General features: G+C 33.6%; 5 protein-coding genes and 1 long non-coding RNA gene across 13 annotated transcripts in view; 3 read left to right on the forward strand and 3 right to left on the reverse strand.

Annotated features, from left to right (window-relative positions):
• Positions 1 to 2,367: 2,367 nt before the first annotated feature.
• LOC141459502 (ionotropic receptor 75a-like) lies at positions 2,368 to 17,845 on the reverse strand. 4 transcript variants are annotated; one of them, XM_074138656.1, is made up of 10 exons: positions 17,663 to 17,845; positions 17,457 to 17,571; positions 16,712 to 16,993; positions 15,450 to 15,583; positions 15,182 to 15,355; positions 13,361 to 13,575; positions 12,009 to 12,220; positions 8,830 to 9,104; positions 6,494 to 6,682; positions 2,368 to 3,926 (listed from the first exon to the last, which is right to left on the reverse strand). In XM_074138656.1, exons 2-10 carry the CDS (start codon positions 17,568 to 17,570, stop codon positions 3,797 to 3,799), a joined length of 1,725 nt encoding a protein of 574 aa, XP_073994757.1. In that variant the 5' UTR covers position 17,571; positions 17,663 to 17,845; the 3' UTR covers positions 2,368 to 3,796. The 4 variants fall into 4 exon arrangements, with proteins under 4 accessions (XP_073994757.1, XP_073994784.1, XP_073994776.1 ...); XM_074138683.1 differs by having other exon boundaries at positions 2,369 to 3,926; positions 17,457 to 17,557; XM_074138675.1 differs by lacking the exon at positions 17,457 to 17,571 and having other exon boundaries at positions 2,369 to 3,926; positions 16,712 to 16,973; positions 17,606 to 17,845.
• Positions 7,126 to 20,488, forward strand: LOC141459529 (uncharacterized). The gene is made up of 3 exons (XR_012461505.1): positions 7,126 to 7,811; positions 12,874 to 13,065; positions 20,329 to 20,488. It is a non-coding gene; the product is annotated as an uncharacterized lncRNA (long non-coding RNA).
• On the reverse strand, positions 20,478 to 38,353 carry LOC141459486 (ionotropic receptor 75a-like). Of its 4 annotated transcripts, none has more exons than XM_074138628.1 (9): positions 36,346 to 37,019; positions 35,171 to 35,446; positions 34,194 to 34,327; positions 31,957 to 32,133; positions 29,911 to 30,128; positions 28,375 to 28,586; positions 28,018 to 28,292; positions 25,115 to 25,364; positions 20,478 to 20,609 (listed from the first exon to the last, which is right to left on the reverse strand). In XM_074138628.1, the coding sequence occupies exons 1-9, from the start codon at positions 36,550 to 36,552 to the stop codon at positions 20,595 to 20,597; spliced, it is 1,764 nt and encodes a 587-aa protein (XP_073994729.1). In that variant the 5' UTR covers positions 36,553 to 37,019; the 3' UTR covers positions 20,478 to 20,594. The 4 variants fall into 4 exon arrangements, with proteins under 4 accessions (XP_073994729.1, XP_073994747.1, XP_073994737.1 ...); XM_074138646.1 differs by lacking the exon at positions 20,478 to 20,609 and adding an exon at positions 37,807 to 38,353 and having other exon boundaries at positions 23,139 to 25,364; positions 36,346 to 36,524; XM_074138636.1 differs by lacking the exon at positions 20,478 to 20,609 and adding an exon at positions 37,530 to 38,353 and having other exon boundaries at positions 23,139 to 25,364; positions 36,346 to 36,524.
• A 3,746-nt stretch (positions 38,354 to 42,099) lies between these two features.
• On the reverse strand, positions 42,100 to 103,561 carry LOC141459523 (uncharacterized). Its single transcript, XM_074138695.1, has 5 exons — positions 103,293 to 103,561; positions 47,736 to 47,865; positions 44,178 to 44,260; positions 43,544 to 43,688; positions 42,100 to 43,198 (listed from the first exon to the last, which is right to left on the reverse strand). The coding sequence occupies exons 1-5, from the start codon at positions 103,356 to 103,358 to the stop codon at positions 43,020 to 43,022; spliced, it is 603 nt and encodes a 200-aa protein (XP_073994796.1). The 5' UTR covers positions 103,359 to 103,561; the 3' UTR covers positions 42,100 to 43,019.
• Positions 103,562 to 105,592: 2,031 nt separating this feature from the next.
• LOC141448104 (protein FAM91A1) lies at positions 105,593 to 118,941 on the forward strand. The gene is made up of 18 exons (XM_074116179.1): positions 105,593 to 105,740; positions 105,811 to 105,895; positions 106,410 to 106,619; positions 106,723 to 106,904; positions 106,993 to 107,093; positions 107,209 to 107,368; positions 107,444 to 107,580; positions 107,667 to 107,829; positions 107,930 to 108,016; positions 110,200 to 110,375; positions 110,636 to 110,799; positions 113,670 to 113,818; positions 113,920 to 113,986; positions 115,208 to 115,453; positions 115,526 to 115,679; positions 116,036 to 116,236; positions 117,576 to 117,645; positions 117,731 to 118,941. The coding sequence occupies exons 1-18, from the start codon at positions 105,669 to 105,671 to the stop codon at positions 117,848 to 117,850; spliced, it is 2,544 nt and encodes an 847-aa protein (XP_073972280.1). The 5' UTR covers positions 105,593 to 105,668; the 3' UTR covers positions 117,851 to 118,941.
• Positions 118,942 to 124,983: 6,042 nt separating this feature from the next.
• Msh6 (DNA mismatch repair protein Msh6) overlaps positions 124,984 to 144,179 on the forward strand; it is a 22,823-nt gene continuing 3,627 nt past the window's right edge. The window contains exons 1-22 of one of the 2 annotated variants that reach the window (XM_074116173.1): positions 124,995 to 125,359; positions 125,433 to 125,525; positions 127,551 to 127,636; positions 130,542 to 130,670; positions 130,870 to 131,031; positions 131,114 to 131,248; positions 132,549 to 132,684; positions 132,760 to 132,899; positions 133,089 to 133,226; positions 133,303 to 133,498; positions 133,576 to 133,769; positions 133,842 to 133,954; positions 135,608 to 135,763; positions 135,868 to 136,025; positions 136,619 to 136,728; positions 136,802 to 136,957; positions 139,388 to 139,522; positions 139,597 to 139,688; positions 141,795 to 141,927; positions 142,204 to 142,383; positions 142,463 to 142,640; positions 143,406 to 143,879. In XM_074116173.1, coding sequence (XP_073972274.1) covers positions 125,134 to 125,359; positions 125,433 to 125,525; positions 127,551 to 127,636; positions 130,542 to 130,670; positions 130,870 to 131,031; positions 131,114 to 131,248; positions 132,549 to 132,684; positions 132,760 to 132,899; positions 133,089 to 133,226; positions 133,303 to 133,498; positions 133,576 to 133,769; positions 133,842 to 133,954; positions 135,608 to 135,763; positions 135,868 to 136,025; positions 136,619 to 136,728; positions 136,802 to 136,957; positions 139,388 to 139,522; positions 139,597 to 139,688; positions 141,795 to 141,927; positions 142,204 to 142,383; positions 142,463 to 142,640; positions 143,406 to 143,722 — 3,363 coding nt within the window. In that variant the 5' untranslated portion in view covers positions 124,995 to 125,133 and the 3' untranslated portion in view covers positions 143,723 to 143,879. Of the gene's footprint in view, positions 125,360 to 125,432; positions 125,526 to 127,550; positions 127,637 to 130,541; positions 130,671 to 130,869; positions 131,032 to 131,113; positions 131,249 to 132,548; positions 132,685 to 132,759; positions 132,900 to 133,088; positions 133,227 to 133,302; positions 133,499 to 133,575; positions 133,770 to 133,841; positions 133,955 to 135,607; positions 135,764 to 135,867; positions 136,026 to 136,618; positions 136,729 to 136,801; positions 136,958 to 139,387; positions 139,523 to 139,596; positions 139,689 to 141,794; positions 141,928 to 142,203; positions 142,384 to 142,462; positions 142,641 to 143,405; positions 143,880 to 144,179 lie in introns of those variants that run through there. The other variant, XM_074116166.1, reaches the window with a different exon arrangement.

The raw sequence follows: 144,179 nt of genomic DNA on the forward strand, positions 1-144,179 counted from the left end.
GCGGTTGAAAGATCTTTCCTGTGTTTCTCATGCATTGCACACACCATGATCACCATGATCATGTGCTCAGCGCTGTCCACTTCATGGCATTTCTCACACAAGTCAGTATTACGCTTCCCGATTGAAAAAAACGGTTTACCAATAAGAAGAAATACACTTATTTTACATGAATTTTTTGTTCTAGCACGAATCCCCAAATTAATTTTTTAATTCTAATTTTGACAGTGGGTGATCAGAAGTCTGTCGGTTTATGCACACACATGTGTTTTGTGACTTGGTCTTGTTGACATCACATGACTTCTTGGCTTGTTTGCTTTGTATTCCGGAAGTTACGGGGAATACCCGAATTTCATTATTACTTTTTTCTTCAACATATTACATATTACATATTCAAAAGCTCTCCAAACACTTGGTTTTATAAATTAGACATAATAAATATTTGTAGAATGTTGATGTTCGTAGTTATTAGCTGTCATTTATAATTTGTTAAAGTTACGAGCAACTGATCCCCTTGGAAGCGAAGTGAAGTACCATGAGTTACTGCTAGATTCCAAGCTAAACATATCAGCTCCAACAGTCTGCGATAGATCCTCAGGTCTTATCTGCATCCTTTTCCCTCTTCTAAACAGGAAGTCTCAATAAGAAACTGATGAATTACCTATAAAAGAAAAGTTAAGGTAATCGCCTATTTTTTCAAGCAGGGCTTAACGTCCACCTATCAAATTAGGTGTCGTGAACTGGTGTGGAAGCACATACTTTACGATTAAATTTTTTTTTTTTTTAAGCATTCAGACGAATCGAAATTGAACCGCTGAAAAGGAAAGATACTGAGGGCGGTCTATGGACCATGTTGGAGCCTGGATGTGCTGAAAAATCGCGAAGTTAAGAGCGTTGATTTAGTGTCTGTCGTCAAGTAGGGAAGGTTGCTTTGGGTGGGACATGTGCACAGGATGGAGAGTGACAGAGCACCACGAAGAGCCGTGGAGGGTCATTCTGGAGGTAGTAGACCGAGGGGGAGACCTGGGCTGCGTTGGATGTGCGATGAGGAGGTGGATCTCCGGGAAATGAAAGTAAGACAGTGGAGATGAAAAGCTCTAGAGAGACTTGGGGTCCGGTACTGGCGGAGGCCAAGGTCCTAAACGGGCCGTTGAGCCACATTTGAGATAATGTTGGTGAAAAATAAATATGACTCAATTGTTGGAATTTTGAAGAATATTATTGAGTCAGATTATTGGGAATGGCAAGGGAGAGTTCAAATCAGATTATTTTTCAATGAAATTAAGAGATTTCTTTTTGCCTGACATCTATCTCAAGCATGTAGCCACAGTGTATAATAACACAATCCAGTAAAAACTTGTAATAAACACATTACTAAATAATGTAGTCTAACAAGTCTTACCTTATTAAAAAATAAATAAAATGAAAGAGATAAAAATAAGGTTGAAAGAAAAAAATCTTCGTCCAACGGAGAACATTACTTAGTTGATATATGTCTATCTAATGTAAAACAGATTCTTTTTCGTCCGGTCACGATGACCATAAACATGTCAACCGTGGACTAACTACTGTAACCGGACAGAATTATTTTTCGTCTGTTAAAGATTATTGCCTGAAAAATACTAATTCAATGTGTGTTTGTGTGTGTGCGTGTGTGTGATGTTACAAAAGGATTGATGAGAGAGCGTGGCGGAGCGCAAGGCAAGGTTATATTAGTCGAGACTATCTCTACTGTCGCATCTCTAATGAATACACTAGACCGAGAGACCGGTTCGTAAGAGCGCCATCTTGATGACGTCACGCACAAACTAGCAGCATCGTCTCACAAAGCTGTCAAGTGAACGCCGGCCCGAAGAGTGTCTGCCAAGAAGGTAAAGGTTTTTGCAACAAGTTCTTTAATCGAAATGTTACAACTAAGAAAGCAGCTAGTGGCTGCTCAATCATTGAATCCACTGTTCCTCATTTACAATGTGTCGCGGATTAGTGTACGATTAATATCAAAGACAGGTATAATCAATTTTTCGCAAATAATCCGCGTTGCAGATGTAAATGTGAAAAACACGTACTTCCGTATTTTAATCTAACTCTCATATCCAGAGTAACTATATTTTATTCAATATATGTTTGCTCAATTAAAATATTCACGTATCCCTTGCTATCTTACAACTGGCTTCATTTGGCACGGGGGAAGTAGCCAGTATGTTGATCCTGGATTGGTTCCTCTTCCTCTGAATTAAGGTCTCTCCACCTTTGGAGTATCAAACATCTGAAAGGTTTCCCAGGACGCAAGAATATTCTACAACTGAAAGAATTTCTTATTGAAAGGATTGCTCACTTATTTGAATTTTATAATAATAAATCTTTATTTATAATTACATAAATTTGACAAAAATTACTTCTTGATATAATGAATGTACATAAAGGCACTATGTTGGTTGTACAACCGTTACAGAGTGGGTAAATGAACTCATATACTTATATTCAAAATAAATAAAAATACAAACTAAAAGATAAAATAAGTAAATTGTACGAACAAAAAATAAAAATAAAAAATAAACCAACTTATGGTGATAATGAACTAAATTTGTTGCACACTTTAATAAACAATAAAAAGACAAAATCAAAATTTCCTCTCCTTGGTTTTATTCAATAGGTTTCAAACTGGTATCTCAAAACTAAATGTGACATCTACTTAAATATTCATATTTCTGTGTAAATATGCAGATTTACAGTAAAATTTGAATTTTAATCGATAGTATCTCCGAGGATTTTCAGTAAACTTCCTAAATACATAAAGTAAAGTAAATACAGTAAAAGCTCTTTATTCGCGGGGTATATGTTCCATAAATATGCCGCGAATACAGAAACCGTGAATAAGGAATGGTAATTTATATGGGATTATAGGGGATACGTTCCTAGGTGACAAAATAAAAAAAAACTAATATAAAAAAATCAATTTAATTGAAGTTTTTGAACATTTTGATTAATTATCTTAAGGCTTAGGCAATGGTTTGAAGAATTTTGTAATTTTCTCTTGCTTGGCAGTTTTTAAAAGCTTTTGTTTGCAGTCAAAGTTTGAACTTGCCACTACAACTACCATCAGGTTCTTTAAAATGAGCGTAAAGATACTTTGCCTTCTCCCGGACCATTGGACCACTCAGGGGCACCCTTTTTTGGATGCGGTCTTCGATCCATAATGACAACGCCACTTCCATTTTTTTCTATTGCTGGATCACGAACAATTGCTTTCATTCTGTGCGTTTACATTCTCAAAAACACCGATCGCGGCGAAGGCGGCTTATGTCAAAGTTATCGGCGATATCATTTAACAACATACTTTAGGCAAAGTTGTAATACTAAGATCTATTTTACTTTTTTATTAGTCCATTTGGCGGCATTTACAAAGGATATTGGGTTGGATACCTATTGGAATCCTTTTATTATCATAGTGTACTTCCGCGAATATCCGCGAATATAGGAATTGGGTCGCATTTTTTTAATCCGTGAATAGTGAAAACGCGAATGAAGGAAGGGCGAATAAGGAGCTTTTACTGTATAGACTTTACACATAATCAAAACTTTAAGGGCTGATTCGGAGAAGAGTAAAGATTACAAATCAGAGTAATGTACGGTTTTACAAATCGTTTAAAGTTGGTAAGACTTCAAAAAAAATCAAATATTAGCAGTTGGAAGAAAATTAGTAGGTTAGAACCATAAGAACAGCAGTAAGAGGAAGTCATGTGAGTTACCAGATTTTTAATTTGGGGATAATTTTTGGGTAAATTCAATTAAGTGATGGCTACTGTCGGCCAGGAGCGTCACTCACTTTAAAGCAGTCAAACTCCCTCCTTCCATCAGTACCACAGAACAAAATCGTTGTGCTACACTCTAAACAAAAAGATCGCCAACATTTGTGTTTTGCATTTGAACTAAACAAAAGTAAATAATAAAAATTATTGAAATTTATTAAAAATTGTCAAATTTAATGCCTTTAAAATAAAATAAAAAGTAGATGAACAATATCAATATAAAAGTTGTTTCACCAATCTTACATATAAATGTATGTGCCCTATTACATCCTTACAAATATACGATTGCATATTCATCAGTATACAAATATACAAATCACTCCAGTACTCACATTAATGCATAAATATAAATGCATTTATTCATACACACTCCACTCAGTAGATTTATTTTATCGTCAAACAATGCCCACACACTGTAAAAACATCTGTAAAAAACGTTGTAAAGATTTATTGAAATTGATTATATTTTATGAAATATTTTGGTTACGGAACGAGTAGTTGTAAATAAATAGAATATTTTAGAAGGTTCTACAATAGACTGAGCAATCCAAGGCGAAAACATTCGGATATATGTACAAGTTGGTTAAAATCAGAAGTAGTATACGAGGTGTGGCTTTTAAATAATGAGACTATTGCTGCAAAACATTTTATTTTAAATTTATACATATTTAGTTATTATCACCTTCAATATACACCCCAATCCTTACCCCTCAACCCTCCATGCGAATTTACCATTGTTCGAAACAGTGCTGGAAGTCTTTTTCTGTGAGCTCCTGCATGACACGTGCCGCTTTTTCTTTCACAGCTTCAAAGGACTGAAATGGTGTTCCTTTAAATGTAGATTTGACTTTGGGGAATAGATAAAAGTCACATGGGGCCAGGTCAGGCGAATAAGGCGGATGGCCTAAAACTGGGATGTTGTACTTGACAGACAATGCAGTGTGAGCCGGCGCGTTGTCTTCATAGAGAACCCATGACTTGTTGTTCTTCCACAAATCGGGTCGTTTTTTCCTTACTCTTTCACGGAGTTGAGCAAGCACCTCACAGTAGTAATGGCGATTAATTTTAATCGATATTTTCATCCGTTTTGGACGTGGAAGGGTGACCCGGGCGGTCAACATCTCCGACGTCTTCTCGGCCATCTTGGAAATGCTTGAATCACTTAAAAACTCGCGCACGTAATTAACATTCATCACCATAAACTTCTTTTAAAAGATAAGTTTCAGTAGCGGTTTTTTTCAAGTTTTGAAGTGAAATTTCACGACAATTCGTTGCTCTACTACATGTGTAGTACCATGTTTTCGGCAAAAAGAAACTAACACCTCTTACACAAACGACGGTTCCGGTCAGACAGATTTCTCTACAAACATGTGAGAGGCTGCAATCGAAAGAGAAGGCTTTACGCTGCACAGTCGGTCGTTAAGATTTGGCGCATGCAAAGTTCTTCTGTAGCAGCATCAGTCTCGTTATTTAATAGCCACACCTCTACAAGCGGTAAATTACAGCTACAAATCATTAATTGACTTGAAGGACATAATTCGAGAAAGATTCTATTAAGTTAATTAACACAAATTAAACTTAAATTAAAATGACACCCACAAAATAATTTTCAATTAAAATGTATTTGTATCATATATATGTTTATATGTTTTTTAAGTAAAAATTACCGAGGAAAGTCTTCATAAAAAGCTTCTGTTAATTAAAATCTGTCATTTCGTTAATAAACTAAGGAAGATAACTAAAAAATATATGGATTAGAATCTGGCAGTGAATGCTATTATGTGTTGCCAGAACAATGCAAAAGTTATTCCTACTTCATATTGCTGCAATGATTTCTGATTTATGAGTGTGTGCTTATAAATATGCGGCAATGGATTGATTATTAAGAGGAATGTAGGATTGGCAGCGGTACTGACAGTTTTGATATCTTCCATTCCACCATTCTGCTGGTATATTTTTTTTTCAAATAAAGACTTTTTAGTGTTTCAAAAGTCTTCTGTGAAACAAAATGTAGACTGTTTCAATAAAACAAGAGAAGAACAGAAAGTTTAAGCATAAATAGTTTTTCTCTAAATGTAGAGTCTAAAAATGTCTTGAGCGTTCTGTTTATTCAAAAAAAGTGTTTATTTACAAACAAAAAATGCCTTTTTGAAAAAAAGAAAACTCTTTCAGCTGATTTCAAATGCCATGGAATTCTAATTCAAGAAATTTTAAAATAAATAGCTGCCGCAGCAGTAGCTTATTATTTAAAATAATTATTACAAGAATGTGAAGTTAGTAGTTTGTAAGTAAGTGAAGGAATGCGTGGGGACAAGCGATGGAATGTTGAGGGCAGTGATTAGGCGTTTAGAGCGCTTCACGAGCTGTATTCTTGCCGAGCGTTCGTGATGTGGCATTAATGTTCAAGTACAGCGAGCCTTTAGTAGCACTAACTCTTCACAGACTCCACTCGTCTGGCTGCATGTCGTATGTGTTGCATTCTTACTTTTTATCCCTCATTTTGTGTTGTAAACTTTGGAGCGAGTACAACCAATTGTTTGGGTTATCAAAATTGTTAGCACATCATCAAAATTAAAATAATGAAATTATATATATAAGATGCATCTTTTATAGTTTCATTTCTGATTATACTAATTAATAACCACTTAATACTGATATTCAAGTAAAACTAATACATTTGTTTATACTTGCATAGCAATTCCAAAAGCAATATTAATAACGAAATTAAAAATCCAAAAGCATAAACTGCATAAGCTAAAAATAATGAATGCATGTTAAACGCGATACTTTTAACAGCGCCAGTGCAGAAAGGCTTATTGTTTAGCCAATAATTATTTTCTCTTGTTATAATTCCTGTCTCTTTCAGTAGGATCAATCTGAAATAAGGTAATCAACAATTACTGCAATCGGAAGATATTATGTTGGTTAGTATTTTACGTAAGAAGTGGAGAGGGGGACACATTTGAACAGTTTTAATTTCTCGCCAAATATTTAAAACATTTATGATTGGTAATTTTCTCCATATTCTGTGGTAGACCTGTCGAATAATTGACAGAGTTTCCCTTTGTTTTCATTGTTTGTAAAGTCAGAATTGAGGAATGTTATATTTTGTAAGGTGTAAGAAAAAATTTTTGTTGCAGCTTCGGAAGTGTATTATGAAGATTATAGTGGACAAGGTGTAAGTATTGTTAGTCCATATTTCGAATTCGTATTCTTAATAATCTAGTATTTACAAAAGTCTATTTGCTTGCAAGAAGTGTTGGATATTATATTTTCTTTTATAAAATGAGAGGGATGTGCCGCCCTATCGACCTCCAAGTTTGTGATTTTTTTTTTTTTTTGTTTAATCGCAGAGAAGGGGAAAGTGGTCCAAACATATATTAAGAAACGCAACAAACAGAATATTTTGTTTAAACTTCCTAAATCCATCACTTCGGGTACAACATCCTGAACTGAGTCATTCTTGATATTTTGAACTAGATTTCAGTGGTTTAAAAGAGAAAGTAATGTAGTAGTGAGAGAAATAACTGATAGAAGGTAGATTCAGAGTAAAGTAATGTCTTTGTATTTTATATTGTGTTCAAAGCTACCCCACCAGTGGGGCAGATTTTAACATTTGACATAAAATTTTTTAAAAATATAGATATGTTTGAAAAGTACCAACTGTTTATTGATATAGATCTGTTAAGAAGACTTGAAAGTTGCAGAAAACAAAATGAAAAGGTTCAATAATACGATTCTGTGCACTCTGTAACAGAAAATGGAAATTCTGTTCAAATGTGCCCCCCTCTCACCTATATATTAGCAGATTCTAATTATAAACTGTATCCGAAAAATGCCGATAGATGGCAGAGGCTGCCGCATTTGGCTATATTTTAATACAAATTTGGAGTGACCGTTGAACTACCAGAGTGATACTCTCTTTTTCGTCAAAACATTAAAAATTCATTCTATCTCGTACGCTCGGTCTGGCCAGTGCCTCGAATAACGTTATTGCCACTCATCGTAAGTCATTACTTTGTAATTAGTCTTAGTATTATTTAGTATATTGCTTTCCTCTTATTTATGTAATTATTATAATTATTTTGTGCATACTTTTCGTTTTCCTATTGTGTTAAGTTTCCAGCTTACTTACAATTTTTCTGTTATTTCGAATTAATGTTCCTTTCTTTAAATACAGTTATTTTTATGTTCAATTAGAGCGCAAGAGAGAATTTTATTTGGCTCCCATTCGCCCTGTGTGATTGACTACCAGATCCCATCTTAGGCTTGAGCTATTTCGCCAGAGGCGCCCTTAAGGGCATTTATGTTTTGGGACTAGTTAGGAGTATCGTCTCGGATAGGTCAGGCTATCTGGCACCCGCAAATAATACCGTCCCCGAGAGAAGGACCGAAAGGGAACACTCTCCTAGCCGGTCACAGAATATACAAGTATATATACGAGAATATATCGTAACTATTTCGTGATAATTATATATAACGTTAAAGTTGGCAAAATGAAAAGCTAATTTTAATTTAGGTTTTAATTAATCAGACCAGAGTTCGCAACTAGAAGAGAAACCTTATGTTATAAATGTTTGGGTTTAAATTGTTCTTTATTTTAACCTTGCAAAAGTTTTTATTGAATTTTATGTGCGAAAAATTTTTGAAAAAGTTATTTGAAAATTTTTGTACAAAGAATTTTATCCGTAAAAGTTCAATAAAACATTTATTAACAATTTGAAACGTTAATCCGTAGTCCTCAGTAATTCTTTTCATAAAAAAAAGATAGGTAAATACTTCAATAATTGCAATCAAGATCAAACTTAATACTTTTGTTAAACTTAACAAAAAGGCTTACTACCTTTTAACTTTTGTTAAACAAAACGTTTGAAGAGAAACTAGGTATATCCTTTTGAAAATAAACTATCGTCCGTTAGGAGTCAGCGAAATTAAATAGAAGGACAAATGATCAATACAGCATATATGTAATTAAATTACACATTCTCCACATCAATAAGCTGTAAATATTAAATAATGTTACCCTTGAATGAAGAGTTCTTTGTAAGGTAGAGACTTTCTCACGAATCCAGATACCTGAAAAGGTTCATAAACCTTGATTTCAGTTAAAGAGCAGAAATCGGCTGTCTTAAAATGGCCTACTTTGCTGTACACATTAGTAATATGTGAAAAAAAAGCAAATCTTCCATTTTCCAACATTGATATACCATCACTAAGTTTGTAAAACTTGTCCTTTTCTGGAGTTTCACCTTTTAATTTTAAATCGTACACCATTTGTGCTCTGGTATCATAATTCATCTGAAACGTTATTTTTCTGTTACAATTTACATCCACATTTTTTAATCCAATCAGTTTCTAAGAATATGGTCAAGAATCTTGAGAATAGGGACTAGAATCTTAAATATTGGGACAAAGTTCTTGAAAATAACTTTTTTTGTACCATTAATTGGATTATAATCATATTATAAAAAGTAAACGCTGATACATTTGTGAAAACTTCCTTTTTAAAGAAAATAAATATCAGTTAAAATGGAAAGTTTGAAGAATTGAGTTCCATTCATTTGAAGAAGTGAAATATACAATGAGTTGGTTGCAAAATTTAATACAAAATTTAATTAGGCTATAGTCTATTTCGATCTTGTACGAATTGAATTCAGTTCCTTGAAAGGCTGGACTGTTTTAGTTAGACCAATCGGTGAAGAGATTTTTAGTCTTTCGGCAAAATTAGCCCATAGTTACAGCCAAATGAGATGCAAAAAATTAAACTGGTATAGGAAATAGTGAAATGCTACGCTTATACGAAGAAATTCTATGAAAACCATTTTCTATCCACCTTAAGGTATGTAAAAAGTAACCAAATATGCGAATATTCAGAGCTTCAAAGGGCGGGTGTTGGTCTAGTGGTCAAGAGCTTGGCTTTGTAAGTGGGAGATCCCCAGTTCGAATCCCGCATATGACTACTTTTTATTTATTTATTTATTTATTTATTGTTATAGTGGTCTTGTTTGCACATTAACCAATTACTTTATATGAGGGCTGGAAAAAACCAACATATTGGTATGAACAATTACAGTTGGCTCCTAGCGCCTTAATTCAAATGCCAAATTAATTAGAAAATCAATAATTCAAATTAATTAGAAATATGAAGAAAATCAGTTGATACCTAATTACATTCCTTATCCACAACAAAGAATAAAGCAATATAATTCCAGTATTATATACATAATATATTAATGTCCTATATTACATCCTTGATTTAAAACTGGGAAAATCCTTTAATGATATCTACTGATAGATCTGATCTAATTGATAGAATACCTTAACAACTGTAATTTCTATTAATGAATATGTTATAATAAAAGAATTATTTTTGGGATCTGATTCTGGAATTGATGTAGGTCCAATAAATCGAACAGCGGAGTTGTTCCTCTGAGATGCCTCCAGTTCCAGGGGCAGAGGTTTCACACTTTCAAGTTCTAGCTAAGAAAAAATGCTTCAGTTTGATATAGTATTGAAAAAAATAGTATTTTTCTAAACCATATCCTATGAGATGGTTATTTGCGAGCCACTTGTTACATTTTCACCTATACAAAACATAAAATTTGAAAATGTTATAAAGTTAGACAAATTTTATTAACTACTTCATTAACAAGCGTCAACGTCTGCAGTCACAGGAGGCCAGTCAGGAAATTTTACAATGAACAGACAGTATTCTCTTTGCAAAATTCACTGTTCAACAAAAAGACAGCGGAACCTTCGCTCCTAAGAACATGAGAACTCATGAACGTCGGATTTCAGTGTAGAAATTATAAATTATTAACATCAAATATAGGTTTAATTAGTAAGGGTTTTTTCACACAAACGAGCATTTCATGCAAAGCAAAATAATAAGAAATACGAGGGTCGTTTGAAAAGTCCGTGCAAAGTCAGAGAGATAGCACTACTGGCGCGCATCGAGGTTATGTTTAGTTAGTAGCATCTCTTGGAAGAACACACACCAAGTTTCAGCCAGATCGGTCTATTTCTTTGTGTTTGGCATTCGTTTGAATCGAGGAAGTCGAGTGATTTTCAAAAAATGGACGAAAAAGAATTTCGTGTGTTGATTAAACACTACTTTATGAAAGGCAAAACGCCTCAGGAGACTAAAGAGAAGCTTGATAAACATTATGGTGACTCTGCACCTTCGATTAGAACAGTTTATAAGTGGTTTCAAAATTTTCGGAGTGGCCATATGGGCACAAGTGACGCTGAACGTTCTGGACGCCCTGTTGAGGTTACTACTCCAGAAATCATTGATAAAATCCATGATATGGTGAAGGATGACAGAAAAGTGAAGGTGCGTGAGATTGCTAGTGCTGTGGGCATCTCGAATGAACGGGTACATAATATTTTGCATCAACATTTGGACATGACAAAGCTATCCGCAAGATGGATGCCGCGATTGCTCACGCTTAACCAAAAACGAAATCGTGTGAAGTGTTGCAAGGACGGTTTGCAGCTGTTCCAGAAGAATCCGCAGGACTTAAGCGTCGTTTCGTCACTGTGGATGAAACATGGATACATCACTACTCTCCTGAGACCAAAGAACAATCTAAACAATGGGGAATCTGCGCCAAAAAAGGCGAAGACCGTTCCTTCGGCCGGAAAGATTATGGCGACTGTCTTTTGGGATTCGCAAGGAATAATCCTCATCGACTATCTGGAAAAGGGTAAAACTATTATAGGTGCATATTATTCATCGTTATTGGACCGTTTGAAAACCGAGCTGCAAGAAAAACGCCCACGATTGGCCCACAAAAAAGTCCTTTTCCATCACGACAACGCACCAGCTCACACCTCAGCAGTTGTGGTCGCAAAATTAATGGAAATAGGGTTCCAACTCGTTTCACATCCCCCCTATTCTCCAGACTTGGCTCCCTCGGACTACTATTTGTTCCCCAATATGAAGAAATGGCTGGCGGGAAAAAGATTTTATTCAAACGAGGAGGTGATTGCAGAAACGAATGGCTATTTTTCAGACTTGGACAAATCCTATTATTCGGAAGGGATCAACAAACTAGAGCAGCGTTCGACGAAGTGTATAAGCCTAAAAGGAGACTATGTTGAAAAATAAAAAAGGTTTACTCCAAAAAATTAAGTAGTTTTTATTTTTGCACGGACTTTTCAAACGACCCTCGTATATAATATTTAGTATATACTGACCCCCAAATAATATCTATTATAAGGTAAATCCTCAGCACCTAAAACAAACTGCTTCTTCATCAACAAATCGACAGAGTTAATATAACGTTGGTACGGTGACAGCAGTAGTATAACGATAGCGGCGTTATAAAATGCGAACACCCAGCTGCCAAGTAATAGTAGTGAAACATGTGCAATTCTTGCTGAAGTTTTCATCGAAGGCGAGCTTATTCCTGAAAAATAAAAATCATAGTTTTTTTTTTCAAAACACTGTTAGGATCTACATGGTTTGATCAATTTTTTCTTTATTTCTTCCAGGGAGGTTATACCCAATTGAAAGGGAATGCATTATTTTTCTCACTTTTTATTTAGGCTGCTAGTAATCACTTTTTTCAATAAAATTATTTTGTTTGAATGTGTTTAGAAATATTTATTTAGGCGTGATGAGCTATTTAAGCTATACTACAACCACTAATAATTTACAGTAATTACAAACAAGTAATCGCTTACTTTTTTCAGATGGGGCTTAGCTTCCAACTACCTATTAGATGTCTAGCACGGAGCAAATCAACACATTTTAGCATTTACATTTGGCATTCGAACTGGAAATTTTCCACTTACAAATCCACGCTATTTAACCACTACGCCAATCCAACTTCTTACAGTAATTAATATTTAATCAATTGACTTATGTGTTAGTTCGGTTCAAGGTCGTCTCCAAGACAGAGTAAAGGTTGAGATCGGGACATGCTAGATTAATACGAAATTTAATACGGCCTGGGAAAGCCTTGTAGGAAAACCTAGTTTCCAAATTTATTTGTTCCATTGAGATTATTAGAACAGGATAACTATTCCGAAGTTGAATTTTTTTTTTTCTGAATTTCAGGCGGCTCTATTAGCTACCAACTCCTACAGTAATTTGTTCAAGGAAATTGCAATTATTCTTCTTGGACAACTTGATAAGAATTGGTATCCAAAATAAGTTCTTACTCGCCCGGATATTCATGGCCTAGAGGCAGTCCTATCCCAGAACCTCGGCGGTTTATCGCAAAGCAAAGTTTGGTAGATGGTTTAATTGGTAAGAATATGCTTTAATTTGTATGAAATATAAATTTTTTTTATTTTGGAAAAGCTTGAACTATCATCAAAACATTTTTTCTTCTTCCCCAAAAGACTTAGAATATGATAAAGTCTTAGTGACTAATATTTGCAATATTTACACAATGTATTCTCTTAACTGTAGAAATAAAAAATTAAAATTAAAAAAAATGTAAGGAACTACGAATATGATTGTCGATCACTATCTATACAATTCTAGCTTTTGTTTATGATCATGTAATTTGAAAAGCAATTCTAAAATAAACAATAATTACCTTGTTGACACAGAACACCAACAGAATCTAGTATACTTATGCTTAGTGAAGACTCGCAAATTTCTTCATTACTTCTGTGTAAAAAAATAATTCTTAATCCAATAGCGCATAAAAATATAGTTATTGTTAAACACAACCAAACTTTGGTTGAAAACGGCCTCAGCAGATCGGTCGCTTCAGTAAAAATTATTGGATGTCTAAAGACGAATCCTTGCCTGCAAAAGAAAGGCTATGAATAACAAGTACAGCGGCATCCAGAATAATTTTCAGGATGGCAGTAAGTTTGTGAAATAAATGCATTTTTTTAATGTTTTAACTTCTAAGTAGGATACAAGAGAATTACTTTCTTAAAAGGGAGTGTTTCTGAAAATATCTCACATCTTTATATTGTAAATTAAATGACGTCATTAAAATAATTAATTTAAGTTTATGATTATGAGGTTCTCTGAAGGCTCCAAGAAGGAAGGTCAGTGTTGGACGCAAATCCGTGGCATAGCTTATAAAATAATATTACTTTATTTTTGTCTAACTTGGCGGCACGGGTTGAAGATCCAATTATAATATGAAGTTTTGGGTTCGTCTAAAATTTATTAAAATTAATTCACTCAATAAGTGCGATTCCGGCTAGCTATCAACATCAGGGCGCCCCTAGTCTGGGGCAAGCAGGCCTCGGAAAGATTACGTTGGTAGTTTAATTTGAGAAAATAATATCTGTACTTATCCATTTTCCTTGCAAGGACCCTACGTTATTGAACTAAAAAAAAAGATAACTAACCAAAAAATATATGGATTAGAATCTGGCAGTGAATGCTATTATGTGTTGCCAGAACATTGCAAAAGTTATTCCTACTTCATATTGGTGCAATGATTTCTGATTTATGAGTGTACTTATAAAAATGCGGCAATGGATTGGTTATTAAAAATGGAAAGAAGGTTTTCTGAATGTAAGGTTGACAGCGGTACTGAAAAGTTTTTGGACAGTTTTGATATCTTCTTCAGTTGAAAAATATGCTACCATTTTGATTTCTTATGTTCACTTCTAAGGCACTACAGCTCATGCCGGACATTAAGATCCAACAAGAACCCCTTACCTGTAGCCTGAGCACCCTTACAAACTAGTCCACGCAAGACATCTAGACATTCCACTCTTACAGTGCACACCGTTTGAAGTTGGAGCACCTCCTTAGAATCTGATTCTTCTCCATCCTCCCAGAATCCAATCCTGGGTGAAATTTCCAAATAATCTCTTCAACTTAATGTCTTTAACAATAAGTGTATCTTGAAATAAAATATCGTTTCCCCGTTATAGCGTCCCATAGATTTCTCTACTTAAATGGGTCTGGGAAGATTTTCGCTATAAAAGCGACAAGCGTTCATCTATTTTTATTTTATTTTATTTGTTTACACTTAGTTCTCTGAGCCATACATCAGCACTGGCTTTTCAGAGTTTTGTATAGAAGGATCCTAGAGTACTTCTCTAAAAGTCGACTTAACATGCCTAGAGCTGTGAATAGCGTCTTTTGGCAGCCAGAAACGCTACTAACAATCTCTGGAAATATGTCAAGAACAATATCTAAATACAAACCAAGTTACTGAAAACTTTTACTTGTTTAAAAAGTAAATCATCAATATTTAAAGAGTGATTTCAAAACGAAATCACTCTTTCCACAAAGAGTGTAGCAAGGCATGTTCATATTCATTTCAATTAAAAATCTGAAGAATTCAGATATTGTTATTTGGTTTAAACACTTACGATTTTACACATCTTATTGTAATTCTTGCTAAAACACTCTGTTTTGTTACTTTTATTTGTGTACTAACCTAAACTTACAAATACTTGGAATAACGTCGACCGCATTTATTTTTGATGTTAACTGATTAAGATTGAGGCCTACATCGACTAAACCAGATTGGAGGGCTAAAAATTGGCCTTCAGCATCATTTTGATTTAAGTAGTTACTGTTAAGTTTGTTAAAAGACAAACTTAGATTCCAACTGCAATAAACAAATTTTAAATAATGTATATTATTGACTTTATGTAAATAATGAACTTCTATTTTTATTATTGCCATAATAAGTTTATCATTGCCTGAAATTATAGATTTCTGCCAGTAGATTATGCACAGTATAAGATAATTTTGGCAGAATTTCAGACGGATCGTCCACATATCTGTTAAGGAGTTTGCTTTCTGAAACATTAGTCTCATTTTGCCAGTTTTTTATCTGTAAAAATATAAGATCTCCTTTTCATAAACTATTTAATCTCAATAATAATTTAATCAAGAAACAATATTAATTTAATCAAACAAAAAGAGACTATAAAAAGTAAACTGTCAATAATTTTCCAAATTTGAGAATTGGACCAATGGTGGATTTGAGGGAAACTGACGTAGAAATTAGATTATAGGAAAGATGTAAAAATAACAACAACAACAAAAACAATAAAAATAATAATAATAATAATAATGGATCGATCCAACATAAATGAAAGGAAAGTATTGCAGAAAATGGAATAGCTTTCCTTTTTTACTTGCTCGTTACTTTTTTTTATGCACGAGGCATATTTTTCGGACTTCCGAGTAATACATGAAAAAATGTGTGTGTGTGTGTGCATGTGTGTGCTCGTCACAATAACGAAAAATCGCAAAAAGCCCATTCGTTATATTCCGTTTTAATATTTGGTCAACTTTCGACTTAATTTTTTTCTATGGCCCCTAGAATTGTTTGTAAACTTACGCATACACTAATTAGTTTTCTGAATAAAATAAATAAATAAATAAATAAATAAGGTTAGAATTTAGAAAATGGTAGGAAGAGAGAGTCGTGTGAATGTGCACAACTTCAAGTTTAGGTTCAAAGTTGGATCTGATTCTAAGGACGGAGGTAACTAGACACGCTTGTGTGGCAGGTCATCTATTTAACGTCCGAAGGAAGACGCCATATGAGGACTAACGCCATCAGTTCTTCAAGGCGGCAAATAGGATATTTGGCATTTGCCAAATGTTAATGGAGGATCTAAGACAATTAAGAGTCAGTGACATTCTTCAATATTGCAATTGGATCCGACAGACTGACGCTTGAAAAAACATTTGTCATTTTTTTGTCCTCTAGGGATGGGATAAGAATTTTGTCGCAGGCTCCTCGGATGATATTACGAAGCAACTAAATTGTAGAATATTCTCAGGGGTCCCCTATTTGTTCAAAATTTACTTTGCTGGTAATAAGATTTTGTTTGTTCAATTCATTAACCAAAAAATTGATTTAATGAGATTATTTTCCAGAAAAAAAAATGCCTTTTTTGTAATGAACTCCTAATATACCAAAAGTAGAAAAAAAAGGAATAATTTTTACCGTAATAAATGCTCTGACTAAAAGTCCTTTTAAATTGTGTATATTATTCACTTGATAAAAATTAAATTCAGATGATTCATTCCAAGAAGCATAAATAGGTAAGCTTATCGCAGTACTGTGCAGAATTCTGTGGATTTTGTACATACGAATGCCTGGGATTGCCAAGAAAATATCACTATTCCACTGAATTTTTATATTTTCTATTTTCTTGAAGCCTTCTTCATAATTTTCACTCCAAAATATCCAACTGTAATTTCCGGCACTGTAATAAGTAAAAAAATGCTGCAAAAGAAAATCCAATTTTAGGATTGCCCAATATATCGTTTAAAAGAAAATAACAGTTAATATTTTCCACAATAGTTTTTTTTTATTTCAAGCATTTAGTTGGAAAAATTATTTTTGGAGAGTTCGAAAAGGGAAGTGGAATGATGGGCTCGGCTCGCTGTGTGACAGTAAGATCCATTCATAAATTTTTCCTAGACATTTTTAAAGAACATTTTTGACACGTATAGCTATAATAATTATAGTACATATTAGTATGTATTAATGTAGGAAAGAAGAGAAACTGGCAGATTCGCTTGCTGATGGCATCCGCATCCCCATCATAATCAAGATCTAAAATATTACAAATCGCTACTAAATCGGCAAGAGAGAATTTCTCACTAATATGTCTGGCCTTTCTTTCGAATTCCTCGGAATTCTCATCGAAATGAAATCGTTCAAACGCTTTTAAATTCCGTCTTACCCATCTTGCGTCGGCTACAGCATCAAAAATGGCAACATGAAGGGCTTTCACTGCCGAAATGCGCCCATTGGCAATGTTGGCTGCCACCTTATCGATGTCACCTAAAGCCACCATTCTAAATTAACAATAACGTAAATAAACAAACAAACCTTGAAAGTCATCAACAAAATAGATCAACAAAACAGTTCTCAACAAAAGTTTCTTACTTCACCGGACGCACGAGTAGTATCCCACTTCTGATGTAGGAAAGAAGAGAGTAGATAATAATTAACAAGCAAGAAAGAAAGAAAAACAAGGAATCACTGATGATACAATAATATATTTTCTCGCCTTTACACCTTTTCGTCTTAAACACACATTAAATCTGATATATTTTATAACGCCTTGAAATTAATATTGACAAAGGAATATATTCGCCATGGCCATCAATATAAATATGTTCATAAAATAGCATTTAAATAAAATAAATTTATAAGGGGGTGCCTCCACGGATTTCTATTCCACATTAATATTCAAATAAAAAATAGAATAAGAAAAAATTGATTGAAAGCCTGAAAATTAAGGGTTTTCTTGCAAGTCAGTTTTTATGTAGACGTTTAACGGGTAATATTTTTAGAACTATTTAATTATTATTATATATACAGGGTGGAACCGGATAAGTGACGAAAAATTTTTTCTGTTAAACTACATTCAAAATGTAGTACAACGCCGCCTCAACGAGTGTCCTATCTCTATCTGTTAGAAAGTTATGATTTTTTCAGGTTTTTTTCGACTAAACCCGACCTTACGTCATAAAAACACTATTTCTCAACTTGTGCCTCACTTATTTACATTTTTCACCTCATTTTCGGATTCAGCATTAAATTTCCTATAATAATAGATCATTTTCTTAGTTATTTAACTTTAATCAGATTGATTTATTACAATAAGAACGTTAATTTTTTTAGGAATTTAGAATTTTCATGAATTTTCAAAAATTAGCCTCTTCGACAAAATTGGTCTTAGAGGCTGTCGAATTTCTCAAAAACTGCTCCTTTTAATACTCTTTCTAATGGTATAATAATCAGTTTCAATAATAGCTGTTTCCTTTGGTCTATTACTGAGAAAGTGCTGAGAAACAAGGTGTTAGCGAAGGAAGCAAAGGGGACTGGATGAAGCGTACTCGCATATCAATACTATTATTTATTAACAAAATCATTTCTTTAAGCATGTAAAATACATAATTACTTAGTAATTATTGATGTATCATGTTCTCAAAATGCCGACCTCGATTCTTGACGCATAACCGAGCGCGTTTTCGCATTGCTCCCACTGTTGCTGAAAATGTTCTTTCAGTTTTTCTGAAGCAGCAATTACCCGTCTTCTCACCTCTTCTTCACTGTTGACCTCAACCTTGTAGACCTCACTCTTAAGAAAACCCCATACAAAGTGGTCCATAGGGTTGAGGTCAGGAGATCTCGGTGGCCACGCGGTAGTTCCACCTCGCCCTATCCACTCAGGAAAACGTTGCGACAACCATCTTCTGACGTTCACCGAATAATGAGGTGGAGCTCCGTCTTGTTGATAAATTAAATTTCTGCTAACGTTGTGAGGAAGATTCAACAACAGTGGGAGCAATGCGAAAACGCGCTCGGTTATGCGTCAGGAATCGAGGTCGGCATTTTGAGAACATGATAAGTATACTAAGTTATTATGTATTTTACATGCTTAAAGAAATGATTTTATTAATAAATAATCATTTTGATATGCGAGTACGCTTCATCCAGTCCCCTTTGCTTCCTTCGCTAACACCGTGTTTTTCAGCACTTTCTCAGTAATAGACCAAAGGAAACAGCTATTATTGAAACTGATTATTATACCATTAGAAAGAGTATTAAAAGGAGCAGTTTTTGAGAAATTTGACAGCCTCTAAGACCAATTTTGTCGAAGAGGCTGATTTTTGAAAATTCATGAAAATTCTAAATTCCTAAAAAAATTAACGTTCTTATTGTAATAAATCAATCTGATTAAAGTTAAATAACTAAGAAAATGATCTATTATTATAGGAAATTTAATGCTGAATCCGAAAATGAGGTGAAAAATGTAAATAAGTGAGGCACAAGTTGAGAAATAGTGTTTTTATGACGTAAGGTCGGGTTTAGTCGAAAAAAACCTGAAAAAATCATAACTTTCTAACAGATAGAGATAGGACACTCGTTGAGGCGGCGTTGTACTACATTTTGAATGTAGTTTAACAGAAAAAATTTTTCGTCACTTATCCGGTTCCACCCTGTATATATAAAAAAAAACACTTCTTCACTAATATGTAAGATATTACGTAAATTTTGTTCATACATAATTTTAATATACAATAAATTATTTTAAGGGAAATAGGTTTATTTAGGACATTGGATGGTAATGCAGACTTTCATCAAAACTTTGTACTAATTCTGAGCCTCATTCTTCAAAAGAATATGCATCCACCTCTGGTCTTCGCTGCAATTAAAAGCTTTAACCCAACAAAGTTAAAAGATTTAGAGGAAGGCAGATTAAAGTAAACGAACAAAAAAATTAAATTACCTAATGATAGAAAATAATTAGTCTTAAATATGTGAAGTTCTTAAAATTTTACGTAGAAATACTAAATCAAAGGTAAACAAAAAAAAAAAAAAAAAGAATTGTAAAGATTCTCTATTAAGGCGCATTCGGAAATTTGGAGAAGCTATTTTTCTAAAGGATATTATACAAAATATAAGAGTCCCTTGGTTAAATCTAAATCTCCTGAAGTTTTCTTTTATCGTCTCCCATTAGTTTTAATGCAGGTACTTCGAGAGAAAATAGGATAATGAATATTTTCTTAAATTAAATCAAAATCTTAACCTTTTGTTCGCAGGGCCTCAGGAAGTGATTGACCCCGCCAGGACTGTGGTAGCCTAAAGTTAAAATTAGTAAAAGACATTGTTTCTTTTTTTTCTTGAAATTAAAACTTTACCTTTTCAAGCATTTCTGCAGAAAATTCACAGTTTAAGTTCACATAAATACCAATTCTTTGTATTGCTGTATTTTTCATAGAATTGTAAAACCAGTAGTTCGTCGAATTAACTACTGAAGTGTACTTGTGCATAGTCAGAAAGCTGGAATTTTTACTCAAATAGTCTATCAGACTAAAACTTTCTGAAACAAAATTATAAAATAGGAAAACAAATACACACTTTTTACTAGTGATTTAACTTAAGTAGTGCAATAATTAAATAATTAACCTTCTTTAGAGCAACAGATAAGGTTAACTGAATTTATATTTTTAAATAAAAAATAATTTCTAACGAATTTCACTGGTGCATTACTACTAGCCATACCCAAATTAGCATAGTTTAAAAAAATTATAAGGAAATATTCTTTTGGAAATATCATGGTCTTACATCAGTAGTTTTGACTTGAATGGCATCCAGAAACCTCTACTACAATCTCGCAAACTATATTCAGAAACAGAATTATTTATGCTTGTGAAACATTGTCTAAAAAGAGAATACTAAAGCAATCATGTCAGTATGTTGTCATTCTATAGTTCTTAGTTAAAAGAATATCAAAATGAAAAGAAAAAGCAAGTTGCCTTTGTTACACTTTAATTTGAAATTAATAGTTCTTGAAAAAAAAAAAAAAAATCAAATAATTCAAGTGTTTTGCTCATACTATTGCTGTTCAATTAGTAAAGTAGTAAATTCCGAACGGCTTTCAATATCTTCTGGGCTCTAACAAGAAAACAAAGAAAGCTGTTCTATCAAATAACACAAACTAAAAACAATGGACAAGAAACATAACACTTTATATATCGTTTATTTAAACTAACATTAAAGAAGAAATAAATAAAAATAAAAATCCTTCCAGTGAAATGTTTATTTAAAATTAGCCCTGCTCGCATTTTATTTATTTATTTTTTTAAAGTTTGGTTAAAACTTCCTGTAATACAAAGGCAAAAAACAATTATGCAAAAAACGTTTCTAACTGCAATTCATAATGCAACGTATGGTAACTTCATATACACTTTTATCCACAATATATCCACTTTTTTTTCCTTTTCCTTTTTAGGGTTTTAGACCCAGCAGCAAGTGCACTGTGTACTTGTGACTTTTGTAAATCGACAACTCCCTTTTTTTAAGGTAATATTTCCTCTATTACTTATTTTATTTCATTTTATTATATTTTTTTTAACCAATGCAAAACAATATGCTGCTTGAATCTTACCTTTCTGTTTCACGTAAAGCGTGCTAATTTCAGGAACTATAAATTGTAACTTTTTCTCACTAAGTAAAAGTATTAAATTCATTTCAAAGTTTTGATTTTAAGTAGACCATAAACATCCGTTTGAACCTTGGTTCCTCTAGTCAAAAAAAATTGATAATAATAATAATTTTCGGAATACGATCGTGTATATGTGAACAAAATACTCAAAAACTAAACATAGGAGAAAGCTGATACTTCGATTAGTTCCACCAAGAATGGCTAGGCTAGCCCACTTATTCGGGGGTTATCGGCACTAATTCATTGGAGAGAATTCCCCTGGTTTTAATTTGTGTCCTGCAGGTGCTCATCTCAAAAACTTTTTTTACGTGTTCGCCCAGGTGGCTATGAATCTTCTGGGATGCACTGGAGGATGACTAGGAAACTTTCCTTGAGGCGAAGTGATTGTGATTTAGCCTACCAACCATCTACTTAAGAGGAGCATTAAACTGATTAAGAGAAATCCTTACTTAAACCCTTATTTTCTGATTATTTTGACTAGTAAGATAGTTCTATCTCTCCTTAGAGTACCATTAGAGAATTTGAAGTAAATTTTCTTTCTCCCGAGATTGCGCCACTTAACTACTACAATACTATTCTCTAGGGGCAGAGGAAATTTATAAAATAAGCCACGTTTAAGCACTAGGAATCTTTATTAACAACATACTAAAGCTACTTGTACATCTATGTGAAGAAAGCACACTGTCAGAGGGCTGGCTGTGCACTGAAAAAGCTTCGCCCACCAATAAACACACATAAAAAAAGAAAAAAAAACACATTTCAGAAAAAATGGCCATAGATTTAAATCGTATTCTAGAAAACCATACATTTTATAAGTAAAGTAAAGTAAAGTTATCGCCTATTTTTTCAGGAGGGGCTTAACGTCCATCTACTAATTAGGTGTCGTGGACGGAGGCGACTAGCAAACATACTTTACTGTAAATTTCCTTTATTAACCATTAAATAAAATCCAAGACCTAAGGCCCGGAATCGAACCCAGTATCACAATGCATATTAGCTTTGCAGGTCTCGCCTCTAACCGCTCGGCTACCGTGGCGCCTCAAGCATTTTATAACTTACGTACATTTAAAAATTACTTTAGCAACTGATTTGTACAAGTTTTCTGGTATTATAGTTCCAGTGAAGTTCCTATGAAAGGGAAGGAAGATGTTTGGACATAGCAGTCGTATCCGCTCCCTCCAAAAGAAGATTTTACTGTAATATTTAATAGACATCAAAACGTGTAACTAAATCAATACTAATATATATTAAATTTAAAGGAGCGGCACAATTACAAAGTAATAATCATAAAAGGGAGGGGATTAGCTATGTGGCTAGCATACTGAATTCCCAAGCGGAGATCCCGAGTTTGAATCCAGTTGCTAACCCTTTGATTTTCTCTTCCTAGAAGCTTTTTCTTACAGCTTACTGTCCGGTAGCGGACAGTGTTGTTTGTAACGAAAAAACACTGCCCGAAGCCCGTCATTAGACTGAAAAAATCACCAGATCCTCAGGTATTGACACGCCTTAAATTAAATAAAAAAAAATCATACAACACAAGAAATGAATAAATAACACAGAAGTGGCAGAAAAAGTACTTATTATTTTCCTTTGTACTTGACACAAAAACGATCTTAAATAATTCTAATTTAATGAGCTCAGTACTTAAATTTAAGTATATGGTGAAAGCCTTCGTTTTCAACTTTTTTAAGTTTTAAATTGTTATTGGTACCCAAAAATTCTAACTTAACGGAAATTTATTTTAAAGTTGCCGCTTAGGGCGATGACAATACATTCGTCTATCTCCCTTAGAATTTTTTTCGAAAATTCAAGCTTTCTTCGCCTTTTTCAAGTATACGAGGTGTGTTCAAAAAGTAACGGGAATTTTCGTTTTTTGAAAAAAATATTTATTTATTCATCTACATTAATACTGTCGCCTTCAAAGTAGTCCCCTTCGCATACAATACACTTGTGCCAGCGCTTTTTCCAATCCTCGAAACACTTCTGAAACTCGATCTTTGTGATAGCTTTCAGCTCTTTCAGCGATTCGCTTTTAATGTCATCTATGCTTGTAAAACGACGGCCTTTTAATGTTCTCTTTATGTTTGGAAATAGAAAAAAGTCACATGGAGCCATGTCTGGCGAATATGGAGGCTGGGGCATCGTTAAAGTTTTGTTTTTGGCCAAAAATTCACGAACAAGCAATGAAGTGTGAGCAGGTGCATTATCGTGGTGCAAAATCCATGAATTGTTTTGCCACAAATCAGGGCGTTTTTTTCGGATTGCTTCACGCAAACGGCGTTGAACTTGTAGGTAGTACTCCTTATTGATTGTTTGACCTTGTGGCAAGAATTCATGATGCACTATGCCATTAAAATCGAAGAACACAGTGAGCATAACCTTCACATTCGACCGCACTTGTCGAGCCTTTTTCGGTCTTGGCGATCCAGAATGCCTCCACTGGGACGATTGAGCCTTAGTTTCGACATCATATCCGTAAACCCATGTTTCGTCACCTGTTATAACACGTTTCAGTAGATCCGCATCGTTGTCGACTTCATTGAGTGACTCTTGAGCAACTTCCATTCTCCGCTGTTTTTGTTCGAAATTCAACAATTTTGGAACAAATTTTGCTGCCACACGTTTCATACCCAAAACATCCGAAAAAATTTCATGGCATGAGCCAATTGATATGGCAACATCATCAGCGACTTCTCTGATTGTGATTCGGCGATCGTTCATAACCATTTCTTTCACTTTTTTCACGTTTTCATCGGTTGTTGATGTGCTTGGACGTCCAGGTCGTTCGTCATCTTCAACGTTTTCGCGGCCATCTTGGAAACGCTTATACCACTCCTAAATCCTTGATTTACTCGTAGCAGACTCACCATATGCCTTTATTAACATTTCACACACTTTATTACACTTTATTTCATTTTTTTACGCAAAATTTAATACAAATTCTTTGATCCATTTTTTTTAACAAACAAAAATCGCCAAGCTCGAAAAACACGTCTAACCTTAACGGCTGCCACTTAAGAAGTAAACAATGAATATTACTGAAAATTTTATCGTACTTCAGGGGCATGTGTACCAACATAATAAAAAAAAAAAATTTACAATCAGACTCTCCAAACCCGCGAAATTTAAAAATTCCCGTTACTTTTTGAACACACCTCGTATGTAAGGATTTCTGCTGATCACAACAAAAATGATTTGATTACATCAATCATAAATTGAATAAAACAGAACACTCATCGTAACATCACTTGCCTACAATGACCATTATTGCACTTTTAAAGTGATGACAAGTTAAATTAAATATTTCGGCCTGATTAAACAACGCTTAGGGGAAAATAAGTATTGTCATGATTTTATTAATGAATGTTTCCTATACCAACCACACTCGGTGTTACCATAATCCGGGGCCTTTTCAATTTTGCTTTATTTTTGTTCAGAAAATAGTGTTGCTTTTCCATAAAAAACAAAACAATAGCAATTATAAGACCGGATGCGTAGAGAACTTGGGCAAGAAGGGTTGCTTCCAAAGTAACAGCATTACTCTCCTGCTGGCCTATACATTCAGGTCGCTGGGCATACCATTTCCTGGTTTCACGATATTGCAGTCCGCTTTCCAGCACGCGCATCGTCCTAAACATAAAAACGAAAGAAATTTTGAGATTTACCGCATTAAAAAATATATTAATGTGGACTTGTTATCTATCACCATACATGCGCAGAAACCAGAATTTAAACTTATTTGAAAGAATGTAGAACATTTTAAAAAAGTTATTTTATATATATTTATACAATAACATATAAAAAATAAAATTATACACATATTATAAACCTAGAATAATGTTTTACCCCTATTAAAAAATTCGTGTTAAATAATTTTAATTTTTATCAACAACTGTCACCTCCTCCCAAGCCATTCACTCCTAAAGACATCATGGACGTAATCAACTGTCTTCCGAAAAAGAAAAGTCTGGGCTATGATCTGATTACAGCTAACATCCTGCTACAACTCTCCAGGAAAGCAATAATATTTCTAACTACTCATTATAATGCTGTACTTCTCTACAAATTCTCTTCTGTAACAATGATCCCTAAACCAAATAAACCTTCTCATTTCCCAAGCTCTTACCGACCCATCAGCCTTCTACCCATCCTGGGGAAAGTTCTCGAAAAACTTCTACTACTCCGCCTCCAAACTAAAATAGCCCTTTTAAATATCATTTCTGACCATCAGTTCGGTTTTCGGAGTAGCTACTCGACTGTTCTCCAGGCACTCGAGTAATGGGTGTAATCGCTACTTCCCCTGAATTAAAGCAGTACTGACGGGTGTCTTCCTAGACATATCTCAGGCATTCGACCGGGTATGGCACGCAGGACTGCTTTATAAACTCAAACGCCTACTGTCTTCTACCTTTTATCTCATTTTTAAGTCTTTCTCTCCGACCGTATCTTCCAAGTCAAACAAAGTTCTACTTCTAGTCTTATCCTTCCAATACTCGCTGGAGTTCCTCAAGGAAGCATTCTAGCCCCACTACTTTACATTCTTTATACTGCCGACTTACCAACTCACCCGACTACAATTACTTTCACATTCGCCGACGACACTGCAATTCTTTCTCTCATCTAGATCCTGTAATAGCATGCCGTACACTCCAATCACACCTAAATCTTCTCGAGCCTTGGCTGCAAAAGTGGAGAATCAAAGTGAATGAATTAAAATCTAAAAACATAGCATTCACCGTAAATAAGAAAACTCTCCCTCCTCTCTCCTTCCACAATACTTCTATACCAATTACTAACATAGTACGATATCTAGGACTACATCTTGACAAACGACTAACATGTAACTCATACGAATTGACCCCAATCTGAGGAATAAAATGTTGAAAAGACTACTCGACAAACGTTCAAAACTGACCCTGACGAACAAAAGAAAACTATATACTACTTCCCCCAATATGGACGTACGGAATGTAGCTCTACGGAAGCGCCAAAAACTCGAACATCAACCGACTTCAAACCTTACAGTCTAAAATTCTAAGAACAATAGTTAACGCTCCCTTCTACCTCTCCAATCACACGATACACTCTGATCTAAATATTCCTCTCGTCTCTGAAATAGCCCAATCTCGTTACACAAAACTCCATTCAAATCTACACAGTCACTACAACCCTCTAATCCACAACATGTCTACTACAACACTTTCTTTAAATCCACAGCGCAGACTAAAGCGGCGGTGGCCACGCGATATCTCAACATATAACGCCGATCTCCTAGGATGGTTGCTGTGTAAGCTTGCCAATCTGGCGAACTAACGGCTTCCATCACTGGATGGACGTCGTTCACTCCACTCACGTCTCTTAGCGCAAATGCATGGGCGCGTGTATGTATGTATATCTATATATACGTGCATGTGCATTTGCGCTATCCTTATCTCTCAACTCTCTTGCTTATTGTACTTGATACAGTTGCAAAATAAGTAAATTAATTATTATCAAATAATAATACAACTGTAATTAATATGTCCTTAACAACAACTTTCAGTAAAATAAGTTAAGTACAAGCGTTGATTAAATTTTAAAAGGTTCCAAAGAATTCCTCAAACAATTTTCTAGGGAAAATGTGCAATAAAACTGGAAGGTGTTTGAAGGTATACATACGAAGGTATAGTACTTTAGTATAAGAATATATACATAATTCGAAACCTTTGCAATATATCCCCTTAGTAGGTATTTGAGCAGCATGACATTTTTAAGTTACCTAGTAGACCCTAGCACTTTCTTCCAGCCAAATCGTATCAAAACTAGCGCCTAATAGTTTTCGAGGGAACCAAACATATATTCGACTTTCTCCTGTAAAATGCACAATCTCGGTTCTTTAAAAAGGCATATCTAAATGAAATTTGAAATTTTGAATCGAAGGACCACCCTCATCCATAAAAATCGGTTTGTGCGTTTAGGCGACACGTTGTTTTCAAAAAATAAAAATACGTATGTCTCGAACTCTATTAAATCTGCATTGTGGAAAAAAAATTACACCTATAAATGAAAATAAGCTCTTATTATTTTGAAGAAAAGTTTTAATTTTTTTAGAAAAAGGGGATAAAAATTTTAACTAGGGTGTTTTACATTATTATACTTTTTCGTACAGTGTTTGACAATCAGCCTTATATAACTTAGTCAATAAATAAAATTATATTACTTCTATTTGAACCGGAATCAGTTGTCTATTTACTACTGAAACTTGATGCATTTTGACCAATTTAAGCGAAAAATCTGTACTTACCCTCTAAACATTAACTCCTTAAAAGGTGATTTTTTTCTTATTACTGGTGATCCCAAAAGACGAATCATTTCAATCTCGAACAAAGAACATTTTTCTGGATTGCTAAACGTTTTTCCGATAACGGTATACATATTGGTGTCCTGTCCGTACAAAGCCATAGTTCCTTTCCGAACTTCCTCCAACCCTTTTTCTAGATTTATGAATTTGTCTTGTTCTATTGTAGGGCCTTTGATTGCTTTCTCATATGCGCGAGTTATTTTCTCACTAACATTGCCCTAGAAAAAGTTCAGTTGTAGTCAGATAAAATTAACAAAAAATTGAGATTTGCTTAATAAAAAAAAAACAAAAAAATCTTACAGTAAAATATGAGCGATGATAGGAGATATTTTCTGAATACATTTTTAATGGGCTTTCTATAAGTTTATCAACTGTATTGAGAAATTTTGGCGAAGGAGATAAGAGAAAGCCAACCACTTCAGCTCCATAGTATGAGTATACCATTACACTAGTTACCTCCATAATAACACAAAGAATCCGCACTGGAGCTCGAAATGAATCGGGATAGAAACCTATTGGAAAATAATTTAAATATATAAACAGAGTTAATTGACAATTTGGATTTTATTTTGCACAGTTTGGATGACTGTGATAAATAAAGAAAAATCGTTATAAAGACTTTTCCCTAAAAGTGCTACTATGTTTCGAGATCGCTTATTATTCAAATATTTTTTCTAAAAAAAAAACCAACAAAAGACTTGGAGAGAACTTATATCTCTTCGAAATCATTGTTTCTTAGCTAACTTCTAAGTTTAAAGTTAGAATAAACCATCATTACACCATCTTAACAGCCGAAAATGGAGGGCCCTCTTATGGTTCTCTATCCTGTTTAATTTTTACCTCTCTGACATTTCAAGCATTTCCTTTCCGGATTCAATAGCCCTTCTCTGACGATAAAAGTAGTGATCTTATAGCTCATACATTAGAAGCCGGTTATTCCCTTCAAAAAAAATACTGCTCCTGAACTACTTTACAAGAAGGCGAACAATCCTAAATTTTAATACAATAATAACCCTTAATGTGAGGCGCAAATATTTACATTAAAAAGAGCAATTGAGCCACCGCAGATATTCTTCCATAACCTCTTGTATAAGACTATATTCAGGACGTTTCATAAAAATGAAATGTGAGGGCGTGAGTTTAGTACCGAAATTAAATAATTCAGGAATTCAAAAAAAAAAGAAAGAAAGAAAGAAAAAAAAAAGATCTTCAGAATTGTAGTAAACACACAATGGTTCATCTGTGATATCAAGCTCCCATATAGATCCAGAGATACCAAAAATTCAGGAGTACATTGGTACAAAACTTTAAAATTATCACTCCAAACATATATTTGTATATTACAAAACAGGATTTTAGCAACTTCGGCTGAAACCTCGCAAGAAATAGTAGATTTTTAATTAAATTTGGGAGCACTTTATATTTTCGTATTATGAAATATTTAGGCAATCAGTTCATCACTGTTTAGGCATCAATAGTTTTTGTTATTTAGGCAATATTTTAAGTAAGAAATGTTGAAAGATAACTGGTATCCCGAATGTGCATTTCAGCACATTTTTAAAAGAATATTATATAATGACGATTATTTATTATGATAATAATAATAATAATAATTTCGAATCCAGCTGTTGACCCTTAGATTTACTCTTCCTAAGAGTTTCTTACAGCTCACTGTCCGGTGATGGACAGAGTTGTAACGAGAGAACACTGTCCAGAGGCCGGAAGTGCACTGATAAAAGCTCCGGGCGCCAATAACCACAAATGTTGACGCACCTTGAATCATAAAGTAATAATAATAATAATCATAATCATCATCAAAAAAGAATCGCAAATTACCTTGCTGGCAGAAGATTCCCAGCACGACCAAAACTGACGCAGAGAAACTCTTCTCATTAGGCGGCTTGTCTTTAATATTGAAATTTCTGATCATTCTTAAACACAATCCCGAGAGCATTATTGTAGCAAAAGTGCACATCCATGATGGCAATGTGAATGGCATAGCAAAGGCACTATAAGATGCCAGAGTTGAAGGATGTTTAAAAATGAAGCAAGTCCTAAAGGTATAAATAAGAAATTAATTCCAGATATTTCTTCTAGCCCCAGTCACTTTAACATAACTTCGATATCATATATATATTTGCGTATCCAATCACTAAAAAAAATAATATTTTAGTTCACAACTTTAATGAAATTTAATTTGAGAAGAGTTTTTATTATATGTACTATAATATAGGGTAATTAACCTCTCTTAACGTTACACAAATAGCACTATACATATAATGTGTAAATAAAAGTACCCATCTAAAAACTAGTATTATTTTTTTCAATTTCTTTCTTCATATATAATTTTCATCCAAACAATAAACATATGAATTATTACTCACTTAGAAAAATCGTATTAAAATTAATAATCATAATTATATTTTTAAAAATTTATTGGTTATTGGTACAGTAATCACCAAAATCAAATGTTTTTCAATTTCTTGTCTTTCTTTGCCTGTCACATTCAGCAGATAATAAAACAAAAAGTGCAAGGAATTCAAAGGAAGGAAAATTGATTATCACATTCTTTCTCGATTGTAAATTGGAGTTTCTTATAGTACGAATTAAAATGAAGGAACTTGGCTATGTCATTTGGATTAACTAGGTGAAAAAGCTTATGTATTTAAATATGAGTAAGATAGAGGCAGCATCATGGGTAGTGTCTAAGGAGTCGTTCATTTACTACACATTCTTAAGATATCCATGCCGGGATCATGGGGGATAGTAATGTGGAGCTGAATTAAGAGCCAAAACTAGATACTTTTGGATTTTTATTAGATACTAGGTACTTGATATTAGTCTATAGATAGGATATGCCCATAAATTTTTAAGAAATTATGTCAATCCCAGAGTTAATCTCAATTATAGAGAACTTCAGCGGAAAATATATTCTCACAATTCACTTCATTAAAGTGCATTTGTACGAGTATGACGTACTCTAATTTAAATTACTACTTTTATTTTGCAACAAATGCACATATTGTTTACAATCATGATGAAAATATATGGACATCATAAATAATAAAGAAATTTAGAGGACTCCACAAGTAATTCATAACTGCTACTAAAACAATAATACGATATTAAATTGAAAATAATAATTTCTCTAATAAAACAAGAGCGAATGGGTTAATCTCAAAGTAGCTTGAACGACTAATCCGAAGGATCCCTGATTCGATACCAGTTTTCTTTTCTAGGAGCTATCCAACACAATTTCGAAGAAGGCAGTGTAATCTAGTAACGAGAGAGTCTGTCCGGAGGTCAGCAATGTATTGACAAGGGTCCAGGAATCAATGTACGTCGACGCGCTTTACAACTTAAAAAAATAAAAATTCAAGTGGGTAATGCAATAATTTCCATAGTATTAAGATTCTCTAGGAATTTGAATTAAATTTGGAACTGGATTCATTGCATTCTGAGGTGCAATAAAATTATCATTATTAGAAATTATCGCATACCCACAGCTAAAGTTTATGGAAACTCAACCAGGTTAATCATTTTTAGTATGCACTGATTGATGGAAGGTAAGATTTCTTAACGAAATTCAAACAGAGCTCGAATATAGAATGATCATTTGTGAGTCTCAAATGTTTTAGAAGTTCAGTACTTCCGAAATATATTTTTAGTTGCACAGTATCCCAGCGAACTTCTGAGGCCAAGATAAATGTGTACGACAATCGCACACAATCAAGTAAGCTTTATGCTATATTATTAATCTAAAACTCTAAACTAATACACATTTAGTTAATTAAGTCAAATTTCCGTTCTCTAAGTTGTATCACATTACAAAATTACAATCTTTTGCAGAAGAATTGATGAAAGCAGTTTTTGAAATTTTACCTGTATTTTGAAGAAGCAGGAAGAAAAAATGAAACAATATATCTTTCTTTAAAAAATCTTGAAAGCGTTAGTCCTACTTCGACAGTTTTTTCTTCAAGAGCATCAAACATACTGCCTTTGCCAAAATGTCCATCTTTTTGAAGGTAACCCCAATCATTAGTAATGTTTATTAAATAGCTAAAATAATAATTATAAAAATAAACTAAATAAAAATAAAAGAAGAATTCGTAATATGATTTAAAGACCGGATTGCCTGGGCCATTAGGATCAACTGCATTTTTACAGATATATTAAGGACTGGGAAAGGATCTTAATTAATTCGAACTTCATTAAAATAATACAGGAGCCAATATATTTTGAGCGAAGAACAAGAACGTATCTCTATTTACAAGCGATTATCTAGGAATATTGTATACGGAAGTACCAGTTACAGATAATATGGCACGCTAATAAAAATTCCAGTGAATTCTTAAATCTAGCCATACGCACAGGGTAGTAAATAAATATTTTGACATGGTTTTTCTTTCCAGGCTGAAATATTGATCAGTATGTTAAGTAGGACCAATGGGCTAGCTCTGGTTAATTACCTTAAAGATGCACTCAGCTATAGTCCGTATAAGTTGAATACTCGAATAATAATTTTTTTAAATTTTAATAATTTTTTATTATTTTATAGAATTGTGAATTAGTTATTTTTACTATTAGTCTATTCAGAAAACTTTTATTTCTAGTTTACTTTTTATATTTCCTTTTCTGTTTTGATGGTTCAGAATTTTCTTCTGGTAATGTTCTTAAAATTGAACTCCTGTGAGCGAAAACTGAAAAAAACTGTGTCTACAAAATCTCTTCAAGTGAAAAATTCATTGAATAAAGAGATAATACTGAAGAGGAATTGTTTTGAAATTCTGAATTTGAGCAAGTGATGGAAGAGAGGTGACAGTATTCTAATAGTGTTAAAACAAAAGTTATAGACCTGAAAAGGTTTTTACGTGAATACAGAGTTTAAAATAAAATCGTGGAAGCCATTTTTTTTTTAAAAAATCTCAAAACCAAGAAAACTCTAGAGAGCTTCATCTGGTTGAGGGATTTTAATCGCAAAGTTACTTTATTTCCCAAACAAAATATACGTTTGAGCTTTCAATGAGTTTTTTGAGTTTTACATACACACCGTACGAGAGAGAGGCTATTATAATCAGGGTACCTCAATATAGTATTAATCGTAAAAACTCAAAAATGATGTTTGTACTTCCTCTTTACCACAAGTAAAAGAAAGCATAAAAAGACATCAACACATAAATAACCATCACAAGATCTTAATCGAAGTAAGAATCGAGATAAATAACTGGAAACTAACAATCACTTGTTAAATTATTAGAAATTTATTTACTTCTCTGATCCATAATGTATAAAAGAGAGAGTAAAAATATACTTTGTTTTTTTACAAGCTTCTACACAGTTCCATTTCGACCAAATTTGGCAAACATATTCTTCAGGATAAGCCCAACTGGCTAAAATCGTAGTTCACTAAGTCGTAAGGTGAAATGCGTCATTTTTTGGGCACTGGATAGAGGACGGAAATACCCTTTGGAATTTGATGGAAAAATCAGAATCACTTTCAATCACGTTCATCAACGATATGTTTCAAAATCTAGATACCTATCGGAAACAGTCTGTCCAGTTGAAAATCTAAACATTTTCTTTTGTATAGGGATCTAACTTATGAGAAGTTTTTTGCCGCTTATTTTGGTGTGACTGCAAATCCTAACTTGAAGTTTCGCCATCTTAGGTGGCTGTTTAAGATTCTAAACTTGAATTGTGTGTCATGTTTAGAGAGAAAGAGAATGAGGGAAAGGGAGAGATTGAGAGGGAGGATGATCGAAGACTAAGTTCGTTATGGACCGGTAATGTAAAGCGGCTCTCTTCCATTTCTTTAACAAAACGTCCAAAATTTAAATATCTTTATTTATGTTGTATTTCGTTATATATATAAACTAAAGGTACATTATTTATTGCAGAATATTGTTCATCGCTTTTGGCGACTGATTCGTTAATTCAAGAGGAAGAAATATTATTACCGCTTTCAATACATTATTTAGTTAGAATGAAATATATAATGAAATAATTTATTTCATTATAATGAAGAAATAATTCTTACACAATGCAACTGTGAATCACAATAATCTTAATGTTGTAATTAAAATACAGATAAGTATATAAAAACAGTTTCATTATTTTACCTGAAATTGTAAATGCTTTCAATATGTTTATTATTGGCATAAATGTTCCTAGATAGAACATCCAACTGTGGCTTAAAAGTATTATCCAGCAATTGTTGTTCTGCACAAGTTCCATTAACTTCTAGGCGCGTTAACTAAAATACATTATTTAATTAAATTAGGAAAGTTTATAATTATTATCGCTTGATGGCAATAAATTAATTAAATCTACTTTTTCGGCAACGGTGAATAACTGAATAATAACTTTACAAATTTTATAATGTTGGAAAGAATTAAATATAAACATGGTTATTTAAAGAAAATTCATGAGTTAGTAAGAGAATTCTAATGTTTTTGATCACACCAGATTTTTTTTTTGTTTTCTTTTGTAAATTACACAAAATTGGATTTTTTATTTTATTTTTTATAGTTAGTATCCTAATCCTACAATCCATTCATTCAAATTATATGAGTTAAATAAATCCTATTTTTTTTTTAGTTGAAACATTAAATGCAATTAATTACCTACTCAGTAATAAAGAAGGATTATGGACTTTTCTTTTATTTTGGAGGTGACGCACTAATTTTATATATCAGTTTAAATTATGTAGATAAAAGTGAGAATTGAATAAAATAAAATATCACCTTTGGTACATTGTGTAATTTTTTTGTAAGCTGACATACTATAATTAATTAAAACAATAAAAAATAAAGAAAATTTGTTGGTTGGTTTAACTAACTTTGCTTTAATCGAATTTTCGTTAAATACAAAACTAACTCCTAAGTTGCCACAACTTCTACTACAAAAAATAAATCTTGGTTTATTAAAACACATTAAAATATTCCCTAAAACGGTTAAGAACTGTTGAGGGTATGTATGAATTTTTTAGACACAAATGGGTGTGACAAATTCAGCCTGATGCATCCTGAATAAAATGTTTAATTAGCATATTATAAAATCCTTATGACGAGCATTGAAAAAATGTTCGTATACGTACAACCATTGAAGCTTTAATAAAACTTCCTTGCAAATTATCCCTGATTGGTGGTGTTCTGAGAGTAGTACTTGATCTAGCCCATGATCCAATCTCATTGACAATTAGAGCCATATCATTTTGAATTCTGTATAAATCATAAATTCTTCCTCTGGTCATTACAGATACATCACTATCAAATGCTATGCTCGTGTTTTGAAGGTAATCCATTATTTCATCATAATTTTGCGAATACAATAAAAAGACATGGCTCATATTTATCATCAACTCCATAGATGCCTAAAATTAGAAAAATTAACTTTTTAACACCTTTTGCAATGAATATCCATCTTAAATAGACATTCTTGGGCAAAGCAGTAACATATTAAGCTCAAGTATATTATAAGTGAATTTAAAAACTACTTGAAATTATTAATCTCAAGATAGTTTTCATAAGAAAGCACTACAGCTAATTTTAATAACCACGCAGAAAATTCAACGATGAAACAGCTCAATCACAATTCTTTTTGGGCTTTGAATTTCAGGTTACAATAGTCATAAAGTTTATAAGGCACTAAATTACTAACACTAGTTACTGGAAGCAGTTTTTCTTTCACACAATTCTCTTAATTTTCTTGATTCTTAGTTCCTCTGAAGTTTTATAAATATTTAAATAAATTAATAAAATAAATAAATTTTCGATATCTGAATTGCTTTAATCATTAAATTAATTATGCTTAATTCTTCCTAGCTTCACTTATTTCGCTGAAAATTATAATCTACTTTACATTAAAGTAGATTAACACGCAAACCTACTAATTTTATTTTGTTTTGTTTTAATTTAAATTTTAAACCCAAATAAAGACTAATTTATCAATTTTACTCCATGACTTGATAAACTTTCAGTTTGTAGCAAACTAGTATTCTTGATATCGATGATGATATCTCGCATACTTTCCTTATTTCTGGCCGGTTACGGATTTTTTCTGTAACGTGAGTTACAAAGTCATTAATCATCAAAGGTTGAACGTCATTCATCAAGGAGAGATGAAAATCTGAAATCGGTTAGAAATAAGAAAAACAGACAAGCTATAACGATAACATCCAGTACTGCAGACCGAACAACATTTTCATTAGATACTTGAATTTGTATTCCTGTTAAAAGTACCTATTTCCAAAAATAATCTCATACCTATTACCTTATTAAAGACATATTTTGTAGATTCACATCGCAAGTCTATGAATGTCCCCAAAGGATGTTTTTCAGATTTAAAAATGTTATAGAAATCCAATTTCTGATACTGTGCTAATTTTACTCCTGTCAGTAAAGAATTCTTATCACTTCTGATCGACATTTGAAGCAAAAAATCAACACCATCTGTTAACAAATATACTTTATTAGACATAGATTATTGTGCTACAGTAACTTATATTTATAGGTTCAACCATTATTATTTCTGACCTCGATTCGTGCAAGGAAATATATTGGCAGCTCCTACATTTTTAAATGAGAAAAATGATTTTATAGTTTCAACTGGAATTCCATGGCAGTTGCCAAAATGATTAAATTTGAGAAATAAGTAAGTAAATATTAAAATAAAATCAAAACTAAATATAAATTTCATTGTATTATGTGGAAGGACTATATGAAACTAAATATACTTTCACCATCTTGTTGGTGTTCTGTCTTGGAAACCTGTCCATGAAATAATAAGAAATTTAAACCTCACAAACATTTACTGCTTTGTGAATTTAGAACAAGAATGGCAATAAAGGAAATCAGACAACTGTCATTTTCACATTGATCCAAAGGTAAATAAATAATAGACTCAAAGCTGCCCTTTTGCTGGAGTTCTCCTTACACAATAGGTATTTTAAAAAATAAAAAACAAAATTAACAATTTTGTATAAAAAAAAGTGAGGAATCGCTCTAATAATGAAGAAACATGTAATCATCATTTTATTTTTTGTAATTCTTTTTAATGTTTCAATGGTTTAAATCTCGAATGAATCTCTCTACATTAAGTAATAGTGATGTTAATAATAATAATAATGATGATGATATGATGTTTGCTTTTCTTGAGAGATAGAGGTGTGATATACTGGATGGCTGATATTATAGAGCTATATCCACAAACTCAGCCCCACAAAACAATTTAAAAATATTTTTTCGACAAATATTTTGAGTTAACCTTTATTATGGGACCTTATCACATAGCACATTTTGTAATTTTTTTTTTAAATGCACATATTTTATTTTACTTTTTTGTTAAACAATACTTCACTAAGATACAATTAAACAGTGTAAACAGTTTCTCATTACTTTCACTCCTCAGCGTTGTAATTATTTTGTAACCTTAAAAGAATTTTTTACCATACTCACCCTTTTCATAATTACTGAGGTTGGGATCAAGAACTTAAAGAGAAAGTCATCTTTCACGAAATAACTTAAAACCAACAATTGAAAATATGGTCAGCTCCACAGTACTGGATAACATCTTTGATTTTATCCGTTGAAGCACGCATATTTCTAGTGGTTTAGGACTTTCAACCATAATCAGAGATAGAATAATCAGTTAAGTGTAGAGTGTAAAGGGTCTTGCTGAAAGAAACTGAAAATAAAGCCGAAAATTTTAAAGTTTGAGAATTGAATAACTTACCCAATTTTTAACCTTATGCTAAAGCTCACCATCTATGTATTTCTCTAGGGTTAACAAATAAATACCTAATTAAAATTTGGGAAAAACACTTATGAATATTTAAAAATAAAATAATATACATAGTTACTGAATATATGTAAATAGTTATTGTAATGTCTGTTTGAATAATTTGTTAATTTTTTGGGTGCCAAAACTAAATATGAAAAGGCATACAACGATCAAAGGAATCTTATCTTAAATGTTTAATTAGAGCCTAAATGATCATAAAAATCTATTGCTATTTTTTTATTTTTTAATTCTGTATGTTGTTTCATTCAACAGATTTTGGTGAGACTACATGAGTAATTTATGGGAAAGGGGTTCTGGGTGACCGCAACTAAAACCACTTAAAGTGTCAGTAGAAGATGCATTGAAAGGCTGAAATGCCATTCCGAGTTCTTCAGTGAGCATCTTTATAAGATCTTAGAATTTTATCTTGATTGAGTTTCCACAATAAAACGTATAACAATCCTCAATCACATTCGAATAATCTTATTTCTCCATTGGCTCGAGACAGATTTAGTGACACTCCCCCCCCCCCAACACACAATAAATCGAATAATCCAACATAATCCGGGCCCCAAAATTACCTCTCCAATCTCAATGAGTCGCAATTCAGTGCCAACTCCATAAAGGAGATAAACATCCAAAATACACTCCAAGCTTTGCTTAGAGAATTAGATTTAAAATTTAGATAAGTAGAGATTGAAAGACGTATAGAATATATCGTAAATAACAAGCAGATTAATAAGAACAACTGGTGAAAGTTTATGAACTCTCGTAATAATTAAATCTGACGCACAAAGTTAACTAAAAATGTAATATAAAAAACCCATTCAATCTTAAAATTATCCTCTTTGAATAAAATAACTTTCAGTAGAAACATCCAATCGCTTCCTTTTAACAGAACAACTTTCAATAAAATTTTGTTAATTTTATTCTTTTTAGAAAAGGATAATTTTTTAGTGCCCTCTAATGCTCTCATTAAGAAAACTCTAAGACATCATCTATGACAAATCTGATTGGAACGCTCTATTTTTCCTATTTAAGCAAACAGTTGATTACAAGCTAACATGAATATTTCATCCTTCCAGCGAAAGATCATTAATTGGATCTAACAGAAAAAGGGTTATCAGAAGTCAACTCCTGATGCTGCTTTTAGAATTCGTTGCAGTTCTAACCATCCACTAAGCCTACACACTCATAACAATATGTCAAATCACTCTTATAGTACTCAGGAATCTTCAAAAATGATATCTCTGCGATAATTTTCTCGATTAAAATATTATCTTTTTATGACAAGGAAGATAAAGTAATGCAGGAGTATTTATATTTAGACATAATGAACCATTAAATTATTTTAACCATTTGGATATGTAGAGATTTAACGAAATGAAGAATATATCGTGAATAAAAGGCAAATTAATAAGAACAACTGGCGAAAGTTTATGAACTCTCGAAATAATTAAATCTGGCACACAAAGTTATGTAAAAATGTAATATAAAATACCCAATTAATCTTAAAATTATCCTTTTTGAATAATACAACTTCCAATAGAAACATCCGATAATTTCCTTTAAAACAGAACAACTTCCATTAAATAAGAAAACCTACTGAAACGTAGAACACATTCCTCACAAAACAATACATATTCATAACCAACGGTTAATATATTTCAAAATACACAATTTATTTGAGACGTTATTTCAAAACAAATTTATTACTGGACCACATAATAATGGCGACATTTGTACGAGTCTTTTTCAACAGTGTTGGCATACTGTGTAAGTTGCTTTCAGCAGTTCACCACTCTCAACATTAATAATCATTAATACAATTCGTCTATGTAAATAATTTGTAGTATAAAAAACAAAAACAATGCTTGAAGAGCCAATGTGAAGGGTGTAGCAGCACTGCTCAAAGAGCAGTCTAGTTTAAGTAAAGTAGAGTGTGAACAATAGAAAATGATTCACTGAAGAGTATAGGCAAATTTAAAATGGGCTATGTAAATAATTCGAGTCAGCCAGAAAAGAGCTCGGTTGAAGGGTAACGATGCTTTACTTAGGTGTGAATTTGCTTTGAGGATTGCCAATTTGTTGCGAGGAAATAAAGAATTATTCCTGGGTTGATTTCCTGACGCATTTTTTGGTTTTATCTGCTCAGACAAGAACCCTGAAGAGTTTTTGGCGGTTGAACTCCCATAAAAAATATGTAGGGGAAAAAATAAATGTTATCCAATAATATGATGTAAAAAATACAATATTTAGGAAATTCCTGCTACGAAGCAAAATTAAATTAATTAACTCTTCTACAACTGTTAAAATGGCTGATTTGCTAAGTACAAAAGGCCAAAAAACAAGAAGAAAAATACTGTTAAACATGAATCCACTGTTTTCTTCATTATAAACAAAGTTCTCTAACCTAAAATTTGGATAGATGCCGTGGGATAAGCTAGTCACGTATGCCAACGTGACCCAGCTCTTGTCCCAGCATTCCCTCCAATCCTGATTCATTAAACTAAATAGTCTGGTAGGAAATCCAGTTAATCTTGAAGATAAAAGCTACAAAATGCTGAACCCCTTAGCTATACATGCAAACATAGATTAGAAATACGCATTGTCACCTAAGTCTTCTTCTTGACCTACACAGGCTATCCGATGACAGGCCCTGGCGATGAATGATTTGCTCAATTTGCAGTGCCCTCAGTAGTAATCTTACGCTTGTGGTTAACTCGGATACACCCTTCTGATACTCTCCCCTCCTACTGTCTTAAAGCTATAATAATTGCCGTATATATATGTACAATTCCTTAGGAATTTGATAAATAATCAGGTTATGTAATTATTATTCTTTAAAAAAATATCTATTTAAATGTAAACATATTCCTTCTTTGGTCTTATTTATGCTCAACAAATAAGGTATCATGTAGATTGGCGTAATTTTAGGGAAAAGGAGGGAAAAACCGAAATTTGCTTAGATATGGATCAGGGAATTTAATGCGCCATGTTTTTTTGTTAAAATGGTGGATACCCCTTCATGAAAACTTGTTTTCCAATCTTTATTGAATAACTAGTAATTGTAGTTGTAGGTTATTGAAAGTTCAATGTAAGATAATATCAAAATTATGCAATAATGAACTACATATTTGAAAAGGAACGTTATGGAGAAACACAGCTATTCGGCCGGAGATCTTGGACCGGATTTTCTCAACTCCCAAGCAATCAGTGATCAATGGGGTAGTTGCCTCTATTGTATAAACTGGTATGAGTCTTATTAAAGATGGCTGTTGAAATGCACTGCCCAACAAGCAACCAAAAATTGCGTGAAATACACATTAGCTTCTTGACTAACAAATCAGTATTTTGATTGCATCAACAACAAAACGAACACAACGACAACGGTAAATGTTGTAGATTTCTACGTGGCATTCCCGGTGAAATCTTAATTTAAGAAATGATAGACGATCGTAATATTTACTCCTAGTGTAAAGAAAGAATTTTTTTTTTTGGCAATATGACTTGATTACAGCCTGATTTACTAGATTCTAGATCATCAAATGGAAAGTTAACGTAATCCAAGAGTATTCTCTAGCAAATTGTACCAATATACTTCGCGATTTTAATTGCACAAAATAATGCCATATATTTGTAGTTCAAGTTTGAATAATACAAGATACGCTTAAAAATTGTCAATAAAAAAAATCATCTTATATTTTTAGACTGTTAACAAATGGAAAAAATGACCAACCGACTGTAATGGTTGAAAAAAAAAATCAAAGAATTAGACAAAAGAGTAAATAAATAAATATGATATCATTTTTTTTTTTTTTTTAACAGATAAACTTACTTTCTCTATATTATAAAAAAGTTATAATAATAAATAGCATTTTACAGTAGCTCAACAAAGAACTTTTCAGTCATTCAGCATAAATCACAATTTCTTTTAAATTAATGACTTTACACTCATAATAATAAACAATTAATCTAGATTTCACAATATAATAAATACAAAGGAAAAGCTGAAGTGTTAAAAGAAAATTATAACAACTTCCAACAGTTTCACATTAAGACAATGTGTACAATTCATTCTCAACATGAGAAATTAATTTTTACACTAGAAATCGATAGCAAGAAATGTACATTATTTACATTACCTAGTTATATAGAAGGCGTGTATTTACAACTTTGTAAACTCTCAGAATACAAGAGAGAATCTTAAAATAACATAATTATTTTACATTGCTAACGTTAAAATAATAATAATTAGGATTGCATTTATAGATTAAAGCAGACCCAATCATTACATTTAACCATTTTAAAGCTTTATTAAATTTCTCTGCTCAACAACTACAACAGATGACAAAAAAGAAACGCATTTCTAATCAGTATCAATATTTAATCTGTAGTTTTAAAATATGCAATTTATTTAGCATTTAATGTTAATAAGCCCGATTTTTTTTTTCCGGCGCATCGACAGCTTGGTCATTAGCGCCAATAAGCCCGATATTAATCCATCAATAAACCATGCTTCAAATGTATAAGCTTGACAGGAAATAAAGTCGCCAAATAAAAATTATTCTTTTGGACTGGAAAAGCTTAGCTTCTTAATTTTGAATTATACAAATACAAGCATTAGTATATATGTTTTGAAAAATGTAATGGTTTCTTGATTTTTAATGCAATATTGTTTTTGTTATAATGAACTGCAGATAGATGAATCACATCTTGGAATCCCGAAAGAGTGGATGCAATAAATCGGGCAACTAATTAATAAAACAATGCTTTACCATTGCTAGGTTAACAGGTGACACAGTTCCCTTGTTCTAATAAAATTATTAATTTTCTCACAAGAAATGTAATTGAAGACCAAAATGTAAGATAAATATTGAAACTTGAAACTCAATGGTCTTATGGGAGAAATATTTAAACAATTAAAACAAAACTGTACAATTATACAGTAGTAGTCCAAAGTTCTTAACAGAATTAGTTATTACTATTTCTCACACAATATTCATTTGGTTAAATTAACAATACGTTTAGAGCTAAACAAATTTTTTCCCCCAATATAGTATAATATAGGTGCTTACCTTTTTATTTATCTGAGTATTCTATTGTAATAAAAGTGTAAAAACTAAATGACTAGCGTAAATAGGGAAAGAAAACTATTATATTCTCTAAACTTCAATACATTTTTGTGGCAAAGGCGGAGCGGTAGTTTCAAATACATCATCTGGCATAGTTTCATTACCACTAGAAAGTGTTGATGTGGATGCGTTCTCTCGTTCTTGTTTTCGTTCACTTGCCCAAGATCTTTGAGCTGAGAATACCACAACCCAAAAGTATACTGAAAGAACTAAAAGAAAAAGTTAATTAAATAAGATATAGTTAACATTAAAAATTTGTTTATGTAATAAACGATAATAATAATACCAACAGGGAAGGGATTAGCTATGAGGTCAGCATACTGGACTCCCACGCGGAGGTCCCGGGTTCGAGTCCAGCTGCTGACCCTTAGATTTTCTCTTCCTAGGAGCTTCTTACAGCTCACTGTCCAGTGATGGACAGTGTTGTCTGTAACGAGAGAACACTGTCCGGAGGCCGGCAGTGCACTGAAAAAAGCTCCGGGCGCCAATAACCTTAGATGTTGACGCGCCTTAAATCATAAAATAATAATAATAATAATAATAATAATACCAACATAGATTAAATATTGATAGTAAAATTATCCAACGATCATTTCTTTTCTTCTGAAAGTTAATTGCATGAATGGTGATGGTAGCAATTTGGGTTCCAAAACTTAGTGTTTCACATGCAAGCCATGGAAAAGCATACCAACTAATCTCCTGCAATCACATTAAAAAACAAAAATTGTTACTAAACAGTCAAATATTCAATGAAAGGAGAGAGTCATTCCTGACCTCAATTTGTGACCCAGACAGCATTAGATATTCGCTACACCTCTTTGTATATTGACCTAAAGGTCACATAAAGAATACGACTTACTACTCCCAGAAATTACATATTAGAAATAATTTAAAAACAAGATACACTTTAATTAATTTTACTTTTTTTAAAAAAAATTATAAATGGATCAATTGCAGCAGAAAAAAGTAACTTTAACTTTTTTAAAGTTACAAATTTATTGTTTTGTTATTTTTGAATATAATCCAAAATAATGTAGGATTTTTTTTTTTGTCATCTTTCTATTTAATAAAGAATGCCTCTCCTCCAATGCGCGCACTCATTCAGCTTGTTTTAAGGGTTCATATAAACTTAATTAGGAATATTAATAAAGTACTTCAATTAAATAAAACAATATTAATTACACATACCACAATGCTACCCCATATAAGAATGGCGCTGGCAACTGCATAAATTAGAGAGAAGAATAGGAATGCTATCATTATTTCACTACCTGCAAATTAATTTACACAAAAAAAATTAACTTGAGTTTTTTTTTATTATTAATAGTTATTTGTTGTAAAAGTCAGGAAAATGTCCTTTTCCTGTACGAGTTCAAGTAATGCCCAGAGTAGCTAGCAAATTCTTTTCGGCTATAATTTCAGAAGATTAACTCTAAACTTGGACAATTGCAAAGGCTACCCGCTGAAGGTTGATAATTTTTGTTGAATTTATATTAAAAACTAAACCTTAGAAGTGTAAAAATTTAGAAAAAAATTAAAATTAAGATGTATTTACAATAAGTTGTTTCTGTAACTGACACAGACGACCATTAATTGAACTATTAACTAATATAAAATATTATTATTAGAAGTATAAAATAAAGCCAAGTATGTTATCCATTGGCTTTTGCAATTGATTTAATTTTTAGAAGTATTATCAGACAAATATTCATAACTAACTCGTAAAATTGGTCACTGCACTCGATGTTAAACCAGAATGTAAAAAGGTTTTTCATAGGTTATAACTGAGATTGTCTAATGATATATATTTAAATCAGTGCAGCCAAATAATTAAATCATTGTGAATTTTGTCAAATTAATATTAAAGTGATTGAAATTTAAACTAAACACAGTATAACAATACTTAGCGATGCAGTAAAAATAATTTTATATTTCCTTCAAAAATATAGTATTATCTCAGAGATACAAAACTACTTCTTTATTGGTCATAATCTCTGCCATTATTAGTAATGAAAGTAGAGAATAAAAATACTGTTAATAGCCTAAAATTTGTTTTAAATCAATTAACTTTTGGTATATTGAAATAAGTTTAAACTAAATCCTAATTCTATCATAAAACGTAAAAAGTTATAAAATGGCCTTTAACAAATAAAACCGCAATTTTTAATCTGAGTCTAAAAAGGAAGATACTAATTACATAGTCTCGCAAAACTTTGATATTCTACAGCCATCTATTCTACTAATTGCAAGTGGGAGTATAGTATTAGCTGGTGTTTAAAATGAAGAGGAAAAGTAGCAAAAATTGGCCTTACGTTGCACAAATATTGTATCATAATTTCTTTCATGTTTCGAGAAAATCCGCCTAAAATTGCGTTACTTTTAAATAAAATCAATACAGAAGAAACTATTTGCTAGTTGTGATAGACAATAATAGTAGAAGCTTTTGACAAAAGTATACAAAATGTTTCTTGTACAAAAAGATCTCTTTTTGTTCGTGTTCATCTTTTTCAATTATTTTTTTAAGAAGACGGTTTTAGTAAATGCAAGACAAAAAGAGAGACTTGCAACAAATAACTAAACTTTCCTTATTTGCTAGTTGTGATAGACAATTATTCTTGTCATAATTAACAAACTGATTCGTTGATTAAAACCATAAAACATGGATACAATAAGAAGACGTACGCCTAATAAAATTATAAAAATATTTTTTTCTAAATAAAAAATGCATCCAATTTGTAAAAAAAATACAAATTTAAAAAACGTAACGGAATTAGTTGATTTGTTATTATTTACTGACGCAAGCTTAAAATTAATTTCTAGTCTTGTGTGAGCAAGATTGATCAGATCTGCTTCTTAATTTTTAGTGATTTATGAATTCTTTAGAATTGAAAATACAATCGAATAAAATACAACACACTTGAAGATATAATTGACCTCCACGATTTCGTGAACAACTCCTTTGTTGGAGAGTTGATGTAAAAGTTATTAGTTTGAGACCAGTGACCAATTTTATTGTAGTAAAAGCAAATAAAAAGTTTTGTCAGTAAAACAGTAATAATTGTTTATTGGGAGACCAACCGACGACTACAAAACAGAAGTGGGATTTTACCTATAAACAGAGATGATTAAAGAAATGGAGAGTTTATGATCAGCGAAAAGAGAGTACGCGCATCCTGCGTGGCAAAAATAGAAGGTCAAAAGTCAATATGGCAAAACATAACCCGTTAAGTGTATGCAGTTATCAAGTACGCAAATAAAAACAAAAAGTATATGCAAATAAGTAGAGATGAAATTTAAAGCACACTCATTTACCAGCTGACGCAAGCAAATAATGAAATTGATTGAGAAAATGTCCAGATGTAATAAGGAGATAATTTCTACAAAAGTTCAAACTCATCAAAACATGGTTGATTCGTAAGTTTTAATTCAGACGAAAGTGAATATTCAGAGTGAGGGGAAGAATCTGAAATGGAATAGAACTGATTAAAGATATCAGCTTATGTCATCTAAAGTACAACTCCCCAGCTTACTAAAAAAAGAAAAAGCACATTGATAAAGAAGAAGTCTATACCTAAAAAACTACTTTCTATACCAGCGTCTCTCAACCTGTGGTACGCGAAAAATAATCAATAATGGCAGACATAAAAAATTAAAAAACAAATTAAAGTATAAAAATATCATAAAAACATTTTTTCCTATAATGCAAAAACATTATTTTAATTAATAATATTATACAGTCAAGTTAGTATGTAGAGTAATAAGGTTGGTCTATCTCAAGATATAAGAGAAAATATAATACATTTAAGATTAAAATTGTCTTTCATGGAGTATTTTCCAAAACCCGAAAACACAAATGATAATTGGATTTCAAACCCCTTCTATAAAGAAAATTTAGGAAAAGCTACGTCATTATCGATAAAAGATAAAGAAAATTTAATAGAATTATCATGTGACAGAACTTAAATGATAACTATGTAAAAATCTGCTTAAAGAGACTGATTGTAAAGAGTAAGCTCTATCCGAGCAACAGTAAATTTAATTGGTACTTACAGGTGGTAAGGAATACCTAGTAGAAATGCTTAAAAGATATTAATTTAGAAGATTTGGGCACAAATATAATAATCCTAAAGAAGAACTTCGTAAATTAATTAATAATTTTGAAGAGAAAAATATGCATGCAATTTTTAATTGTTTTAAAAAAGTGTTAAAACTAAGATCTTACAATTTATTAAATGAACATGAATTTGAACTCCTTTGTAACAGATACATTGTATCTCTATACAAATAAAGATAATAAAATAACACACTCGGAATAACAAAGTTCACGAAATGAATCATTTTTATGAAGTGGTACAATTTAGCATGATGTACTACCAAGTGGTACGCGAGCTAAAAAAAGGTTTGGAAACGCTGTTCTACATCAAGTCTTGATCCTCCGCCACAGCAATAAGGAAGAAAAGTCAGCAGAAAAAAGAAAAACAATGGATTATGAAGATGTGGATGAAAAACGCGAAAAAGCGGAAATTGGGTGATTTCCGGGACAAATGGCGATACAATCATTAACCTCATGGCTTTCATGAAGGCAGTGAGAGACAATTGTCATTTATTAAAAAGTAGGTTCGAATTATTAGAATGTGTTGCATTAATGTTTAAAGTCAGTTAAAGAGTAATTATAATTTTTTGAAGACAAACCCATGGCTAACATTAATATTGATTTTAATGCTACTTAATGCAAAGAGCACATACCTTGGGTAGATTGACTGTTGAATTGTGTAAACTCATCAACGTCTAATCCAAGTAATATACTGACTGTTCCATTTCCATCTTTTTCAGCGAGTTCAGTAAAAAGTTGTGTCAACACGAGGACGGACGTTATCTGCAATTTAAATAATTACAATAAGAATAATTTTGTTGTTCGTTTCATTATTTAATTGTTAATGAGTTATATTCTTATTAATTGCATTAATCACTTCATTCTTTCGAACTTGATAAATTCAACCACACTTGTTTATCTAAATTATTTATCAGCTTGTATTGGGCACTTGACTTTTCTACAGCAGAGGGCAAGGTTTCCTTTTACTTAAACAAAATTAGGTAAAAGGAAATCAGAATGAAAAATTTTCACAACATTGAAAAGTAGCGGAGAAAAAGAATTTGAATAGAATTTAATATTAAATTTTATCAATTAATAAAATGGTGGGATCTGTGATAAAAGGAAATATACAAGAGTTTATAAACGCCTTCATACTTGAGTTTTTGCAGAAAAAACAGGGTGGAATTGTAAGAGTTAATTAATATTGAAGCTTTCTGAAAAAGTAATAGTTTAATATGTTTTCCACATACATTTAATTAAATTATGAAACTTAAAAAAATTGAAAATGAAAAACAAGAACACAGAATAAAATGAAAGTGTACGCATATACGAGGGTCGTTTGAAAAGTCCGTGCATAAATAAAAAACTACTTAATTTTTTGGGGTAAACCTTTTTTATTTTTCAACATAGTCTCCTTTTAGGCTTATTCACTTCGTCCAACGCTGCTCTAGTTTGTTGATCCCTTCCGAATAATAGGATTTGTCCAAGTCTGAAAAATAGCCATTCATTTCTGCAATCACCTCCTCGTTTGAATAAAATCTTTTTCCCGCCAGCCATTTCTTCATATTGGGGAACAAATAGTAGTCCGAGGGAGCCAAGTCTGGAGAATAGGGGGGATGTGAAACGAGTTGGAACCCTATTTCCATTAATTTTGCGACCACAACTGCTGAGGTGTGAGCTGGTGCGTTGTCGTGATGGAAAAGGACTTTTTTGTGGGCCAATCGTGGGCGTTTTTCTTGCAGCTCGGTTTTCAAACGGTCCAATAACGATGAATAATATGCACCTGTAATAGTTTTACCCTTTTCCAGATAGTCGATGAGGATTATTCCTTGCGAATCCCAAAAGACAGTCGCCATAATATTTCCGGCCGAAGGAACGGTCTTCGCCTTTTTTGGCGCAGATTCCCCCTTGGTAACCCATTGTTTAGATTGTTCTTTGGTCTCAGGAGTGTAGTGATGTATCCATGTTTCATCCACAGTGACGAAACGACGTTTAAAGTCCTGCGGATTCTTCTGGAACAGCTGCAAACCGTCCTTGCAACACTTCACACGATTTCGTTTTTGGTCAAGCGTGAGCAATCGCGGCACCCATCTTGCGGATAGCTTTGTCATGTCCAAATATTGATGCAAAATATTATGTACCCGTTCATTCGAGATCTCACGCACCTTCACTCTTCTGTCATCCATCCCCATATCATGGATTTTATCAATGATTTTTGGAGTAGTAACCTCAACAGGGCGTCCAGAACGTTCAGCGTCACTTGTGCCCATATGGCCACTCCGAAAATTTTGAATCCACTTATAAACTGTCCTAATCGAAGGTGCAGAGTCACCATAATGTTTATCAAGCTTCTCTTTAGTCTCCTGAGGCGTTTTGTCTTTCTTAAAGTAGTGTTTAATCAACACACGAAATTCTTTTTCGTCCATTTTTTGAAAATCACTCGACTTCCTCGATTCAAACGAATGCCAAACACAAAGAAATAGTCCGATCTGGCTGAAACTTGGTGTGTGTTCTTCCAAGAGATGCTACTAACTAAACAAAACCTCGATACGCGCCAGTGGTGCTATCTCTCTGACTTTGCACGGACTTTTCAAACGACCCTCGTATAATATATTTATAGAAAGGGTAACAAAGGCTAAAGCTGGTTTACATTCCGTTTGGAATGGTTTTCTTAATAATGAAAATATTTCTTACTCCTCCAAGCTTATTGTTTATATTTCTGTATTTAGATCTATTTTGAGTTATGGAGCTCAAGTTTAGGGTTGGAAAGAATCTGATAAGGTTTATAAATTAGAACGTTTTTTTTTTTTTTAAAAAAAAAAGTATTTAGTTTGCCTCAGAATGCCCTAACTTACATTTTAGGCTTAGAAATAGATTCTGAAACTCCTTTTTTACACACACTTAGACTACATTTTAAATCTATTAGCCAGTATTGTGTTTACTGTGATAGTGTTCACATGTGTATGTACTTTGTACTGCACCTCTGTGTGCCGTTGTTTAACTAACTCTATTTTATAACTTTAATTTTTATATATTATATGGTTTTCGTTTTTAATTGTGATTCTTTTTTTTTTTTGTTATTACTGGTGTTACTAAGAGGGTTTAATGCCACTCTGTGGCTTTCCCACTTCTACCATGTCGGAAAAATCGATAGATTTGACCGAAATTCAGAGTCTGGGAAATAAAAAACGTAAATCAGATAACAGTGCTTTTGAAGTCACGATTAATACTTTAAATAGTTATGAACCTTTATCTGACATGGAGAGCATGGACGACGACGAACCCCCACCACCTGCTGGTGTGAAACCGAAGTCGTCTATGGAAAAGCAAATAAAAATACCTCCTATAGTAGTATATAGCTACCTTGAAAATCATTCCAAGGCACTGAAAACTCTAAGATCCGCGTGTAAACAAGATTTTGATGTAAAATGTCGAGGTAACCGTCTGATATTTCTAGCTAAATGTAAAGAAGATTATAATAAAATCATAGCTGATGTGACATCAGCTAAGCTCGAATATCACACTTATACGCCTGCTGATGAAATTAACCGCACATTAGTGTTAAGAAACGTGCCGCCAAATGTTACCTGCGAAGAGATTGAAGACGACTTAAAAGAAAAACACATAGTCCCTATTAAAATAACTCAAATGACGAAGAAAGAAATGTCTGGTCGAATAATTAAGTACCCGCTTTTCTTAGTAACATTTGATAAGTCAGTAAATGTCAAAGACGTTGTGGCCACAAACAGATTGTGTGGCTGTATTGTAAACTGGGAGCGATACAAAAATTTTTCTGGAATCACGCAGTGTTACAAATGTCAAGCATTTAATCATATAGCTAAAAATTGTTATCGTAAGCCTAAATGCCTTAAATGTGCCGGCTCTCATACTACAGATAGCTGCACCTCTGCACCTGATAAATCTCCAGTATGTGCGAACTGTGGTGGTGGTCACCCAGCTAATCATGAAAGTTGCCTTGTGCTGCAAAAACATAAAAAAGCTCGACAAAGTGCAGCTAACGAACTTAAGTCGCCTGCTAAGCCTGTATTTAAATTGAATTCTAACGAATTTCCCTCTCTGCCAAAATCAAACATATATAACGCTGCTGCACCAACTAACTCAGCTTGGCGCTCCACGGCCAACCCTTCTACCGCACATCCTCAAAAGGCTTCCTCTTCTGCATGGAACTGTAGTTCTTCAGATAATAGTGCTGATTTTTCATGGTTTAACTTAGTGCATGAAATTAAGTCATTTCTTTCTTCTTTTAATATAGGTAACATTTTTTTACTATTAAAACAATGTATAGAGAGGTTGAGGCAAGCTCCCGATGCATTAAGTAAAATTAGTATAATTGCTGATTGTATTTTTAGTTTAATATGATCTCAAGAACTAAAATAATGAGTTGGAACTGTAGGTCCATTATTAATAAATCACTCGAGCTGTCTCAATATGTTCAAAAGTATAATATCGATGTTATAATCCTTAATGAAACCTTACTTAAAAGTAAGCATAAATTAAAATCTAGCGGCTATGCCACTTATAGAAACGACTCTGGTAGAGGAGTAGCTTTGCTTGTCAAAAATAATATCACACACTTTCCTATTCTCTTGCCTCAACTTAAAACTTTAGTCGCAGTTGGTATTGTAATGGCTATTGGAAACATCGAGGTGTTAGTTTTAGCGGCCTATCTTTCTCCTTCAGTCAAATTAGACATCAGAGATTTGCAACTATTACTTGATTTACATAAGCATGTTATCTTAGCTGGTGACCTGAACTGTAAGCATGTAGCATGGAATTGTTTCTGTAGTAATAGAAATGGTAAAGTATTGCTTGATTACTGTTTTAATCACAGTATTGCTATTGTTGCTCCTGATAAGCCTACCTATTACCCTGATCGTTCAAATGCCCGCCCCAGTGTGCTTGATCTGGCTTTGACTAAAAATTTGCATTATAATATTACACCTCGTACTTACACCGCCCTTTCTTCTGACCACAACCCGGTTATATTCTGTGTTAGTGGCTCTCTCAGAACTCAGCAAAATGTGCATGTATTTAATTATAAGGCTGCCGATTGGAAAAAATTCAGGTCTCTGGTAGATGAAAAAATAGTTATTAATCCGCCCATATCTAGTACAAACGATATTGATACTCTAGTCGTGAATTTACAAGATATTCTGATGAATGCTGCTTTCCAATCTATTCCAATGTGTAACTCTACCACCACTTATTCAGAGCTACCCCCTGTAATTTCGCTCCTAATCAAAGTAAAAAACTTAGTCAAAAAAGCTTACTCAAGGCACCGTCTCCTCTGGATGAAAAGAGTTTTTAATAAATTAGCTAGGTTGGTGTCTAAACTTTTACAGTTGCATAGAAATTCCTCGTGGAGCAATCTGCTTTCCAAACTATCCCCACACGACAATAAGTTGTTTAGAATTGTCAAAGGCATACGTCATAACTCTGTGAATGTTCCTCCTCTCTCCTTGAATAGTCATCCACCAAACAACAGACAGTTGAGTAGTCTAAATAATTATGCTTACAGTCCCCAACACAAAGCTGCCACATTGGCGGACTACTTCGCTAAAGTTCATTCCATGAATACTGACTTAGGTGTCCCTTCGTTCACGCGGCACGTAATTTCCGCTGTCAGAAAATTTATTACCCCTTGTATCAAGCATGAGGATTGTAAACTTACTTCACCAATGGAGCTCAAGAGAATAATTTTTCATCAAAAAAATCGCAAGTCCCCAGGATTGGACGGTATTAACTCTCGTATAATGAAAAACTTATCCAGGAAAAGCTTAATACACATAACTAAATTAATAAATTATATGTTGATGTTTGGCTATTTTCCACAAACCTGGAAAACCGCCAAAATTATTGTAGTTCCCAAAGTGGGTAAAGATGCTACTCTTCCCAGTAGCTATCGTCCTATCTCTCTGCTCCCTTGTCTCAGTAAAGTTGCTGAGCGTGTTGTTTTGAAAAGACTTAGTTCATTTATTGAGAATAATAATATTCTGTCCCCTGATCAGTTCGGTTTTAGGGCGGGACACTCTACAACTGCACAACTTGCCAGAGTTATTGACGAAATTGAGCACAATTTTAATCTAAATAAGCACACCGGGATGGCACTGATCGATGTGGAAAAGGCTTTTGACTGCGTATGGCATAATGGTCTAATTTATAAGTTAATACAGTACAACTTTCCGAAGTACTTAGTCCACTTTGTTAACAGTTACTTAACACACCGTCAATTTTGTGTTACAGTTGGTAACGCTACTTCTGGCTTTAGAAAAATTGCGGCTGGTGTACCCCAAGGCTCAGTCCTTGGTCCCACACTTTTTAACATTTTCATAAATGACATAACAAAACTTAAATTCAGACCAAAATGCTCGTTATACGCTGACGACACTGCACTTTTTCTGTCGTCTTTTAGAGTGGATACAATAGCCAGGCATCTTTCTATTGCACTAGGAAAAAGTTTTAAATATTTTAATAAGTGGAGAATAAAACCCAATGAAGCGAAAACTGAAATAATTTTGTTTACACGTAGGAGGCCCCAAGTCATAAATTTTGTAAAAGTTAATGGTGTTGATCTCCCTTGGAAAAGAGAGGTCAGGTATCTTGGTGTTGTGTTGGACTCAAAGCTGACGTTTACAAAACACATCAATTCAATTTGCAACAAATCGCTCGGTATTTTGTGTAGCTTATTTCCTCTGTTCAATAAAACTTCAAACTTGAATTTTGTAAATAAAAAGTTAATTTACTACCTGTATATTCGGTCTGTATTGCTATATGCGGCCCCAGTCTGGTCTAATACTTGCCCCACAAACTATAAAAAATTACAACGCGTGCAGAATAAATGTTTGAGATTGATTGGGTCCTACCCTCGCTGGACACCAATCGACTACATGCATGCCACACTTGATGTGGCCAGTGTCTCTACGCAAGTGTACCTTCTTTCAGAAAAATTTGTCAGCTTGTGTGAAGCCAGCACACACTTGTATGTATCCAATATAGTTAATTACGATCTAACATCTCTTGCATACAAAAAATACAAACATAAGAGACTAAAACATATTTTGTTTTAGTACTGTTTATTTGTAGTTAAGGTTTTTTTTTTTTCTTCTTCTTTTTTCCTTAGTATTTAATATTAATTTTTCTTACTTTGTGTTATTTTAAGCTCTGTTGAGTGTATATAGGCACTATCGCCTGAAACCTCTTTATTCCTGTAAATATGTACATTTTATAATTTGATTTGAAGCCAATAAATATAAATATATATATATAAATAAATTAGGAAAATGGCAACAATGGAAAATGGTAGATTTCCCAAAATGCTGTCGAATGAATTGATTAAAAGAAACTTGTCTTTGGTTAAAAATTTGAAAATACTTTACCAGAAATATGATCCCAATTTTAATTTAGCTAATTTTGATTTGGAATGTATAATTAATTTGAATTGTAGATTTCACAAAATTTGTGATAAAAAGAGCTTAATAACTTTAAGCAAAATTCCGTTATTAATGCAAGAAACACCTCTTCTGGAAGACTGTGCAAGGAACTGAGCTATGATTTAGGAGAAAATAAGTTTATGAACAATGAGTACTCTCTAGATCAGATCTCCTGGATTATGAAAGCGAGAGGCGAACTTATGTATCTTAACTATAGATTTTTTTAGATTTGATGAAAGTTCCCTCTGTTCTTTGTGCGATATGTCCTTGCCAGAGAATACTTATCATTTTCTCGCTGAATGTCCGGCACTTAAAGAGTTTCGCATTCGCTTTTTTGAAAAGGAGAGTCTCACAAAAGAGCAGTTAATAACATATCTAAATGGTTATCGCAAATGGAAACCAATTATAAAATTTTATTAATACGCTTGGAATTTCCGTCATAATTACCTTAATTCAATCAGAAAATACACTCAACAGCAAAAAAAAAAACGGACACTTAATATTTTTTATATTAAAAGCTGATTATCAGTAATGTGTTTGTTTTTGTGGGTAATCTGGTTATTACAGAGAAGGAAGGGTCTAAGTCCATTGGACTAATCCCTTCAGGATTAGTAGGGCATGAGATAAGACTCAGATGTGGCTTATTTGTCTTGGGGCTGCTTTACCTGACGGAATTCTTCTAAACTGTAAGTAGGTTTTCGCACCTTTAGAGATCTTTAATTTATTAACCGCGCCTTTCTGTCATTAATAGACGTGATTTTTTTTATTTTGGTTCAGAACAATGGTTCTTTCGAATGTAGACGTAGCCCGAGCTGATGCCTTGGCAAGAGAAGGCCGGAGCGTCCGATCTATCGCAGAAACCCTAGGAGTAGCGAAGTCCGCCATTAATGATGCACTCCGGCGTTTCCGGGAGACTGGCAGTGGCCGACCAAGGGCCACAACTGAAGTTGACGATCGATTTATCACGCTCTCAGTATTGAGAGACCGCCATTTAACTGCTCCTGAGGTTCGGGACAGGCTTCAAGTGGCGCGAAATACGCGTGTTAGCTCGGACACAGTACGGCGGAGACTGAGGGAGCGTGGACTTGAAGCAAGGCGCCCCGCGACAGGGCCCCAACACCAGGAAAGGCGTCGTAGAGAAAGGCGATTATTTGCCGACCAGCATTTTCATTGGACTGTAGAGCAATGGGGAACAGTTTTATTCACAGATGAGTCTCGCTTTGGTCTATACCACTCAGACGATCGAGACAGAGTATGGAGACGATCAGGGGAGCGATTTGCTCAATGTACTCTTCGCGAGTCACTGCCTTTCGAAAGGAGATCAGTTGGGGTGGAATCAATTTCCACGCCCGTACTGAACTGATTTTCATTGATAATGGGGGCTCTGTCTGCTCGGAGGTACATTGAGGAAGTGCTCCTAGAGGCTGTGACCCCGTTGGCTCCATTTATTGGTGACCAATTCATTTTGACGCAGGGTAATGCTCGATCACATACCGCCAGAATTGTTACCGAATACTTGGAGCAAGTGGGAATCACAGTTCTGGACTGGCCTGCACGAACTCCTGAAATGAATCCCATAGAACATTTATGGGATAATTTAGGAAGGCGTGTTAGACATCGTCATCCTCCTCCTAATGACTTAAATCAGCTCCAAATTGCTCTTCGTGAAGAATGGGATGCTCTGCCGGTGGAGTACGTCCAAAATTTAATTTCTTCTATGCCTGACAGGATTAGGGCCCTTCGCCGTAGAAGAGGGAGAAATACCCGCTATTAGAATAACATCCTTTGTCAGAAAACCTGATAAGAATGAAGAATAAAGTTTTAAAAAAAATGTGTTAATTTCTTATTTTTTCTTTATTTTATAATTTTGTGTTAATAATTAATAAAACTTATTCATTTGTGGCAGATTTTGTGTAAATAACTTATAAATAAACCAATTCTTACCATAAATTAAAAAGATTAGCGTATTTAACAAAATTATGAGACCAAATCTGAGTGTCCGTTTTTTTTTTGCTGTTGAGTGTAAATAATGGTGTAATGCACTATATTCTGTAATATTTTATTCCGTTAATGTTTATTAATTTTTATTCTGTAATATTATAATCAAAGTTTAAAGCAATTTTTGTAAAGTTTAAGTATATTATTGTAGGCTACAATTCCAAGGATGGTCTTTTAGACCCAGTGTGTGTCTTTTAACATATTTATTATGTTCAAGAATGAAATTACATTTGTATTTATTGTTTTTTCTAAAAATAAATGGCTTTATTTTATTATTATTATTATATATATTTATATGTAGTAGACACTGGATTATTTAGAGGGCAAAATCTGGCCCGCATTATTTTTAATTTTTTTTTTTTTGTTATTTTTTTACCTTCAAAAGTACCTCTATTTTGCAAATATCTCACAATTACTTGACATTCACTATGTGCGCTGCGCAATTCATTAGTATGTCCTAAAATATAATCCAGTGCTTAAAAGTGTGCGAGGTACTAGAATTTTAAAAATCAGTTCAAGGTAAGTTATGTAAGCCAAATGTTCATATAACTGAAAAATAAGTAGACAGGCGGGTACTATGAGAAACTTCTTACTGCACTTAATATCTTCTTTGGACATCACTTTGTTCTTGTTCCTTCACTCGAAGCAACCAGTTTATTTAGTACACTGGGGATAATCGACCAAATGGGTGACTCGTCGTTAGGACCTTTTCGCTTAAACTCTTCAACTTGCCCAACAAAACAGAGCGAAAGTAGCCTTACACACAAGATATTTTAGATATCTTAAGATACCTTATGTTTTAAGCGAAAAATTGCGAAGGAATTAAATTTTGTATTAAATATCATAACTAAAAACCTAAAATATCACTAATGCATCTCTTCCAATATACCAAAAGTATTAGACATCCTTTAAATAAGAGTGTTTATTACATTATGTAAACAATCAGAACAATATTTCTATTTTATTTTATCTAGAATAAACAAATGATGTTTATAAAACTGAACAATACCCTTAGTTATTATAGACAGGTCAAATTCCAATTATTGTACAATTTTTGTAAATGAATGCAGTAACATAAAGATACCGGGTTTGGAAGTTGTTTAAGTTTTAATTTTGGTATTTAAAATATTATTAAGAAGTGATATGGGTAAGATAAGTGAAATAAGTGAGGCTAAAAGAGCATTTTAATTGCATTATTGTCCGAGCAACTTTCACAAATTAAAATTTCCAAAAAAATTGAAAATATCCCATTGCGCATTGCAAACGGCCATTAAAAGGTATCAAAATACTGACTCCTTTAAAAGTTTGCAACGGTCAGGCCGCCCAAGAAAATCTGGCTGAAGAGAATGCAGAATGTTGGTAAGAGAAGCCCGTAAAGGCAGTTCAAAAAAACATCTTCTGAATTGGCTAGCTCTTTTATTGAGTGTGTTGGAGCTGAAATGTCGGCTTACACAGTTAAACGAAGGCTAGTAGCTGCAGGTTTGAAAGGACCGAAAGGTTTATTTAAAGGAAGAAAAACCACTGGTGTCTGCCAAAAATAAACAAAAACGTTTGGGCAAAAAGTATGAAGGACTGGATTTTCGACGATTTTACCAAAATTATTTGGTCTAATGAAACCAATGGTGATATTATATTTTCAAAATAGAGCAAAATACAATAAAAACAATGGAAAATTAATAAACAATGTTGGGAATTTTTTGTTAATCTAGCTTTTTCCTGTGCCTAGAGCTACATGGTGCCGAACAATAAAACATACAAAGCGGAATGTATGGTTCCTACTGTTAAATTTGGAAGGGGTAATATAATGATATAGGGTTGCAGGGCGCAACAGGCACCAGAAAAATTTTTATCTATGGAGGTAGGATGAACAGCGAGAAGTTTAGCTCCATGTTAGAACTGGTATTACAGCCATCAATAGAACAAAAAAAATTAATAACTCTCCTCCACAAAATGTCTCGTTCTAAAATATAATGCACCGTGCCATCGGCTGCAATTTCTCGCTACTAGATTGAAGATCAAGAAATAAAAACATTGCAAAGGTCTACACAGTCCTCGGACTTAAACCCAATTGAGCATTTATGGAGTATTCTTTAGAAAAAAGTGCTTAAACATAAGTGTTCATGAAAACAAGATTTAGTAAAAATTATTAAGAAGGAATGGGATAAGATAACACCGAAGAAATGTTGCCAATTGCTACAAAGTATGCGAAATCGCCTGAAATCTTTATAAAAGCAAAGGGTGGCCATACCATGTAATAATATTGATGTAAAAGATTTGAAAAATATAGTTTTAGATATTGCTTGTTAATTTACAGCATTATTTGTAATTAATTTACATTACATAGGTGCTCTTTAATATTTTGGTTTTTTTTAAGTTAATATGAATACAAAACAGTCAACTTAAAAAAGTGTGTTCAGTTTTTTAAATGAGAATGTGAGTAAGGTCGGTAAGTGAGAAGGGGCAAGAACATCCGGTGTTCGTTTGCCACGGTCGATGAACTTGGATACGATCGGCCTTACTAACTACTTAATATTGGGCGAAGTCAACAGCATGCAAGCCTTTTAAATAATTAAACAACCAGGAAATACCATTACTCTATTTGTCCCTTAATCTGAGCCAAAATATTGTCAGAATATACTTATTTTTAAGATAGACATTAGGTCATCTAGGTACTAAGAGACAACCTATCAAACAGCCGGATTAGATCTTACCTATTTCATTTCTCTTTGTGATCACGTATCGGTAGCCTAAATCATGACATGCGATAAAGCAAGAAATTAATGAAATTATAAACTGCATTTCTAATAAACAAACTAAATTACGCGAAATTAAAGAATTTATAAACAGATTAATAAGACTCCGTATATTAATGATCAAGAAATACATTTCAAAATTGAACACTAAAAAATATAAATAATGCTTTTAATCGAACCAAAATAAAATGCATTCGATTAAAAATAGTAGCAGATACAGCGAGCAGTTGATAACCTCCTAGCTAACCTGGCTTGCGAGCCAGAGGAGGCACCTTTGAAGGCACAGTACATGCTTCACAAGTTGAGTAAAGTTCATTATTTGATAAATTAAGGAATAAGTTTGATCCTTTACATGAATGATATTGATCACTTAAATACGTGGCAGAAGGTTTCCAATTTTTTTAGTAATTAAACGCTACTCTCCCAAAATTACCAAATAATTATTAAACCTTCTTGTTTGTAACAGATGTAAAATTAATTTTTAGCCATTTTGTGTATGCTTGAGAACATCTAAAGTTCTTAACCTTTGATTTTTCTTAGAAAAATCACTCGGAAAACGACTTATTTCCCGATATTAAGAAAAATACTAGCTTTACTGCCTAGGCAATATTTTTAGTAGAAAGGGGATGAAAAAATACATGAAAATGACCTATCGCGTGCTCTTCTTTCTCTTTGATAACAAGTTAAAAAATTAAAATATGATTAATAAATACTTACCAGATTTTGAAATGGCCTAGCACCTTTAATTTAGAAGATATCGAATTGCGGTTTCCGGTTTCTTTCATATGTTTTTATACTCTTTAAAACTGTGTATATGAAAATGGGGGTTAACAGCAAACTCTCACTTTTGGTCGCGTGTCAGCCGCGTATGCGGGCAGGAATCTAAAATCAAGTCACATATTCTGAAACTAGAGGTGACGGGCAACAAATTTTTCCTCTACCATTTTTTGCTCAGATTAACCGTTTAAGCATGAAATGCATTTGAGCCGTCTTAAAATGAATGAACCCTGGATAGCAACAAGTTTTTATTTGAATATTTTTTGAGAAAATTCGTTTTAGGCACTTGGAGTTGCTATAAGTCCGTAACTATAGATTTTAAGCAGGCAAATTGGGTTGATAGAACTAAATTTTTTACCTTCTTACACAAATAGTCCACTTAAGCTGATAAATTTAATAAAAAAATGATATTGTTCCAAACGAAAGCCAGTGTACTCATTGGAAACCAGCTAAGCTAGAAAATTTATATCAATTTTGGTGTGAGGCCTGCCTCTGTGCAATACTATTTAATCTGTTCCTGCATAAAGCCATTATGAAAATTGAGAAGTTTGGCAAGCCAGTTGCGACAGATTCTCAAGATATCTGAATTTTAGGGAGAAATGAAAAAACTATAAAAGAAGCATTTATTATTTTTAGTATTTGCCCTTTGTGGTCTTCCTCCCCATCTTAGTTTATCCCTAAATTTTCAGGCAAAAGTTAAAATTAAATTTTAAAGATTTATTTCATTTTAGAATTAAATTTTCTTGTGTTATTTTAACAATGTCAAATAATAATGTTCAATTTGGACTAGAATATTATTTATTGATAAGTAAAGAATTTAATTATAAAAACATAAATCAAAACAAAAATATTTCAACTAAATGGTGTTCTTCAAACCAAAATAATGAAAGTAAACCTATCTACGTATAAATATTTCTAACAAATATTTTATTAAAACTCACTCAATTTTTTCCTTAGTGGTATGTAAGAAAAAAAATGTATCTATTTAAAATGTGGGTTGCTTATCATCACCTTGTCTTGTCTAGCCTTGCCTTGCATTCGCCAATTAAACTTCAACGTCAGCAACACTGTAGCCACCAACCAGTGTAGTTTACTACGTCCTTCTAGCCACTTTCACAAATGTCTGCATCATGCAATGAAATTACACGGTACCTACTCACCAATCAAGCCATGTTCGCCTGATCACGCCATGTTGACTTTTTAAAATGATAAACAGAAAATAATATACATATATATATTTGAAATAAAAAAAGCGAAAGGTCTTAAACTGACGTAAATGTTGGAAAATTAAAGAGCTCTTGGCCCATCAATTTTCTTCAATCTCTGCATTTTCGCAACATACCTCACGATTTAGTGGAATCTAGAGGGAAATCCTATTAAAATAAATTTACCAAGTAAAATAAAAAGATTCAAACAGCAGGCTAAGCTTTAGCGGTTTGAAAAACCTTTACACAATCCTGACTTTTAGCTCAGGATTACTCACTTACTACTCGGAGCAACAGTCCTTAGACCAGGACGTCAATATTCTCTGACTTTAAGCTATTTTCTTTAAATTCGAAGCGCCTCGATAGCCGAGTGGTTAGAGGCGAGACCTGCAAAGCTAAGAGCTATTGTGGTACTAGGTTCGATTCCCGGTATAGATATGGATTTTATTTGATGAGAAAATAGTTAAGTACGTTTACTATCCAACTTCGTCCATGACATTTGTTGTGATAGTTCGAGGTAAAGCCTGACTGAAAAAGCATTACATTCTTACATTTCATTAATTTATTTAAATTCTCAGTTTCAGTAATTCATTAAACCGTCGATAATAAATATAAACTTTCATCAGATCTTTGCAATTCTAGAAAATGGCATTTTAAATAGAACTTTAAATGTCTCCCTTTTACAATCCTTCCCTCAAAAAATAACAATTCCTGTGAAATGGTTTCAATAAAAGTTATAAATCAAATGCATGCAGTATTTAAAGTTTAAAGTAAATAATTGGAACAACTTTCCATTAGAATATAAAAATACTTTCAGTCAAGCGGCCCTTAAATTTGTTCAATTTTGTATCAAAACCTTGTTACAAAGTTCTCAAGGGTGTTCAAAAAGGGAACATCAAATTTGAACTACAGTCAGGGACAAAATGGTAGACACACAATTTCTTTTAGAAAATGTTTATTTGCAATTTTAATTTATTACTGACTTTTGATAATATTGCCTCGGACATTAAAGTAAGAAATAAACAGTAAAATCAGATTAATTTATGAATGTGTCAATTTGTAGAAAGCATAAACTTAAAATAATCACTTTGATGTGGGACAAAAAGATAGACACACCTTCAGTTTTGGAATTTCAGCTATCGCCTAATATTTTGTTGAGTCTCCTCTGTTGTGTATCACTTCGAACATTCTATTTGGAAGACTTCTGTTCAAATTTTGAACTTCTTCTTGCCCGATATCTTCCCAAGATTGCGATTTTCAATTCCTCAACATTGTCGACTGGCGACCATTTCGTAGACCTTTCTAGATAGAATTTCCCATAGATTTTCAATTATATTGAGGTCTGGAGAAAGAGCAGGCCAAGAAAGAGTTTCAATGTTATGATCTTGGAACCAACTTTTTATTGTCCGAGCATTATGAACTGGAGCGTTGTCTTGCTGAAAAATATAATTTTCACCAGCCATCCCGAGAAACTCATTTTTTGCTTCTTCCAATATGTTCTTGGAATGCTTCGGCGTTAACTCTGCGAGGAAGAAAAGTTATTTTGCCCTTATTTAGGAAGCCTATGGATGCCCACAACATTATGGATCAACCACCCATTTGTCGTTTAGACAAAAATTTCTCTTCTTTCCTTAAATCATGGAAACAATATCGAAATCCCTCAAGGCCATCTAAATTAATTTTTTTTCATCCGAAAAAATCACTTTATTCCATTCTCTGACCCACGACAAGTGTTCTTTTGCAAAATATAGTCGGCCGAATTTGTGTTTTTGTTTTAAGGCTGGTTTCGTCCTTAATTTTTTCCTGTCTAACGTATTTTGCTTCCTTAAAAACCTCCTTACATTTTTCACATTAGTGTGGACACCAACACTTGCAGCAATTGCCCGAGCTAAGGGCGTAGAGTTTGAGGCAGCTCTTAGAATTACCCTTTTTTCACGCTTCGAAAGAGCCGAAGACCTGCCTGTTGACCTCCCAGCGCCATATTGTTCCCCGAATTTCAAAAATGTACACACTGACGAGAAACTCCTCTTTATTTGGCGTCCAATTTCTCTGGCAGACATACCCGATTCAGAAAGAGATTTGATTAACCTCCTTTCTTCGTCGCTAAAACACTTCCCTCTTCCCATGATAAATTTTTTTTTTTGAACAAAAATGAAATAATAAAATGTGGTATAAAAATTGAAAGACTGTGCACTGTATTAGAAAGCGAATAAAAATTTAACTGAAGCATTAAGTGAACAAAAACACAAGGGTGTCCTATATTTTTGTCCCACGAAAATATTAATTTTTTACAAATATTTGAGAATATAAAAGTAAACTTTCACCTATCCGCAGTATGCCAATAAAAGTGTGATACCAAAAGGCAATAAATTATGAAAATAATCATTCAATTTAAATTTCTTTTTATATTCTGGAAAATATAAAAGATGCTTTTGGAGGTGTGTCTATCATTTTGTCCCTGACTGTAGCTGTTAATTATACTAAATTCTAAAAAACAGATAGTCATATTACCTTTGTAAAAATTACTTGTTCACATACAGGAGATATCAAGTGGCAGCATTGCAGGTGAAAACTTTCTATTAGAATGCCTTATTAGGCGGGGGGCAAGTGAAAGTAAAGAGGCCCAATAACAATTAATTTTCTACAAACATTTTTAGAAAAAAATAAGGCAGGGCATACAAACTTTAGAGAAATGGTTTTGCTATCAATAGCTTTGTGAGTCACCTAAACATTCTGGATACCAAAAAAAAAATTGTCAATGAGATTTAAAATAATAATAATAGCTTTGTGGTTACAAAATTTAACTACGTATCTCTGCTCTATTTGACCTTGTTGCTTTGTCACAAGATTCATGCAGATTAAGATGATTTCGATCAAACATTTATAATGAAATTTACTCTAATTTACACAGGGCGCCACGGTAGCCGAGCGGTTAGAGGCGAGACCTGCGAAGCTAATGTGTATTGTGGTACTGGGTTCGATTCCCGGTCTTAGGCCTTGGATTTTATTTAATAGTTAATAAAAGGAATTTGCAGTAAAGTATGTTTGCTAGTCGCCTCTGTCCACGACACCTAATTGGTAGTTGGACGTTAAGCCCCGCCTGAAAAAATAGGCGATTACTTTACTTACTCTAATTTACACATAAAATAGGTTCTATAATGTCTTTTCGTATAGAAAACTATGGAAAAGGAAATTCTATTATTTCCACGTAAAATGAAATAAAATGCTAAACTTCGTACGAAAAACCAAAACCAAAAGGGCCCATGTGGATTTTTTTTTTTAGCATTAGTATAAGTGTACCCAAAGCTCATGAAAGTCATTTTATGTAACTCAAAACTATGGAATTATTGAAATCTGAATCCAGGGCCGGATTTACATGAAAAGAGGCCCTTTCACCTCCCATTTTTAAGTTTGTAAATTACATGAGATATAATAAAATACATCACTACTGTGATATAAGTATATCAATATGTTAAATGAAACATGTTGTTATTGGTACTGTTTTTAGAATAATGTAATTTTAATTTTGCTAACAATTTGAATGTAGGCCCCTCTTGATCTTAAGGCCCTAGGCTGAAGCCTAGTTAGCCTATAGGAAAATCCGGCCCTGTCTGACTCCAAAGGTTTATACTATTACCTCTACTGGCTACTAATTAAGTTCATCGATAAAAACTAATAACAATATAAATACAGTACATAAATCAAGTGTAATTTATTATTTTAAACTTTTATTTTTAAACTATTATTGTTCTTACTTTTCTGTTTGTTTTGGTATAATTTTTTTTTTTTTTTTTTAAATAAGAAGCCTTTTTTATTGTCCGAACCTCAATACTTTGAAAAGAATGATTCTATCTATCAAATTACAGGCTATATCTAGCTATCAAATTTATTTATAGGCTAATTTCTTTCCATCAATTGCAATAAGAATGTACTTTCACTTCACTTACAGTATTTGAGGGAATTCAAGTTTGACAACTGAAAAACTGGTGACAATTTCAGAATAGAGAAGCCCAAATACAACCCAAAATTTTGGACAACAAAGGTTTCTGAGAATTTCTCGTATTTTAGCTGTTAGGGACGGATTTAGAACATTAGTCGTCCTAATTACGAAATTCAAAATAAAAGCAACAATAATGCACGAAATTTAGTTCAATTTATTGAAAGTATTATTACATTACAGAAAGACGAAAGTTATATTTATTTATATTAACTTCAACTTTATTTAAGTTAGAAAAGTTTTCTCATAAACTAAATTAATTTTCAAAGAATGAATCATAGCCTTAAAGTTAATCTTAAGCTATTCTTCAGGTTCTATAGTTATAAAACATGCATCCTGCCTTAGTTCTAAATTTCCGCTGAGAAAATGAATACTCAGATGAAGAATTCGTGACCAATAATGCCAAGAAATTTTACAAAAACCATTTATTACATTTGAAAAGGCGTAGATAGTCAATATCTTGCAGTCATTATGTTATAAAGTTCAGATTCCGCTAAAACCCTATCACCCTAATGATCCTACACATGCAACTAGCATAAAGCACATCTTATTGCAAAATATAATGACTCCTTATTCGTCTAAATCGGGGTAATCCTTCATACAGTTTTAAAATATCGTCATAACAACTAGAAGAAGAATAAGAACAATTCTGTAGCAAAGGTCATTACAAAAATTTGTCTACAAAATATCTACTGAATCGTTAAAGATATTTGTACACTTTCTCATCTCCGATAATTTAACTTTTTAATCGAATTCGGATTAGGTTAATATTTTGAAATGGTGAAAATTCATGAACATTGGCGAAGGTTTTCGTTCTTGAGTTATTTCACGCATCTGCAAGTAACTTCTTTTTCTACTAATGTATGGATGCCTATTGTTTAGGTGCTATTACAGCTACAACATTTGCGGTTTTGCTTCGAATGTCCTTAAGGTGACCACTGTAAATTTGGCCTTGAGAAAATTTCAGTGATGTCCCTCCACTTGATGCCCTAAGCAAGAGATTATTTTCTTTAATGGTTAATCCACTCCTGTGAGGTATTATATTAGTTTAAATAAGCGCAGCCAATGGTTTTCTCATGAGGCATTGTCTCAGAGAAAGAAGCGGTCTCTGGAAGTAAAATAATCGCTAATTTTTTCCAGGCGGGACTAAACATCCATCTAATTATCAAATTAGTCTTGTTCTTAGGCAGTACCCCTATTGAAGGAAATTTTCTTTTGACCATAACAATATAAAATGTATAATATAGAATAATTTTTAATGAATGGACTGGTGGGCGGTAGCTCATACTATGTCATTAGAAATAGATAACATAGATAAAGAGCTAGACTGGGTATCTCCCCCTTACTAGTCCGAAGTTATAATCACAAAACCAAAAAAAAACAAGTTCCCTGCGCAAATCAATAAATATTATTTAAACGTTCTTTTACTTTTTTACTTATGTATTATTTTTAGAATATTTAAATAATAATTTAAATTATTATTTTTCTATGAAATACTTCGTTGAATTTTTCTAGATAAAAAGTGTTTCAAAAAAAAAAAATTAAAATTGCGTAAATATTATTTTGTTCACAAAATGAACTTGAGCCTTTGTTTTTCAAAATACAGCTAAAGTAAAGCCGACTTTTAAAATATAAATAAACGGAAATATGTATTGAAGTATTCCATTATCTAGACAGGTAAATAAGAACGCTAATGATAAGATAATGTTTATTTTTATAAAAACATTTCAGTTTGAGATGGCCTGAAGTGGGAAGTCAACCAATCAACGCACGTCACATTATTCTAGTGAAAAAACATGGTTTTAACCCAATTCCCAATGTCCAACTTAATCAATCTCTCCGAACTGTACGAGAGTTGAATTGAATTGAGTTGTACTGTACTCGTAAAGTTGTGTTGAATTTCTTGTTTGGCTGAATTTTTAACAACCGTAAGGCACTATTACTTCGAGGGAAGCAGGTCATCCCCGCACCTTTTCGATTACTCAAAATGAAACTTTTGTCGCACAAAAAAAACAAAATCTTTATTCAACTAATAAAAATTGATGGCGAACCTGTTGGAAATACGCTTTATTGGAAAAACTCACAAGAATTTATTCTATTTTGAAATAAATTGCAATTCTTTTGTAACTAGCGGACTGATGGCTAACTTGCCTCACTTAAATATTAAGATTAAACGATGAAATTGAATACCCCTAGCTGCCGAGTTCCTGCGTGCTATTTGCTGACCTGTTCATTTCACAAGAATACTTAAATTAGCGGTGTCATCCAGAGAATATGTGGCGAATGGAATAATCAAATACCTTGTGACGCTGACTCGCCAGGAACCTGCTGATGTAAGTAAAAGTAAGTAAAGTAATATCTATTTCTTAAGGCGGGTTTACGTACAACAATCAAATTAGATATAGGGTGCGTTCCACTAAGCGTTCACAACGATCATGCTCAGTACCGCGGTTTTGCCCGCTCCACTTGCTTGCGAGCGTTACAATCGAAAACTCAAGTGGAATGGACTATGGGGTGTTTTTACCGTTCATGGCGACCTCGAAAATAAGTCAGAAGCTTGAAAAGGTTGTTTTTTTCATTTTAACCCCATCTTAAGCAGTTATAATAAACTTTATTAATTATTGGTAAAGTTGACTTATATTAAAAATATAATATATAATTCAATTTTTTATATTACATTTTAGTGGAGCATTTATAAAATTTACGTTTAAATAAAATTAAAAAAGGCTTTTGTGGCAACAGTAGGATATTTATTAATGCAACTTAATAATGCTTTAGAATGTTCTTCATCTAGTTCCGATGAAGAATGGTATGCAATTTTACAAAATCGCAAACGTAAAAAGCGAAAACTTAGGCCAAGTTTATTAACTATCAAAGTGTAATTGATCGCTTTCAGTGATTTAGTATGTAAAGGGATAAGTAATTTTTCATTTTATTATTTTTTTTAGACTTTCGAGAAACACATTCAATTATTTACATGAGATAATACTTTCATTTACATGATATAATTTTTTTTGGTCGCCATCTTTCCTTTTAAAGATTGCGCCAAATTTCTGAACGCCCACTTCGACCCAGTTCTTCGACCCCAGGTGGGGCGTTGTGAGCTTCGAATGAGCGAAAATAATGACGTCATTAGTGACGTTTTCGCCACGACCACTACGACCGCGGTCGTCAAGTGGAACGGCTGAAGGTATATTTTGATCGTTGTGAGCGCTTAGTGGAACGCACCCATAGTAGACGGAGGCGACAAGCAAACTTACTTTACTATAAATTTCTTTTATTAACCTTTAAATAAAATCCAAGGCCTAGACCGGGAATTAAACCAAATACCTCAATAATACTTTGCTTTGAGGGCTGCGCCTCTAAACGCTCGGCTACCGTGGCGCCTGTTTATGTATAGATATTATAACCAATTTTTCTTCTCTCTTATTTTATTGTTTTGTTTTAAGTATTGTTATGACGTCCACCTTCACTCAATAGAACCTTGGTTAGAAAACTGGTGTATCAAAATTAACCCAACTAAGTCTAAATACATAGTCTTCACACTCAAACGTCAAACTCCACCACCTGTCTTCTTACATCACACACCTATCCCACCAGCCGACCATGTGCGGTACCTTGGAATGTACCTAGACAAGAGACTTACCTGGAACCCCCATACGAGACTTAAACGTACCGTACTAAACAAACGATACAAACTTCTAGCCAGACAACTCGACAAACGCTCAAAACTCTCACTACAGAACAAACGACGACTCTATACAGCTCTTCTCACACCAATATGGACTTACGGACTAGAACTTTACGGAAAAGCTAAAAAATCCAACATCAATAGACTGCAAACCCCTTCAATCCAAAATTCTCCGCCGCATAGTAGACGCTCCATTCTATGTTAGCAACCACACAATACACACAGATCTCCAAATTCCACTCATCTCCGAACTTGCCAAAATTCGATACAAAAATTTTCTTCACTTCATCCCAACGCTCTAGCTGTAAACTTATCTTCAACTACGCTACCCTCCAATCCTCGAAGACGGCTGAGGCGCCGTTGGCCCCGTGACCAACTGGGTGACTAATGGCGGCCATCACTGGATGACCGTCATTCACGCCTGCCACGCTATTCACATATACCTATCGCATTTACCTATTGTACCCTGTAGCTACAGGTGTAAATTACATTAAAAGGATAAATAATAATAAAAAAAAACCCAAAAGTATGAAGTGAAATTATTTCAGAAAAATAAGGTTTATCGTATGTTTCTACCAGATGGAACTTACGAACTGAACTGTGAATGAAATCTTGGGTACTTGCTGATTTGTTTACGTTTTGTCATTTAAAATCAACCCTTATACTTAACTTTTTAAACTGTAAGTTCTTGTTAAGGAATAGGATAAGTAGATGGAGCTGTTAATTCTTTTGTCTCCAAAGCAGTCTCTTACTTACAACCGACAATATGAATAACGATATCTGGATTGTTATCTACTAGTTCACTGAGTCCGGAACAGTGAAGCACAATCTTATCTAACTAGATATAAAATGTGTTATGTTTTATATCCAAATTGTTTCATTGGTTGTAAATTTCTTTTATTTTCATTTTGGAACAAACTTTGTTGAAATTTGCCACATTTTTAAACTCCTTTCAAAAAACATCTGGGTCAGATAAAATGTTTTTAATTTATTTAGCATATTTTTATTATCTCTTAACTTACTACTAAGAGAGGTCATTGTGATTGTCCAAGAATTAGTATAATTACCATATAATTCCCTTCTCCATTTCACACCGAGAACAATTGCTTGAAATCTTCCTCTTCATTTACAGCCTGACTAACAGATGAAGAGCTCTTATCGAGTATAAACCAACATATGACCCACTAGTCGATGCTTTTGTTAGTAGAGGTGATGTTAAAATATTAGTATCTTTGGTAAGAAGTTACTTTCATTGCTATTGCTGTATTTTGCATGCACTTTTGCACCGCCATAGGTGATAATTTAAACTTATCCATTTGCCTACTATCGGTGGCCACCTTGGCAAACAGCACTAACCTTTCATTTGCTTTTAACTTCCCATGATTTCAATAGAAACGGTACTAAGACCCGTTTTTTTTTTTTTGTAAAATTTTATTTAGGTTTGATTGATATCAATGGTTTTCTACAATTTATGCAGTAATATGATTTATCCCTTGCCATGTGTATGAACTGCATGCAAAACTGCACTCTAGGTATTGCGCATTTTATTTAGTTATTTTTTTACAGAAAGGTTAAGCAATTAAATGGAAATATGTTAATTTATAGGATCTAATGCAATTTTATCCTTTTATGTGTAGGGTTTTTTGATTAAAACAAAGTAAAAAAATATTATTATCAGTTAAAAGAAATAAAATCTAATTTATAATAAAAATTTCGAGTTTCTTCCTCTGAAAAACAAATGTTTTTACGATGATAGTATCTGCAACAATAAAAGCCCAGTGTAAATGTAATATGAAAAATTAATGCAAAGATGATTCAATTGCCACTTATTTAAATATGCATTTCTAAACAATATCCATTAAATTTGGTGTAATTGTATTGCAAAAAATAAAAACTAAAGGAAAGCGTAACGGTAGTATAGGAAGCCAAGTTAAATGAAGGCTGGCCGAAACAATAGAAACGCACCCTTCCGGAGTAATAGCCGCAGAAAACCACCGCTAGCTAATGTAACTATACAATTACAGGTTGAATATTATTTTATATTCAAATAATTTCAAGTCAATGTTAAATAAATTTGTAATTATTTAAAAATAACTTCTAATAAACTTGATGCAGTGACTATATTATTGAAACTTCGTCTGGGCATGAATGGGATTCGTGGGAACAATATTTTATCAAATAGAAAATAAATCTTCATTGTTTTGAAAACGATATAATGGAGGACAGAACAGTTAGCGTTATGCCCTTCAACGTTAACTAAGGGCGAATAAAAAATTGGCTGGAGGGGAGCGCTCACTACCATAATAGGGCCATTATAACCACCCCCGTCCAGCAACTTTAACTGCTCTTTCCCCTACTATCGATTTATGTTTTGTTTATAATAAGGATCCAGCCGTCATTCGAATAAAAATTCTTGGCAACTGGCCTCAAAACAAGGAAATAACATAAAAAAACAAAACATTGCAAAACACTAATTAATTAATTAATAATATTTTGTTTCCGGCCTTTTCACTTTCGCATTATGCTAGTACGATGAGAGACAGATTTTCTATTTTAAGATACAACGAAAATATCCATGACGAACATGATAAGTGGATTTTACAAATTGGTCTGCTAAGTGTGAGTAGGTCTTGGTCAGATAAAAAAAACAAGGAAAATTAAATATGTTTGATTTTGAAAAATCAGTTCTGAGGGGAAATGAGAGTGAGTAAATATTCTTAGCAATTAAAATAAAAACAAATTCGATTCTAAGCAAAAAACATACTGTTATTGTCCAAGTACGAGGGTCGTTTGAAAAGTCCGTGCAAAGTCAGAGAGATAGCACCACTGGCGCGTATCGAGGTTATGTTTAGTTTGTAGCATCTCTTGGAAGAACACACACCAAGTTTCAGCCAGATCGGTCTATTTCTTTGTGTTTGGCATTCGTTTGAATCGAGGAAGTCGAGTGATTTTCAAAAAAATGGACGAAAAAGAATTTCGTGTGTTGATTAAACACTACTTTATGAAAGGCAAAACGCCTCAGGAGATTAAAGAGAAGCTTGATAAACATTATGGTGACTCTGCACCTTCGATTAGAACAGTTTATAAGTGGTTTCAAAATTTTCGGAGTGGCCATATGGGCATAAGTGACGCTGAACGTTCTGGACGCCCTGTTGAGGTTACTACTCCAGAAATCATTGATAAAATCCATGATATGGTGATGGATGACAGAAGAGTGAAGGTGCGTGAGATTGCTAGTGCTGTGGGCATCTCGAATGAACGGGTACATAATATTTTGCATCAACATTTGGACATGACAAAGCTATCCGCAAGATGGGTGCCGCGATTGCTCACGCTTGACCAAAAACGAAATCGTGTGAAGTGTTGCAAGGACGGTTTGCAGCTGTTCCAGAAGAATCCGCAGGACTTTAAGCGTCGTTTCGTCACTGTGGATGAAACATGGATACATCACTACACTCCTGAGACCAAAGAACAATCTAAACAATGGGTTAACAAGGGGGAATCTGCGCCAAAAAAGGCGAAGACCGTTCCTTCGGCCGGAAAGATTATGGCGACTGTCTTTTGGGATTCGCAAGGAATAATCCTCATCGACTATCTGGAAAAGGGTAAAACTATTACAGGTGCATATTATTCATCGTTATTGGACCGTTTGAAAACCGAGCTGCAAGAAAAACGCCCACGATTGGCCCACAAAAAAGTCCTTTTCCATCACGACAACGCACCAGCTCACACCTCAGCAGTTGTGGTCGCAAAATTAATAGAAATAGGGTTCCAACTCGTTTCACATCCCCCCTATTCTCCAGACTTGGCTCCCTCGGACTACTATTTGTTCCCCAATATGAAGAAATGGCTGGCGGGAAAAAGATTTTATTCAAACGAGGAGGTGATTGCAGAAACGAATGGCTATTTTTCAGACTTGGACAAATCCTATTATTCGGAAGGGATCAACAAACTAGAGCAGCGTTGGACGAAGTGTATAAGCCTAAAAGGAGACTATGTTGAAAAATAAAAAAGGTTTACCCCCAAAAATTAAGTAGTTTTTATTTTTGCACGGACTTTTCAAACGACCCTCGTATAATCGATATGCTTATCGATCCAGAAGAATATATAACTTATTTAATATTTGCTAATATTATAAAATATTAAACACCTACCTTTTGGAGATCAACTACCTTAACTACAATATACAGCGTTCGGATAGATAGTGGTCGGTGAAGTAAATAAATCAATTCAGGAAATTACACCCAAAGGTGAGTTTAGTCGATGCGTTGTCTAATAGAATACTACTCAGCAGGCAATTTCTGTCGGAAATCAGAGCGACACCTTAGGGTGGTTTTTGACAACCATGGCAATCACAAAATAACAACTTGTAAATCTATGAAAGAGAAATTAGACTAAGAAGTTGTAAGAAGAACAGAGAACTTAAGTTTGCACGGGTACATCTTCACTATAGCACCGCAAGAAGTGACAATTATACCTTAACGCCCTCCACAGTTCGGGGAGCTGTGGAAGGTGACAGTAATGACATTTAAATTCCATTTTAAAGGCTAGTAGGTCAGGCATTCTAAACTTACTATAAAATAAAGGACTATATCTTGCTATTAGATTTCTCGTCTTCGGAGGGTCAAATGTCTCCCTACCGGAGATTGTAGCACCTGGTAAACTTAATGAACTTTCTAGGTTTATTCAGTGCACTGGGAGATTGAGTCGTCAAGCTCCCTAGTGTCCTGTTGCTACTCTGTTAGGTTATAATATTAGCATCTGGTAATTTTTAGCCGGATTTGTTTTTAAACCCCGGTATCTCTCATGAGATGAGGGGTGGGCGGGGAACAATGGGCATCAGGATTGCCTGCGTTCCTTCCCCTTGTTTGGTGGAACCGCCCGTCTTAAACAATCTAATCTAAATATCTTGCTATAAAGAAAGGGCTATTATCTTGCTATAAAGAAAAGACTATATTCTTACGTGTAATAGAAGCTTCCTTAAATTCTCCACCCTTGTGTTCCCTAAATTCCGACCCAAACGACTCATTTTCTCTCATGGAAAGCATGTCAGCTTTGCCATAAACAAGACACGTCAGATTCTAAAGATCTTCTAGATCAGGGGTGAGCAACCTTTTTAATCAATGGGCCAATTTAAATTTAAATTTTTTTTGGCGGGCCGCACATAGATTAACTCTTATTAATAATTTACGAAACTTTATTTATAATAAATATTAGAATAAAAAAATATAAAATTAAAAAATAAAGTAAAGATTTCATATACAAATTTTAATGCAAGATAAAAACAAACAAGAAAAGAACAGAAAAACGAATTTACTTGTTTTAATGAGAAATTCGGCACTGTTTTTTCGATACAAGCTGATCGATATTAGATCAAATTCAATTTTAGAAATGCTTAGCGGGCCGCGTGTTGCTCATCCTTGTTCTAGAAGGAGAAGAATGGACAATACGTTTTAGGACAATATTAGGACGGATGGTCAAAGCAATATTTGCCTATCCTGCAACCTAGAAACAAATTACAGACACAGAAGCTTAGTTGGCAAGTAGGATAACTATCTTATACTAGCTAGTTTCGGTGAAAGAAGTAAACCTTGTAAAGAACCTAAAACCTAAATCAGCCAGAATTGTAGCTACTCACCCAGGAGACAACAACAATGTGAGTGCTGAAACATTAAAAACATCAGCTGGATCGTTCAAGAGGCCAATATCGAAGTGTGCTTCATGCCATCAATTCAGCAGAAGTTGTTTTTAATTTTACTTTGTATTAATTTGTTGTTTACGAAGTTGCAAACAACCTTTCATTCAAAGCATACCAACTGACCAATATACCTAAATTGTCCAAAGAAGATGGCAAATTAAGGCTCTATCGTTGATAAATAATTTTCGATACAAGAACATTGTTTTGCGAACTCTTTCACCATTTCCCTCTTACTCTACACTGTCGAGGTTTCAAACTCATTCTTTTCAAAACTTCGAACATTTGAATCATATTTAATTCTTGCAACTTATTCTGTTGGTAGCCGTGCATTTCACTTCAGAGAGTATCGAGTCAATTCTTTTCCTAAAAGTACTCTAAATAGAATATTCCGGGAACAATACTTATAGATCTGCTCGAGTTTAAATTTACCTAGTTTAAAGAAAATGGTTAACCCTTTTAATGACACCCTTCATAATATAAAGTAAGGTAGAAAGCCCGATATGTTCAACTACTCCCTTATGCGCTTAAATTAGTCGTAACGGACCGAATCTGAGTTTTGGTACTCATTTTTTACTTCTATTGAAGCAGATCTTAGGCGCCACGGTAGCCGAGCGGTTAGAGGTGAGGCCCGTTAAGCTGTATTATTGGTTAGTAGATTCGATTCCCGGTCTAGGCTTTGGATTTTATTTAATGATTAATAAAAGAAATTTGCATTAAAGTACGTCCCCGACACTTAATGTGGTAATTAGACATAAGCATTACTTCACTTCTTTTGTTTACAAGGAAGGTAATCGCCTATTTTTTTCAAGGGGGCTTAATCACCTACAACCGATAAGGTTATATATATATATATAATACGATATATATAAAATTAATAACAAAAGAAAAAATTCGGAACTGTTTTTAACTAAAAAATTTTTTTAAAAAAAATGTAAAAACGATTCTACAGAGTGTGAGAATTCGGTTGACCGATTTTGGCCAAAACCTTATCTAAATATAAAATCAAATCCGTTCTGCGATATTTCGTTTTTAAGTTACGGTTTTTAAGTTACAAACATACACAAAGAGTGTAAGTGTGTGCTAGAGAGACTAACTTGTAATTACTTAACAAAAACTTACAGTTTAAAATGTTAAGTATAAGGGTTGATTAAACGCCAAAAGGTACACAAATCAGCAAGTACCCAACATTTCATTAATACTTCATTAATATTTAAGTAATTTTACTGCATTAATTTTCATTAATATTTTTTAAAATTTATTGGATGTCACAGACCCTCATGCTGGCCATTTTCGTCTACAAAATATATGTTCAAGTAGCACTGTAGATTGACTGTTATATCTAGTTATTTATAATAATCAAACTGTTAATTACAGGTTAAAAAGAAAAACGTTATAAAAAATAAAAAAAAATTATGAGTCTAAAAAATTCAAAACCTTTTTTAAAAAATGCTTACACCAACATACATCAATGATTTTGTTTATTTATTTTTATTTTTAAATAAAAATCGTCGGTTTAAGTTCATTCTTCGATTAAAGTAATTGTTACTTTATGTAGTAGTCAAACGTTTATAATAATAGGTAATAATTATCTGGCTTTATCGCAAATAATATAGTTTTCTTCAATTACATTCTCAATCATCCCACAATGTTGTATATATGTAATATAAAATAAATAAGATATGCATATTTTTAGGACAGCTAATTATTCCAGTATTTTACTATAAGTAAAATTAGGGGGACTAAATTAAATTACAATTGAGAAATCATAATTGTTGTTGAATAATCTACTTGTTATAACTGTATGTTATTTGTGCTCTCGAATATTTCGGTAAGACGAATTCAAGACAGTAGCCGACTCTAACTTTGTACACATATATGTATATATGTATATACGTATGTTATATGTGATTTATCATAATTATAACAAAAAAATATAAATGAAGTGGCCAGCATAAGGGTCTGTGACATCCAATAAATTTTAAAAAATATTAATGAAAATTAATGCAGTAAAATTACTTAAATATTAATGAAGTATTAATGAAATGTTGGGTACTCGCTGATTTGTGTACCTTTTGGCGTTTAATCAACCCTTATACTTAACATTTTAAACTGCAAGTTTTTGTTAAGGAGAATTTTGTACCTTTTGGATAGATTTTCCTTTTTGTCCATTTTGCAAACTTACATATCTGCTTTACAGATTTTTTAAATTTGGAATAAGCTATTCTATCATTATAACCTGATAAGGTGTTAATTCGGAACCGTAACTACCACTGGAGAGATCTTTTTAAAGAATGATTATAGTTGCGGTCCCCCAAACCATCCTTAATAGCAATTTTTTTGAAAAAGCGTTTTGAATAACATAGGAAGGTATTTGTACGTAAATAGCAAAATTAAACTGCGATTTCAGTACTTCCTTTTAAGAGGAGTAAGAAAAATAAACTGCGATTGCAGTACTTCTAGGCAAAGAGGCAAAGATTTTTTAATCGAACGACAATTCATTGGTTTAAATCGGTCCACTCATTGATAATTTAAACGATTGCAGTACTTTCTCTTAGTAGGTGCAAGAGCATGATGACACTTCACAGCCACGTAGAGGAGCTTTAACCACTTATTCGAGCTGAATTTTATCAAAATCGGACTAAGCGTTATGGAAATATTGCAATATGGGTGGTTGTAAAAAAATTACAGCCATAAAGGAGGATTTGTCCTATATTTTAAAGAAAATTTGGGAATTTTATCTTTTATAGAAAAAGAGAAAAAAATTGCCAAAGTTGGGTGTTTTTCAACGTTACGCTTTTTCGTGCAGTTTTTGATGATCAACCCTTATACAACTGTCCTACCGGACAGTTTTAATCACTTTTCATACTCAGAGGACCTCAAAACGGTGAAAATTCAAAATCTAAAAACTGTTAACTGTTAACTACATAATTAACAATAGTTAACTGTTAACTACACAATTAACAATAGTTAACTGTTAACTACACAATTAACAATAGTTAACTGTTAACTACACAATTAACAATAATTTCTCTTACTCTACTAGATTTGTGATAGCTTATCTCAAAAAAAATTTGTTTTTTTGTCAGTATCTCAAATAGTTTTTTTTTGTCTAACTATCTATTTTCTTTTGCAGTCATGATGGATTATAGGCATGACCAACACGGGGATGAGTTGACAAACTGAGTGACAGTTTGCGTGTTGTATGTATTGTTTGCAGTGTTTGTAAAGTCGACACGCACTCAAAAGTGATCGATGTTCATAAAGTAGAAAGGCTACATGAGAAAAGATATTTGATTGAATCACATCTTTTTAGATATGCCAATTGAAATTGACCTAATATAAATATAATACCACACATTTTCTATAATTCGCTTTAAAATAAATAAATAAATAAATAAATAAGAAAAATCGATATTAATGCTTGAAACTTTTGTTACTCAAGAGAATGCAAATAAAAAGTGCAAGCAAAGGCTTTTTTCACCGTAGCAGCCACCTGAAGTTACATAATTCCTGCACACAAGCCCGCTTATGTAATTTCGTATTACTCTTTTACGACATCACTTTAACGATTAACTATTTTCTTACGCTTTGTACAATATTTTTGTAACTGGCATTATTATTATTATTTAATATTTCGTTACAGTATAGAATGATTACGTGAAAAATCAGTACCGCTTATTAAAATGAAATATTTCATTACAACCAGTGACGGCCGGAGACCTAAAAAATGAGAACGTTGCAGTCTTTGAACAGAAAAAGACTTTGCACGGCCATTTCTAACATTGAGCAATATTATTAGGGTGAGATTTAATTTTCAACCACCCTTTCTTGTAGTCAAAACTCCATTCTCCGCCTTTTTTTCTCTCTCTTTCTTTAGGAGGTTTTTCAAAGCCTTCCTATTGATCTGGCATTCCTGAAAAATCATTAATTATAATGATTAAAATATAAATCGTAACCTACATTTGATATTCAGATCATCCCTGGCCCACAAATCTAATACTTTATATTAATTTATTTTTTTTTTACCTTTTCAAGTAAATCAAAACCTTTAAACTCAAATTTGTGTCCAGTTAAAGCCAGAGTAAATACTAAATGGAAATAAGCCTTTGTTAATGAGGAGAAATTTAAGAATTCTTTAAAATTGCATCAGATCTAAATTTAAAATTTAGTAAGGTCAAGTTTAAAAATACAAAAAATCCTTGGACAGTAAGTAAAAGCTATAAATAATATAGAATACACAATAAATTATCAACTCGAAATTATTACACTTTTATTAAGATTCAATGAGGAAAAAAGGTTACAGAATTATTTCATGTTACACTTAAATGGAAACAGAATTTTACGTTTTTCCCCAATGCCTAAAAGCTCACTACGCTCCTCACGTCGGCTGCAATCACTAAGTAAACCTCATTAAGAACAAAAAGTAAAAAATAAATTTTTCAGAGAACGATCCCTTACATTTTACTTTTTCTTTCCTTTATTAAACTATGGGATAAGTATGGAAAATGGCAACATTATGTTTATGCGTTTTTACCTAAAATATCTGTTTTCTGGTACCTTGAATCCAAAAAAAATTGCTTTTCTCACATTATCTGTGTGTTTGAGTGTGGTTTGTGCATGGCGTAGCTCGAAAACGAAGTTCAAATTCTAAATTTGTGTTAGTTCCATCAAGGTCCCCTGAGAATAAGCTTTTTGGACAAAATCAGCCAAAATCAATAGTTATTTATTTAACAAGTGTGGAAAGTAGTACTTTTCCTCACACGAGGCAGGGTTTGCACGCACGAGCGAGCGAAGCGATGCGAGTGCAAGTGCAAATTGCCGAGTGTGAGGAAAATACTTTACACTAGAATTAAATATTATATTTTTTCTGCAACCATTAGATTTATTAACTAAAAAAATTAAAAATTTCATTTTTAGTCTACAAAAAGTAATTTATTTATTATAAACATTTATTGTTATATTACAATTATTTACATTACTTACGTATTTACATTACTTATTACATTTTCTGCTGTTTCTTTTATTGATGGAGGAGTGTTTTCTAAACAGGAATCACTAGAATCCATTTTAAATTTCTATAAGGCAACACTATAACCTTTTTAACTGTTATAATTAAAAATATCTAATTATTTATTAAAGTATTATTTTTATTTCTATATTCCTTTCAATTTTTATTTTATCGTTTAATATTCGTTTTTTAATTATTTAGTTACGTTAAATAAGCTTATTAGAGTTTTACATAAAATATTTATGTTAATAACAAAACTTCTTATATCAAGGAAGCACAATAAAGTTTTTCCACTCACTTGTGCGGAAAGTGACACTAATGGGAATTTCCCCCCACTAGTGTGGGAAGCTGGGCATTACACAGCTGATTTTAATTGAGTAATGAGAACTTCCCTACATGGTTGCAGAAAAAATAATTTTTTTAGAATTGCTCGAAAACAGCTCTCTACGACTGACTTTGAGTGAAGCTCACTAAACTAAACAAACACAGTGAAATACATACATAGATCAAATTAAAGAAACACACTTTTTCAAACACAAGGCACAACAAGAAGTTTTCTAAATCACCACGATCAAACATTTTGTTTTATAAGGGGTAGGAGAAATTAAAAAAGTTAGTATACATAGTACAATATTGTAACGAAGTTGACCTGGGCAGAGAAGTAAGGCCTAGATTGTTCTAGGGGTTGAGCGACCAAAGTCGGTAACAGGCCATTACTGTGTGAACAAAAGGGCGGTATCTACTTGTGGCAGAAAAGAAAGGCCTAGATTGTTCTAGGGGTTAAGCGACTAAAGCCGGTAACAGGCCACCACTGTGTAGACAAAAGGGGCGGTATCTACTTGTGGCAGAAAAGAAAGGCCTAGATTGTTCAAGGAGTTAGTGACCTGTGTAAAAGCCAGCTAAGAGAAAGGCCTCAGTTGGGGTGGTGGCATATGTGTTTCCCAGCCAGTGATTGACAGGTGAGAGTGAGACAGACGGAGTTGGAGAGAGACAGAGAATGGGAGGAGGCGGCTCACAGCTGAGGTGGTGGCAGTATGTTTTCTCCAGCCAATGAACGTCAAGAGGGCGTGGAAACTTAGGCTCAGAGAGTTGGAGGAGGGCAGTCCCAGTTGGAGGGAGGCACGCAGTTAAAAGGAGGCAGACACCGCTGGAGAAGTCAGTGTTAATCGAGTTTCAAGCAAGTTTTAAGGAGTTATTAGAGTTTATAGTCAAGTTTATGAGTTAGTCTTGGAGAGTCAGTGTTGCGGAGTGCTTCAGTGGTAGCTAGTTGGGCAATTAGTCAGTTGATGAGTAGAGCTGTGTTAGTGTAGCTGAGACTAGTGCAATTCGGTGCAGTGCGGACCAGTGGTCAGTCGGGGAACAGTTTCGTGGCGTTACGAAGTGAGTAAGTAACAGTAAACTGTTGTGACTGTTGTAAATGGTGACTGTAATGAATAGCGTTAGTTGCTTGTAAATGTTAATGTAGTTAATGTTAACGTGTTAATAAATCAGGTTATTACTTACAACTTTAGCGAGTTTTATTAGTTAATCAAACCCATAATAAAATAACTAGTGGCAGGCATTAGTTGTGAAAGTAAAGTTTTTTTATTTTTGGGAAAAACCTTTACATTGGTGTCAGAAGTGGGATATAGTAAAACCGCTAGACGAGTAAGTGCTGATTTTATTAGTTCGGGTGAATTGCCGGAAAGTTGTAGAGAACTGACGAGTATTATATGCCCGTGAGTACTAAGATGCCCAGCATGGAGGAGTTAATAGCACTGATGAAGGAGATGAATGAAAACCTGAAGCAGGGCCAGTTAGAGATGATAGAAAAAGTGAAAAACATTAGAAAAGGCCAAATTGAGATGAAAGAAGAAATAATAAGGAAAATAAAAAGGGAAGTAAACGAGATGCCAGAAGAAATTGAGGGCGTAACAGAAACAAACAACATCCAAGAAGAAGACGAAGGCAGCCAGGATGATACAGACAGCAGGTCAGACTTAAAAGGTGACCAGGATAAAGGGAGACGTAGCTGTGTAGAAGTTCAGGAAGCTGCAAGGGAAGAAGAAAGCATAGAAAACTGCAGCGGACAGGAAGAGAAAGAGCAAGGTAAGGGAACTTTTGTTATACCAGTTGTGGAAGAGAGCCTTGAAGCGAGGACAGCGAGGAAAGAAGAGGGAGATAAAGTACTCCTGCCAGGATCGAAAAGGGAAGAAGGGCTATCGGACATCCACAGAGGTAACACCGGGATCCAGTTTGCAGTGAAGAGGGCAAGGGCCAAGCAGAGGCGGCGGTTCTCTTTGGTAGGCTACCACGAGAACGGTGTAGACTGGGCTAGTCGGTGCACCGAGTGGGTAGCGAGAAAGGGAACCAGCCGAGAAACCAATGGCGCCCTGAGGCAGGACAAGATTGGGTTACCGCTCAAAAGGATAGCCAGCGATATGGCAGGACCTTCTCCTGATTACAGAAGAAGAATGCGCTGCAATCTGGTTGCGATGGACCACGTCAGTAAGTGGGCAGAGGCACACGTCTTGGCAGATCAGGACGCGTCAACGGCAGCTGCAGCAACGAAGGTCTACAAGATCCTCGGCGTCAGGAGGACAAGGTCGACGCCGCCACACCCTCACTCTGACGGCATGGGGGAGCGAAGCTACAGGACCCTAGGAGGCCATCAGAGGACTTTGAAGAAAGATCATCAGGAGATTTGGGATAAACATACACCTCCCATAATGATGGTGTACCAATCGGCAGCTCAAGAGACCACAAAGCGAATGCTTGCTAGCGTTGTGCTTGGCAGAGAGCGTCGACTAACCGGTGACCTTGCATTTGGCAGCCTGGAAGCTGAAGAGACGGACGTGGATAGCTGTGCTGCGAAACTTCGCCGTAAGTTGAGAGCTGTACGTGGAGGGGTGCGCGGCAGGAGGAGACTGGACAGCGACCGGACGAGGACATCGTGTGACAGGCGGGTCATTGGAAGAACTTTCCAGAGAGGTGAGAAAGTGTGGTCGTACAAGCGTGTCCGCAAAAAGGGAAAACCTCCTAAGTTGCTGGGTAGGATCTTACACCACTGTCTCACTGCTCAACGACCTGGTGTTCGAGATCCAACCTACGCCCAGATCCAAGATGAAGGTGGTGCACTTGGACCAATTGCTGCCGCACGTCACGAAGGAGACTTCTGTTCGGGACGAACAGTTCTAAGAGGGGGGCAGTGTAACGAAGTTGACCTGGGCAGAGAAGAAAGGCCTAGATTGTTCTAGGGGTTGAGCGACCAAAGTCGGTAACAGGCCATTACTGTGTGAACAAAAGGGCGGTATCTACTTGTGGCAGAAAAGAAAGGCCTAGATTGTTCTAGGGGTTAAGCGACTAAAGCCGGTAACAGGCCACCACTGTGTAGACAAAAGGGGCGGTATCTACTTGTGGCAGAAAAGAAAGGCCTAGATTGTTCAAGGAGTTAGTGACCTGTGTAAAAGCCAGCTAAGAGAAAGGCCTCAGTTGGGGTGGTGGCATATGTGTTTCCCAGCCAGTGATTGACAGGTGAGAGTGAGACAGACGGAGTTGGAGAGAGACAGAGAATGGGAGGAGGCGGCTCACAGCTGAGGTGGTGGCAGTATGTTTTCTCCAGCCAATGAACGTCAAGAGGGCGTGGAAACTTAGGCTCAGAGAGTTGGAGGAGGGCAGTCCCAGTTGGAGGGAGGCACGCAGTTAAAAGGAGGCAGACACCGCTGGAGAAGTCAGTGTTAATCGAGTTTCAAGCAAGTTTTAAGGAGTTATTAGAGTTTATAGTCAAGTTTATGAGTTAGTCTTGGAGAGTCAGTGTTGCGGAGTGCTTCAGTGGTAGCTAGTTGGGCAATTAGTCAGTTGATGAGTAGAGCTGTGTTAGTGTAGCTGAGACTAGTGCAATTCGGTGCAGTGCGGACCAGTGGTCAGTCGGGGAACAGTTTCGTGGCGTTACGAAGTGAGTAAGTAACAGTAAACTGTTGTGACTGTTGTAAATGGTGACTGTAATGAATAGCGTTAGTTGCTTGTAAAAGTTAATGTAGTTAATGTTAACGTGTTAATAAATCAGGTTATTACTTACAACTTTAGCGAGTTTTATTAGTTAATCAAACCCATAATAAAATAACTAGTGGCAGGCATTAGTTGTGAAAGTAAAGTTTTTTTTTTTGGGAAAAACTTTACAATATGCATTTCCTATTCTATATAAACAATCTTACTAAATTCTTTATAACAATTAACTTTTTAGAACGCAGACTCGAAAATAACTTAATCATAACTTAAAGTTAATTTTCTTGACTGACTAGAATATTGAGAATGTTTTGTAAAACTCTAATAAACAAATTTTTCAAACGTAGATATCGATAATGTGTGGTAGTCCCCACCTTTTACTTAACCCAGAAAAAGATAATTTTTTGTTTACTTTTCGATTAAATTGATGGTAGTCACAATTTCATTTCCATTGAAAAAGTTTCTTCAAATTGGAAATTTAGTCTATGTTTGAATACTTACTGTAAGCCTTAAGTAAATTATTTCTATAAGAAAATGTTAAAAAGTTTCACAACCTTAGTTGTAGTAGATATCAATCGTTAAAAGTGAAAAAAGAATCTTTACCAGGCCGTTACTAAATTAGGAGAAGAAAACAAAGATGGATGGCAGACTAAAAAGTAAACTTTCCCAAATAGGAGATGTGGGTAACCTGGTTTACTGTAGCAAATAGTGTACAATGTTAAGGTTCAATTGGAAGAAATGAGGCCAGATCGAACACTTACAAATAGAATATTAACAATAAATAGAGTGTGTACATCGAATAACACACACACATATATTATACTTTTAAAATAAGATAGATTAGAGCTCGTTTATATCTGCAGTTATTGTAATCAATAATCAAACGGAAAACTAATACAATAAATCTCTACAAAGCTCATATCGATAAAACAAATTACCAATATCGCCAGTTTATGTTTAAGATAATGTTAGCGGTTGTACTTACATTCTCTTAAAAATTTGACTTTTTTTGTTTTGTTTTGTAAAATACTGATTTATTGTTTTCCGACGTGCCCATAAGCTTTGCTTGACATCTTCGTGAGTGTTATTCAATAAGAATAAAAGATAGTAAGCAAAATATTAATAAAAATTATTGTTTTCATGGCGTATTTAAATATGGAGAATGTACTTCAGTAAAAAGTGCATTTAGGGTTGTTGTTGTTGGAAGAGGAGACCGTTATGTGCAAGGAAAGGAGGGGAGTTTGCTAAAACTTAGCCTTTATATAACCATATATATTTTTTTTTTTTTTAGCAGTCCTATACTAAGAGTTGAGCGTTTTCAAAATTTGGAACAAAAAAAAACCTAGGAAAACTAGGTTTCCAGACAGAGATTACAAAAGATAATAAACTACAGTACAACCTCGATTAACTGGCCCTCGGTTAACCGGGATTCGGATTAACCGGGATCATGTTGAGTCATCATAAGAACACCTGGATCGGCGCCGAAACAAAAGTTAATTTTCGGGTGGCGACAGGAAAATTTTTTGTCTCCCGATGTAACATAATTGTAGGCGTGGCTGCAACTCTTTTATATCTGATTTTCTTGAAGGGTCATTATTTTTTTTCACGATAAGGACATTCCAACCAGTGATAAAGTTGTGCTTTTTAAATTGCGTACACTCATCAGAGAGTGGTCGTTTGATTAAAAAAAAGCAAACAACACTTGAAAAGTATTTTTCAAAAAGTTGAACGGCAAAAAAATGGAAAATTTTTTAAAAAAAGAAAGAAAAGAGAAAAAAATTGAAAAAAAAATGAAAAATGAAAATAAGAAAAAAGGATTTCCTTCTAAGATAGGAGTTGATCTCTGGGACGAAACAGTAATGTACTGTGTATTCGGTTTAACCGGTATTTCAGTTTTCCGGAGTGGGTATAGCTGGAGGTGAGCCCGATTAGTCGAGGTTGTACTGTACTCGTATGTTACAATTTTCTCTAACGTCTAGGCGGCTCTATCGGTTATCAGCTCCAACACAGTATAGCGTGATTGACTGCCTGGATGGATATTAAAAAGAGAATTAGTATCTAAGTATTTGTAATTACCTGCATCATAATAATTACTCATAATTATTTATTAAGTACATAAGCGTAATGAGATGTGGCAATATGCCAGGCCCGGGAACCTCCCCATGCTGCCATTAAAGAACATGATCCATTTCTGGAGTAGGAATAGCTGGGTAATACATCCAACAAGTGACTAAAGGAGACCGAAGACGTTAGATCAGAGGCAGGGAAGCCATTCAGACTAAATAAATAAATACATCCCTCGCCAGATAGCCAGGGTAGGTTTTACAGGAAAACAAAAAACAAAAAAACTGAATTTTTATTCCGAGTCAGTGACAAGAACGAATGTGGCAAAGAATTCGGCATAAACTTCTTTCTTGAATCTTTACCCAGGAATTCCATCTTGACTAGCCAACACCATTGAATTTGATCTAAATTACGTCTAAATATCGGAGAAGAGATAAGGCTAATTTCAAGGATTGGAAGATGTTCTTGTAAAGCGAAGAAATAATTTCTGTTTTTCTTTTTTTATTTATTACTTATTATTTTTTTGCGAGTGCTAAGACTTAGACAATGTCAAAGAAAAGATGAAAAGATGCTTCTCCGAAGAAGAATTTTCTGGCGAATTTACGAGAGAGCACGGTTTGGAGGAGAAGAAAGAACCAGGATTTAAAGCATCTTTACCGGGAAGCGGACATAGTTAAAACGATCAAACTCGGCATTCTCAGATGAGAGAGCCCTCTTAGTTAGGATGTCGGTTGCGTAAGCGCCCAAAAGGCTCTTAGAGGAGGAAGTTACACCAGGTTAGGCTAGTAAGCAGACCAAAATTAAGATGGACAGATGGGGTAAATCAAGAGGCCAGAAAACTGCTCCACCAAAGAAACTGGTTTCGTTTTTGGTCAAGCGTGAGCAATCGCGGCACCCATCTTGCGGATAGCTTTGTCATGTCCAAATGTTGATGCAAAATATTATGTACCCGTTCATTCGAGATGCCCACAGCACTAGCAATCTCACGCACCTTCACTCTTCTGTCATCCATCACCATATCATGGATTTTATCAATGATTTCTGGAGTAGTAACCTCAACAGGGCGTCCAGAACGTTCAGCGTCACTTGTGCCCATATGGCCACTCCGAAAATTTTGAAACCACTTATAAACTGTTCTAATCGAAGGTGCAGAGTCACCATAATGTTTATCAAGCTTCTCTTTAGTCTCCTGAGGCGTTTTGCCTTTCATAAAGTAGTGTTTAATCAACACACGAAATTCTTTTTCGTCCATTTTTTGAAAATCACTCGACTTCCTCGATTCAAACGAATGCCAAACACAAAGAAATAGACCGATCTGGCTGAAACTTGGTGTGTGTTCTTCCAAGAGATGCTACTAACTAAACATAACCTCGATACGCGCCAGTAGTGCTATCTCTCTGACTTTGCACGGACTTTTCAAACGACCCTCGTAGATGACTGGCGTAAGCTGGTTGAGGAGGTCGAAACTCCGTAATGGGCTGAAGTACCGATTATTGTTATTTTTTCTGTTTTAGTTATTCAGATTGGGATACAGATGAATGGGTATGGGTTCTGCAAGGAGGCATTTGGTTAGTGTATACTGTATAATCCATAAAAATCGGCTCGAGCGTTTTGTTTACAAAACAAAAGGGAACAAGGGAAAATGCCGTTTTTGTTCATTTGCAGCAACTTTTTCCTGAAATCTATTAGATCTGGGTTGGTGCAAAAAAAAAAAAAAAAAAAATAGTTATAAAGGGGGATTTGCTCTATATTATAAATAAAATATGGGAATTCTATCTTTTATAGAAAAAGAGAAGAAATAATTGTCAAAGTTAGGTGTTTAGCAACGATACGCTTTTTCGGGCATTTTTTAACGATCAACCCATTTACAATTGTCCAATCGGACAGTTTTAATTATCCCAGTTTGTAGTGATGAACTCTATAATGAGATTAGTAATGTGGTTGTCAGTAATGGAATGTGCTCACTGTCAAAGAGAGAGAAAGAGAATGAAAGAGCGGTAGCTTAACCTTTCGAAGAGGAAACAAGTAAGGGCGCCTAAAAGCCTATTTCGTAATTTTGCGGATGGGGCAGCCATTGGAAGGCAGGGAGTACTCACATTTCTTAATGTTAAATTTAACTTTTTCCGAATTTCCCTCACTCCAGTACCTTCATCTCCTCATAACCCCTCCTCCAATCACAACTCTATAACCACTTTTATTTACTTCTAGATATTTGAAGACACTATTTAAACATAAACTTTTGCTTTTTAATAACAGTATTTTTATAAACCTATTCTATAATCCCCAGAAGAGAGCAGGTTTCAAGCTAGTTGAAACGTCGGAAAACAATACGTGAAAGATGTAAGGTTTTCGTTAGTTTTTTACCTCCAAAAACATGTTGAGAGCCAACAGAATTTTCAAGAAGATTTCAGTTTTTATTTTATTAATTCCTACAGAAAATTTTAATTGGAGGACTCGTAAAAAAAAAGTATAAAATAATTCATTGAGAGCTAATGGCCTAACAATCAAATGTACAGAGTGTTCCATTTAAAACGCACCAATCGCTAATAACTTTTTAGGAAAGCGGAATTCCGAAAAAACGTACGAAGTAAACTATACATATGTTTTTTTTGGTCTAGTTTTCAAATTTTTCAACCCCGATGCTGTAATATTTTTAGTAGAAAGGGGTTGAAAAAATACATGAAAATGACCTATCGCGTGCTCTACTTTCTCTTTGATACTAGTTAAAAAATTGAAATATGATTAATAAATACCAGATTTTGAAATAGCCTAGCACTATTAATTTAGAAGATATCGAATTGCGGTTTCCGGTTTCTTTCATAACTTTTTATACTCCTTAAAACGGTGTATATGAAAATGGGGGTCAACTGCGAACCTTCACTTTTGGTCGCGCGTCAGTCGCGTATGCGGGCAGGAATCTAAAATCAAGTCACATATTCTGAAACAAGTGGTGAGGGGCAACAAACTTTTCCTCTACCATTTTTCGCTCAGATCAACCGTTTAAGCATGAAAGGCATTTGAGCCGTCTTAAAATGAACACCCTGTATATACTGGGTGATCCATTTAAAATGCACCAATCGCTAATAACTTTTTAGGAAAGCGGAATTTCGAAAAAACTCACGAAGTAAACTATATGTTTTTTTTGTTCTAGTTTTCAAATTTTTTACCCCCGATGCTGTAACTTCATTTTTTGCGGAGTTACGGCCAAAAACCCGATTGAGGTTTCTTAAAGACCACTGGTTTTGACAATGATTATGAAAACTACATAAAAAATTGTGAAAAATGCAGTTAACCCCGTTTTGATATCCCTAATATTTGTTGAGATATTTATGATCAAAGTTACAATTTTATCTATTCGTGAACGGTTTTCAATATTAATTTTCTACCAGAAATACACGTTTTGGGAGGTCCTCTGGCTGCAAAAAATGTTATTTGTGACGCAAAAAACAAAAATAATAATAATTGAAAATTTTAAAGAATATAGAGAATGTAATGGTTGTGGGTGTATCGGGATAAATTTGTTTTATCATCAAATAAAAGCAATCATCACTTCATTTTAATGCACCTCGTATGCAAGACTTCTTGACCTATGATTACGGTAAGAATATCTTGCCAGGGAGAAGTAGGTGTTGGCCTAGTGGTCAAGAGCGTGGTTTTGTAAGTGGCAGATCCCCAGTTCGAATCCCGCGTATGCAGTCATTCACAATACTTAATACATCATAACACTTTTTAAAATAAAATTTAGTCATAAGCGGGGACCTCCGTTCACGAATAGATAACTTTGATCGTAAAGATCTCGACCAATATTAGGGATATCAAAACGGGGTTAACGGCATTTTTCATAATTTTTTATATAGTTTTCATAATCATTGTCAAAACCAGTGGTCTTTATGAAACCTCAATCGGATTTTTGGCCGTAACTCCGCAAAAAAAATGAAGATACAGTATCGGGGGTGAAAAATTTGAAAACTAGACCAAAAAAAAATATATATATAGTTTACTTCGTGGGTTTTTTCGAAATTCCGCTTTTCTAAAAAGTTATTAGCGATTGGTGCGTTTTAAATGGATCACCCTGTATGTTACATACATCTTTCTTTTTTCTTTTTTTACGACAGCAATAATGGAGTAGTTAAAAAATAATAATGAGTAAAGGAACAGAATTTCAACTTATCGCTCTTTACCAGCTTTCTCATTACACGATTTCTTTTATATGTTGAGAATATACGGTGACGTTTCGATCGATTTCTTTAAGATCTCACTTCAGACAATCTTTTTGTCCCTCCTCTCTTGCTACTGGAGAAAGCTGGAGCAAGCAAGTAATCTATGGCACTCTTTACTAGGCTTTTATTAAGTCTAGAGTCGCAACTCTAAAGCAGATTTTATACTCCTTCTTATGCCAATGAGATCATCTTGAGCACGATCACTCTATTTCCTGCGCTGGATGATCTGTCAGTTCCAACCAAAGAATGGGTCGGGAAATAATTTAAAAAAAAACTGATCAAAATATGTCTTTCCTTTAAGTTATCTGCGTTATTCCAAGTATTTTAAATGTTTAAATACCCAACTAATCATGAATATAATCGCATCTCGCCTAATTCTTTGAAACAACTCTTTTTTTTTAACAACTCAAATGTCACTAATATTAAGTAGTTAAATAGAGATAGAAAATCATTCAACTCGCAGTTAGCTTTTGTCCTTCAACGACTGCATAGTCACTGGAATTAAGTATAGTTAGCTCTACAAACCTAACTAGATTTTATTTGTCATTTTAACCCTTCATCGGGCGCAATAGGTTTGTAACACCATAGGGCGCAACTAATCTGTGAGATTAATGACCAAATAGCTGTTAATTTCATCAAAAATGTTTCGGAAACGTATGAAATATTTCAGTTTAAGTTTTTCTTTAAAAAAAAAACAAACTCATAAATTAGAACAGAACATTAAATGTGAATAGAAAAATCAGTCATCCCTAATTTTGAGGTTCACATTTATGAATGAATGTGTGAGATGGTTTATTAGCATTATCCAAGAAATTGTTCACGCATTGATGCCCGCTATGTTCAGAAGAGCGAAAGAATGACCATGAACCATCTCCGAACGTTTCTGTCGACATTGTCACCAACTATACCAGGCAATCGCCATAAAATATTATGGCTCCCTCGTCTAACACTAGAAGTAGGTTTTTTATCCGACAATTTGGTTACTTTATCTGTACATACGCACTCAAAATCATCCGCATCTTGATCTTCTAAAAATTAAAAAAAAAAGCTTGTTTAGTGTCCGAATCCCCTTCACTTTCTTCTATTCAATATTATTCAACAAAAGACACTCGTTGCAAAAATAGTCAATAAGTAGAAAACTGTCTTTTAAATTATATTGTGTACTTTGTAACAGTTTTTGATAAAAATATATTTGAAAAATTTCAATACCCAAAGAATAAGACCATCGGGCGCAACTAATCTGATAGATTACGTGGACGCTAAGTAACACCACATAAAAAGAGGAATATACCGACAGGCTGTTTGGTTAGAAGAAGGTAAAAGAGGAAGCTACTGAGGGCCATGGCTCATTCTAAGAAATACCTGAGTTGCTATCAACAAGAAAATGTCCTCTTCATCTCACAGATTAAATGCGCCCGATGGAGGGTTAAAAAACCCTTCTCTCCTTGATTTGTTTTTTGTTCTCATTTAATTTTTTACATAGTAACCTTAAATGTCCTTATTTTTTGTGTCATTTGCTAAATTAAAGTAAAGAACACTACTTTTTTTTTAAAAAAAAATCTTGAGCAGCGTGAGAACATCATAACAAGATGCAAGATGTTAAATATTTACGAGGGAACATTAATATTAATAAACATTTTGCCATTACCATCACAATTAAATTGTAATATATTGTAAAAAAACTACCAATTTAAATGTTCTATATAGAATACAAGTACAGCAATGCGATTCTCTTTGCAGTAATTTCTTAATCAGCACGCGAACTTTGTAAAATAGAATCTACATTAAGGAAAGCGTGCGTGCTAACAAGTTTCCGAGTTGCATGTCTCATCAAACTTCTATCCCAATTTTTTTCCCTTTTCATTTCAAATAAACTTATCACTTTTCATGCAGTTTAATCAGTGATGAAGGATGACATTTTTTTTCTGGAAGTGCCAGATGAAACCGTAATTGATACAGCAAACCATTCGAAATAGGCACAAAGCTCTAAAAGTAATTACAGTATCAAAATTCAATTCTTATTTATTTATAATGCAGTTTTTTACAAAATTAAAATAACATATTTAGTATAATAAGGTACTATCCGGTTCTAAATCAGATTCGTGGCGTTCAAATTGTTATCTGTATGACTCTGTTTCCGAAAGTAATTTGTTATATTTGTCTGAGATCTGGGCTTGCAGATACGGATCTTTGATTGAGCGTGGGCAGGTGAATTTCCTTAAAAAGTTACTGTGTTTGGCTATATCAACCCCAGACTCGTATGTGAGATTGGAGACTGGCCGTATTCACACCCAATTGAAGATATTTAAGAGAATGCTCAAATGGTGGGTCTGTCTGCTTAATATGTCAGATGATAGAACGCCTAAGATCTGCTACAACAGACTAGCTGCACTCTTGGATACTTTTGACTTGCCCTTTAACTGGACCCATGACTTGAGAAACTGTTTAACCTCTTTTGGCAGATCTGATGTTTGGATGGCTCAAGATGTCAAGTTAATTGAAAGTGAATTTAATAATATGGTATTTGCGTACAGTAACAATTTGTTAAGTAAAGATATTGACAAAGTTATCAGTTCTAGTTACAATAATTATTATAGAAGTTTATGTTATTTCAATTTTGATGACTCATATATATTATTTAACACTCATATTAACAAAATTAGAGCTGTCTGTCAGTTACGTTTAGCCTCCAAGCACCATACCAGACTATACATTAAAGGTGAAAAGTTTATTTTCGACAAAGAACAATGCCGTTGTTGCTCACTTGGACATAGAGAGGATATTGTTCACTTTCTGGTAAACTGTCCTTTATATTCTACAGCTAGAACTAAATATTTAAGTAAATATATAAAGAATGTGGACGACTGTAGTAATGTGATCACCATACTGGATATTGTTTCTATTGAACAACTCAATGATATTTACTTCTATATTCACAGCAGCCTTAACTTAAGGAAATTAAAGTTACAAATTTAACTGATTATAAAAAATAAAAAAAAATAAAAAATAAACAAATGTGTTATAAATGTATTATAAACCTAACTGTGTGATTTTATAATATTCAAAAATTCATTTAGTATCCTGTGCTGGTTTATTTAGATTATTTTCTTGTAATATTATTATTATTATAATTATTATTATTATTACTAAGTATTGGTTTTATTTTATCTAAGTTATTATACTGATAAAGATGTTACTTTCTGTTTCTTTTTTATGTAATTTCATTTTTTGTTTTGTTTTATGTTCTTCAATTTTGTAAATACTTATGTAAATACTTTACCCAACTCCCTACAATAAGCCTCAGGCTTTAATGTAGTATAAATAAATAAATAAATAAAATATTTAGTATAATAATGAAAACGTGAAAAAGTAAAAAATAATAATTTTCCATGTTCAGCATAACATAGCATGGAGAATTAAATATTAACACCACTTTAATGAAAACTTGAAGTTTTAAAAGTTGAGTACAAGGGTTGATTAAACGCCAAAAGGTACACCAATCAGCAAGTACCCAACTTTTCATTCATACTTTTAGAGTCATAATTTTTAGAATGTATTAGATGTCATAGTCCCTTATGCTGGCCTTTTATCGCACATAAATAATTTTCTGTTAGAATAATAAAAGATGTATCTCATCATCATGGTTAGCATTAAAAAGGCATTTCATTTTAACTCTATTCCAAATTATTCTTGTGATTTATCTTTATTCTGAATATTCATCACATTCACTCGCACATTATAAAGAAAAAGGGAAAGTTGGTCTTTTGTTGGACTGTTGTAATTTGAATTACGGAGTTAAAACGAAATTTCAGTCTTGAATTCGTCTTACGTGAGCACAAATTACATAGTTAGCAACAAATAAATAATACTTGTTATTATAATTCATTCATTTTCAAACTTTAATTTAATGTAGCCCCTTTAATTGAGTACTTGCTGTAAAGAAGTTTTATAACCAACTAAAAATATGCATATACGAGATGTGTTCAAAAAGTAACGGGAATTTTCGTTTTTTGAAAAAAATATTTATTTATTCATCTACATTAATATTGTCGCCTTCAAAGTAGTCCCCTTCGCATACAATACACTTGTGCCAGCGCTTTTTCCAATCCTCGAAACACTTCTGAAACTCGATCTTTGTGATAGCTTTCAGCTCTTTCAGCGATTCGCTTTTAATGTCATCTATGCTTGTAAAACGACGGCCTTTTAATGTTCTCTTTATGTTTGGAAATAGAAAAAAGTCACATGGAGCCATGTCTGGCGAATATGGAGGCTGGGGCATCGTTAAAGTTTTGTTTTTGGCCAAAAATTCACGAACAAGCAATGAAGTGTGAGCAGGTGCATTATCGTGGTGCAAAATCCATGAATTGTTTTGCCACAAATCCGGGCGTTTTTTTCGGATTGCTTCACGCAAACGGCGTTGAACTTGTAGGTAGTACTCCTTATTGATTGTTTGACCTTGTGGCAAGAATTCATGATGCACTATGCCATTAAAATCGAAGAACACAGTGAGCATAACCTTCACATTCGACCGCACTTGTCGAGCCTTTTTCGATCTTGGCGATCCAGAATGCCTCCACTGGGACGATTGAGCCTTAGTTTCGACATCATATCCGTAAACCCATGTTTCGTCACCTGTTATAACACGTTTCAGTAGATCCGCATCGTTGTCGACTTCATTGAGTGACTCTTGAGCAACTTCCATTCTCCGCTGTTTTTGTTCGAAATTCAACAATTTTGGAACAAATTTTGCTGCCACACGTTTCATACCCAAAACATCCGAAAAAATTTCATGGCATGAGCCAATTGATATGGCAACATCATCAGCGACTTCTCTGATTGTGATTCGGCGATCGTTCATAACCATTTCTTTCACTTTTTTCACGTTTTCATCGGTTGTTGATGTGCTTGGACGTCCAGGTCGTTCGTCATCTTCAACGTTTTCGCGGCCATCTTGGAAACGCTTATACCACTCGTAAATCCTTGTTTTACTCATAGCAGACTCACCATATGCCTTTATTAACATTTCACACACTTTATTACACTTTATTTCATTTTTTACGCAAAATTTAATACAAATTCTTTGATCCATTTTTTTTAACAAACAAAAATCGCCAAGCTCGAAAAACACGTCTAACCTTAACGGCTGCCACTTAAGAAGTAAACAATGAATATTACTGAAAATTTGATCGTACTTCAGGGGCATGTGTACCAACATAATAAAAAAAAAAAATTTACAATCAGACTCTCCAAACCCGCGAAATTTAAAAATTCCCGTTACTTTTTGAACACACCTCGTATATTTTATATTATACATATATTACATTGTGGGGAGAACACCTTGATTAACAATGTAATTGAAGAAAACTAAGTTAACAGTTACTATTAACAAACTAGATTAATTATTAATTGCATGTTATTATTAATGCTAAACTAATGCACAAAGTAAAGTACCAATCAGTTTAATTGAACAATGAACTTAAACCGACGATTTTTACTTCCTTCTGTTGCGCTAAACTTGCATTTAAATCAGATGTTAAAAACAGAAACAAAATAAAATCGGTATGTACGTTGGTATACGCATTAACATCTAGTCATTAACATAAAACAGACTGTATTAGTTGTATCTATAAGATATAAATTTATTTCTTTAGGAGCTTGAGAGTGGGGCAAGCAAAGCTCCATTGTGAAGAAAGGATCGCTGATGAAGAGAAACAACAATTCAGTGGGTAGATCTCCACAATTTCGCCTTACTTTTCCCTCAAATTGCAGCATTCATTTTTTACTGTAATAAATTTTTCATCGTGTTCGTCTGCTAGACTATAAGTCATTGCCAAGTTTGACTAGCCAGCTACTGGATATCTTGATAATGTGTTTCAGATTCAAACAATTCAATATTAAGACGCACATATGCAATAACTATGCAGCAGAAATGCTGAATAATTATGTATTTTTTTTTTGGGCAAAATTTATAACTTTGCAAAAACCTTTGGAAAGAGTGAGAAATGGACACATGATATGTAATGTAACTGAAAGAAAAACCTGTAATTCAGCAAAATTTTGAATCATGTACGTATTATAGAAATGTATTAAATTATGAAAAAAATTTAATTTAGCAAGGATTGTCCGGGCTATAACAAGCTGCTTTCAGTAACCATACACTCAAACCCCAAATTGTAAGTACTTCTACTGAACTAAATAAATTATTCAACAATTTTATGACAACACAACAATATCACATTTCAGTCCTGCGTGCTAAGATGACTCAAGATAATTCAGAACTATCCAACCCCACTAACTAGGGCAACCTCTCTTGGCAAAAATCTACCAAAAGAACCTTTTGCCATGCATAAATCTAGAAGGTTTTACAGATAGCAAAAATGAATATAATTTCTAAGCAGAATATCAATAATAGAACTGTCAGTAGTTGGAATAAAATTGTAATGAAGGCAAAACTGAAGGTTCTTCAGAGCGTGAACCAAATCTCTCGGACTTCAGTTTTTAGTGTGCAGTCAGCAATTTTTTCATTCCCTTTGTTAGGAATTTCATGATGCCTCGCTCTATTATTAAATCGTGCCTACATCGGTTTTCGTCAATAGACGTCTTACTATGGTACATCATACCCAAATAAAAATAACCACTTTACTGAACTGAGTGCAAATGTACGAGGGTCGTTTGAAAAGTCCGTGCAAAGTCAGAGAGATAGCACCACTGGCGCGTATCGAGGTTATGTTTAGTAAGTAGCACCTCTTGGAAGAACACACACCAAGTTTCAGCCAGATCGGTCTATTTCTTTGTGTTTGGCATTCGTTTGAATCGAGGAAGTCGAGTGATTTTCAAAAAATGGACGAAAAGTCCATATAAGTGGTTATAAGTGGTTTCAAAACTTTCGGAGTGCCCATATGGGCACAAGTGACGCTGAACGTTCTGGACGCCCTGTTGAGGTTACTACTCCAGAAATCATTGATAAAATCCATGATATGGTGATGGATGACAGAAGAGTGAAGGTGCGTGAGATTGCTAGTGCTGTGGGCATCTCGAATGAACGGGTACATAATATTTTGCATCAACATTTGGACATGACAAAGCTATCCGCAAGATGGGTGCCGCGATTGCTCACGCTTGACCAAAAACGAAATCGTGTGAAGACAGAAACGAATGGCTATTTTTCAGACTTGGACAAATCCTATTATTCGGAAGGGATCAACAAACTAGAGCAGCGTTGGACGAAGTGTATAAGCCTAAAAGGAGACTATGTTGAAAAATAAAAAAGGTTTACCCCAAAAAATTAAGTAGTTTTTATTTTTGCACGGACTTTTCAAACGACCCTCGTAAGCTCCTGTAACTTTGTGTTCTGAGATATTCAACACTAACTAACAAAAGCATTCACAATAAAAACTTTTTTCGTAAAAAATGGGACCAAAACTAGTGAATATTTGGACTAATTTTATTCGTTTTAGAAAATTTGGCACTAAAATTAAATTAAATTATGGGTTGAGTGAAGAATTTAGCCAAAAACTTTCAATAATTTTAAAAAAAATCAATTGAATTATTCATGAATTTGTTTGTTTTTTTAAATATAGATTTAACGAATTAGTTGAACGTTAGGGATGGAACCTACGTTCTAGAGCATTCTACTTAGGAATCTAGTAAAAAAATGGGTGCATTTTCACGCAAACGTGCTAAAAGCCGGAAACTGAAACACGTTTGTGGTGGCGTCAGATATGCAGACGCACTAAGTATTAGACTACCTGTAGAAACGTCATTATAAATGGCTTTGAGAAAGAAAAGAGAAACAAAATAAGGAGAAGATTTTGAGGCATCAGTAACAAAAATTATCATTCAAAATATCGTACAAAATAGGTTAGGAAATCATCAAGTACCTATACTTGGAAACTATTTTGTAAGGCAATCCCTTTATGAAAATTAATTTTTAAAATTGATCATTAAAAAAATTCCATTAAATTTGTTTAAAATTAGGCAAAACTAAACAAAACCTTATATATACCTCCTCAGAAGAACTTATCCAACACATTTGCCTCGCCACGTTACAATTTGTTTTTCCATCACATATTTGGAAGTTTGTACGATAGATTTTATCCAAACTGAAAGGCTAAACGTTACGTACAATCTGTTGTCGTTCAAAACAGATCTTACAGAGAACTGTAATGAAAGTGTTAATCGCATGATGAGACATGTATGACAGTTCAGTGCGTGATTTTGCTGCCAAAAATACTCCAATCCATAAATTTTTGTTAATGCAACATACGCTTCTCGTTTTACTAGCCTAAGTAATGACAAATGGTACACAAGTTGGGCAGGTTGTTCACCTGAGCGACTTAAAATATCCCTCCCTTGAACTTAAATAACAAACAAGCCGAGCTCCAAAAGACCTTAAAAATACTCGTAATTATGTCAGGAAAATATTACGAATGAAATATGTAGCCAATTATCATATCACAATTAATGAAAAATCGATTCAACTTTTATAGAAAAAATTCGAACTCATTTTGTAAATTCCTGTTTAACTGATTTCCCCAAGGCTAGGAAGTCTCAATCTAATTGGTAAAAATCCACTGTTATTGGTCGATCAACCCTTACACAACTGTTCTGCTGGACTGTTTTAATATCGGCATGGAATTAGTGATCTCAAAAGATACTTTAGAGAGACCCCGAATGTACTCTGAGAAAATTACAGAACTTTTTTTTAAGCAGCTCCTCCTTCGATGCCTTCTAAGGGGGCAGATCTGGGGAATACGATGGCTGCGGCATCATTAGTGTGTAGTTTTTGGCCAAACATTCGCGTCAAAATTGAGCAATTTTGGTACGAATTTCGCGGCGACCCGTCTCATGCCCAAATCATTGGTAAAAATTGAATGGCAAGAGCCAATCGATATATTTAGGTCCTCAGCAACTTCTTTAACGATGATTCGACGATTGGCCAATACTATTTCTTTCACTTCAACAATGTTTTCGTCTGATGTTGACGTGCTCGAGCGTCCGACACGCTCTTTCGGAATAGGCAAAAATCGAAGACGAGCCAAAACACGCGCAAGCAAAGCAGCTGTCAAAAATTAATTGAACATTCAAAATGACCGAACTTGTCGGCGTAAGTGAGAGACATGAGTACGAACATAACACCACAAAAAAATCGAAAATCGAATATACGTAATCCGCGGAAATTCAAAATTCGCGATAATCTTTGAACAGACTTTGTACACCTAAACTCTTAAATAGTATTAGAAAAAAGGCTAATGTTATGCTGTAATGAAACTCTAGAATCAAGCACCAATGTACTGCCGTTCTCAAAATAAAATAAAAAAATTAATTAAAAAAAAGAGCTGACAGATTTTTCTTAGGAAAATGTTTTTAAATCTAAGTTTAGACCAGGAATGGCCAACGCGCGGCCCGCAAATTTTTAAAAAATTCATTTTTATCTCCGAATGGTACTGATTGACATCCAATGTAGTAATGAACTAAAAGGCATTTTTTAAACATCAAAATCAAAAATAGATTTTCCTGCAGAAAATTTTTCTAATTTGAGAAATCAGGCACAAAACGTTTTGATCCCTTTTGGATCCACTTTCACCTAAGAACCGTTTTTTTTTTTTTAAATGAAATTTTTCAAACATAAATCGTGCTCGTACTGACGAAACCTAACGGAAGATGTAAACCTGCAACATCAATTACGTTTATGTAAATACGCGCATTGAGATCGACTTGCTACAGATAAATGCAAGTGTTGAGAAACAAATATCCCACTAATTTAATAAATTAAATATTATTCGACCATATCACAATTGCCATTATTGTATTATCTATGTTTATCTGTATGAATAATAATTTTTGTCTTGATTTTTTTTTCTGTTATCATTGTTACTTATAGCGCTAACGCGCTGATTGTAGCACAAATAAACGCAAAAAAAGAAAGAATTTTCACCTTAAAAAATTTTTGTAGTGGGTCCAATCTAATAGATATTACATAAGCGGCCCTCATGCTTACAGTGAATTTCCAAATCGGCCCACAAGATCATTTGAGTTGTAGACCATCGTAAGTAGAATGTACACACAAATTTTTAAAGAAAATGGCTGGAGTCATTTTCAAAAAATCTCAAAGAAGTGAGAAATTCTTCAGTAATGGAAGTAATTTCAGTTGAGAAATTTTGATCTTAATTATTTAGTTAGTTTTCATTATTTGTACTATACGAAAAATAAACGTGTCTGAGATTTTCTGTTCTCTCATATACTCTCTCATACAAAGTTTCTTAGAGAAAACTTTCGGACACAGATTGTACTCAAACCTATTCGCAAACAGGAAAATTTGATTTAATAACATGACTCCCTCTGTCAGTAGTATGAAAAAGGAAAAACTTCTAATGAAGAAGCGTTCATACGATAAAAATGTCACGTCTTGCCAATTCTAACGATAAAAGGTGATATAATCTATACAGTCATAATATTAATTGAAACATGTTGACGAGTTTTGGATGAACGGATTTTTATCCTTTCTCCTACAGACAAATGATGAGAGATAAGGAATTAGATCAGAAAAGTACAATCGTTACGTAGAGGTTTGTTTTTCTTATAATTTAATGTTTAAAATCATAATGGCGGATAAAAACTGTTTACTTTACTTTATCTGCCTCTCTAAATATTTGAGTATTTTAGAAGAAATAATACTTTCTTGGATTTAAGATATTCAATACATTCAAAAGCGTTTCTATTAATCCATTGTTAAACTATCAAAAAAGTACACAAGTTCAGATTCTCTTGATGAAAAAACGAATGATATAGCGAAAGGTAAGAATGTAATACTGAACTAGTTTCCCAATACTAATAATTATTATATAGTTATTATTATTATTTAATTATAATTAAATATTACACTAATAACAAGTGGACAATAATAATATTTTCTGCATTCTTTTCAATAATTAGGAAGATAATTACCCTAAACAGAAGATCGCCTTAAATCAATTTTTAGCATCCTCTTCAAGAGGCAAAAATAAGAAGAATAGGATTATCCCAGAATATACATATATGCGCAGCAATCAGGATTCGAGTTTGAACCAGATTTGCTCTTAGAAGTTCACTTGATAGAGGCTAGACTCATGGAGAGTGTTTTCTACTTTCTTTGAGGTAGGAAATGTACTGAAATACTATGAGTGTCCCGGGCATTATATAATATGTGTTGGAGCCTATTTCGAGAAACTTCTAACAAATGTTTAATTTTAAAAGTCGCATTTTCGTTCCTTGCCTTGCTTCAAACAAAAATTTTACCATGTTTTATGTTAAATAGATGATCATATTTCTCAATTAATTGAAAAAAATCTGGCCCTTAGATGTTTTTCTCTACCTAGAAGCTTCCTTCAGCTCACTGTTCGATGATAGACAGTGTTGCCTGTAACGAGAACACTCCTGAGGCCAGAAGTACACTGAAGAAAGGTCCGGGCGCCAATAACCTCAGATATTGACGAGCCTTAAATACAAAAAAAAAGGTGTTCAAGTAGCAGTAACTTCAAAACTCTAAGAAAAAATGTACTAAATTTTTATAAAAAATAATTCATATAAAATGTTTTTTTTTTTTTAATGCCATTTGTCATTGGCGCTCTGCCATTTATACGTATCGCAGTCCAATACATTTGAGATGTTGAAGAGAGCTCGTCAGTATGTGGCACGGTCAACTGGGACAGGGCCTCGCACACAAAAAGATGGCCACTGCCATGTGTCCGTCCCCGCAAAGCACACATTTCGGGTTGCCAACTAGCCTGATCCTAAATAAGTGTGCCTGCAGGTAATCATGTACAGTGATCAAACGAAAACAGGCCACCGCTACGCCACGAGGCGGGTTATTTGGCAGCACATTGTCCCTCAAGGCAGCCCATCGTTTGCCCTCTGATTGAATGGTGTGCAGCTCCGCTGTTCTCTTTTTGTCTTTTGCCCGGCAGATTCGTCAAGTGGTCTCAAAAGGAATGGACCCTTCAGGCTGTGTCATATTAGCGAGGCTGTCAGCTTCCTCATTCCCACTGAGGCCGCATAGGTTGGTGACCCATTGTAAAACCACCCTCACATTCCCCTCGGAGAGGTCGTTAATTATTTTACGACATTCAATTACATCGTAAGAGCCGGTCAGAACCTAAGTAATCAGTACGAATCGATAAAAATGACTACATTCTTAATCGTCAAATTTACAATGCTTTTCAAGGCAAAAAGGACCGCTCTGACCTCCCCATCGAAATTAGAGGCCACTCTTCCTTCAGGTTCCGCCATACTGAAAAGGAAGCTGCACTACCATTAGCATTTACTGCTGACCCATCCTTATACACATGCAACCAAAGGCTGTCCGGGTATCTACTAGGGATGGTTTCTAAGGCTAGGGCTCTTAAATCTTTTGCTGGTGTTTCTCCTTTTTTAACATCTTTGATGAGATGCAGCAATCCTTTGCCTTTGACGTATCTCACTCAGTAGCGGAAATAACTGTCTTTCGCTGCTGGCATGGCATACGAAGTTGCTATCTTTTCTGCAAAGGTTAAAAATATGCTTTGAGTCTTCAGTCGTTGAGGCCCAAGAATGATAAAGGTGTCCACTTTTCATAGAATACAAATTGTGGGAAAAAAATATGGGGTTTTTGTAGTTTAATTAAAGATTTAGCAAAGAAAAAAGTAAAATATATAAATTTCGTTAACTCATTTACTTTTGTTTAAATTTTCTAATATCTTGTGATAAATCAAGGAGTCAAGTAGGCGTAAAAACGAAAAATAGACGCTAATGACCATAGACGTCGATGCGGAAAAACAATAATCTATTGTTGGGCCTCGCATTTCAGTTTCACACCTAATGGATACATTGTAGTGTTCTAAAGTGATTTCTCTTTCACTGATCTCTCAAATCATCTGGTTTCAGCTTTCAAAAGTTCCTGATTTCTTTTTTAAGCTGAAGCCGTTGGTACCTATTAATACTAAGTACAATCAGAATTTATGAAATAAAAAATCTTTTAATTTGAATATATTATTTATACAAGTACTCTATTAAGAAACAGAAATAAAATGAAATGAGTTTTTCTCAAAAGCAGATGATGTATGTTAAATTGTTTATTACTAGATGTTCTATTAACTGGTTTTCCTGTATATTTAAATTTAACTCTTTTTTTGAATTATCTCCCAATAAAAACTACTTTCTACACCGAACGTTTCTGTACTTAATTAATTATTGTTAAATTGTATTCTCGTTTAATCATGATTGAATAAATAATCGAAATTTCTATTCTTTCCTTACCTACTCAACAAAACAACACAAAAAATCCACTATTCAGAAATATATAAAATCTAATAAGAAATATCAAACACATAAAAATTTGTATATCTCACCAGTCCAACCATAGCAATGACTCTGGTAGCCAACGAAAGTTTTATGCAGCATATCTTGAGATTCATCCTGTACGGATATCACATAATGCAAATGTCATTCAACCATTTCCGGTGACCGACTCTCCCCCACATCTTTCTCTATACACAACCATTCAAAATAAAAAATAATAATTCAATTCGCGGTGCTAAACATCACAGAGCTCGAATACAATTGTCACCCACAGACCACTGGTCTGAAGTCAGAACTAAATACTAAACTATAAACATCCTAATACATCCCCTCTTATTACCTACCGTTCTTGTATTGTTCAAAGCTACATGTAGTAAGCGCCACTAGCGCACTAACGGTCAATGAAGACATCACTTTGTCTTTTGAAACTAAATTCGTTAAAAGTAGTCTTTTCAATGTTCTTTAGAAAATTAACAATTAGTCTTTAAGTAATTTTTTTCAATTTCTAACTCCTACTTTTTATTTTAATTATATCATTTATTCGTAGGGAAGGGATCAGCTATGTGGTTAGCGCATTGGATTTCCACGCGGAAGATCTCTGGTTCGAATCAAGCTGCTGGCCCTTAGATTTTCTCTTCCTTGGAGCTTCTTACAATTCACATTCCGGTGATGGACAGTGTTGTCTGTAATGAGAGAACACTGACCGGAGGCCGCGATGCATAGAAAACCGCTCTAGGCGCCAATAACCATTCATTCTTAATTCATTAAGAAAAAAATAAATAACTTTTATCCATTTGCCACTTGAGCTCTTACATATTATATTGATTAGATAAAGTGCTAGTGATTTCTAGTCAGATCTTACAATTGCAATTGCTTACAATTGTTAATATAAACAAGAAAATAAAAAAAAAAGAACCAATCTCCATAGAGAATTTCTAGGAAGAGGTAGTAATATATATTATCCCATTTACCACTTCGCGAATTCTTCCCGAGATAAAAATTATCCCCAACTTAAGGTTAGGAGTGACCTGAGTGTACAATCGACCGACCGTGGTAAATGTCTATAAAATACCATGGAAATTCCAGAGAACAAGGAGCTGACAGATAAGTAAAAACATAATCAATCCCACTGCCTAAATCCCTACCTGGAAATTTTCCAAGTGGGCAAGTACAGTTAAAATTCTGATTGGAACAAATACTAGGATATTGATAAATACTAGGAACGGTTGAATCAATATGTAAACACAGTCATATGCTTTCTGAAAAACCATACATATGCTGAGTTTATATCTGTGCCGTCCCAAAAAGGTTCAAACTACTTAAAAAAGAGGCATTAACTCATTAACAATAGTATCAGAACATTTTCGAGAAAGAATGTAATCAAGTTTGAGGATACTTACACCCCTTTATGACATAATGATTATGTGAAGCAAGGATTCTATCTTAGTCTAAGCGGAAATGAGGCTAACTACATCAATTCTGACCGACTTCTTCCCGAATCAAAGAAAAGTAGTTAACAGGAATTATGGAAGGGTGTTATAGAGTAAGATTTTTGGACGACAATATTTGGAGGATATCATCATCTGTGGAAGGATAAAAAAACAATCAGAAGCGGTAGAGTGAGTGGCAGTGAGCGAGTGCGCTCGGTAGAAACTGGAATTATCAAACAGTCATTCTGAAAGCCATAGCCAGCCTGGAATAGTCCGGACAATCTTGTTGTGAAGAGTGACATTTAAATTTGATGACGACCACTGTAAGCTCGGAAAATAATTGAAAGAGAGGGATAATGGAGAGATATTCAGGACGCAGCTCTCAGCAGGTGCCGTGGGTTTGTATGTGTCTCTGTGTGGTGGCAAATAAATATATCAAACTGAAGGAGAGATCTATTTTCGAACTATGGGGCGAATGATTCTATCAAGATATATAGTAATACGGAGAAGAGTTGCGTTCTAATAGAACCAAGAAATCTGGAATAAAGCGAAGAAAGGGTATGCCGAGGTTTAGTTCAGACAATGAGAGATAGAAGTATGGGATAAAGAATGATCGTGGTAAATAAGTCAAAAAAGCGTATTTCGAAGATGTGTTAGGGTGAAAAGCTGGCGCATCTCCAATAGGATTCTAGCGCCTTTGATGAACATTGAGTCAAGGACCTTTAACGCAGGCCAGAATTAACCAAAACTTTGTTTCTTTTTTAGTAAAACGAAAAAGCTAGAGAATGACTCGATTAGTACTTTTAGATTATTAAAGATTTATTTCAAATCTTATACTTCCAACTCTTAACTTTTCAGATAAAAATGTTAGTTGAATCCGAACTGAAGTACATGACATCACTGCTCTGATACATAACATATGTTCCAGCTTGAAATCTGGTGTAAGGTTACCTTTGTTTTGATACGGTCGGAACTTGAGTTTTATATTATTAGAATATGAATTCCGAAGTTGAATTGTATGTAAGAGAAAATATTCCATGGCATAAATTGCCACCAAACATTAAACAAGTAAAAATTTGTATAGTCAATTGTTATTAGAACCAACTTAAAGAATTTTATTATAAGTGTTCTGTTTAAGGTTCTTGGACACTCACAAAAGGAATATGAAAAAGCAATTGTTAATTTTAGTATAAAAAACCAACTTCGATTCAAGGGAAACTTAGGTATGTTCATTTTATTTGCCCTTTTCAAATAGTAACTTTATAGGAACTGTGCTATCGATGAGTACTTTTAGAGCTAAGATAGTGAATTCGTATTTCATTTACAAGAAACATCGCTAAAATTTGTATTAACGTAAAAGTTGTTGGTTCTTTCGTTTTGCCTAATAGTTAACTAATTTCTTTCTTAGAAATGAATTTAAACTGGCTACAGTTTTTTTTTTTTGTTTTATTTACATTAGCGTTTCATATAAGTCAAAGAAAATTCTTTATGTCACACTGACAAATCACCCTCTGCATATAGATGAACATTTAAATTGGTGATAAATAAGGAAACAAACAGTAAGATAACGAGCAATTTTTCTTTAATAATAAGTTTGAAAAATGAGCAATTTTTTTTAATAAATTCGAAAAATGTCCACAGTACTATGTTGAGTGAACAATAATAAAACTTGTTTTTTAATAAAAAAATTTTGTTGAGTCTAAATTATTAAAAAGATTCAACCATTAATATTTTTAGTACGACATGTGAGAAAAGATGAACAGCGATATTACGAGGAACTTGTAGCTTACAGTCGGGCAAGTTTATTGCTGTATCCTTATCACTTAAGTGACATAATGGTTAAAGGGCTTAGAGTAACTCCATTTCAATATTATATAAAAGTTTTAGAAGCAATAATGGACAGCGAAAAAAGCTATGATTCTCTGCCGAATTTTACTGCTGCAGATTGTGAGTATTCATGGTTAAATAAGTTCATTTACTTTATTAATTTAATCTTTATATGTAAAATGTCTTTTATCAATGTTTAAAACCAGCATGACAACTGTCACAGGTTTAAGATTACTGGGCATAGGCAGAAATGAATATATTGATCTCATGAATCAGTGTAGATCAGGAAGAAAGCTTTTTAGAAGAAAAAGTGTTAGAGATTTGTTGCCAGTTAAACCTATAGATATTCACATTGAACCCTGGTGGGTTGTAGAGACAGGTTGTATAGTCGAAGAGGATGTGAAGGTTAGTGCCAGCTACCATCCATAAATTGAAAATTATAATATTGTTCGTAGTTTTCATATAGTTCTTTACTATATAGTAATTTTTGTAGTTAGTCTCTCAAGCTGAGAAACACTTAATTGATAAATTAATTGACTATGGAAGTCAACGAGCTGGCGATTTAGATTACAATCTTGTACACAGTCTTTACAAGTAAGAACTGAAATTGTTTAATGGTATATTAAAAAATTACACAAATGAAAAACAATAAAATGAAACTAATTCTTTGCAAGGTAAGAAAATTAGATAAAATAATTATTATTTTCAGAAAAGGTTTAATTTACCTAGAAGTACCAATTGAAAGTACAGATCTTATTGTAGTACCTCCTTTAGAAGGCTTTGTTATGAATCGCGTCCTCGGTGATTATTTCGAAACTCTTCTTTATAAAATATTCGTCTCAATAGATGAACATACATCGGTTGGAGAGGTATGCAATTAAGTTAAAACAGTATTATCTACTTGTAAAAATGAATCCTACATTGAACTTTCACATTATCAAAAGTTGGCAGGTGTGTTACAAATAGAACTTCAGGCAGTAAAGCAAGCTGTCTCTTTGTATTGTCGCCTTGGTTTTGCTAGGAAAAAAGTTCCTGAATCTGAGCGATGGCATCCTACATGGAATCCTGCCCAATCTAAAACGTGAACTATTTTTATATTAACGTTTGTTATCTGATTACCAAAACTGTGATATTTTATTTAACATTCTACTTCCTTTCTTGTTTAAGAGTACTTAGTCCAGCAACTGAAGTGATGCCATCATTTAGTAAAGTTTATAGTGATCTTGGCTCTTTCGATGAAGATTCTGATACAAATAACAGAAAAACTAGAATTGCATTTATATTCGATTCAACATTAACTGCTTTTCTGATGATGGGAAATCTTTCGCCTGTGAGTCACTTGGATTATGATTCAAGTCTTCTTGATAACTGTATTTATTTTTTTTTTTTATCTACAACTAGCTAATAACAAGAATAAATAATTATTTCAGGGTTTAAAAAGTCATGCTGTTACCATGTTTGAAGTGGGAAAACTTACTGATGAATCCATGGACAGTTTTTTGAGTGAGTTAGAAAAGGTAAGTTTTTTCGAAAATAGTATTTTATTTAATAAGTTATTAAGTTATTGTATTTAATAGGTGTTAAATTGAAGTCCACTTCTTCTTGAGGCAGTGATCTATTTCGCCCTCGCCCTTCAGAGGTTCTTTAATAAACAAGTGAGTCAATCGAAAGACTGAAATTCTCCTGCAACAATATCAATCAGGGTACTCCTACTTGCATTTGTCAATGATTTCGCTACCCATAATAATTTTAGTATTTTCAATGTACAAGCCACCGCCTTGATACATATTCAAAATTCGTAATTATTGTAGGTGTAAATAACGACCTCATTATTTAATTGGAGCAGACAATCACGCGGGCGAATCGCGGCTGTAGAACATAGGTAGCGACAAACACGTTCGAAGGCTATAGGGGCAGTTATCCACTATGTGAACCACCACAAAGTTGAATACCCTATTAACTAATTAAAAAAAAGCAGATCATAGTCTTTTTAATTCATCACACTGTTCCCATAAAAAAAGGAAATGAGAAAAGGATTGCAAGAAATAGGATTCAACGATACAAACATCAACGTTTGGCATCCCATCGATAAAAAACCATTACCTCTCTTCTTTTTCGTTCTGGAGCCAGACTTCAATAACAAAAATATATTCAATGTCTCAACAACATAATTAAAATGAAAGAACCTCATAAGGTCAGAAATAGTACAATATAAAAGGTGATAACAGTACAGGCACATGCCGGGCATATGTCATGTGGCGCGTCAAGTGTGAAGACCCTATCTTAAGGATTGATGTAACAACCCATCAGATACTGTTCCAACATGCACTCTCTGCTTCGGGCCGCATTCCGCTAGCTTTCATGGTTGTAAGGTGTCCAACGAATCAAGCGAAAGAGGCAGTTTGTTTTTTGGTTAAGGGATGTTTCAAGGGCTCGTTCTCAGTTCTTAAAAATTTCAGTACCAAGGGATTTTCCTTCGCTCCAGCAGACTACATATTAAGGGCACACCAACAATAGCCTCCTCAGCAGCGTCATTCCCAACCAACCTGCCGTTCGAAGGCTCTCAGAGGTCGTGAGGTCGCATCCATCACATCAAAATACTCGCACACTTCATTCTTACCAAAATTCTACTTCTTCTCAGTTTCCAAACATACAGCCTGATAATACAACAGTATTAAACTCATTTTTGTAAAGATTGGAAACATTTCTTACTCCTCTCGTTAACTTACTAAACACACTTATAACTCAAACCTTAAATATGCCTTCTCAGCATTAATTAAATGTTCTACTCTGGAATGTCAATGGCTTTAACTTCTAACGAGACGAAGTAAACACTTCGCTGCGTGAGAAACGTATTGACTTAGCTTGGCTAACGGAAACACACTTTAAGTAAATTTCACTTTAATATCACTGACTACAAAACTTACTGGACTGACCACTTGGACGACATGGCCCACGGAGGTGCGACGATTCTAATTCGTCAAAGCCTCTAACACCATAGCCTTCCTTCAATGCCTATTGACTATCTCCAAACTACGTCCTCAGTAGATTCTTTAATTGCTCTTTTATACAATTTAGTAAACTGACTTACCTAATTAGAAACCAGATAAGTACACAGAAAAAAAGTCTCTAAGGGCAACCAAGAAAAGATCTTTTCTTATAAGTGCATAACATATCCTCTTCTTCGTTATGACAGGCAGTTCGTGGGCATCTTCCGACAAAGATAATGCCTTCTTGTTTGCCTCTTATCTATCTTCAGTTTTTCACTTCTCGTTCCGTTTTAATCTGCCCTTAGTTCCGATAAGCCTTCTTAAAAGATCTTTTGACACTCCCTTTCTTCTTCCCTTGTAGTTACTTGGAGTTGTAGATGTTATTTCAACTTCCCTTGAGAAGAAGAGGTACTGTAAGAGTGGAGTGTTTCTTGATGTGAAGACGGCCTTCGATTGGGGTAGCAAATGGACTTCTCTGAAAGCTGAAAAGCATCCTTCCAGCCATATATTTATTTTCTTTTTTGAAATTATACTTTACGGATAGAGATTTTGAAGTGAAACTAGTATTCTTTCTCCATTGAGTATTGCTGGAATTCCGTAAGTTAGCATTCTAGTCCGCCCATTACCATGTACAGAATTGCTCTCACTGGTTATAAATTATTAATAATAAGAGATAACTTGCGATATCTTAATTACTTGATTTTCCTTAGGTTAGTACTGCTCGAGATGACAGTGAAGGAGAAGCTAGAAGATACTTTGAGCATGCATTAGTACTTCGAGCCACAGTTCTCGCACTCAGGCACAAAGGATTAGACTTAGTCCGTTGTGAAAGTTTGCATTCACTGGATAGCAGTACCTGCACCAGATTGTTGAACAAAAACTATTCGTCAGTACCATCAGTAGTAAATAGTCGTTAATTTTTGTCTGTTTTAACTTAAAACTTATAAAAATTATTTTCACGTATTAAGCAGAAAAAATTTATGATTTTGACTCACGAAAAAATACTCAAAACTAAAATATTTAGAAACTGTTGTTGTGAAAAAGCATAAATTGATCTGAGAGTAAAAACTAAATTAGTTTAAAAAACTGAAACTGCCAAGAAATGTATTTAATAATGTTTTTCAAGGAGACCTGTATAATTCTCAGATTGTTGGTGTCTATGGCTCCACTAAGTGCAGAAGTTCTGCCAATTACAAGTAACACTCCACCTCACCTAGGCCCTCCTTGTCCTCAAGCACATACTCCATGGTTCAAACTATTTCTGTATCATCTAACGGGCAGTGGGCCTCCTTCCTTACTTCTTGCTAGAGGTCAGTGCTTTTTTAACTTTTCCTTTCTATTTTTTAAATTTATTATTACAGAGTACTTTAAATGAATTTAACTTTAATGCTGGTATTTTTCTAGATAAAAAAAAAAACATTTTTGAACAAAAGGTTAAGATTCTAATAAAAACCTTATGAACTTTATACAGTGTTAAACTGATGTGTTTTTCTTTCTCATTTCAAGTCTATTGTTACTGTAGGCACAATTTGCATAAATTCGTAGATATTATATTTAATCATATTTTTAGGCATTTCTTATTATCTTATTTATCATAAAAAATGTTTTGCGAATGGAAGTTTCTAACTCATTACCCCGGGAAATGGTCAGTTCTTCTTAGAATTTGAATCCCCTCCAAATAATGGCATAAATTACTTTAAATGACTATTCAATAAATCCTAAAAAGAGAATTATAATAAAAACTGAGATTGTATTTTATTTAAATTTAGTAACTGTGTTTTAAATAAAACATTTTTGATTATTTAACATTAGTTTTAATAAAGAGGCAAAAACAAAGAAAAACTGCTGTCTGGAAGCAAATCGAGTCTTAATCATTTTCTGTTTGTGGAAGCACGAATTCTGGAAGTGTTCTTGAAATTACGAAAGAAGTACCATAACTTACAATTGATAATTGTCCTAGAATCTTACAGACTATTAAAGTTGCCTTCCGAACTGTCTCTAACACCAGAAAAAAGGATTTGTTGTAATTATTTCAAACGTTTAGGAAAAATTTGGGGGGGAATTTAATTTTTGAGTTTTCTTGAAAATGGCCCCAAAGGTTTTATTTTAACTTTGAATACACTTTTATATCTAATATGGGAAACATGTATCCAGGAAAATTCTATGAAGGGTTTTGTGAGAGATTGGTGTGGGCAGTACCCCACTTATGTCTGTATGTTGTCAAGAAAAATTAAAAGTGTCGAAAAAAACTCGAATTTAAGAATTCCATTACTGGAAGTTCATTTAGCTGAACGGATTTACACTAGTGGTACTCCTTTCGCAAATGTTACCGCGATTTTTTCTAAACTTCGTACCTATCAACTAAATACTTATAGATCTATAACTTAATTGAATAATTTTTCTAGAATAATTCCGGATAATGTTAGATATAATTAACTATGTTTTAAATTTTGGAATTTGTGAAAAAATGTATTAGTTGGAACCTTGAAAATTGTAGTAAGAGAAGTTGTGAATGTGTTAACATCACGATTATTAATTAATTTCTTTTGAAATCAATTTAATGAATGAATGAATTAATCAATTTAACCTTAAGGTTAAGTAAAAAAATAAATAAAGTTAAATAAGTTTGCTCATGTACCTTGTGCTTCTTCTTAATTTAGAAACTTTAAGGAAGCAATTCTTAATAGATATATAATTATATAGACAATTCTTACTATTAAGAATCTACAGGGTGTTCATTTTAAGACGACTCAAATGCATTTCATGCTTAAACGGTTAATCTGAGCAAAAAATGGTAGAGGAAAAATTTGTTGCTCGTCACCTCTAGTTTCAGAATATGTGACTTGATTTTCGATTCCTGCCCGCATACGCGACTGACGCGCGACCAAAAGTGAAGGTTCGCAGTTGACCCCCATTTTCATATACACCGTTTTAAAGATTATAAAAAGTTATGAAAGAAACCGGAAACCGCAATTCGATATCTTCAAAATTAATAGTGCTAGGCTATTTCAAAATCTGGTATTTATTAATCATATTTCAATTTTTTAACTTGTTATCAAAGAGAAAGAAAAGCACGCGACATGTCATTTTTATGTATTTTTTCATCCTCTTTCTAGTAAAAATATTGCCAATGCAGTAAAGCTAGTATTTATCTTAATATCGGGAAATAAATCGTTTTCCGGGAGATTTTTCTAAGAAAAATCAATTGTTAAGAGCTTTAGATGTTCTCAAGCATACACAAAATGGCTAAAAATTAATTTCACATCTGTTACAAACAAGAAGGTTTATTAATTATTTGGTAATTTTGAGAGAGTTGCGTTTAATTACCAAAAAAAGTGGAAACCTCCTGCCAGATATTGTAAGTGATCAATATCTTTCATGTAAAGGATCAAACTTATTCATTAATTTATCAAGTAATGCACTTAACTTGAGAAGCATTAACTCAGATACAGAGAACAGTTGATAACCTCCAGGCTAACCTCCTTTAAAGGCACAGTACATGCTTCAGAAGTTGTGTAAAGTGCATTATTTGATAAATTAAGGAATAAATTTGATCCGTAATCACATTTAAAGAAGTCTTGCATACGGGGTACATTAAAATGATGTGATGGTTGCTTTTATTTGATGATAAAGCAAGTTTATCCTGATTCACTCTCAACCATTACATTACACTTCATATTTTAAAATCTTCAATTATTATTATTTTTGTTCTTTGCGTTACAAATAACATTTTTGTAGTCAGTTTTGTAAATAGTAAAACGTGTATTTCTGTTGGAAAATTAATATTGAAAACCGTTCACGAGTTGATAAAATAGTAACTTTGATCTTAAATATCTCGACAAATATTAGGGATATCGAAACGGGGTCAACGTCATTTTTCACAATTTTTTATGTAGTTTTCACTATCATTGTCAAAACCAGAGGTCCTTATGAAACCCCAATCGGGTTTTTAGCCATAAGTCTGCCAAAAATGAAGATACATCATCGGGGGTGGAAAATTTGAAAACTAGACTAAAAATAACATATAGTTTACTTCTTGGGTTTTTTCGAAATTCCGCTTTCCTAAAAAGTTATTAGCCATTGGTGCGTAAATGGATCACCCTGTATATAGTTATATAGATTTATTGAGATTACTTTTTGCCGTTTGATAAGCTCACAAATTTTTTGATGTTCTGTTTAGGAACGCGAATGAATAAGCTTCCGGCGATACTGCGAGGTTGTGACAAAGTTCTGATTACTTCTTGGGGCCATGATCCAGCAGTAATGCCGTTGTCAAATCTTCTCTTTACATTGAATGATGCGCTCTGTTATTCTCCAGTTCTTGTGCAGGTTCTTATCCATTTTATTGAATGTATTAAATATTGATAGTGGAAAAAAAAAAAAAAAAAAAAAAAAAAAAGAAAATAAGAAAGTTTGGCTTTTAACTTTAGGTTTATGGAATGTACAACAAAGATGTTGATACGCATTTGGTGCCATTTCCTTTTCCAGAAGACTCTGGTAAGTTATGTGATAATTGTACTAATCTAAAAGTTTATATTTTTAAATTTAATTTGATACATTACGGTATGTTACTTAGTGAAGAGTGCATGCGGCAATACTTAACACTAGAATAAAGTATGCATAAACCAAGTAAACACTAATCAGTGAGGTAATTAAAAGGAACTTGTTAGGAAACAAAGTTACATTAAAGATTTAAGTTACTAGTAAAGATTTATTAAATCAATTACGAACTTCAACAATTAAACTTTAATCAATAGAGAGACTTCTTGTATTTGAAACTAAAATAATATCTGCTATTCGAAGCAAAATTATAATACAAGGTCATTGTAAATACAACTAATATATTCATTACTTTCATAACTAATGAAAATAAAGACAAGAGGTAAGGATAAATAAAGGTAATGAAACAGAAAATTCAAATTAACCGCTTTGAAGAACGGATATAAATAATTATAAACATCATCTGACGTTCATTGTACAATGGACGTAGCATTATTCACGGGCAATCAACAGAAATATGAGTTAAATTCTCTTTTACAAAAACACATTCCGTTTTATAAATATAATTATAACACTTTAGAAGTTAATGTGATCACAGCTTGTTTTCTCTTATATACATATATACTTTCTCTTGCATCCCTTAAGAGGAGGTAGTGTTATCAAAATCTATCTTTTTTCTTTTGTTGGGAAGGACTGGTAATTGCTATTTTCTTTCTTTTATCCCTCTTAATGGGTTGTAATTATTTATCACTTAATTCCATTTTCTTCCCACCAACATGTTACCAATTCCCCATAACATGTCCGTTTTTTTTTTCAAACTAATTATTCCCGATGCCTATATATTTAAAAAATCATTGGATGTATTAATTTGTACAACCAAGGAACAAAAAGAAAAATCTATCCAAAAGGTACAAAAATCTCCTTTACAGAAACTTTTAAAAGTTAAGTATAAGGGTTGATTGAACGCCAAAAGGTATACAAATCAGCAAGTACCCAACATATCATACTTCTAGTATCATATTTTTTAGAATGTATTAAATGTCATAGACCCTTATGCTGGCCATTTTCAAATACAATATATTTTTCAGTAATGACTAGGGCCAATTTAATTTGAAATTATGTAACTGTTTGCTGAAAAATTATAGGGTTTGGTTTGAAAGCCACACATTTCTTTCGCTCCATTAGTTTGCAATTATGCTGTATTTTTTTTCTTTATAGAAAGTGTGAATGGAATATGGAAACAACATCCTGCAATCGAACGTCTATTGAATGAGGTAGATTTAGTCCACACTTGTGGATACATAACTATGGTACAAGTGAAAAGCCCTACCATTGAAGTACCTCGCCAGTTACCATCAAAAGAAACTTTGACGTTGTCACTGTGTCCACAGCATGATTTTCAGCCTTTGGAAACACCTGCTACTCCTTCATCTGTAGAAGCCTGGATTCAAACAATATCTACTGGTATGCACTGGTACATTTTTACAGTAAGTTGCTTGTAGAAATTGAAGTAAAATTTCCATTGTTAATTATTAGGTGGTGGACATTTGAGTATGAAGCATTACTCAGCCAGCCCTGTAAAAGAAGAAGAGTCTGCTCCTGTTAATGGGATAACTAATCCAGAGTGCGCCGAAATATTAGAACATGAGCTAGATGGCCTTGGCGATAGTAGTCAGAGTTCTCCCAGCAGGTCAGTTACATGTTTGAACGTTTGCTCCAAATCCAAGTTTGACTGTTTGTTAGGTAAATGTGGTTAGAAAAAATTGTTACTGCAAACAGATGTGACCTCGTGAATACAATCACAAGATTGAACGCTAGAAGTTCACACAGATATAGATATGATTATTTTATAAACGTTGGATATCTCACAAATAACGTAACAATTACTTATATACATAAATTATTTATACACATAAATGTATTGTAGTTAGCAATGCAATTAAGATATCACTTTTTTCATCTTCAGGTCTTTATGCTGGTTATTGAAAGAATCTCCGAGACCCTGTTTTTCTGAACAATATTAAATTGTAGTTTCTTGTTTTCTAGGGAAAGTGAAAACAAAGATGATGTACCAACTTGTGGATTGCCACTTAGAGTAAACTTATCAGAGCGAAGAGCTTCTTGCAGTTCAGTTAATCTTTCTGATTGGTCGTTATTAGACTGTTGTTTCGGCGTTCCTCTCTTTGATGCAGATGTTAACAAAGTTGTGTGTAATTCTGTTGTAGAAAGATTATCCCATCCGTTAAGGTAAGATAGTTTTCGTTTATTTTCTTAACTTGAAGTTAATTGTGGTAAAGGTTTAATTGTTAAGGCTAAGTTTAAATATATGCCTGACCAAAAGACTAGATGAGAATTCTTACATTCAAAATAAAACAAAACTTCTTATTTCGATTGTTCGATCATATTCAAAGTTATAAAAATTTTAAACTTACTCTAGACAGAAATTGGCCCTGTTTATTAAAAATGGAATAAAATAATAATGGTTGATACAATTTTTCAATTAATTTTTTTCTAGTTTTCAAAAAATAGATTTTTTTTAACCATGATTTTATTTTATTTTTATTTATTTACCTTCTTTTTTTTTGCACATCGGCAGCCAAGGCATTAGCGCTACATGATTTTATTATTTAATAAACTGAACGTATGATTTAATTATTTATCAAACTATTTTTGTCCGATTAAAAAGTTATAAAAGTAAAGTAAAGTAATCGCCTATTTTTTCAGGCGGGGCTTAACGTCCAACTACCAATTAGGTGTCGTGGACGGAGGCGAATAGCAAACGTACTTTACTATTCCTCATTTAACCATTAAATAAAATCCAAGGCCGAGACCGGGAATCGAACATATTAGCATATTAGCTTTGCAGGTCTCGCCTCTTAACCCGCTCGGCTACCGTGGCGCCTAAAAAGTTATAATGAAATTAAAATTCAAGTACTAAATTAATTTTATAGAATTGTTTTTTATTTCACCTGATAAAAAATTTGGTTTTAACTATCCCCCACTTGGCGGTCTTTAATTCAGCTCTTTCTGTGAGTTATCAAGTACTTAAAATTATAATAGTGGAATTCTTAATTTGACTAAAATCTGATAATCAAAATTCGGTATTACAAAGTATGTTCATGTTTCCAACGATTTTCAGTGAACTTGAATTATTAAGTATTAAGATACATTTTATCAAATACTTTTCTAGAAAAATTGATACTGATTCCTGGGTAATTTAGGGGGTAAGATGAGGTTTTATAGTTTTGTTCACATTCTGTGATAAAAGTCGCTTTTGAGAGAATGGTTCAAGTCACTCTTTAACTTAACCAATTACAACCTCCACTTTTAAGAACTTACTTTTTGAGAATGTTGTTAAGACCAACTAAGCCTTCAAATTTATCAAATAGTTGTAATAATTGCAGTAAAAGGAACTCACAGGGATGCTTAACACGTTTAGTTGATTGTTGTTTTCTTTTTTGATATTGCATCCACATTAGTGAGTTATAATAACCTATACCTGTCATAGCTAGCGCCCTAACATGCCAAGTTAGATTTGTAGGAATTATGTACTAGTTGTTAACAAAAATGACTTTAATGTTCGCAGTTTAGAAAAATTGGCACAATCAAATGAAAGATTAACTCAGAATCTAAAAAATTTCATTGATCAAGTACAGGTGAGCGTTAAAAATTTTTATTCTTTGCCTTTAATAATATTTATATTTTTACACAGCAGATTATTTATTTATATTTTTATTGTAGAGCTGGGGAGATGAAAGAAATTGGATGGATGCATTGAACAATAAGAAAAATGATTGTAGCTGGCCAGAACTAAGTATTATGTTTAGTAAAGGGCAGTTGGCTCCTTGGGATGAAAACTAAGTATTTGATGCAATGATAAAGTACAAAATTAAACCTACGCATTGATAAAACTTACTCTTAAAAATCCTTCTGTATGGTAGAATTTCGGTTTTTATGAATACTTAATTTAAAAAGTATACCGTCCGTGGATGTTTTAAGATTTGGCTCAATTATTTCTGAGGTAACTTTTACTTGTTTATTAAGTTGCATATACAAAATTAAGTCAGATATTACAGATTTCAACGCCACATCGCGGATTGAAATTCATGTAAATTGAATTACATACATTCATCTCCGGCGCTATAGCCCATTCTGGGCTCTGGCCTCTAAAAAAAGCTTTCCCAGCTGTTTCAGTCTTCAGCCGCAATCCATCATCTTGAAGTCACAGTCTCATAGCTTCCTTGTCTTTTCCAGCCATCCCAGTCGAGGTCTGCCGTTTTATCTTTTTCCCTTTGGCATACAATTAATCATTTTCTTAGGAAACCTATCATCTTCCATTCTGAGAACGTTCTAATCCATGGGAGCCTAAAAATTTTTACAAAGCGACTAATAGGAGAAAAATTAAATCGCTTCTACAGTTCCCGATTGTAAATTTTCTCCAAACGTTGCCTTCCTTCACAGCTCCGTAAATTTAAAAAAATTTTGCTCGTTCAATGTTTCCAGGATTCTGCATTTGGAGCCGTATTTCAGGACCGGTCTAATCAAGAATTTTTTACGTCACTTTCGCATCCCTGTTGAACTCCTTGGATTTAAAATGTCTGATCAAGCCGTAATTACTTCTATTATCCTTTTTTCAATCTCTTTAGAGAAGTCTTGATGGAATCTACAAAGGTCTGAGATATCCGAAGACCTTAACCTTTTCAAATTTATGATTGCTCATAAGTAAAAGAAGATCGGGGGTCAGCAACCACCACTGTATGCTTAGGTTTATTTTCATTCATCTTCAGTCTCAAATAGTGACTCTAGCGCTTGAAAAGCCTCCTTTATGCCTAATTCTGATTTGCATACAATATCAATATCGACAGCATAGATGAGATAAGATTCTAATAGGGCTGCCCAAGGCCTTCGCCACTGCGACCCCTTTGAATCTATTGTAGCTCCCCCACTCTAGAGCTCCCTCTCCAGACCTGTCCTTTTAATCAGACTCTTAATTCTGGAGAGCGGCTCCTGGGTAAAGCTCTCTGGCCTTGGTTTTTCCTTCCTGATAAGTAACATTCTTAGCTAGACCAGCCCTTCGCACTGAAACAGCACATGCAGTGCCGTATATCGTCGGCATAGGCTAGAAGTTTGACTTCCTTATTAAAACTATGCCTACTAGTCTCTGTCCGGAGACCCTAATCACTTTTCCCAGTGCTATGTTAAAGGGGAAGCAAGATGGAGATCTTGTTTCAAGCCATTTATTGTTTGTAAGGGTTCTGATAAATTGAAATTAGGAACTTTACCTTTGGAATTACTGAATTCTAATTAGGCACTTTTTGTTGTTCACACCTACTTCAATCACTTTAATTTGCTACAAGGTGTTTTTCGATCACTCATAGCTTTGGACTGCATTTTCCTGTTGACTGAATCGCGTCCCGATTAGAAGTCTATAAAAACATGGTAAGTGACCATGCCTTTATTCGATTCTCTTGTCCAAGATTTGCCGAATGACAAATATTAGGTCAACAGTTGACTTTTCCTTCGTAAAAATGCACTTCAACCTCAACACAAAGAAGAAGCCTATTGAAAATAATTTTAGATAGAACCTTTTTTGCCGTATTTGGGAGAGAAATATCTCTATAATTATTGCATTCTAGGTAATCCTTCATTCGATTAGATAATTAGTCCATTTTTCCATTCTTCAGGCATCCTCTCCTCCGCCCATATCCTGACAATTTCTTCTCAAAGTGAGAAATGCTTTTTTAGCTGACAGATTATCTGCATATTATTTCTGCATATTTTATTTTAAGTTTTCAGAACATTTATGTCTTTAAATGGTACGTTAATAACTTAAAAAGAAAATCACAATTCTGATTAGCAATTAGTGATTTGGACGACTTCTGATATAAGTACAGCTTTGTAAATTCTTAATGTATATAATGTAAATAAATGAAAATATTTTTTTAAAAATTTGTAAGATATTGCAAAAAGTTCACAAAACTGTTGTGACGTTTATTACACATTCATTAATTCTACATTGTTTTTATATTTATTGTATATTACTTTCTGTTTTGTGGTTGGCTCACTGGATTCCCAGTGCAAAGACCTTGGGTTTGGATCCAGCTGCCGACCTTTCGATTTTCTCTAAATATTTCGAGAGGACATTTTTGGGGGTTGGTAGTACATTGAAAAAAAGCTCTAGGCGCAAATGACATTTGATGACGAGGATGATGAAGGTATTACAATCGAACAGATTTTCGATTTTACGTTTTTACCGGGAATATCGTTTTGATGTCCGTTGAGCCTGGAAAAGTAGTCAGTCTGTCCATCAGAAATCTCAAAATAGGAATCCTTCTGCCCACGCTGTACTGTATTTACTATCGTATATTCACACTTTGCCTGATGTATTGCCTTTATTTTTATAAAGGCAGCAAAATATATATATATATATATATATATATATATATATATATATATATATATATATATATATATATATAAAATCAGCCTAAGGATATTTAATGCATAGTTTTTTCATTTTTTGAATTATCTCGAAAAAATTGTAACTCTACAGAGAAACCAACCTTTGAGGCAACCACGCATAATTTTTAACCTACTACAATTCTTCATAAGAAACTAAATCCTTGGTCGAAAAATTGGCATTAATAGAAATAAAAACAATTATGAATGAAATTGTTAGAAATCTTGCTTCCTCTTGGGTTCGTGTTTAGATTACCAAAAGCTTAGACAAGGGTGTCAAACTCAAAAGGTAACTTGGGCCAAATAATGCTTAATTTTAGGTGGGCCGCAAAAAAAAAAAAAATCAATGTTCATAGAAACAAATATTTTTATTTTGACTAGTACATTGTAATAAACATATATAAAGTTAAATTATTGTTTACGTCCTGATACTTGACATCTCTTCTCTGATACTATCTTTCCTATTTCGTTTTATTAGGTAAGGTGTATCAGCTGATGCGTACCAGTTTGCCGTTGATAGCTTAGTGTGAAACGCACTTCATTTCAGCCACTTAGAATTTTACATTTTCGAGCGCACAATTTAAAATGATCCGTATAGTTTATAAATAAAGTATATTATAATTTTATATGCTGGTTTCGTTTCTAATTCACATTTCTATTTTATTTTTACTTTGCCGCGAGTTTGACACCCCTGGCTTAGATGTAACTGTTAAAAAAAAAAGGGATTGTTAATAGCATAAGTCCTGGAGATAATCTAGCCCCTAGGTCGAAAGCTGGACAAAAAATAAAAAATTATGGCTGAATTAGGGAATATTGTTGCTTCTTTTTGGATTAATGAGTCAGACATTAAAAACGGAGAACAATATTCTACATTAATTATTTTCCTTCGCAATAACTTAATAAAATATTATTTTATTTATGACAACATCTAAGGTCACCTAGCCTTTTTCACTGCACTACCAGTTTATGGATAGTGTTCTCTCGTTTTTGATCAGGTATTCTGCACTGAGATTTTAACTGGTCTGTTGTGCCATGTGAGTTTTGAGACAGATATTGTATATTTTTTATTTGATGACACGACATACTCTTAAAGAGGGTCCTAACCTCTTTGCGCGGGAGTCCAGTGCACTAAAGTCTTAGCTAATCTCCTACATAATAAAGTGTGTTGTTTAATTGGGATATTTTAGATACAAGTGGGTGGGGGGTTCATCAATTTAGCTGGTATTATTGCCAGTATAAATTATTATTTATGGCGCATAATGTAATTAGCACCGATTGTAATTATTGTATTAAAGTAAGGTTTATTTTGTGTAATCAAATAATAAAATATTTTTTTCTATACTTGTATAGAGGTAAACATTTTAAATTTTGGGCGGGAGCACTCTGAGTTCCTAGAACACCTAGTGATGATATAATTTTTTTTTTTCCGACATGTGAGTAACATTACATTCCACTAAAATCCTTGTCTTAATATATAATTTTTGAAAACAAACGAGTTTAAAAGAAATAAATGTGTTTTTTTTTTTTGTATGAATGTAAATAAGAATAAGAAAATCTCTTCTTGGCCAAAATGATAATTGAACACATCGGTAAATTTTGTACTTAAAAAAAAAAGTTTGTATAATGATTCATAGCAAAATGCTTATGTAATTTAAATCATTTAGTAACGAGTATGTCTTCACTCAAATATATTTTTATTAAAATTAAAGATTAAAACTTATTGTTGTTTAGAAGACAATGTAGTAAAACGAACGCAGCAAGTTATTATCAGGTTCTTACAAATATATTCTTGTATTAAATTAAAACCAATTTGTAAAAGTGATAATGTTACCTTACATTACATTAAATAAAAAATAAATAAAAATACTGCCTCCCTGCATTGTAGAACTTTATCATGAATGCCTTTTTATATCATTAAGCATATTTATAAAAAATACTATTTCGAAAAAAGTCACATAACTTAATATAAATAAATGAGGAAAAGAAACTTGAGAATCAATGAGGTATACTATAAGACCATATAAGTACAATATCAAAAATTGATATTCATATAAAAAATAATTCCTGGTTTCGATTTCCTGGTTTTGTAATTCTTAAACTCAGCTATTTGAAAATTCAGTTCTCATTGAAGCGTTACACTTTGTCTCTAATTTGGGTCTATTTTTCAGGATTTTTAACGAATTTAGTATTTAGTTCAACTACCAAATTAGGTGTCCAAATAAGGAGGGAGGAGTTCTGTACGTTTCGTAATCTAGATGCGCACCTGCAACGATAAGAGGAGTATGCGCACTCGCAACGATCAGTAGTATGTATACTACTGATTCATTCCCACAGAATGACTTCAGACCTTTCCTTTGACCGAAACTATTCTCTTATATTACCACTGTTAACCTTTGTACACTTTTTACACTTTCCCTCTGCTAGTGTAACCCAGTGTTGTAACTTCTCTTCAATTAAGTTTTGTTTTTAAAAACATTCCCGGTAGTTCCAAAAATATAACTGTGGACGGGGCGAAAGCTCATACTTTACTATTAACATTTTTTTCCAACAAATAAAAGTAGACAGACAAGGGATTCGAAGTAGTGAGCTCCCATTTACAAAGCCATGCTCTTGAGAACTAGACCAACGCCCGCCCCACTTTTAAACTAATGTTGTAAATATTATATTACACATTACATATTTAGTCCTTTTTACTTGTTTAAACAAATAATCTTTTATTTAATTTATTTATTCATCTTATTTCATTTATGTAAGTGGGTCTAACTCTAGTGACGAGCTTACCACGTCCACATCATCGAAGAATATAAATTGCACCATGAAAGCAGCTTACCACAAAAGCAATGATTACAGAAGTTGCTGGTAAAAAAAAAAAGATACTTTAAAAACTTTCCCGGTAGTTCCAAAAATATAACTGTGGACGGGACGTTAAAAACGTTTACTTGCAAAGCAAGAATTACTGATCTAATCGTCAACGCCAGTTCTGTTGAAAGTTACAGTGGCGGCATAAGGAATCTAAAGAGTCACAGTGCCGCATATCTTCCACTTGGAAAAACACAAAGCGTATCGCATTGTCATGAGACACCTGTACCAGAGCATTCCGAATGAAATGAACAAAAAAGAGCTCTCAGAACTTAGCCGTACTGCCCTTGATAATTCACCTATAATGCAACACCTGCTAACCAAACAAACAGTTCCACTCCTCTTCATGAACTCAAAGATTAACCAGAACAAGCGATCGACATCTTCTGCTACTGCATAGTGAAAATAGAAGAACCTATAACAAGCCAAAGTGTGCCAAGTGCGTTGGTGACCATCTCTCTTCTGACTGCTCAGCCACCCAAGACGCCAAGAAAGTGCGCACTGTAGTGAGCACGTTGCCGGCTGCAAAAGTTTCATTTTACACCGCGAACTACTGCGCATTCGACGATTTCTTTTCTATGAACATCCTTCTGCGAAAAGAAAATCTCATCCGTCCGCTTTCACTTTTCCTCCACAAATCAATAGGAACAATTTTTCATCCCTTCAACGAAGCCAATCGCTAGACAAAAAACTAACTTTTGGACAGATGATGGCGGAGCCTGTGGCATCTCAAAATTCTCTTCCTCCGCCCAACCCATCTTTCAGCGATATCGTCATATTATACAATTCTTTCCTGACCAACTTTTAAACCCTGAACACCCCTTAATAACACTAATTACTTCAGGGTTCTCTCCAGCCTGCCTAATCCTTAAATGCTCCTTAATTTTTATAACTTCTCTATTCTCTTCTGGAATGCAAACGGACAGAATCAACATTTACGTGAACTCAAAATATTTCTACATGACAACCGCATAGACATAGTTTTAATAACTGAAACTCACCTTTCAGACAGAACACGATGCTACATCCCCAATTATGTTTCTTACATTACTATCCTCCCGGACGGTGCAGCACACGGTGGATCCGCAATATTCATTTGCATTTCTTTATGGCATTTTCAGATTCCTTACATCCATCCCATCTTCTTATCTTTAACCAACCGTTATATCTCAATTTTCCTTTTCTCCTACACGCTCGCTGCTGAATTCTACCCCACCTCGAACCACAGAATCAACAGAACGAATCGCGTTCTTTTTTTCATCTCTCGGTTATTTAATCTCGCTTTTTTGGTGACTTCAATGCCAAGCACCCCAATAAGGCTACCGAGTGACCAATCCTCACTGTAGAAACTCCTAAACGCTCTCTCCCAAACTACTATGTATGTATATTTACTTTTCTCCTTCTCATCCTATTTACAGGTCTACTTCCCTTCGCAAACGTCCTTCATTCAAACATTCTTAATGTAGCGACTCAAAAGCCGAAAATTTGAAAACCATCGGCATAAACGATTGATTGAAGGGAAAGTTTTAAAAAGTCATCAAATAAGTGGGCACTCTAACTTGACGAGAAGTTGGGGTGCACACTTGTTTCTTTCCAACTTGATGCACGTTTTCTTTTACGAGTGCTACGAATCGATTAAGCAGCGTTTAGATGTTGTCAGAGGGAAGGTTATGAATAGTGAAACAATTCGAGAGGTGTTAAGTTTGGGTATTCCCGCCGAGTAGGCGCGCAGTTCGCGACTTAAGTTCCTACTATAATTAAAATGTTTTTTGTGTAAAAGTTGTGCGTTTTTTGCTTTCTAATTTACTTTTTATGAAAAAATTAAGATGTCTCAAAAAAATACTTTGTTCAAATATTTTACACCAAGTCCTACAGCCCCCAAAACTCCTAAAAATGATGCGAAAAATGCGATGTCGCTTTCAAGGTCCAAATCAGAAAGTAAATCGGAATTTAAAAAAACGCTCTGTGACAAATCACCTAACGACCGTTTAAATAGTGCAGCAAAGTCTAAAAAATCTGAAAAAAGTGCAAAAAAGCAGTTAATTACTTCAGGTAAAAGTGTGCATTGCATATTAAAACTAATAAGAAAGGTCGGTTTTATGTTGCATCCAAATCTTGGTTTCAGACGAAGAAAACAAGGATCCATTGAATGAAAGTGATGATACACTGATCGAGACACTGCCTGAGTTAGAAGATTCTGGTGATGAATACGTGCCAGGTTTTAACTTATCTAATTAACACAATACGTCTAATATCTTTTTCTGACGAAATCATTTCGACGAATTATTTCAAATTTGGCTTTCACAAAGGAACATTATGAAAGCCAAATTTGAAATGGTATTGCTTTAGAAGTTTGGAACATCAAGTAAAAATAATAAGAATTGTGATGTCTTGTTTTACTGAGAGAATTACAATTATGATTAAATGTCAAAATAAATTAAGATGGGTGAGGAGGGTAAGCAACGTAGGTTTTACTGATGAAAAATTTGTTGCTGCTGCGGTGATTGGAATGAAAACACTGCATATTATTATAATGCCAAACAATTTTCTTAGAAATGATTTATTGTTTTAAATCTGCAGGGCAATCCTATCCTTTTTTGTAGTATTATTCGTCGAAATAATAGAATTACAGCTGCCGATATATTTTGGCACGTAATTGTACAAATATAAATTAATTTCCTTAATTTTTGTTTGAATTATTCATTAACTGGAAGGTATTTTTCTCTTTATAGTGTAGGTAATTTACATGATTCCATTGATGTTAATTTCATTTACTACCTTGCAATCCTAGTTGATAAGCCTTTTAATATTTTTCGTTTTTCAATCTAAGATGAAGTTACCATTATTGGTCCATTTAAAATTAATCGTAAGGAAATAACTAATTTTTCCTAAAACCTTAATACAAATACTCTCAAGTGATTTCTTCTTCGTTCTGAATTGTGCTGTCTACTGCATACAATCGTAGAAACAGTCTCTCTGATACACTTTTTTATTTGTGAACCTGCATGATAGTTGTCTTAGCCCAATTCCTTTTGTTATAATGAGGTTTTTAAATGCCTCGTTTCACGCCTTCGCAGACTGAGTCCATAAAATAATCTTAAACATTTTGCAAGGTAGGTTCTCTAAGAAAAAACAAGAAAGAATCCTCAGAAAATTTTTCTTGAGAGTACGTTTTGAATAAAGTAGGAAGGTATTTGTAAATGGCAATATTGAACTTCGAATACAGTACTTCCTCCTAAGAGAAGTAAGACATGGAAAGAGAAATTAAACTTCAAATACTCACGATTGCAGTACTTCCCTTTGGTATAAGTAAGAGCATTATGACACTTTAGACTCACATAGGGAAGCTTTAACCACTTCTTGGTGCTAAATTTTATCAAAATCGAACTAAGCGTCTTAGTAATATCAGTAATAATAGTTTTAGTGTGGGCCTTCTTGCGTGGGGCAAACTCCCTTTCTCAAGAGGCATAACGTCGAGACTTCTAAGATTCAAATCTATACAAAATTTCGATTTGAATGACACTTCATTCGTGAAAATCAGTTATTTCGTCGATAATTTGAAACGATTGTCATACTCTCCCTTAATAGGTGTAAGAGCAGAACGTTGCCCTTTCCCTTTCAACCTGCCAAGTTTTATCAATATCGGGCTAAGATCTACAGAGTTATAGCAATAATAATTTTGTTGGGGCGTTATATACATGGTGCTAACTTCTCTTCGATTTGATGTACAGCGTCGAGACCCCAAAAGGCACATCTACCTAAGATTCCGAATCGAATTGACGCCTCATTCAAGAAAATCGGTTCACGCATTTAGGCGCTACGTTGTACCTAGGTGCTGGCCATTTTTATAAAAGTTTCCTTGTTTAATGGACTTTCAAACGGTATATCATTTTCCAAGATTCCTTTTATCTTTCGTATAAGAAATTAAGTTTGTTTTACAAGAAAACGTGTTCACGAACACTCGACAGTGTTAGTTTATCAAATTGTTTAATTCATTGAAAACTCTTTTAGATGGACCAGTAGTCAATTTTAATGTAGATTGTCTTAAAATAAGGAAGTCAAAAGTTACAAATTGCACTTAAAATAAAAAAAATTCAAACCTGCAGTATTCGACTAGAAAAATATTAGAAAATATAAGAAATATTTTTCTTAGTGAACATTCTTCCAAAGTAAAGTAAACTCATAAAGTTTTTCCTATTCTATAAGCATTTGTTTTAGGTCTTCAAAAATTTTTTTGTTGCAGATGAAAAGGAAGAAGAATCGGAAGAAAGTTGTGATTCAGGCGCTACTGAAGAGACTGCTACTGATGAAGACTCTCCTGTTAAACAGGTGCATAGTACACATACATCGAGTTTCCGGTGAAGTTGCCCATTTCTATAACTTTTTATTTTCTGGAGTTCTAATTTGCTGGTGTGTTTCATCAAATTCGCTCACTCTTGTTCACATTTTACAATTTTTTTTTTTTTTTTTTTTTAATGATTTAAGGCGCGTCAACATCTAAGGTTATTGGCGCCCGGAGCTTTTTCCAGTGCACTGCCGGCCTCCGGACAGTGTTCTCTCGTTACAGACAACACTGTCCATCACCGGACAGTGAGCTGTAAGAAGCTCCTAGGAAGAGAAAATCTAAGGGTCAGCTGCTGGATTCGAACCCGGGACCTCCGCGTGGGAGTCCAGTATGCTAACCTCATCACATTTTACAATTATTTTGAAAAATCGAATTTCATTCTGTACAAAAACATCTGTGATATAAAATTGACTTAACTCTCTTGACGGAATCAAGTGTTAACACTTCCTTCGATTTGAATAAGTTACCAGAACAGATGAGGAACTTTGGCCTTCGAAGATTGTATTTCTACCCATTATCCTGGTTCATAACGTTTATTGACTGGTGGGTCCAAAATCAATAATAAAGTCGGAAGTGCTGTATATGATCCGAACTATTTTACCATAATTAAATTACAATATGAGGCGTCTATCTATACTGCGGAGCTAATTGCCATTTTAACGGCTTTAAAATATATTTATTCGTTGACGGAGAAAAAATATGCCATTATTAGTGACAGCCAGAGTGCGTTGTAAATTATCACATATACACAACCACTCTACAGGAATGAATCATATTAACGCAGAGATAGTAGAAATTATAGCCATTTTTAAAGAGAAGAGGGTCTGCATTAATTTTTTGTGGGTAAGGGATCATTGTGATGTAAAAGAAAATTAAATTGTTGATAAACTTGCAAAGGAAGCCTCCAATATTGGGGAAATGGCTAGTTATAAATTACCACACACCGATTCTAAGTGCACAATTGCAAAAACAGCACTACAAAAATGGCAGACAGATTACAGTAATGGTGATAAGGGGAGATTTTGTAAAACTATGGTAGATCAGTTACCTAGACAACCCTGGTTTATGGGAACTGTCACTAATAAATGGGTTGTTACGACAATAAGCAGGCTGAGAGCGAACCACGCGGTACAGTCCTAAGTATCGTACTTCGTCCACTGTGGAATAGTAACACCGTTCAGTTGTATTTGGAAACAAACAGATGTGAATTAAATGTATGCACTGATTTTTGTTCATTCATTTTTATTTTTCATTTACGAAACTATGTTTCGAAAAGATTTCAGTAAATTTGAGTGGAAACAATTGTTTATTGGGACGAAAGTAAATCTCGGCATTCTATTAGATAAAGGGATGGACCTAGAAGTTTTTAGCAAAAAATTATATACTGATGTGGTTAGAAAGTTAGAAAAGTTGACATTTTTGGGCAAGTCGAGTACTGTCTTTTTATTTCGACTACCTTTCTCGTTTCCCGACGGGCATTTAAAATCTTGCCTCAGTTTCCCACATTTGCTGCAAGTGGTCTTTTATTATGTTTTTGGAAGTATTAGTTTCCAAAAACATAATAACATTAAGATTAAATAGGCAAATCACAATTAAATTAATAAAGTCAATAAAGTTGGGCTCTTCTTCTCAGACATTCTTTTAAATAAATAAAAACAATTCATAATAAATTTATCATTTGAACCTAACAGAGAGTGTATACAAAAAAAAAAAAAGAACATCTTTCTAAATATTTCTGTCTAATTGAGTAATACGCTGGACAAATAAACAATATATGTGGCAAATATTCATTCTTTTTCAAATCACAAAACTGACAGAAAATTTTTGGATTGATTATATACTGATTGTTACTGATGTTTAATGAAATACTATATTGTCATGCAGTTCTTAATTGTGCAAATACTCTTGTTACTGCTAGTGGTACTTTATGTAGAAGGTATTTTTGAGTTTGCAAACTGACAAAAATTGTAGTTATTAAGAGATTCAATATCTAAGTTCTCTAAATAAAGTTCATATTTGGACAGTTCTATGGCATTATTTTTTTTAAATAATCTTTTATAAACTAGACATGTGCTTGATCTACACTTTGCAACAAAATAGAAAACTGAGAGAACCAATTATATTTGGGTAAATTATAAACTTTGGCATAGTTCCTGAGTTGCTCAAGGCAAGCTTTTGGGGATCTATTTCCATTCATGCTTAAAAGTTTTAAGTTGAGAGCCCTTTTCAAAATATTCATTATTATATGAGTTGTACCAATCTCCAGCCTTGTTACATAATTAGGTATAGTTTTCGCCAACAAAAGGAGTCTCTTATAATAATTAATGTGGGCTTTTTCTAAACTATCCGCATACCTCAGACCCCAAACTTCTGAACCATACAGCAGGGAGAGCACAACTACTGAATTGAACAGACGCTCCCTAGGGTTCCAGGCGATCATCTTAGCTTTAGAGCAAGTACTCAAAACCGCAGTAGAAGCGGAGTTCGCCCTTGATATTGCCTGTTCGGCTGTTTTATTAAATAGGCCAGAAGATGAAAAAGAAATACCTAGATAATTGTGATTTAGCGTCATTTCAATTAGCCTTTTGTTAAAATATAAAACTATCTCTTTTTGGCCTTCCTCTATGAAATTTTACTATTTTGGTTTTAATAATATTGATTTCAACTTTATTAGTTGGGCAGTAGTCGTTAAGAATTTTTAATCTATTGCGGATATCGCTAGGAGAATCAGCTATTACTACTAAATCATCTGCAAACAATAATATCCATACATCTATAAATTGATTTAATCTGATGCCAGATGATGAGAATTAATACGAATTTTACACGTACAATTTATTGATAAATTTTAATCGGTAAATCAATAAATAAATATTTTCATATTTTCAGAACACTCGAAAAAGAAAACGGTCTTCTACTTCGTTGATACCAAGTAAGAAAAAATCAGTTCTAGAAAGAACCATTCCAGTGAAAACCAACCAAACTGTGGCCCCTACAAATCTGAGTCAGTTGAATGAAGTAAGTGTTTTAACAGTTCACTTATTTTTCTTGTACTAAGTATACATTTATAAACAATATAGCTTTGATAATTGGAAATATAGTGATTTTTTTTATTGTATTAATTTAACTAGCGTAGATACCACTTTTGAAGAAATTCTGCACTTTCTATGAAATAAAAATCTTTTTGCAAATTATATTTTCTTACTGTGATTTTTAGATAACTAATGTTTCCGATAAAGAAGGTAATTGGGCTCATTTAAAATATGATTTTCTGAAACCAGAGAAAATCAAAGATGGAAAAGGTAGAAGACCAAATCATCCAGAGTATGATGCAAGAACGCTCTACGTTCCTGATGATTTTCTACGCAATCAGACACCTGTAACTTAACTAAATACATTGATAAATTTTGTTTTGTTTTACACATTTGTTTTACACATTTTTATTATGTTATTTATTGAAGGCAATGCGACAATGGTGGGAAATGAAATCTAAGAATTTTGATTCTATACTGTTTTTCAAACTTGGGAAGTTTTATGAACTCTATCATATGGACGCAATGGTTGGCACTAAGGAATTGTCAGTAGCATATATGAAGGTAAATATAATAATGTCTCATAGACTTACGATTATCCAGTTGTTTGTAACCAGCATATCAAAGTAGAAGTTCCATTTTACCTTTCTTTAACCCTGTTAAAAGGAAAACTGCGATCGCGTCATATTGTGGAATTTAGTTTTCACTAAAGACTGTTAGCAAATTAAATATAAAAAAATAATAAATCTAAAAGTGTTCAAAATATCCTCGCACCTAACCTAACCTAACATTATTTATTTAAAGGCCGAAAAGCATATTTTTGTACATGCATTTTAAACAAATGGTAGATATATCAAACACTATGACCTTAAACTAAAAGAAGGAACACTTCCCGAACTAAACCGTTCATGTTTTACCACAAAATTAATTCTATTTCACGGCCGCCATCTGGATAACTCCTATTTGGCCGGAATGGACTTTCGTTTAAAGGCGGAACATTTTGTCTTTGAGCAGAGTAGTACTCCTTAGTAAGGTACTGAGCCTTACTTCTTTGTTGCTTCTTCCACTTCTTTGCTCAAAAAGTAGAGTGCATTATTACAGTCAAGTGAAAAATTCAAACGAAGCAGTCAAAATCAATGAAGCTGAATTCCTTAAATTAATTCAATTATGCTAAAAGAAGGTATTCCGGTACAAAATCATTTAACATAATAGATGACTGGTGCCAACCTTGTCAGAAAAGATGTACTTGACTTGGTCATCTAATACTATTCTGTTTTTATTTCTATTTTTTCAAGTATGTAGAAACCTATTTATGGCCATACTTAAAAATGCCGATGACATCTTCCTTTCCAATAGCTAGTAGGAGCATGGGTGAGAGAATGCTTTTTATCACCTGGGGTGCTTGTGTGAACCAAGCTAGCTCCAGGGAGGCTAATAGATTTATTTGGTCCACTTCAGACCATCATTAATTTAAAAAAAAAATACAATAATTAAATTTAATAATTTAAAATATTGGCAATTTTATACACTTATGATCACTATGATCAGCTCTATTTATTTGCAAAAAATATTTTTATAACGCAGACAACAAAACATCTATCCACGTTACATTCTTTCCGAAAAGTTTGCATTAAGTCGCAGTCAATTGTTTGTTTGCTTAAATTGGTTGAATGCTTAGTTTGCTTAAATGTTGGTTCAAATTGGTCGGAAATTTACAATTCTAGCCTTGAGAACAACATATTGATGTGGAGTTTGTTAGAATTTAAGTTATAATCATTCCAATTAAATATTTATAAATCTCTTATAGAGAGAAAAATAAATTAATATTCATTTTGTGTCATCATAAATAATGAATTAATTTTAGGGAGATTTAGCGCATTGTGGATTTCCAGAAATCGCTTATGGTCGATTTGCTTCCAATTTAGTGGACAAAGGTTACAAAGTAGCAAGGGTTGAGCAGACTGAAACTCCGGAAATGATGACAGAGAGGACAAAACAAAGTATAAATCTATTGTACAATCTAATGAAAAATATTTATTTGGTACTCTGACTTTAGTTAGAACTTTAACTTACAGTGCATAAAGCAACAAAATTTGATAAAGTGGTAAGAAGGGAAATTTGCCAGGTAACCACAAAGGGTACGAGGATATTTACAGTTGCCGAGGGAGATGCTGAAGATGCATCTAGTAAATATTTGTTAGCGATAGTTGAAAAGGTAGTATTAAAATAAATCTAGAATCTAGAAAATATTTAGCTATTTTATTTTTTATTCTTAATTTTTTTATTTGTTTATTTATTTTGCAAATGTAATAAACTTTAGATTTGAATAATGAGTTTTAGTTTTATTACCCTCATGAAACGAGTAATTCTCAACCGCACTTCTTCTCTTTTATTTAATATCCAGGAACTAGATGCTGTCAGATCTTCATATGGTGTTTGTTTTATTGACACCTCGATTGGAATATTCCATATTGGACAATTTGAAGACGATAGAAATTCATCTCGTCTAAGGACATTATTTGCAGTTTATCCACCGGTTCAGGTAAATAGGCTAAGTCTACTTATACAAGTTTTAATTTTTATTTTAAATCAAAATATTGAGTTTAACTTAAATTTAGATACTGTATGAACGGAATGGCCTTACAAAGAGAACTCATCAAATATTGAGTACATCAGTTTCTAACGCACTAAAAGAACAACTGTCCCCAGTTATCGAATTTTGGACCACTTCTGACACTCTTACGAAACTGAATGAAAGAAATTACTTCACGGATGGAAAGTTGCCTGAAACTCTTCGTTCTTTTATAGGAGAAGGTACTTCATTTGTTATTTTTAAGGAATTAAAAAAAGTAAAATTAATTAATTTTTAACAAATTAATTAATCTTTGTAGTTGATTCTTTGGGACTAATTGCAAGTTCAGAAAGTGAAATGGGCGTTAAAGCATTAGGAGCCATTATTTGGTATCTTACTCAAAGTTTGATTGATTATCAATTAGTCTCATTAGGTCAATTCGAAGTATACATTCCTATAGATGTTCCTCCAGAAAATAGTGAAAATGTATCAGAAATTCGTGTCAAAAATATGGTAAGATAAAGTCGACTTTTTGTTTCTTAATAATTTGCATTAAGTATTGTTCTCACAGGTACATTATAATAGGTTTTAGATGCTGTTACCCTAAAAAATTTGAACGTTCTTGATAATGGCAGCGGAGGCAGGCAGGGGACGCTTTTACACAGAATTGAGCACTGTTGTACAGCTTTTGGCAAAAGGTTAATCATGCAGTTTAATATAATTTTGTTTTATCTTCATTTTGTTAAGCCGTTTACAAGAAAATTGCAAAAAATAATGAAAAGCAAAAAAAAAAAAAGAAAAATTGTTTACGCAAAGTGACATTTCTGGTTGGCTGATAACATAACCTTTCTATCTCGTCTGAGCGCAGCTAAATGGTATTTAAAATTTGATCTACTTGGGCGCTACGGTAGCCGAGCGGTTAGAGGCGAGACCTGCGAAGCTAATATGTATTGTGGTACTGGGTTCGATTCCTGGTCTTAGGCATTGGATTTTATTTAGTGGTTAATAAAAGAAATTTACAGTAAAGTATGTTTGCTAGTCGCCTCCGTCCACTACACCTAATTGGTAGTTGGACGTTAAGCCCCGCCTAAAAAATAAAAATAAAAATTTGATCTATTTGCAATTTTCGAATTGGCTGTAAAGTACACATAATTCAAACGAATGAATGAAAACCACTTTTCTTATTCAAATTCTGTATTTTCAGAGAAAACTCAAAAACGAAAATCTTCTTTTTGGGAGAAAGGGAAATACAAAGAAACTCATATTCTAAGATAAACAACGTTTTGTCGTTATTTTTAACACACTTTTTTTGTTGTTACACATTGAGTTTTTAAGGTCAGTAGCCTCGAATTCTGTTATGAGGCCTTCTTGCTGTAGTGGCTGATTACGCTCCTCCCTAAAGTTTCTTTTTAGAGTAATATTTAGTACCACTAATTTATTTTAACTACCTCAGCCTGGAAGACAATGTCCTGTCACCTAGAGACCCTGCCTTTTGAACTGTCGCAGAGTTAACCACTACTCTGGACTTACCAACCGAGAAATACCTGGAATAATCATAAAAAAAATCGCACCCGAAATACTATTGAAAACAGTGCTCCCTGGACGGCTATCTTTCTGATCAAAATATCCGCCTTTTTTGCTCGATATAAAACAAAACAAAAAACAAGAACAAACAAACTAATAAAAGTGTGAGAAGGAAACATATTTGAAGTCTAATTCTCAACACCGATGGCCTCTCTTTAAATTCTTTTACCTGCTAAACAAATTTGATTTCATCCTACACGATAAAATTTCCGATGTAGAAAGTCGGATCAGGAAGTACCTATATTAAATTGTATTTGTGACTATTGAAGTTGGAAACTTTACCAAGGGTTTTTTGATATAATTAAAACAAAATTCTTTGGTCGTTTGACAAAAATTAGCTACAATTAGGTTGTTCTGGATTGGGGTAGGTAATTATTAATACTTAGCATCTTTTCTTATAGTAATTATTGAGAACCGAAATCTTAATCTCCTAATACCAACTCTGTTTGAAATTAGTAATCCACAAAGTGAAGATATTTTTAAAATTTTTGATCTCACTAAGTCGGGAACTTTAGTTAAATTATTTCTGCGTTCCTCTTATCTTTCATACTTTGTAAAATAACCAAAAAAGAGTCGAATTAGAATAAAGTAAGATAATTGCTTGGGGGAGTTCTGTGGCTTAACCTTGATTTGCTCTAAAGCGATTTTTATCGATTTAGCTTGATTATATTCTTAATGAAATTAGCTTTAATATTTCGGACAATTTCTTAATTACTTTAATTCTTTCTTTTTTTTTTTTTTTTTTTATATCCATTTTGTTATTTCAGGTTACTGCATCAGTGGATATGTAGTCCTTTGACAAAAATTAGAAGCATTGAGGCAAGGCAAGAAGCGGTGCGAGTATTACGTGAAAATCAAAGTATTCTTTCCAAAGCTTCTGATCTCCTTTATAAAGTACCTGATTTAGAACGTCTTTTCTCGAGGTCTTTTTTTTTTATTCTACATTTACATTAAAATCCGTTATTTATAGAAATTCCTTTTAAAACACAGATTTTATTTTTCAACAATTTACTTTTTTTTAATGTAGAATATATGCCCAGAGTAGTAAAGGATTAGAGGAATCACATCCTGAAAATAGAGCAATATTTTTTGAAGAAAAAGTCTATTCAAAGCGTAAAATTGCAGAATTCATTTCTGTTTTAAATGGATTTCAGAAACTTCAAGAAGTAGTTGAACTGTTTCAAGGTTTGATATTTTATTTGCCCATATTTAATTATTCAAACTATACACGTAAAGAAGTCCTGGAGGTTTGAATTCCAAGTAAGGATTCATTTGATTTTCATAATTTTTTGATTAGCATTTTTAATCAAGATCGTCATAATGGTTTGCTGTAAATCGATGTTTCAGATACTTATTACAAAGTCTCATTTGAAGTTTCATATTTACTAGTTTGATAAGTTGTAGAGTAACACTCTAAACTTTCTAAATCATTTGTTCAACAATACCTATTACAAAATGGGCAAGTCTGTTTACACCAAATCACTTTACACTATAAAACTTCTGTAAGTGATAAGCACCTTCTTCGAAGGTATTGATAAACAGATGATTTAGAAAGTTTAGAGTGTTGCTGTACAACTCATCAAAGTATTAAATGTGAAACTTCAAATGAGATTTTGAATAAAGAAAGAATGATTATTTATAAAGTGTGTATTGTTTAAAGTTTACTATAAAGTATGTTTATTGTTTAAAGTATATTTAAGATGTTTTGACATTAAGATCTTGACTATTATTTATTTTTAGAGAGCTAAGTATATTTACATTCCCTTTTTTTTTTTTAGAATTTGATTTTCATGAAGAATCAAAGCTTTTATCTAGATGTGTGAAGTTCAAAACTTATTCTAAATCTGGGAACTTCCCAGATCTTACGGAACATCTTAAATTTTTTAGAGTACGTATTTAATATTTTCTATATTCATTTTGCTCGTCTTTTTTATTTTAAAGAATTTATCTTTAAATTATAGACAGCTTTTGATCATGAAGAAGCCGAAAAAGAGGGCAGGATTATTCCAAGTGTTGGTGTAGATTCAGAATATGATGCAGCCATTGAGGAATTATCAGAAATCGAGAAAGATTTAAAAGTTTACTTAAAATCACAGTGTGAATATTTTGGATGTAAGGTACTGTGTTTTAAATTTTTAAATTACTAGTTGAGATTTTTTTTTAACTTTACTGAAGATGATGTATTAAAACTGTCAATAACTTCTCGATAAAGCGTACCTTTTAAAGATCACTTAACTTAAGACAATTTCTTTCTACAGACAATAATATATCCGAATTTTCTCTAAAATAAAGAGCATATGCTCGTTAATAACAGCAACTTTTCAAATTTTAGACAACTTTTGATCACGAAGAAGCCCAACAAAGAGGGAAGGATTATTCAGCGTGTATTTGTAGATTCAAATCTAATACGCAGATCAAATAGGTTTCAAGAAAAAGCGATTTTCATGAATGAAGTGTCATTAGTTTTGAAATTTTGTGAAGATGTTCCAATTGAGTTCCTTAACGCTATACAATAGTCTTCTGGAGGAAAATTCGTTCCAGTACTTAGGCCCCCTCTAAAACTATTAATTATAATATCTAAGTTTCTCTTCTTAGGAGCTTCTTAGACTAGATTCGACTAGGGCGGCCTTAAGGTCTACACCATTGCGAAGAGCTGCATACAGCTCACGAAAAAAGCTCCGGGCGTCAATAACCTAAGACGTTAACGCGCCTTAATTAAAAAATAATAATAACTGAAAATCTAGCCCAATTCTGACGAAATTTGACAGGATATAGAGATACTCGTTCCCTAATTAAGATCAAACTTCCCAAACTTTTCTTGCTTCTATTAAGAGGAAGTGTTGCAGTTACATAAAATGTTGGATTTTCATGAATGAAGTTTCCTTCGACTCGAAATTTTTTGTAATTGTGCCTAGACGCTGTGCATACATGACAAGAGAAGCTAGCCCCACGTGTATAAAGCTCCCTAAAAAATAATTATTAATAATAATAATTCAAAACGACTAAAATATTCTATAAAAAAAATTTGTTTGCTTGTTTTTTGACCTCTAGTTACTTAGTAAATCAGCCTTTTAAATGTTGGGTGTTCGAACAAATACCTTTGAGTGTTAATATATTCAAATTATAATCTTATGATTATATTCTTATAAATGTTTACTTTGTTGTCTTCTTTACATCCATTGTTTAAGTTATTTTGAGTTTTGGTTATTGATTACTTAGTTGTCTAGTCTATAAACTCTATACATAACGAGCGTCTTTAGAACAAAAAAATAAATGAAAAAATCATTCAATTCATTGATTTCTTTTATTTTACCTCGACAGATGAATCGTTTTCATTTCTAAACAGCTTTTATCCCATTTCCCAACGAAAGTTTCTTCCCAATAAGAAGACTTATTTCTCGAATTTCCCAACTTCCTCTAGTTGATACAAGACAATGTAATTCGAAGGATAAGGCTAATTGCTCTGTACAAAAGAAATATTCGCATAAAACCCAATAATTTTTATTCTGCGAACAACAAAGTTATCTAATCTGTTTGCTATTTTTATTTATTAATTAATTTTTTTTTTTTTTTTGGCGCATCGACGACTATGGTCATTAGCGCCCCTAGAGCTATGTTCTTTTCTCGAACTAGGATGGCACATGTCTCTCCACCCGATCAGCGTCCAACCAATGTCTCATCCAGTGAGGCATGGCGGAGCCCCGGGTAATCCGACCTAGGTCCACACTTCCCTTCATTGGTTATCGGTCCAGCCGACAAGAGGGAGTGCTGGTGTCCAGTGGTGCCATCCTCTTCTTACCCAATTCATTCGTCTTGTCACAGTTTTATTTACCACCTAAAGGCTATTTGTATCTATATCCTTTCCTAAACTATCCTAGCTATCAGTTTTGAACTCTGGGGTGTAGTACTCTTATAAATATTCCTACACCCCTTAAAATGTACTAAGCCTAGCTATATGTACAATATTTACACACATTTATACCTACATTCTTCTTAATTAAAACATTCACGCTTATAAATACATTTACGCTTATAAACACACTCTCGCTGATAAATACACTCACACTAATAAATACACTCACGCTGATAAATACATTCATGCCTACTGATACATTCATGCCTTGTCCATCCAGAGGGGAGAGTACTCGATATTCCTCTCCCCTTTTGTTAACTAACCTATTAGCTAACCTAACTATTAGATAACCTAATCCTAAATTTTATGGTAAAATTGAATTTCCTTCAAAAATGCAAATAGCCTTTTTTTGTGAGAAGACCCTATTTCTAGCACTGCACGCAAATCGTCTGGCAGACCTGCTTGAGCTCTATGTTGTCGCAGAGTCTGGCATTCTTCCAACACATGTGCCACAGTCAGCCTTTCATTGCACCATGAGCACCTCGGCCTTCTAGCCCCAGTGAGAAGATGCCCATGGGTCACTCGAGTGTTTGCTATTCTTTTCAAAATTTATAAATAAATTTATTGGAAGTTAAGCAATGTGTTAATGCACACTTTTAGACAAAATAAAGTTAACAAAACGAAAATTCTGTAGGTGTCTTATGTTGGGAGTGACAAAAAGAGGTACCAATTAGAAATCCCAGATAACGCAGTAAAAAAGGTTGGAAGTAGCTACGAATTTCAAGGTCAGCGCAAAGGATTTAAGAAATATTACACGATAGAAACAAAGGTAAAACAAAGTATAGTCTAATGAACAACACAGTAATTTTTAATTTTTAATTTTTTCCTTTCATTCAATTGCAGAGTTTATTAGAGCGGCAGTTGCAAGGTGAGGAAAGAAAGCGTCAAGCGCTGCAGAATTTAAGGAAGAGAATATTTTCAAAATTTTCAGAAAGGTAAGTTTAGTAAATTTTTATTTCATTTTTGCAAATTCTTGAAAAAATGGAAATTGAAAAGTTTATTAACATTATTATCCAAGAAATTTTTACGTATTGTTATCCGCTAGTACAGCAGAGCGAAAAAATGACAATGAGCCTTCTCGAACGTTCTGTACTCGCAATATTCCTACTGTCACTAACTACACCTGGTAAACGGAATAAAATATTATGGCTCCCTCGTCTAACTCTACAAGTAGGTTTTTTTATCCGACAATTTGGTTAGTTTATTTGTGCACACGCACTCAAATTTATCCGCATCATGTTCTTAAAAGAGAGGTAAATGAAGGCAGGTAGATGAGCGTACTCCCGACTATCAATTATAAAATTATTAACTAAATGAAGTGTATCTAGACTGATTCAATGTAATCTGTCACAAAACTCTGCACTTTACTTTCATAAGTAAATACACCATCTAAACGTTTTTTATTCTTCCATTAGGGTTTACTTGGCTTATTTTAAGAAATATTAGGATTCCAATTTATATATTTACTGGACAATACTTGAAAAAATGCCCACTCAATTGGAATCCTTCATTTTCTGATAATAGAAGAAACAAATTATTATATTCTATTAACCAATTATTGCAATTTATAAGATTAGAAAAATATAAATAATAGAATCATTTTATTTAAACGGATTTGCTCTCATTCATATCAGTTTCCTTAAGGGCCAATTGTCCCCGATCAGCGTCGATCATGAGGCCCACTTTGCACATTAGATCCCATCCCATCTGTCCATCGGCTCGGGAAGCCACGTCCGCGAGGTATAAAGATAATAAAATTAATAAACCTACTGACTTGTTTCTCTCGGTAGGTCCCGCTCTTCCGCGCATCCCCTATTTCATTATCTTTACAGTGGTATATGTCAAAATAGTACATTTACTACACAATAGTGCAGTCATATGACTGCATTAAACCGTCTTCAGATGTTTTGTCACTACTTTTATAAGTTTCTTTCACTTTGTATCTAAAGTTAAACGAATGTTGTATCTGAATTGCTGAAGTTTCTTTTTTGCCACGTTTTAAGTCCTGTTCAGATTACTTTCCTTTTACCATCTTAGCATCGATAGAGGTAGACCCTCGCCTAGGATGTTCAATAAAAGTCGTTTAACATAAGAGGTTCTCATACCCTTTATAATTAATTTGTTGTACTTAAGAATGGCATATTTATCCTATTTCCAGGCTTTGAAGAGTTTGGGTAACAGCAGTTTCCTCGTTTTCAATCAACCTTTTTAAAATGTTTAATTTTTTAGTCTCATAGTCATAAGTATAGGTCGAGCTTTGTTATCTTGGTTCCCTTTAGCCATCTTAGAAAATCATTCTATCTTACGAAATCAAATGCAAATTATTCAAACCTAAATTCAATTTTTCGTATTATGCATACGTACGTATGAATTCTCTCAAATCCCAATAGATGCTAAATTCTTCATAAATGCCAAATAATACTGAATTTCGTTTATGTGACACTTTCCAAGTATCAACTTTCTTAATTAATGTTTCTAATTTGATATCAATTCCACAAATACTTTGTGTGATAACAACTAAATTACGTTCTTTTTTCATGTTGCTTTTTATTAACGTAAATTTGTTTAGAATACGATTAAATACCTTAAGACTCGTAGAAAAGCAGTCTGCGCAAACATGTGAATGAGCCAAATATTTTCCTCACCAGTGAGCCAGCTAGATGGATTGTGTTTTGAGATTTCAGCCAAATTAATAATATAAATAAAAAATCCCCCCAACCATTTCTGTGAACTTTCATAATTTGTTCAAATCTACAAACACACTGGTGGACTTGAATGAAAGTGAAAACCTATTTTTTCCTTAATTTTTCGATTAAAAAAATTAACTTAACCGACATAAACCGATAGAAAAGAAAAAGAATATAAAACTACAATTAAACAATTCAAGTACCAAATCAACGAACAACCGCTAAAAAATGCAGAGCACTGTTACTCACGTATTAACTGTTAATTTGATCAACTAAGACTGTCAGCTTCATTTACTAAATTTAGTGTAATAAAGCGATGCTCCGAAATTATTTTTCAACATTGTTTTTCTGTAGGAATGAAGATTGGAACCAAGCAATAGAATGTGTAGCAATATTGGACATCTTAATGGGCCTTGCAAAATATTCTTTAAGTATTGAAGGTGATATTTGCACTCCAGTATTTAAAAATATTTCCAGTTCTTGCAAGGTGAATAGCTTTCACATACAATTTGAAAATGACGTTCATTTTATCCGTCGTAGCGATTCATAGTTGACAATTGCGGAATCAGCAATGTCTTCTTCCAAGCGAAACGATCCTCTGTCAGACCATATCTCGCCATCAACTCCTTCACCTGGTCCCTCCACCCACTTTTGGGTCTTCCTCTCGTCCTCCGGCCATCCACCCAAATGGTGCGACGGATAAAACTTACATTTACTTATTCAGAGTGTTTTTTTGTTCTTTAATATTTTTTGAATGCTTTAGCCCTATTTGAAGCTAGTGAATGGAAAATACCCATGTATCTCTGGAGAGGATAATTTTATTCCCAATGATACTCATGTGGGCGGAGAGGTCGCAAGTGTAATGCTTCTAACAGGTCCTAACATGGGAGGTAAATCTACCTTGATGCGACAACTGGGATTAATAATTATCATGGCTCAACTGGTGAGATTATAGCGAATCGTCTTGATTTGGATTTTCAGCGATTTTTTTTTTTTTTTTATGAACATGTTTTATGTTGAAGGGTTCTTTTGTGCCTGCAGAAAGTTTAGAACTTACAGTTGTGGACAGAATATTTACAAGAATTGGAGCTAATGACGACATAATGTCTGGAGAGAGCACGTTCTACCTAGAAATGAGCGAAACTTCTGCAATCTTGCATCAAGCGACTTCTCATTCATTAGTACTTATTGATGAACTAGGTATGTATCAGTCTATCTGTATAATATATAATATTATTCTGTATCATATTCTGCACGTATGTGAGTATCAAACATGACCGTTAGTAACTTCAGGGTTGGCAGTCAGTGGGACTTATGAGAGTAAAATGCCCTTAAAGGCATTGTCAGAATACAAAGTAGAGATATTATTGTAAAAAATACCTCTTACTAAAATGCCCGATTCCCTGCCAGTACTTTTTATTGAACTCAGGAAATATTTTATTTTTATTAGGCTCTGTTTTCAATTAATGTTAACTTCTGAAAAAAAAATTTCAGTAAATTTTGTATTGAGCTCGTAATTTTCAGGGTTAAAAAATTTACTGTGATTTGGCTTCGTTTATTTCAAGGTTTTTTTCTCTCTCTCTCTGGCCTTGAAAAAATCTTTGAGAGCTTCTTACATACAATCGTTCCGATGTTATCTGCATAGCGCATATTTGGTTTGAGGAATAGAAAATGTTTCATAAACTTGCTTGGTAGAGCAAGATTGAATTTTACAACGAACAATGGTCGCGTCGTCTTAGTCCGACAAAAAGCACCTATTTATATAACATTCTACAAGCTTTTCAGCATTATTATATTTTAAAGTGACAACGATTATTATTATTATTATTTTTTTTTTGGGGGCGGTGAGGTGAGGTAAGTCAATTTAAATTAAAAGTATCAGTCCGAGTGAGCTCTTTATTACAACCAAACTTACTAGTTCAATATAAATTATAATAACTACTATTAATTTTATTGGTTCTAAAGGAAAAGAACTGTATAATACATTCACATTTGCTGAGGTAGAGAATGAAAACTACGACGTGGCTTTGGTAAAATTTGAGCAGTACGTAGAACCGCAGAAGAACCTGGTGCTCGGCAGTTTTCTCTTTAACAGTTTCAAAAAGAAAATGAAACTTTTGACACTTGTCACTGAAAGAACGATTGTGAATATAAACAACTTGCAGACAGGCTGGTTATGGAAAGAATTGTTCAAGGTCCGAGAAGTGCGCCTTAGAGAAGCCTTTCTTCGTGAAAAAGTGTTACCACGGCAAAAAGCACTCGAGAATTGGACGAACAGCTGATTGAGCAGGGAACAGGTGAGTGTTATGATTGTACCAGAGAAAGTCGATTACCTCAACAGAATTGCAGGGCAACAAGATAAGAAGAACTATTAGAAAAAGATGGAAAAGAAGAATTTCAAACCAGTGCAGAAAAGTGAAAATGTGAATAGTGATAGAGCAAAAGGTAAAAAATTAAGTAAAGATGGTGCTATTCCTGTAAAAAATGTGGAAATATTCATAAATGGGCCAATTGCCGGTTTGTGCTAAATGTAGGGAAATCATTTTCGCAATTGGTTGTAAAACACTGCTAAGATTATAAGAGGTTGCTTCTGATGGGTTGGTGATTGACAAAGAGGATGCTGGTTTTCTCGCTGGAAAGCATCAATGAACACAGGTATTACAATTTTCTAATAATAATGAAATTAACTCGAACATGACGGAATAGATATCTTTACAGACCATAAACCTTTAGTTACTT

This window comes from Rhodnius prolixus, unplaced genomic scaffold (assembly GCF_049639745.1).
Source record: "Rhodnius prolixus isolate KJV_2025 unplaced genomic scaffold, Rpr scaffold_1, whole genome shotgun sequence".
Classification (NCBI taxonomy): domain Eukaryota; kingdom Metazoa; phylum Arthropoda; class Insecta; order Hemiptera; family Reduviidae; genus Rhodnius; species Rhodnius prolixus.

Excerpts from the sequence above, each read along its gene's own strand:
- LOC141459486 (XM_074138620.1), bottom strand. The coding sequence starts at position 36,552 with ATGTCTAATAAAGTATATTTGTTAACAGATGGTGTTGATTTTTTGCTT. Across the intron at positions 35,447-36,345 it reads CAAAATATGTCTTTAATAAG|GCATCTATGGAGTTGATGAT; the intron begins GTAATAGGTATG and ends TTCTAATTTTAG. Across the intron at positions 25,365-28,017 it reads AAGGAGTTAATGTTTAGAGG|GACGATGCGCGTGCTGGAAA; the intron begins GTAAGTACAGAT and ends TTTTATGTTTAG.
- LOC141459523 (XM_074138695.1), bottom strand. The coding sequence starts at position 103,358 with ATGAATCTCAAGATATGCTGCATAAAACTTTCGTTGGCTACCAGAGTC. Across the intron at positions 44,261-47,735 it reads CAACAGTCAATCTACCCAAG|GTAGTGAAATAATGATAGCA; the intron begins GTATGTGCTCTT and ends ATTAATTTGCAG. Across the intron at positions 43,689-44,177 it reads TTATATGGGGTAGCATTGTG|GAGATTAGTTGGTATGCTTT; the intron begins GTATGTGTAATT and ends ATGTGATTGCAG.
- LOC141459502 (XM_074138656.1), bottom strand. The coding sequence starts at position 17,570 with ATGGTGGCTTTAGGTGACATCGATAAGGTGGCAGCCAACATTGCCAAT. Across the intron at positions 15,584-16,711 it reads TAGTCAGAGCATTTATTACG|ATAAAAAACTGGCAAAATGA; the intron begins GTAAAAATTATT and ends ATATTTTTACAG. Across the intron at positions 13,576-15,181 it reads CCAAGTATTTGTAAGTTTAG|GCAAGGATTCGTCTTTAGAC; the intron begins GTTAGTACACAA and ends TTTCTTTTGCAG.
- LOC141448104 (XM_074116179.1), top strand. The coding sequence starts at position 105,669 with ATGAATTCCGAAGTTGAATTGTATGTAAGAGAAAATATTCCATGGCAT. Across the intron at positions 107,094-107,208 it reads CTTGTACACAGTCTTTACAA|AAAAGGTTTAATTTACCTAG; the intron begins GTAAGAACTGAA and ends TATTATTTTCAG. Across the intron at positions 113,987-115,207 it reads TCCTTTTCCAGAAGACTCTG|AAAGTGTGAATGGAATATGG; the intron begins GTAAGTTATGTG and ends TTTTCTTTATAG.